Raw genomic sequence first — 144179 nt, forward strand, 5'->3', positions numbered from 1 at the left:
TGCAAGACAAGTTTAACCATAAATCACTCCATCTACAACTTGTTTACTCCTCTTTATTAAACTCTAAGGCAGGGGAGCCTGGGTGGCTCAGTTGGTTAAGCATCTGCCTTCGGCTCAGGTCGTAATCTTAGGGTCCTGGGATAGAGCCTCGAATCCGGCTCCCTACTCAGCGGGGAGCCTGCTTCTTCTGCTGCTCCCTCTTCTTGTGCTCTTTCTCTCTGTCAAATAAATAAATAAAATCTTAAAAAAAGAAAAGAAAAACTCTAAGGCAAAACCACCTGCTGAAATACTCTGATCTTTGAATCTGGAATGCTCTATTGCAATAGCCTTAATAACATTAATGTCCTTCCCTGTCCAGTTTTTGTCTTTGATAATAGCAAAAGAGATTTTGTAGATATATTTAGGGTCTCTAATCAGTTGATGTTAAGACAGGGGGATTATTGGGGCACCTGAGTGGCTCAGTCGGTGGAGCATCCGACTCTTGATCTCAGGTCTTTATCTCAGGGTCACGAGTTCAAGCCCCATGTTGGGCATGGAGCCTACTTAAAAAAAAGAAAAAAAAAAAGGGAGATTATCCTTGGTGGGCCTAACCTAATCAGGGGAGACCTTGAAAAGCAGAACATTTTCTCTGGCCAGTCACAGAAGGAGAGATCAGAGAGATGCTCCATCTGGTCTGCAAGAAAGCAAGTATCCCGTGTCATATACTGCCTATGGGTCCCATATGGCATGGAACTGCAGGAGGCCTTTAGTTGCTGAGAGTAGCTCCGGCTGATACCCAGCCAGAGTGGGGACTTCAGGCCTTCAACTGCTACGAACTGAATTGTGCCAACAAAGTGATAGTCTTGGAAAAGTTCCTCAAGCCCCAGATGAGAACTGCAATCTTGCTGACACCCTGATACCACCCTGGAGGCTGACCAGAGATCCAAACCACATCATGTCAGACTTCTGACCTACAGAATTGTGAGTGAATAAATGTGTGTTGTTTTAAGTTGCTACGTTTGTGGTAATTTATTACATAGCAATAGAAAACAAATACAACCCCTTATAAACCATTCTTCATCTTCACTGGTCTGCACCTTTTTTCCTTTCTCCGTGGTTAGTACCTCTATGCTACGATCGCTTCCCTTTCTGCACCCTCAATGACAGACATCTTGCTCTATGATTGCTCATGTTGTTACTCTTCCTCTATGGTTCATTCCCCTCAACATATAAATATGCTTAAATCTCTCCTGTAAAAAAAAACCCCTCATTTGACCTTATCCTATACTGATCTCTTCTTTTTTTGTTTTTTTAAAGACTTCATTTATTTGAGAGAGACACAGAGCATGAGTGGGTGGCAGAGGAGAGGGAGAAGCAGGCTCCCTTCTGAGCAGGGAGCCCGACGCGGGGCTTGATCCTAGAACCCCGGGATCATGACCTGAGCCAAAGGCAGAGGCTTAACTGACTGAGCCACCCAGGCGCCCCTGATCTCTTCTTCCCTTAGCTATCAACTGTTTGAAAGAATAGTAATCTACACTTAGTGTTTCTACTTCCTTATTTCTTATTTGCCACTCAGATATTATAGTGGGGCTTTTTTTTTTTTAAAGATTTTATTTATTTCTTGACAGAGAGAGACAGCGAGAGAGGGAACACAAGCAGGGGGAGGGGGAGAGGGAGAAGCAGGCTTCCCGCTGAGCAAGGAGCCCGATGTGGGGCTCGATCCCAGGACCCCGGGATCATGACCTGAGCTGAAGGCAGACGCTTAACGACTGAGCCACCCAGGCGCCCTATAGTGGGGCTTTTAACCAAAATCAAAATTGTTCTCAGCCAGATCACCAGTAACCTCAATTTTGTTAAATTCAGTAGATGCTTATCACATTTGATCTCTCTTTAAAAAAAATTTTTTTTTAAGATTTTATTTATTTATTCATGAGAGACAGAGAGAGAGAGAGAGAGAGAGACAGGCAGAGGGAGAAGCAGGCTCCCGAAGGAGCAGGGAGCCAGGGAGAAGCAGGCTCCCCGCTGAGCAGGGAGCCCAATGAGGGGCTGGATCCCATTACCCCGGGATCATGACCTGAGCCGAAGGCAGACGCTTAACCGATTGAGCCACCCAATCGTCCTCTCTTTTTTTTCCTTTTGTGAGGGGCGGGATTGGGTCTCAAGCAGGGGCCCAGGGGCTCTCCGCTGAGTAAGCTCCAGGCTCAGAACATGGTCTTGCCCGAGGGCCTTCAGGTGGATGGGCAGTTGGAAACCCACCCCATGGAGCTTGTGCTGTCGAGCCTGGGCTGGTGCAGGCTGAATCAGGCTGGTTCTGGGCTTGGGTGTCCACCAGGCTTTCTCCTCTACACCTCTCACTCTTCTGCCGAGACCCCCTCCTTTCTGAGACCCCAGGCAGCTCAGTGTGGGCATACCGGGGGAACACAGGTGGGATGGATGCAAGAGATTATTAGTCTAAACCTGCACTAGCCAATACGAGCCGCTACTCATCTGCCGCTATTTAAATTAACCTTAAATCAAATTAGAAATCCACTCTCCTTAGTTACCCTAGCCACATTGCAAGGGCTCAATGGCCCCTCGTAGCTGGTGGCTCTCATTGGACAGCACAGTCTAGGGCATGTCCATCCCTGCTGAGAGTTCTACAGCACAGCGCTGGGCTAGAATTCCTGATCAAAGTTCAATGGGCAGGGGCTGGAGGCTGAGAGGGCACCTTTTGGGCACTGCCCCCCACTGCCTGCAGAAACAAGGCATCTTTTTTTTTTTTTTTTTTTTTTAGTAGTCTCCATGCCTAGCATGGAGCCCAATGTGGGGGCTCACGACGCTGAGATCAAGACCTCAGCTGAAATCAAGAGTTGGGCACTCAACCACCTGAACTGCCCACACCACCACTCTCTTGTCTTTTCCCTTATTTTTCTGATGATTCCTTTGCTCCTTCTCAGTCGCCTTTATGGGGGTTCTCTTCCACCCACCCGCTCCATGTCTTAACAGTGATAGCTCAGGTTTTTAGGGGTTTTGCGCTCCCTTGCGACTGCAAGCTCTGCAGCCGGCTCCACACCTCACACACATTTGTGCCTGCACCCTCCCCCTGCACACACAGGCACCCACCCTTGGTTTTGCTGGCATTCATTTGGCATGAACAAGTTCACTTCACTGGCTGCTGCCCTGGCTGCTAAGTGATCTCCTTCCTGCTCATGCTCTCAATTGTACGTTAACCTCGCAGGGGGCTGTCCGGGCTCTACAAACACCACACCCTCTTCCAGTGCTGCGACCCACGGTCAGCAGGCAGAAACGGAATCCAGGAGCTCCAGGTCCTCCGCCTCCTCTTTGGTTGTTTTTTGTTTTTTGTTTTAATGCCTTTAGGAGCACGCTTATGTGTTTGAGATGATACATCAGGTGCTCCCTGAGCTACAAAGGGTAAAAGGAAATCCTCTCATTACAAACTGACAAAAGTAAAAGGTAAAACATTTTTCACAACAGCATGAACCGCATACTCAAAAATAGATCTGGGTTTAATACAAATGACATAATTCCTAGTCATCTATGGCTACTTTTATAACTTCATACAGATAATGAATTAGGCTAAAATGCACTATAATATTTGGTAGACTTCAGGACCAGTATACTTAGTACATCACAAAATACATTTTGGGGGAGGCTGGGTGGCTCAGTCGTTAAGCGTCTGCCTTCGGCTCAGGTCATGATCCCAGGGTCCTGGGATTGAGCCCCGCATCGGGCTCCCTGCTCAGTGGGGAGCCTGCTTCTCCCTCTCCCACTCCCCCTGCTTGTGTTCCCTCTCTCGCTGTGTCTCTCTCTGTCAAATAAATAAATAAAATTTTAAAAAAAAATACATTTTGATATCCTAAAGAAGCAAGACCTGCAAGTAGGCGTTTTAAACATAACTAATCTATGGCTACAAAGTTCTACTCTTGATAGCATTTACCTTTTTGGGGAGTCTCCCAGTCTCCAAAGGATAAAAACAGAGAGTAGAATCAGTATAACATACACACAGAAGTCCGTATAGTAAAGGCTATAAAGATTTGCAGCACAGTGAGAAGGGGCCTTCTGCTCCTTCACATGCATACAAATTCTGTGAATTATGTGGAGTATCTCTTGGTCCACTGTCTGGCTATCCTGTCATGTTCTGCTCTGTTGGTCAAATACTGAGTGACTATGCTTCCAACCAGAGGCTCCGCAGGGTTGCAATCTGTCAAAAGAGAACAAATCGACAGCAAAACCTTTGAAATAGTCAAAGCAGGATTCCAGTTGTCTTTAAAGATGTCCAGACAGATGACTCCCTGACTGTTGATGTTGCAGTGACAGATTCTGGTGTGGAAAGTAACTTTTGGTGGCTTAAACGGATAATCAGATGAAAAAGTAATATCCAGAAAAAACACACCACCTTCATAGACAGAACCTGGTGGACCAAGTATAGTGGATCTCCATTCATAAATGTTATCTACTTTAGGCCCAGCACTGCAGTTAGGAGGAGGATCAAGAGTTATTTCAGCTAGCTCCTTCTGAATTCTTTTAGCACTAGTGGATAACTTAGCAGTGGTTTTGCTTGAGAGTTTGGTGTTTTTCTTCTGCTGGTGGCAGAAGGTTTTCTTTCTTCCTGTTCTTCAGGCTCTGGAGCGGCTGGGTCTCGCCGGTCCGCATCTGAACTACCACTGCTGGTGCTGGGGCTCTCATCATCGGACTTTTGCCTATCACTGGACATCTTGGTGAAGTTATTTCTTGGAAAACTCAGCCGCCCGCCCCGCCTGCTCGCGCGCCGCTAGGGTGTGGGGGAGGGAGAGAGGAAAAAAAAACCTTTCTTAAGGAAATAGAGGCAGCTGGGGGTGGGAGGGGGTGGGAGAGCGGGGAGGTGGGAGGGAAAAAAAAAAGCCGAGGAGACTCTTGCCAGGGAGTGTGGAACATTGAAAGGCGGAGGGGATTGTGCAGTGCCAGCTCCGGCCGGAGGGTGGCGCCGCCTAGCGCCTTCGGAAAAAAACGAGGGGGGTAGGAGCTCGGCTGGGAGAGGGTCGCGGGAGACCCCCGCTTGTTTGTTTTTAATTTTTAATTAATTACTTAATTTGTTTGTTTTTAAAGGTAATCTCTGTGCCCAAGACGGGGCTCAAAACTCATGACCCCAAGATCAAGAGTCTTATGCTCTACTGACTGAGCCAGCCAGGCACACCCTCCACCTCCTATTTAAACTGGGCAGTTCCTATGAGCAAACTGAGCAAACAGGTCTGCAGTGAGGAACGCAATGCCTCTTCCTTGTTTTATCTGTATTAAGAGGGAGTCTCTAGTTAGTGCTCCTTGTTAGTGGGAAGCCTGATCAGGCGTCACTACATTTAGGACAAATCATTTCTTGCAGTCTTGAGTCTCCAGGACTCAGACTTAACATACCCATGGAGAAAAATGGAAATAGAGTTGATTGACAACCACTGAAATGTTCTCAAAATGCTGCTCCCCTCTTATGGCAAAGGTTCTTCTCAATTCTTACTGAATCAAGTTCATTAAACTAGTTCCTCAACTTTTAGGAAGAGTCTGTTCCTAGGAAGCTCCTAAGACCATGAAGGCAGATAGCTGTTGGGCCTCTCCCACCACCAAATTAGGTAAGTCCTGATACTTTTGAACCTTCTCTCCGTGGAGACTAGGGCAGAGCTTCTCAAATGATCCCAATGAAGGACCAATCCTTCCCCCCAAATCATTTTGGACTGATGCTTTTGGTAAAATAAAATAAAAAGGAACTGCCAGAAAAATGTGATGAAAATCAATCTGATCAGGGGCACCTGGGTGGCTCAGTTGGTTAAGTGTCTGACTCTTGATTTCAGCTCAGGTCACAATCTCAGGGAGGAGTCTGCTGTCCCTTTCCCTCCTCAGCACGCTCTCTGTCTCTCTCTCTTTCTCAAATAAATAAATAAAATCTTAAAAATAAAAATCAGGGGCGCCTGGGTGGCTCAGTCGTTGAGCGTCTGCCTTCGGCTCAGGTCATGGTCCCAGGGTCCTGGGATCGAGCCCCACATCGGGCTCCCTGCTCAGCGGGAAGCCTGCTTCTCCCTCTCCCACTCCCCCTGCTTGTGTTCCCGCTCTCGCTGTGTTTCTCTCTTTCAAAGAAATAAACAAAATATTTTTTAAAAAAATCAATCTGATCAGGCAATTCCAGACTGCTATAAAATTTTCTAAGTGCCTGTACTCAATTTCTGTATTTCTTTATTTGTAGACCTGTAATATACAGTTTGTTTCTCTTTTTTTTTAAGATTTTATTTATTTATTTATGAGAGAGAGAGAGAGGCAGAGCGAGAAGCAGGCCTCCCGCAGAGCGGGGAGCCCGGTGCAGGGCTTGATCCCAGGACCCTGGGATCATGACCTGAGCCGAAGGCAGACACTTAATGACTGAGCCACCCAGGTGCCCCATACAGTTTGTTTCCCTACGCTGGTTTGTGGAGCATTTTGAGTAGCCCTGGTCTGTGGAGAGAAGGAAGGCCAAGGTGCAAATGTTGTCTGCCATCTTTTTTTTTAATTCATTTTTTTTTATTGTGTTATGTTAGTCGCCATACAGTAGTACATCACTAGTTTTTGATGTAGTGTTCCATGATTCATTATTTGCATATAACACCCAGTGCTCATTACAACATATGCTCTCCTTAATACCCATCACCGGGGTACCCCACCCCCCCACTCCCTCCCCTCTGAAACCCTCAGATTGTTTCCCGGAGTCCATAGTCTCTCATGGTTCATCTGTCCTCTTATTCCCCCACTTCAGTTTCCCCTTCCTTCCCCTAATGTCCTCCATGCTATTACTTATGTTCCACATATGAGTGAAACCATATGAAAATTGTCTTTCTCTGCTTGACTTATTTCACTTAGCATAATTCCCTCCAGTTCCACCCGTGTCAATGCAAATGGTGGGTATTTGTCCTTTCTGATGGCTGAGTAATACTCCATTGTATATATGAACCACATCTTCTTTATTCATTCATCTGTTGAAGGGCATCTCGGCTCCTTCCACAGTTTGGCTATTGTGGACATTACTGCTATGAACATTGGGGTGCATGTGCCCCTTCTTTTCACTACATCTGTATCTTTGGGGTAAATACCCAGTGTTGTCTGCCATCTGTATCCTGGTTACTGTTTTCCAGGATTTATTTTTTCTTCCAGCTTCTGGTGAACTGGGAAAATGATTACCATCTTTCCTTCATTTGAACTCTCGGCTCTCTGTGTGTGCCAAACTTTCTACTTTCTGAATTATTTTTTGACCATAAACATTCCTTGAAGTCTCCTCTCTTTAGTTGATTGTTTCTTGGTAATGTTAACATCTCCTCTAGAGAGTGTGAGAGGTATTTTGCAGGGAGTTAAACTGAACTGTCAGCCTTTTTTATAGCAGCGCTTGCTAGAAGTTAGGGTTAAACACGAGTTTGGATGTGACTTGTGAATTTCATTTCACTTTAGAAAAATATTACTGTATACTTGATTTGAAGGAACATCCTTCAGAGCAAGACTCAGTTGAGAGAGGACAGAAATAGTTACCTAAGCAGGTAACACATGTAGGGTGGATGGGCACTGGACCCTACATCACCCTTTTCATCGACTCTCCAAAGGTTTTCTTTCCTTTCCCAATTTTCTCCAACTCTTTATTGTGTAGATCAGCTTAGCCTCCAGAGCTTCTCTTTTTTCCACTTCCTGGATTTTGAATCATAATGACCTGAGAGCCCCAATTCAGAAGAAAGCAGGAGGAGGGAATTGTCTGGATAAGCCAAGCCATATTCACAATTGTTTTCTTTTACATATGAATTTCTGGGTCATGAATATGAAAGTAATGCTAGACCTGAAGTTTCTTCACTTTTATTATTCAAAAACACTAACCTTGACTAGAAAATAGGACACTCAAGAGGGATTTGTGATCATTTTGAGGAGAAAACAAACAAATCAACAAAACTCCTTCAAACACATCTGGGATCTTTTTCTTTTCTTCCAATACCAAACAGAAATGGATGGTATCCTAATTCTCCCTTTACAACTTGTTTGAAGAGGTTTAAACATGCCAGTTTTAAGAATGCTTCCAGGAAAGAAAGGACCAAGGTTATGGATCTCTCTTCTTAATAATGAACTGTCATATTTTAAGCATGGTTATGTCTCATATTTTAAAAAAATTTCTAGACACTTACTTGTGCCCTGAAAGTCTCGAGTTTAGTAGGAGAGGCTTCATCCAAAATTGGCTGAGAACAAAATAGGACATGATTGAGTTACCTTGTTAACTACAGGGAAAAGATTAAGAGTCATCAAGATGCTGAGACATTTTATAGTCTAGAGAAAACAGAGCTTGCCTTTCAACCTCTTCAAATACTTTGCAATGAGGAAGTGTCTCCCACATCTCTACTCAGTTTCCTATCCACCCCTCATTATAGGAAATAATTTGAAGGCAGTGGGAATCTCATCTTCCTGACCCAAATTGGCTACGTAGAAATACCTTACCTCTTAATACTGTAGTAGACATTGTTATCCAAAGAGGCTTTCCGCAAAGGTGTTTCTTGTTTCTCCCATACTATTACTAAAGTGAAATTAAAATCTCTTTACTGGTTGAAAAAAAACCTTAAATTTTCTCATGAATTAAAACTTCAACCTATCTATTGTTAAAATAATATGTATTTAATTTTGGGTTTGGGGCCTCGGTTTCATTTTTCCCCCCAGCTGTATTCTGATATAATTGACATATAACATTGGGTAAGCTTAAGGTGGGCAGTGTGATGATTTGCTATACATATATATTGAGAAATGATTACCAGAATAAGGGATTTCTTTTCTATAAAGATGCGCTAATGAATTTACTGATAAAGAGATGACACAATTGGAGAAATTACCATGACATTATGAACGTAAATGTGAAGAATTTGTAATTTCAGAGCTTTCATAATTGGCACTGTCTCTTACTGAGTGATTTGTTAAAAAGTCACCGCATTTCCTTTAGAATCAGTTACCTCCTTTCCAGGGGTAATGTCACCAATCGCAATAGGGAAGTGTGATTGGGACTATTTGGAAAGGCTGATGTAAAGAGTGACAAGGCAGAACGGAAATAATTACGCTCACTATTGATCCAAAAAGGAAAGCGAAATTTCATTTATGAGAGAAAAAAAGTCCATATCTTATAATTTATATTAAACTTACTATAAAGTTAGATTATTATGAACTTTAAAGAAAGGATATATACCCTGATTTCGGCGGGCAAGGGTCCGAGTTAGGGTAAAAGGGGTGCTGGAGAGAACTGCTGAGACTTCCCAGTGCTGTGCGGGTGAGTCGGGCCGGGAGCTGAGCACACACTGCCCTCTGGTGGCGCTTGCCCGAACTTGCTCAGCCTCCGGAGCCGCCCTCAGCAGTCGGCTGCAGTGACGGGCGCAGTCCTGCCTCGTGTACAGTATTCCTGGCTCTTCAGTGAGCTTGCAGAATGGCTCTCGGGAGTCCCTCTTTTTAAAGTTAAACATAAGTTTAAGAATCTAACAACAACAACAACAACAACAACAACAAAATAAATAAATAAAAACGGGGGAGGTACCGGGATAGCTCAGTCGGTTTGGTGTTTGCCTTCAGCTCAGGTCATTTATCTCTGCTCAGTGGGGAGCCTGCTTCTCCCCCTGCCTGCCGCTCCCCCTGCTTGTGCTTTCTCGCTGACAAATAAATAAATAAAATCTTAAAAAAAAAAACACCCCAAAATATAAGTGAATAGATATTGTACACCTCTGCTCACATCTAGGAGACAATGAGCTCACATTAAAAAAATTATACCTGGGAAGTGATAAGAATATTCTTTGTCCATTAGTTGCTACCTTGGTTCCTGATGACCATGGAACCAGTGTATCAGCCTTGGATTGCACACCTCTGCACCTCAATCTCACTTAGACCACTGTTATTTGGGTTCTGTTACATGCCATCAAACTTAATCCTGATATACTATGGGTTACCGTCATGAACGTTTACTGCCCTGCAGTGTAGGTATTACCATCATTCTTGTTTTTACAGTTGAAGAAACAGGCTCAGAGAGGCAAGGAATCAGCTTTGGAAAAAGCAGTGTCATCATACCAAGACTGGAGAGAGAAGGGGCCAGATTATAGAGGATCCCAAGTGTCCTCTGAGCAGTGATGGGATAGAACCAGTGTTCAATAGAGGTTTTCCTCATAGTTCTATGAGGGATGAAGTAAGTTGTGACCAACTAAGAAATCATTTTATTAGTCTAAGGACAAGATGAGTGCAAACAGAAAGAGGGGGGAATAGGTGAGAAGCTAGTCAGGTAAAAGTGAGACTTTGTGATCTATCAAATGTGATGTGGTAGTCAAGATAAATCGTTTTTTTTGTGTGTGTGTGTGTTATGATTATAAGGTGTCTAAGAAGACTTAGTGCTTAGTTTTGCACTTACAAAATATGTCAGTTACAATAAATGTTAACAGTAAACATTCGCAGAATGAAGTGCCATATGTTAGTGAACTTCCATAGATATAAATGGCTTCCTTTGGTATTCTCCATGCCTGGGGGTGAATGTTCTTTTTTTTGTTTGTTTTTTGAATCTTAACTTCTTACCAAATTCTCATGTAGGAATTTTGATAGCTGGCCATCTTTTAACACTCTTTTTTTTTTTTTTAAGATTTTATTATTTATTCATGAGAGAGAGAGAGAGTGTGAGCGAGAGAGAGCACAAGCAGGAGGAGGCGGCAGAGGGAGAGGGAGAAGCAGGCTCCCTGAGGAGCAGGGAGCTCAATAGGGACTCTACCCCAGAACCTCCGGAGGATCATGACCTGAGGTGAAGGCAGACACTTAACCAACCAACCCAGGTGCTCCTCTCTTAACCATTCTTATCCTTATTGTCTCTGACTTTTTTCTGCCTTAACTTGATAGGACACTTATATTTGCAAATGTATTCAAGTTGTGTAACCTAACCCATGCTTGGCACTTGGGGTCTGAATATTTAGCCAAGAATTAGTTACCTTATTAAGGCAGATGGCTGCAGACACAGCATTTTGACCAGGTGATATGCTTAGACCCAAGAAGAACACGATCTAATGCTTTCTGTAATCAGATGGCAACTGATAATAGCCATGCTTGACTTATGGATGGATGATGGCAAGAAATGTGAGGACAAGGACAGAAAACTGCAATTTTGAGGATCTTTGAGAGACGAGTTGTAGTAAAAAGACGGGGTTGAGTCTTGGTTCTGTGATTTATGTGTTGTGTGACTTAGGGCAAGACACTTCAGCAATGTTCTTATTTATAAAATGGGTATAATACATTTAGTATAAAATTGACTATTACATGGTAGGGGCTCATAAATGTTTATTAAGTCTGAATTTTTTATTCCAACTAATTGGCTATTAAGTTGAACCAGAATGGATTACATACATAATAGCAACCAAAAACATAAGAATTAGGAAGAATTTCAGCAAGCTAAAATTTTTTGAATAAATGGAGACAGCCTATGTTCCTAGATGAGAGTAAATACAGTTAATGTCAGTTCTTATCACATTAACTTACAGTGTGAGTATACGTAGTAAAAACAGTAAGGGAATACTTTTTGGATATGTAAAAGTACTTAAGAAGAACAAAGAGGGGTATATAAAACAGGATTCCAAAGAAGGAGAGTAGGAGATTGGTAAGAAATAGCTCTAAAAATATTAAAACAAAATATTATAATAGTTAAATGAGTAAATAGGCACGAATAACTTCAATAGGATATCCCAGAAATTAAATAATTGAAAAATGGAATCACTTAAGTCATATTCAATTCATGAGTTTGGAATGTTACAGTTGAGAAAAAACCTAAATAATGTCTCACCTCATTGCTGGATATTGCTATAAAACACAAATATTAAATCAGAAGAAAAAGTTTATTAAATTATTGAATGAGGTTGATTAAATTTTGGAGAGATAGAAGAGTTCACAAAGATAAACATGAGGAGATTTGATTGAAGAAAAATTAAAAGCTTTTGTAAGTTAAACAAAAAAGCCTCTAACCAAAATAACAAGGCAAATATTAGGGAAAAAAATTGTAGCCAAAATGATACAGTATCAGTATTAATAATTCAAGGCCTGTACAAATGGAAAAAACAAACAAACTAAACAACTTGCCTGAGTTTATTATTTTAGCATATTGAGGATCTATATAAATAAGTTTGTCAAGTTTGACAAATTCACTCATAAAAACTGATAGAAGTTTGGATTTCTAGGTAATTACTTTTTATCTGAAGGTAGAGATAATTATCTGCAGTAAAAATGAACCAACAGTAATTAAAGGCAAAGACTAAATGGATCAACTTTGGTTATTTGATGTTATTTTATTCTATATTATAATTAAAAACAAAACAAAAGTAGAATGGGGCGCCTGGGTGGCTCACTCAGTTAAGCATACAGCTCAGGTCATGATCTCAGAGTCCTGGGATGGAGCCCTGCTTTGGGCCCCATGCTCAGCGGGGAGTCTACTTGAATTCTCTCTCCCTCTCCCTTTGCCCTTCCCCCTGGATTGCTCACTCTCAAATACATAAATCCTCTTAAAAAAAAAAAAAAGACATGTGAAACAATCTTTATGGCCACTTTTGGGAGGCACACATCTACATTATATCTGTTCTGGCCTATAGTATTTGCCTTTAGTAAGTTGATGAAAGGTAAATAAAAAATTCATGGTAGAGTAAAAGGTTTCAAGAAATACCGGGGGGGGGGGGGGGGAGGGGTGCTGGGTGGCTTGGGCGCCTGGGTGGCTCATTCAGTTAAGCATCCAGCTTAGGTCATGATCTCAGGGCCCTGGAATTGAGCCCCGCATCGGGCTCCCTGCTCTGTGGGAAGCCTGCTTCTCTCTCTCCCACTCCCCCTGCTTGTGTTCCCTCTCTCACTCTCTGTCAAAAAATAAAATCTTTAAAAAAAAAAAAAGAGGGGTGGGGGGATGGGTTAGCCTGGTGATGGGTATTAAAGAGGGCATGTTCTGCATGGAGCACTGGGTGTTATACACAAACAATGAATCATGGAGCACTACATCAAAAACTAATGATGTAATATATGGTGACTAACATAATAAAAAAATGAAAAAAAAAACAAAAATAAAAGTTAAAAAAAGTCATAACAGCAAAAAAAAAAAAGAAATACTAGGGGCGTGTATACTTGCTAACAGATCTAATTTTATATCAAAAGTTTATTTTGCTCCTAATTTCAATATGACTATTAAATAAATTACCAAACAGCCTAAAAATCTTCCTCTTCTTTTTGCCCTCCCACATCTACGAAAAAATAAGTACCTAAAATAAGCAAGCCCTGAATAAATGGTAGTAGTCAACAGATTAGTTAATTGGTAAATAATGGAATGAAATAAAATATGGTCCTTTAGAAAAGATTTTTATTTTCTTGGCACACAGACATAAAAATGACATTTTTTAAACTAGATATAGCAGTTGAAAACATATTGGAAACGGATTACAATTCACTAGGTTATAATGTCCACAGATATGATGACAGGTCTCACGTTTCTTCAACTATTTTTGAAACTTATTAAATTATCACAGCATACTGGTTATACTGGCAAACTTACTTCTCTTGTTAAAGAGTAAGATTGATCTGGATTAGTGAAGAACCAAGGCACAGAGCCATCATCAAAATGTAATATAATGGTACCTCATCCATCATCACTCAGGAATGAAGCATTTTATTTAAATGTTCTTCAAACGACATTTATCCCTCTAAAGTCTAAAACTGTTATTTTAACTACCTTTGATGAAATAATGTCTAACATGCCTTCTTAAACTTTAAAATAGACCATGCAGATAATCACAATGTTCTTTCCCTAATATTCCTTATTGGAATATCAACCAATTAATTTTCTAGTACAACATGATATCATTAAAAATTGCTGAGGTGGGTAATTGCCCTACATCCCAATATGGCTATGTTTTAGAAATTATCAACTTTTTATCTATCTATCTATCTATCTATCTATCTATCTATCTATCTATCTATCCATTCGTCCATCCATCCCATTTAACTATCAGCTATTACTTGATTTCATTAAATACACGGTTTTCAGTTATTTTTCTTACCACCTTTAATATAAGAAGTTAAGGTACAGCAACATAACTGCAAAAACCTTTGATGACTAATGGTTCCCTCTCTCAAGGAAGGTCATTCCTTGTAACTGCAAAGTTTAGAGAAATTTATACATTGAGCAATGAAGAAGGAAGGGACATTTGGAAACCAATGAGTTTATAGATAGTGATCAGATGACTATCATAACTGTCCTAAAATTTGTAGGATTTAATCTGCTTTAGGTTGGGAAACCAAAAAAGTAAGCTAGTTAAAACTATTTCTAAAGTAGGGTCAGCTTTGAAAACGGGTGTGCAGGACACAATAAGTTGCAAGAGCTATTGAATGTGGGAATTTGACATCTTTAAGTATTCATATGTTTTTGCTACCTAGAAGTTTTAGTTTGCTTCTTTTATTTTTATTTCTTAGTCATACTTCAGATGGTTCGGTATGTGACCTTTAAGTGAGAAAAGTGTTACTGTACCATTATTTTATTAACTATAAATACACCTGAAAAATATTAAATAGTAATGAAAGGATTTTTGCAACTATTTTCTTTCAACTAAAAGTATAATGATCTTATTTAAGTTTTTTCTTGAGACAAAAACAGTAAAATGATAAAAAAAAAATCCATCTAGGGAATAAGTATTATTCAAAAATATTAACTCATATAAATGTTAAAAACCTTTTTCCTTTTATGACTTTTCAGAATTAAGGTCATGAAAAACTTTTTAAATGATTCTACTGAATTCAAGATAACTACTAGATTCATATATTTTTATTACATTAAGGTTGTTCTCAATGCTAAGCTTGTCAATGTAGGTTTTAGTTAATAGGAAACTAGCATCTACTATGACCCATCAATATCTTTTACACACAAACTAAAAATAATTAAGTTTTAGAAAAATTAATTTAGCGTGTTTTTCTTCAAAGTTCTCATAAGTATGACCAACAATGTGCATTTTGAGAACGTAAACCATCTCACAGTAGGAAGCAGGTACTCAAGATTAATTCTACAAAACTGTTTGTGGGAAATAAATTCTTAAATGCTTGTATTTTTTTCATACATCCTATGTATGCATCATTAACATAAGCAAATTATGGCATTCATTATATTAAAAACATATTAATATATTAGTGAAATAAAAGCACACAGTGAACTAGATAGATACTTCCATGATTCAATATTTAGTTAATATTTATCGAATGCAGTTTGGAAGGTGCTAGGAATAATACAGTAAAAGGTGAGAACATTAGTTAACTATAGCATATTCAGTATGTATTATTACTAAAGAAGATATAATACCACAATTTAAAAATACTTTTCCATTTCTTTCATTATTACATTCTCATATTTCGTTTTCACTTATGTACAATAGATTACATGATTTTTCTTTTTCAAACTCTGGATCAAACTCTTTATTTCTAGGCATTTCAAGAATACCTCCTGAATTCAAAAGAAAAACATCCTATTGGTTATGATAGCTTTTCTTTCTGATTCAAATCAAAAGCTATCTGTGTACATTAAAAAAACAAAACAAAACAAAAGAAAGATCAATGCTTTTAAAGTCTTACCTAACTGGGCATCAATATCTTATGAATAAGATTTTTAAAATGACTCAAGCCTGTGCATATAAAACATTTACATTATATTTTGACCTTGCATTCCATAATACAAGTGACTGCATACTTAATCATATCCATGAATCAACTACAAGTCATAGAGTGTTTCAAGAATAGTAGCGATTGACCAGGCTTGTGTTTCACAGCTGAAAGGACAGTATTGGCCATTCTCATTGGTTAGTTCAGGAAGTCCTTTCCAAGGGGATCTTAAAAAAAGAAAAGACATTTTATGAGATACAACACATATCTTGTTTGGATTAACAAAATAGGCAATACATTTGGTGCTTTTCCTTCTAGTATAGAAAAATAATCATATATAGTCATTTGCTACAAAATAAAACAGGATATCCTTATCTATGTATAAAGAATTTAGATTGAAATTATTCTTTGAGGGACACCTGGGTGGCTCAGTTGTTTAAGTATCTGCCTTAAGCGTCTGATCCTAGGGTCCTGGGATCGAGCTCCGCATCTGGCTCCCTGCTCGGCAAGGAGTCTGCTTCTCCTTCTCCCTCGGCGCCCCCCCCCCCCACCAGCTCGTGTTCAAGCACGCTATTTCTCTCAAGTAAATAAATAAAATCTTAAAAGTAAATATTTATTTAAGTAAATAAAATCTTAAAAAAAAAAAAAAGAACCTAGGAGAGAGGGCTGGGAGAGATCTTCCCTAGCAACTTCAGAGGGAGCATGGCCCTGCCAACACCTTGATTTCAAATTTCTGGCGTCTAGAACTGTGAGACAATAAGAAAATATTTAAACTACTCAGTTTGTAGTGCTCTGTTATGGCAGCTCTAGCAAACTAATATAGTACTGAAGTTAAGAGACAAACTTACAGAACCAGTGACATGCTGCTCATAATTATATGTGGAACTAGAACATGGAACATATCCATACTGGTAAAAGAATTCTTCTTTCCCTTCCTTTCTGAAAAATTCATTCCTCAAGTCATTAGGTGGGACAAAGGTCGGTGATCAGAGTTGGGGAGAAGAGGAAAGAAGGGTAGCAGGGATAGCACAGGGTAGGATGCCACAGCTGAGGTGTATGAGGAGAGTTCACACCAAGGTGGGGGTGTCCTAGAACCCAAGTGGTGCAAGCAGGGCATCCACACATTAAGTGTGGCCTCGTGTGGGGTTGTCAGGCCCATGAAGGAAGAGGTATACCAAGAGCCAGAAAAGGGTGAGCTGAATCCATTTGGTAGTGATAGAGTATGGGGAATAGCTTACTCACTGTTGGAAAAGGGAATTACAAATATGAAAAGGGAGAAAACAAGATAAAACACTGAGTGGAACTGGTGTGAATGTAGGTTTTCAATATATAGAGATAGATAAATATACAGAGATAGAGATCTGCCTGTCTATCTATCTATCTATCTATCTATCTATCTATCTATCTATCTATCTATCTATCATTTCCTAGCTCTATCTACTGGAAGGCACAATAACAATTCCCCAAGAGCACGAATATACCAACTATTTAGCTCTGGGCTTTTATTTTTTTTAATGTATGTATGCATGTACGTATTTAGTTACTTTTAAAGAATTTATTTTTTTGGATGCCTGGGTGGCTCAGTTGGTTGAGCGGCTGCCTTCGGCTCAGGTCATGATCCCAGGGTCCTGGAATCGAGTCCCGAATTGGGCTCCTTGCTCAGCAGGGAGCCTGTTTCTCCCTCTGCCTCTGCCTGCCACTTCCCCTGCTTGTGCTCTCTCTCTCGCTCTCTCTGTCAAATAAATAAATAAAATTAAAAAAAATTTATTTTTTTAAAGTAATCTCGACACCAAATGTGGGGCTTAGACTCAACAACCCCAAGATCAAGAGTCACATGCTCTATCGATTAAGCCAGCCAAGTGCCCCTGGATCTGGGCTTTTAAATAACATTCTTCACAAACACAAAAAACAAACAAGCTAGTAAACAAACCAGGGATAGAGAATTGCCCACCTAGGCTGGGGCAGGGAAAGTAAAAGATGAGCTTAAAACATTTGATTGGGCCAGAAAGCAAAGGTCTTCCACTTCTGACAAACATGGAACAGCACAGACAGTATTTCCCTCCTGCCTGAAACAAAGTTCTGGACAAGGAATATGAAGCAATAATCTTCAAGATACTGGATATTAGGCAACAAAGAACAGTGATCCCTAAGAAATGAGACTACAATGAAGGAAGCCCTAGGACTACCATACCTTACTGCCTGGAGGGAGTTTCCAGGATTTGGCACAGGGAAGGGAACACAGGTAGAGCCTGGCAGATTCCTTGAGTTGAAGAAATGGAACTGACAGTCCAGGAAGAACAAGGCAGCTAGAATTTTCAGAACAGAGTACTAAAAAGGAGAGAACTCTGGAGATATGCAGAGGGTCCCACTCAAGTATTCACCTACCGATCAGTCAACACACAAGAGGAAACTAATGAAAGATGGGGAAAGAACCATCTGAAAGAATTAAAGGAGTACCTGATGACATTTACACAGGGTCAGGAACAGTGCTTATTTCCACCAGCCAGGTTTGAAAACTTCATAATTTTAGGGATATGGGATAGAGAACTCAGGTAGGCCATGACTCATTAGTGGAGAATAATTAGCCCTAGACTAAATGCTGCTCTGGCCAGGCCCAACAAAGCTTAAAATCAGAGGTGCCTCGGTGGCTCAGTCAGTTAAGCATCTGCCTTCGGCTCAGGTCATGATCCCAGGGTCCTGGGATCGAGCCCTGCATCGGGCTCCCTGCTCAGCGGAGAGAGGCTTCCTCCTCTCCCTCTGCTGCTGCCCCTGCTTGTGTGCTCACTCTCTCCCTCTGTCAATAAATAAAATTAAAAAATTAAAAAAAAAACCACCTTAAAATCAAAACCTGAAAGGATCAAACTGTTCCCAAATAATTTAACTGCATTCCAAAACAAAGCTCAAGAATATTTATAGAAATACCAAAAAATCTAATACCAAGCAAGGTAAAATTCATAGCTGGCATCCAATAAAACACTAGCAGGTGAAGAGTAGGCTAATACAACCCATAAGAAGAGAATAATCATACGTGAAACCAACCCAGATATAAATTAGCAGACAAAGACATTAAAATAGTTACTGTAACTGTATTCTGTATGTTCAAAATACTCAGCAGAGACATGGAAGATATAAAAAAGACCGAAATCAAACTTCAAGAGATGAAAACTATAATGTATAAAATGAAAAATATACTTAATGGAAATAGTGGCAGATTAGATATAAGGATGATAGCAGATTTCCTGTTAAAACAAGGCAACACTTAAATGCACTGAAAGAAAAAACCTGTCAACCTTTAATTCTATGCACAACAAAAATATCTTTCAAAAATAAAGGCAAAATAAAGACTTTTCTGAGAATTTAAGAGCTTAAAGAATTTATCATGAGCAGGCTTGCACTATAAGACATGATAGAGGAATTCATTAGGCAAAAGAAAATTATACCAGATGGAAACAGAGATATTCACAAACAGATGAACACTGGAAATGGCAACTATGTGAGTAGTTATATAAGACTTTTTTCTGTATTATTTAAATATCTTTAAAAAATAACTGATGGCATAAACAAAAAGTAATAACAATGTGTGGGGAAGTTATAACATATATGCAAAGCAAAATAGATGACAATAATAGCACAAAAGCCTGGAAGGGAGAAGCAGAACTATACTATTTTAAGATTCTTATACTATACTTGAAGGTAAACTATGATAAATTAAAGATGTATATATAAACCTAAAGCAACCACTGAAAAAAGTAGCTAATTAGGGGCGCCTGGGTGGCTCAGTCGTTAAGCGTCTGCCTTTGGCTCAGGTCATGATCCCAGGGCCCTGGGATCGAGCCCCGCATCGGGCTCCCTGCTCCGCGGGAAGCCTGCTTCTCCCTCTCCCACTCCCCCTGCTTGTGTTCCCTCTTTCGCTGTGTCTCTCTCTGTCAAATAAATAAATAAAATTAAAAAAAAAAAAAGTAGCTAATTAGCCAGCAAAGGAGATAAAATGGAATATATACTGAATAATAAATATCCAGTCCAAAAGAAGGAGAAAAAGAGGAAAAGAATAAACAGAAAAAAATAGATTTATACTTAACCATATAAATAATCACATTAAGTGTAAATAGTCTAAACTTTCCAAATAAAAGTCAGAGATTATCAAGCTGCACAAAAAAGCAAGACTGCCATTATATGCTGTTATGTACATAAACCTACCCTAAACATAAAGACAACAAATACGTTAAAAGTAAAGGATGAAAAAATATATACCATGGTAACAATCAAAAGAAATCTGAAGGGCTTATATTAATATCAAACAAAGTAAATTCTGAAGCAAAGATACACTGCCAGTGATAAAGAAAGTCATTTCATAATGATAAGAGGGTCAATTCATGAAAAGAACAAAATAATCCTAAATACACATCTAATATGTTTTCAAAATACATGAAGCAAAATCTGATATAGCTACAAGGGGAAATAGACATCCATAATTATAACAGGAGATGTCAATACTCTTCTCTAGGTAATTCATAGAACAAGTACACAGAAATTCGTAAGTACTTTGTACAACACTATCAATCAACTTGACCTAGTTGACATTTATAGAACATTCCACCCAAGGACAGCAGAATACACATTTCCCCCTGCCACTGGAAAACAAATTAGTAACCTAGACAGAACATACTCTGGGCCTTAAAACAAGTATCAGTAAGTTTAGAAGGATTAGAGTCATATAAAGTATATTCCCTGACTACAATGGAATTAACTTTGAAACCAGTAACAGAAACACCTCTGGAAAATTCCTCAATATTTGAAAGCTAAATAACACCTTTCTAAATGACCCATGGGTCAAAGAAGAATCAAAGGGGAAAGTAGAAAGTATTTTCTTTTTTTTTTAAAGATTTTTTATTTATTTATCTGAGAGAGAGAATGGGAGACAGAGAGCATGAGAGGGGGAGGATCAGAGGGAGAAGCAGACTCCCCGCTGAGCAGGGAGTCCGATGCGGGACTCGATCCCGGGACTCCAGGATCATGACCTGAGCCGAAGGCAGTTGCTTAACCAACTGAGCCACCCAGGCGCCCCAAGAAAGTATTTTCAACTGAATGAAAATACAAACACAACAAGCCAGAATTTGTGGGATACTGTTGATTTAGTATTTAATGGGAAATTTATAGCATTAAGCCCCTTATTAGGTAAGAAGAAAGGTCTTTAAGTCAATGACCTCAACTTCTACCTTAAAGTAGACAAAGACAAACAAATTAAACCTAAAGTAAGCAGAAGAAGAGAATAAAGAGCAGGGTAGAAATCAATAAAACAAAAACCAGAAAAACAACAGAAAACAAATCAATAAAGCCAAACACTGGTTCTTTAAGATGAGCAATAAAATGGATAAACTTTCTAGCCAGGCAGAACAGGAAAAAAAGAGAATACAACTTACCAATATCAAGAATGAGAATGTTGACATTGCTACGGATTCCATAGATAACTAAGAGTAATAATTCACTTTAGATAAAACCATTTCTTGAATTGTGACAAGTATTTTTGAACTATCTTTTCATTTAATCTTTGCCGCAAATAATGAGATATTAGCATAATACAGAGGAAGAAATTTATTTCAGAGAGGTTAAGTAATTTGCTCAAAGTCACACGTAAAGGAAGTAACAAGGACAAAATTTGAAATCCAATCTGGACCCAAAGCTCACACCTGAAGCTACTGTGCTATCAAAAGTAGCTATTAGGGGGACGCCTGGGTGGCTCAGTCGTTAAGCGGCTGCCTTCGGCCCAGGTCATGATCCCAGGGTCCTGGGATCGAGTCCCACATCAGGCTCCTTGCTCAGCAGGGAACCTGCTTCTCCCTCTCTCTCCATCTGCTTGTGCTCTGTCAAATAAATAAAATCTTAAAAAAAAAAAAAAAAAAGTAGCTATTAGGAAATGGTAAAAAAAAAACTGTGGAAAGTAAGGAATTTGGATTTCATTTTGTATGCAATGGGGAATTACTGAAGGTTTTTAAATATAAGACTAAAATTGTGAGAGTTATATTTGAACCAAATTAATCTTATTTGAGGTAATATGACAAGATGGAGAGAGGGGAGACTGGAAGTATGGAGCCTATTGCCTAGTTCAGAGAAAAGGTTCTGAGTTATAAGTTAGGCCGTGGCAAGAGCAAAGAAGATGGGCTGTTAGAAGGCAGCATACAGCCGAATCAAGTCTGGACAACTATCTGGATGTTCTGGAGAAGTAATGAGGTAAAAGTAAGAAGTACCTGGGATGTTTGAGCTTGCAGAGCATGCATAATGGTAATACCATAACAGCAAAGGGAAGAAAATTGTGTATGTGGGAGAAGATGAGTGATGGCAGAAAGACATCCAAGGTAAGAAGTGTATTAGATAGTTAAAAAGTAATAGTGGAGGGGCGCCTGGGTGGCTCAGTCGTTAAGCGTCTGCCTTCGGCTCAGGTCATGATCCCAGGATCCTGGGATCGAGCCCCGCATCGGGCTCCCTGCTCCGCGGGAAGCCTGCTTCTCCCTCTCCCACTCCCCCTGCTTGTGTTCCCTCTCTCGCTGTGTCTCTCTCTGTCAAATAAATAAATAAAATCTTTAAAAAAAAAAAAAAAAAGTAATAGTGGAGCTTATAAGAGAATTCAAAATTTGCTAGAGAATGAAGACATGAGATAGATGAAATGTAACAGGAGAAAATGTAGATTAAAAAAAAAAGGAAGATTAAGGACAGATTTTTGGAGAGTGAACATAGGTGCCAGGAAGAAAAGCCGGAAAAACAGTAAATTGAGACAACAGTGTAGTAGTTAAGAGCACGGCCTGTGAAGCAGGCTGCTTGGAGTTTAGCAACAGCTCTAGTAGATTACTTGCCATTTGACTTTGTAGAAATTACTTAACTTTCTTAGCTTCATTTATAAAATGGAGATAACTAATAATAGCTCAAAGCTGAGTTAGTATCTTGTCCATATGACATGTACTAACATATTAATCCTCAAAACAACCCCAGTACATCCATTATACAGATGAGGAATCAGGCCCAGAGAAGTCAAGTAACCTGCCCACGGTGACATACCTAGAGAGTGGAGAAGTGAATAATAATAGGATAATCATAATGATAATAGCTATTTTATATAGTTTTTTTTTGGATTAAATGAGTAATGTCATATAAATGCATTTAGAACAATGCCTGGAACACAGTAAGTACTCAATAAATATTACTTCCTATTATTATAATAGTTGTTACTAGCATGAGGTAAACAAGGGAAACCTAATACTGTGGATGGCATAAAGTTTTTTATGAAAAGAAGAAAGCAACAATGTCAAATACTATAGGCAGGTCAAAGAAGAAAACCGAAAGGAAGTCATGGGATCTGGGAACAAGAAAGGATCTTGTTGAAGGGGCGCCTGCCTGGCTCAGTTGGTTAAGCGTCTAACTCTTGGTTTTGGTTCAGGTCAAGGTATCAGGGGTTTGAGATTGAGCCCTGCCTCGAGCTCAGTGTGGAGTCTGCTTGTCCCTCCCTCCACAGCCCCCCCGCCCCTCCTCTACCTAAATAAAATCTTTTAAAAGAAAAAAGAAAGGATCTTGTTGAGTGGCTTCACCAGAGTGGTGAGGGCAAAACAAAAGCCAGACCATGGGTGGTAATGACTAAGGTGGTCAGAAAGCAAAAGGAATGAGGCTACTCCTATAGGAAGTGTGCTGAGAAGAAAACAGAACGAAAGGACACGGCTAGATGTAGGAACAGTATGAACGGACTTTATTTTAGGATGTGCTGACAAATTTCTTTCTAGCTTAAGAAGGAAGAATCAAGTGGAATACCAAGAAAGGATAATTAGTAGAGCAAAGTGGAGGAACAGGTGGGAGGGATGGGATCACGGGTAAAGTAGAAGAGTGATCCCTGCAGTGCAAGATGTTCTTACTTCTCATGGACAAAAGAAAGAAAATAAATGCAAACAACGATAAATACTGTGGAGCAATAAAGGATAGAAGAATGTTCACATCACACACAATCAGATGCAATTTCTAGATGAGGTACAAGAACTATGGCAGGGTTGGGTTTTCTGTGACTACATTCAAGCAAATAAAAACAAATTTTGAAAAAAAAAAAGAAAACACAATATTCATGGTGATAGATGGAAGCCCTTCATGTTCATACAATAAAGGAGATAAAATTTATGCTGTTTATGCATAATTATTCTGAGCAATAAGCTGTACATATACAGGCATACCTTGTTTTATTGTGCTTTGCTTTACTGCACTTCGCAGACACTGCGTCTTTTTACAAACGGAAGGTTTGTGGTAACCCAGCACCAAGAAAGTCTATTATAGGCACCATTTTTCCAACAGCATTTGCTTACTTTGTGTCTGTGTAACATCTTGGTATTTCTCACAATATTTCAAACTTCATTATTGTATTTGTTATGGTGATCTGTGGTCAGTGATTATGACTTGCTGAATGCTCAGATGCTTTTTAGCAATAAGATACTTTTTTTGTGTGTGTTAAAGATTTTATTTATTTATTTGAGAGAGAGAGAGAATGAGAGAGAGCACATGAGAGGGGGGAGGGTCAGAGGGAGAAGCAGACTCCCTGCTGAGCAGGGAGCCGGACGCGGGACTCGATCCAGGGACTCCAGGATTATGACCTGAGCCGAAGGCAGTCACTTAACCAACTGAGCCACCCAGGTGCCCAGCAATAAGATACTTTTTAATTAAGGTATGTACGTTGGTTTTTTTAGACACAATGCTATTGCATATTAAATAGACTATAGTATGATGTAAATGTAATTTTGACATGCACTGGGAAACCAAATAATTTATTTGACTTGCTTTATTGTGATTTTTGCTTTATTGAAGTGGTCTGGAACTGAACCCACACTATCTCCAAGGCATGCCTATATTTAGGTTTAATCTAGAATTTGGGAAATTAGGATAGCTTTTGACTATATTTATATGATCTTATAAAGACACATAATTCTGACACTATCTCTAATAATTATGACAAAGGAGGTGACAAATGGGTTTGAAATATAGTTAAAAGACCAACCCTGATATTTTAATAATAAAGCATTTCTGAAAACTATTTATTGATAGATCTGATTTTTAATTTATTTTTAAAGTATTCTAAATTAAAAAAAATTAACATATAGTATTATATTAGTTTCAGTTATACAATATAATGATCCAGGAATTCTATACATTACTCAGTGCTTATTAAGGTAAGTGTATTTCTAATCCTTTTCATCTATTTCACTCATCCTTCCCCCCCCATCTCCTCTCTGGCAACCACATATGTCTTTAAATCAATTAACTCAAAAGGCCCGGCCTGAGTACTTTTAGTTTTTATATTTATTCTGTTTTGGCCATACCCCAAAATAGCCACTGTATTTAAAAAGTTAGACTATTCCACATGTATAAATCATGCAATATTAAGTCTTCAAATAACAACCGAAAATAATTAAAGGAAGGTGAAAATTATATCATTGAACTTGTCATGTTAAATAAGAGTAAAGCTTTCAAATTTCATTGGGATACCTGGAGCATACAGAAATGAATTTTAAGGAGCTGTTATTTACCTAATATCTAATAAACTGACTAAACACTAGTTCTGGAAATTACATGCCCCCTGATGACTTACCTCTCAAGATGAACGTAATGTCGGGAAAGAATGTTTTTAACCAAAAACACAGTCTTGGCATTAGCCTCCGGACCCATCAATTTGGAAAAATATAATTTCGCACGAAGAAAATACCCAACGGGCCACAGCCATTCCTAAAAAAAGATGATTTAAAGGTAAAGAAAAAAAAAGAGCTTTGAATATCTATAAAGTTATTTGAAAAATAACTTCAACTGAAAACTCTGAAAAGAGAAATGAAGTTCTTACAGGTCCTTGGTGATAATTGAAACCTTTAGCAAGATTGTAGTTGTCAATGTCTAAGGCATTGTCATAAATTCCACAGTAAACCATATCACTGCAAAATGATTAAAATTTAGGTTAGAAAAAGATCAGATATTACATAAGAAGCATTAGATTTTTCAATAGCAAAAGTAAGAGAAATAATCAAATTAGCATATACTGGGTTCAGGATACTTTGTTTTTTTTTTTTTTTACAACCCATCTTAAAAATTAATTAGCTAATTAACTCATTTATAAGTAAGCTCTACGCCCAATGTGGGGCTTGAACTCATGACCCTGACAGCAAGAGTCACATGCTCTACTGACTGTGCCAGCCAGGCACCTCCAGAATACTTTCAACAATGTGTTAGGGAATGATTAACAAATAGTTACTGGCTAATAAAAAAAATGTCAAGTATTCAGGTATCTTGCCTTCAAGGAGTTAGTCTGACACTAAATATTGGTTAAAGTCAACTATTTCACTAAGCTTCTAATACACTGATGATGACTAAAATATACACAAAATAATTTGAATTAGTAAACATTAAAGATATAGTTTTATTAATTATTACATATTAGAAAGGTTGTTTTTTAAACTTCTCCATGAAGTTATTTTAAAATTAAGTAAAATTGGTATTTATCAGATTCCAAATAGACATAGAAAATTTATACACACTTATAAACTAAACAAACTATTACAAACTTATTGTAATGGATAATACAAGACAGTTATCTATACTCCGTTTAATTAAATTATTACTTTTCTTTTTTTTCTTTTAGTGAGAGACAGAATTTGCTACATGAGTAAGCTTTAACTGTGGGTTTTAGTTTTGACCAGTGGTTCCTAACACCTCTGAAAATGCGGAGAACACCTCAGAATGCGGATAAGTATACACACAAAAAGTCTGCATCTCAAGATTGAAATGAGTACACAGTAAATTGGGAAAATTCTACAAAGGTGAGGATACTATATAGAAAAGGGGTTCTGTCATACATTGATATAGAAAGCAAATTAATGTTGGGCTAGGGCATCAAGCTTTAAACGAAAATAGCAGAAGACAAACAGGAAGGTCATTAGAAACTCAAGAAAAAACAAAAGTTGGAAAAGAAAAGAAATATAAAATGGCATAAACACATAATCATAAAATAAAAACAAAGTCAGTTATTGGTTTAAATAAAAACAGTCGGGTAATAATATAGAAAGGATGGAAATGGTTAGTGGTAAGGTGAGGAGAGAGTTATATCTTCATCTGTCATCACAAGAAGTAACCAAATAATGTCTAATATTAAAAAAAAAAAACTCAAGAAACAGCTGCACACACACAGTATTTAGAAATATGGAGGGAACTACTAGGAGTTAACAACTTGAAAAAGACTGTCTCTGAGGAGACAATATGTCTATACTTCCAATGTCCATCATAATCATGTATTTTACAATCAGAAAAAAATAGGCATTAGGAAATATTCATAACATATTAGTTTTATAAGCTTAAAACTCTTATTGATTATTAAATATAGGACGAGCATTATGAACACTGATATTTAATGAAGATATAGCTGGTATTTTTAAAAACTCAGTTTGAACGCAATTTTAGAGAGTTTACTGACAAGCAAAAAAATTATGGCTGATGCAATATAATATCAACAACATTCTTAACACTTATACTTCAACTTACTCTGGGTCAAAAGTTTTCATGCCAAGATTAAATATAATTAAATATAATTATACATTAAATACCATATGAACAACATTCTTAATACTTAATATTCTAACTTACTCTGGATCCAAAGTTTTCATGCCAAGGGGCCCAAGCAAATTTTTTTCTGCAATCTCCAGAGCTTTCCATGCTTTTTCTGCAGTAAAGAGCTCAGGGGCCTAATGAATGTCAAAAACGAATATTCAAACTTTTGAAGATCACAAAAGAATTAGTTTTCACCCACAGTGGAACATAAACTAGTCATAAACTTGGAAATGAAACCTGTTTAAAAATACAGCGTGGGTCAGAATTCCTTTCGAGCGCAGATGCCTAACCCGATCTAATGCTAATGGAGATGACTTAGAAGCGCTGTTCTTGGCCTTAGAAATTAGGAAAGCTGCTAAGAGGTGACTATTTCCTTGTGTCATTTTAAGAAAGCATACGAGCTCCTGAAGGAAGTTGCCACAGCTACAATGAAGGCAGAGCACACTTAAACCCATCTAATTCATTTTTCAGAAGATTTCTAGTAGCTTCCTTAAAGTGTATCTGGTAATCATTTTTTGCTTTTGGGGTCACAGCGAAATACAGAATGACTTGCACTCTTTAACAGCATGAGTAAATTTACTTGTGATACGGAGAAGGAGAGAAAGTACTGGTGGCTAAGAACCTGCATTAATTTTAATGGTTAAATGAAATCAAATGCATACTGAACAGAAGATAACTTTACGTACCTTTGGATTTTTTATTCTAATAATTTATAGTGCCATATTTAGTACTCTTTTCGACAAGGTAGAAACAGCTAAGCAGGCACAGAAGGGCACATACCTTCTCTATTTTACTGTCCTTATAGTTTATTTTTAGACTAGAGATAAAATAGAGTCTAGAATTCTTGGCTAGAAGCTATTATAAATCTTCTGAAAAATGAATTAGATGGGTTTAAGTGTGCTCTGCCTTCATTGTAGCTGTGGCAACTTCCTTCAGGAGCTCGTATGCTTTCTTATTGCATTACAGCAATACAACGAAGGAAACAGAATATGAGTTGAAGCTACTCACATTAGTTCACCAGTCTAGATCTTTCCAACTAGTGTGTTGAGGTACTGGTCTTAGCCAGGTGTGCTGAAATACCCAGGCCTTCAGCTTTCAAGGCAGTGGGGCGGGCCCGGGGCTAACTGAAGCAGTTGGATCTGGCACAACCAACCTAATACATTTTGCCCAGTGTGCTATACAAATACCATTATTTTCTACGTGTGCTATCATATGAAAAACACTGGGAAGCACTTCATTAGTTGTCATCTATTATTTTCTGTTTTTTTGATACCAAAGTTAAGGGTGGTATGCATAATGCTTTATTAATTTAGAAAGACTATATCGAACTAGCTAGTAAACAATATACTTTTTGGCAAGTAAATGAATTTGAAAACAAATGGGAATAAAGAACTAAATGTACTCCATCACAACATTTTTGAAATTTGAAAGTAACAATTCACTTACTACAACCATTGCTATGGTAAAATTAGGCCTGAGCTGATAGTCACACCAAGGGCTTGAAGCTCCGTAACTATCTTTGTATATGCCACGTTTGTGAACCAGATTAGGATGCTTTTCATTAGAATCTGAAGGGTCTTCTGACACATGAAATAGCTTTTCGAAGTTGTCTTGTATTTTTCTGTTCCACTCATCATATGAGACTGTCACAACCTTTCCTGAAACATGATAAAAGACTTGGCAGTTTTAAGCATTCAAAGAAAGCCATATATTTAGTTACAGCCAAAGAGTAATATATAGGCAATAAATTATCCACTTCTTGAAAGTGTCAGGGTCTTTTGAAGGACACAAGCCTGAAATTAAAAATTATCTTTCATTGTATTACCAGAAAGGATTAGAATCCAGCAAATGACCCCTGATTTTTCTTTGTATCACTCTCACATGTTTGATAAAGTTACATGTATTGTGCACTTGAAATGAGGCTAGTCTGAATTGAGAAGTGCCAGAAGTGTAAAATATATACTGGATTTCAAAGAAAATACTCCTCCCACAAAAGAATGTAAAATAGCTCATTAATAATTTCATGCTGATTACATGAAGAAATAACATTTAGCATATATTGAGTTAATAAAATATATTATCATAACTAATTTCACCTATTTCTTTTTACTTTTTTTAATGTGAGTACTAAAAAATTTAAAATTATATATGTGGCTGAAAAAAATTATATATGTGGCTCAAATTATATTTCTATCGGACAGCAGAGTTCTCGTAAAAGATGTAAAGATTTCATAAGTGTTCACAAAAATGTAACATGCTCAGTCACATTAAGGACAAAAAAAAGCACAAGGCAATAACTATGATGCTTTTCATATCTTAGTTCAAAGTTGCTGCAAAAATATGGTTAGTAACCAGGTTTGTTACAATTTTATACTAATGCTTTTTTCTTTCTTAATTGTAAGGGTTTTCTAATATTAGTTCATGGAGTCAAATGATTACGTAGATTAAGAGTATAGACAGTATATTCAAAGTTTCTGTTTAAATAAAATGAACAGCTTACCATGTTTTTTTACTGTGACTTCATGATAAGGGAAAATTCTTTTTTTGGATAATTCCAGCAACCAACGGACGGCAGATTTACTCAGGCCCACAATTTCCACAGCAGACCCGTCTCTAAAATTAAAATAAATTTTATTCTGTGAGTTGGAGTCATTTAAGCACTACTTAAAGGGCATTCAATAAACAATTTTGATGAATTATATATTATAAAAGCAGCTATCTATAAAAAAAACCCTCACTTCATTGAAATGTATGCTGCATATATAAGAAACCTCTCCTCTTACTATTTTGCCATTGCTTACCTTCTTAACAGTTAAAAAAAGTTCTATGGAGTGGAATGGTGATTATGGAGTTAGAGGGGATGGCAGCTGGAAAAGGTAGGGGTAAGGAATCAGAGAATACTGAAATAGGGTACCAGAGAAAAGATAGCAAACATGGGATATAGGACTGGAGAAAGCCAGGGAAGATACACATAATAATTTGAAAACCCATTTTTTTTTTAAAGATTTTTATTTATTTGACAGAGAGAGAGTGAGAGAGGGAACACAAGCAGGCTTCCCGCAGAGCAGGGAGCCCGATGTGGGGCTGGATCCCAGGACCCTGGGATCATGACCTGAGCCGAAGGCAGATGCTTATCGACTGAGCCATCCAGGTGCCCCTGAGAGCCCATTTTTAAAGAAAATGAAAGGGAAGTACAAAAGGTCTAATAATGTACCAAAATAAACATGTTTTAAAAAGAAATTTGCAAAGCATGTAACAACAGCTGTGATTAAATGATTTTTTTTCACAATGCTGCTGAAGATAAAATTTAGAATAAGAAAATAGTTTCTCACACTTGATACTATTTTTTTTAGTTAATTAATTTTTTATTTTTTTTAAGTAGGCTCTACACCCAGCGTGGAGCCCAACACAGAGCTTGAACTCATGATCCTGAGATCAAGACCTGAGCTGATATCGAGTCAAATTCCTAACCAACTGAGCCACCCAGGCACTCCTAGACTTGTGATGTAGTATTAAGCATTTGAAACCATAAAAAGAAATGATGGGATAAAAGATAAAAAAATTAGGTGGAAAAAAAGGTTAAAAGTATTTCATAAAGAACAGGATAACTGGGTATTTTCTATATTTATAAAAGATGGGCATAATGAAATGTTTACAATGAAAACATTCAGGTTAAGAAAAGATGTTAACGACAGGGATAAAGAATCATAAAATTTTCCTTTGAGGTGCTTGTAGAGAAGCACCCCATGAGAACTTCCAGAAGAGAACAGACAGCTTTACTTGATGACTTAGTAACACGAGAGCTGTATATGTGCATGTTGTGGGAGAGGAAGGAGTGAGTGGAAGAGGAAGGAGGAGGGAAGAAGGGAGATTCTGACTAATTTTTAAGAAAGATTATTTATTTGAGAGAGAGAAAGGGAGGGGAGAGAGAGATCACACACTCGTGTGTGAGCCGGTAGGTGGTGGGGGACAGACAGAATCTCAAGCAGACTCCACACTGAGCGCAGGGTCCAGCATGGGGGCCAAACGCAGGGCTCAATCTCACCACCCACGAGATCATAACCTGAGCCAAAACCAAGAGCTGGACACTTAACCGACTGAACCACCCAGGTACCCCAGATTTTGACGGATTTAATAAGAAGACTTCATGGTTAAGAGAATAAAAGACTCCACAAGTATGTGGTTTTAAAAAGGGTATTATTATATAAGCACTATACAAATAAATACTACCTTGGAGTGGCTGGGATTCCTCTGTTTCTAGCTCTGTCACTTTCTCCCATTTTATCCATCCATGTGCCACAATTTAAGCGATTTCCTCCATAAACAAATCCCGTTTCTTCGTCAACCCCTGCGGTTATATTAAAGCCTAAAAAAGCAAAATAAAACATTTATAAAATCTGAAAGGGATATAATAAACTAGGACAACTACTCTGGAGAGCAATGTGGTAAAAAAGTTGAAGATGTGCATATTCTACCACATAGTAATTTCATTTCTAGATACATACTTTTGAGAACTCCTTACCCATGTGCATATGAAGATATGTACAAGGATATTCAATGCAACACTATTTGTATTAGCAAGAAAATAAATAACTGCTGAGCAGAGGAGTGAATAAACACTGTGGTTTATTCATACAGTGGAAAACTCACTATACCATTTAAAATTAATGAACTGGATTTACAATGCATCATAATGGACAAAACCCCAAAACAAAATGATCGAGCAAACAAGTTGCAAAAGGAAATGCATAATAAGATACCTTTTCTTAAAAGTTTAAAATATAGATAATACTAATATATACAACCATGTATGTCTATATGACTATGTCTAATATAATACTTAATAAAATTCAAAAACATAAAAGTTACATGTATATATTATAGTGTATTCCATAATATACTGACTACATACTATATAATATACTGAATATATACTACATAATATAAATCATATGTAATTTACACATACTCAAACACAAACTCATAAAGTACAAAAACATACATTGGAAAAAAACCGTGATTATAGTGTAGTCATTAATTCTAGAGAGGGAGGGAAGGGAGAGAGATAAAGATGAAGCTTTAGATACATCTGTAATGGTTTATTTCTTTACAAAACAAAAAAGAAAGATCTGAAGAAAATACAACCAAATGTTAAATATCTGTCTAATTTTATTTCTAGGCTTAAAGGTATAATTTATATTATTTTCTCTTACTGAAATGTTTCACAATTAAATCTAAAAACTACAATAATTTAGAGATATCACAAAAAATGTTCTTTTAAATATAAAATCTACTTCTATTTAGTTCTCTAAGTGAAGGATAAAAAAAGTATCAGTGATCTTACCAGTTCAATCATGTATACAATTTGTATGTTACCACTATAAACACTAAATTAACTAAATGAGGTCTAACTACTGTTTAAAATATAATTTAGAATGTGTAAGAAGGAATTTAAGTTTTTTTTTTAAGATTTTATTTATTTATTTGAGAGAGAGATACTGAGAGAGAGCACGAGCGGCGGGGAGAGGGAGAAGCAGGCTACCCGCTGAGTAGGGAGCCAGATGCAGGGCTCAATCCCAGGACCCCAGGATCATGACCTGAGTTGAAGGCAGCTGCTTAACTGACTGAACCACCCAGGTGCCCCAGAATTTTAAGTTCTTGAGTCTACAGCAAAATTTGCCAATGAGTTAGTGAGTTATCTGAAATATCTGAAATAGATCACTTAAAAAGATTATCATTTTACATTAAAAACAATAGTGTTTAAAAAAAAAACAAGAGTCCACAATCCTATTACCCTAACAAAACTATTACATTTATGTATTCCTTTCTAGTCTTTTCACATAATAATAATATTTTCATAAATATTTCATATCCAACTATTTTTCATGTATTAGATTCAATACCCATAAGTCCTTAATATTTCAGTCTTTAATATTTATATTATATTAATACTATACAAATTATAAAAATTATGATTTGTAGGAATTACAGAATTTTTCATTCAAGTCAATGTAAACATTTCCTGTTAAACATAAGGATTGTTTCATTCTTTTATGTGATTGTAAGCACTGTTATGATCAATATCATGTAATATGACTTTTTTGTGTGTTTTAGATTACTTCACGGACTAGAGTCCCAGGAGTGGAATAAATTCATGAACAAAAACATGAATATTTTATATCTCATAAAACATATTTGGATATCTATCTATCTATCTATCTATCTGCAAGTTGCTTTCCAAGAAGAATGAGTCAATTTACAATGCCATCAGTAGTATCTGAATACCTCTCAAATAAAAAACAGTTATTTGTTACTGTTTGTTATGGACTGAATTGTGTAAACACCCAAATTCATATGCTGAAGTCCTAACCCCAGTACATCAGAATGTGACCTTATTTGGAGATAGTAATTTAAAAAGTTAATTGCATTAAAATAAGGTCATTAGCCTGGGCCCTAATCCAATTCCATTGGTATCCTTATAAGATGAGGAAATTTGGGCACAGAAGGAAGCTGATGTGACGATATAGGGAGAACACCATGTAAACATGAACATGGCCATCTACAAGCCTAGGAGAGGGGCCTAGAAGAGATCTTTCTCTCACAGCCCCAAGGTCGAGTCAAACCTGCCAACACTTTAATTTTGGACTCCTCACCTCCAAAACTGACAGACAATATATTTCTGTCATTTAAGCCACCCAGTGTGTGGTACTTTGTTATGGCAGTCCCAGCAAACGAATACATTGTTTTTCCTAATAATAAATAGTAGACTTACAGCACTATGTGCCATGCACTATTCTAAGTGCTTTAACATACATATTTCATTGAATCCTCATATCAACCTTAGGAGGTAGGTGCTATTATTATCTTTCTTTTACAAAAGTAGATGAGAGAGACAAAGAGAAGTTAAAACTTATCCAAGGGAACACAGCTAGAAAAGGAGTAGAGGGGAATTTTAAGACAGCAGGTCTGCTTCTAGCATTGGTGCTTTCGTTTATGCTATGCTGTCTCTTATGGTAATTTAGTAGGGAAAAATGGTGACCCACTTTAATTTTAATTTGTTTGAGTACTGGTAAGACTGAATGCTTCTCTCGTGTTTATTAATGTACTATGTACGCATGTTCTTAGGCAAACTACTTTTACCTCCTGTTCCTATTTCCTGTACTGTGAGCTAGGGACAGAAGGACTAGCCTCCGGAAAATGTTTGCAAAGTAATACACAAAGGCAAGGAGGTTTATAATTTATTTGATATTAAATATATGACAATAATTGCATAATCAATGTTTAGTGGTTTTCCTCTCAGAGATTTAGTGGAGAGCAACAGAAACACACACAAAAAGGTACACAGGTTAAAATAACTATAAAAGGATAGGTTGCTTCAAATGCACAAAAAAAGTATGAAGAAATCCAATTTTGTAGTTCCTGATGAAATGGCAAAGTATCCCAGGCTACTGGCTCTCATCCCAAAATCAAGCCTGGAGAAACTACAGAAGTAAGTGTGAGGTATTGATTTGAAGAATTCATATAATTTTTGGGAGAAACTGATGAAAACAAGTGGAATTTGACAGTCATTCTTGGGCTTTTCATTCTACCTTGGCTTTTAAGGTTGTTGTATTATAAGCTAAGGAGATTGCCTCTTCTCAGCGCTATATGGAGTTACTAATAATCAAGGGAACATGAGCTTATTGAGAAAAAGAAAACAGCTACCAGAGGAGTCTTAAGTACTATAAAAGAGAAAGAAGCTGAACAACATATCCCACATAAAGCAGAATTACTGGAACAGATGGACCAATAATATAAAATAAGCAAAATAAAAATCTTCAAAGACATAATAATATTCTTGAAGACATTATTAATATGAAATAGGAACAAAAAGTCATTAAAAATGACCATGTGGAGATGTTAGGTCTAAAATTTTTAGTAGCTGAAATAAAGAAAACAATAAAGGGACTAAATAGATGGATATGACTGAAGAATGAATTAGATGGAAGATCAGGTTGAAAATCTTCCAGAGGCAGCAGGAATGGATAAGAAAAAAATAGATAAGAGAAAATAGAAGAAAAGAGCTAAAAGCTGTGTGGGTAGAAATAAACAAGAAGGTATCCAAATAATAGTACTCCCAGAAAGCAGAAAAGAGGAGAGGAAATATCTGAAGAAATAAAATGATAAATATTCCAGAATTAAGAGAAGATCTCAGATTGAAAGGGCTCATAGAATGCCAAATGAAACAGATAAGAAAAGTCGGAATAAAATCCTGAATGAAAACAAAGAGATGGTTCTAAAAGCTTCAAGAAAGAAAGAGTAGATCACCACTAATGGAACAAGATATAGGTCAACAGACCTCCAATAGAAATACTGGAAGCAAGAAGGCAATGGAATAATATTTTTTAAAATACTGAAGGAAAAGAACTTGAACTAGAATTTTATGTGCATTATTTCATTTAAATGTGAGAACATAATAAAAAAATTTCCAGTCATACAAGGCTTCAGAAGGTCTGAAACATAAATTCCAACTTTAAAAACACTCTTGAAGATAGTGCTTAAATCACAACAATAAAAACAACTATAGCAACTTATAGATCACATGCTTTTTTACTGGGCACTGTTCTGAGAGGTTTCATAAGTAACAAATAAATGAGATTAATTCATTGAATTAACTCAAATAAATAAATCTTGGAGGATGTTGTAAGAGATATGGAAAGAAAAGATGATCAAAGTACACATAAAAGTTTATTGCTGCCTAGAAAAGGCAATAACCAAAGAAAAGAGAAAGAAAAAGTAGAGTCAAAACAATTCATTAAAATAGAGATGGGGCACATGCTAAATTACTTGTTTTGTTAGGAATCAGTCGGGATTTTAATAAGTTAAAGGAACTAACATAGAGATAATAAGTTATATAGATACAGGTCTTAAGAACAAGAACCATAAGGACAAGATGAAGGGATTAAAATGGAATGAACTGTTTCTTTTTTATTTGTAAAAGGCAAGCCTACAAAGTTAATAAAAGTAAATGTGAGACATTATCTTTGTGACATGAGGGTGGGGTAGGATTTCTGAAATAAACTATGGTGAAGGACATCATAGATAAGGTTAATTTGGCTTTTAGTGGGAATATAGACTAGTGTAATCATTATGGAAAGAAATTTGGTAGTATTTAATCAAAGAGCATAAGAGTATATATAGTACATGCAGCTCTGATACAGTAATACTAAGTGAAATAAGCCAAACACAAAGGACAAATACTGTATGATTTCATGTATATGAGGTACATAGTATAGTTAAATGTATACAGGCAGAAAATAGAACAGTCGTTACAAGGGTTAGGGGAGCAGAGAATGGGAGTTATTGTTTACTGGGTACAGAATTTCAGCGTGGGATGAGGAAAAATTCTGGAGATGGGATAGTAATGATGGTTATGCAACAATGTACTTAAAGCCCCTGCGTACTTAAAACAGTTAAAATGATATATTTTAGGGCGCCTGGGTGGCTCAGTTGGTTAAGCGACTGCCTTTGGCTCAGGTCATGATCCTGGAGTCCCAGGATCGAGTCCCGCATCGGGCTCCCTGCTCAGCAGGGAGTCTGCTTCTCCCTCTGACCCTCCCCCCTCTTGTGCTCTCTCTCTTTCATTCTCTCTCTCAAATAAATAAATAAAATCTTTAAAAAAAAATGATATATTTTATAGTAAAATGGTAAATGTGTGTATTTTGCCTCACACACAAAAAACTTCAATAGTAAAAAAAACCAATAATCCAATTAAAAAATGGGCAAAAGACACAGATATTTCATCAAAAAGAGATACAGATGATGAATAAGCACATGAACAGATGTTCAATACCATTAGTCATTAGGGAAATGCAAATTAAAACCACAATGTGTAGTGTACCCAACCACCAGAAGAGTTTTAAAAAAATGATTAACATCAAATGCTCCTGCGGATGTGGAGGAATTGGATGTCTACAGTTTACTGGTGGGAATGTAAAATGCTACAACCACTTTGGAAAATAGTTCAGCAGTTTCTTATAAAACAAAATCCATACTTAGCATATCACCAAATCACATTCTTGGGCATTTATCCCAGAGAAATAAAAATTTATGGTCACACAAACACCTGTATATAAATGTTTATATTAGCTTTATTTATTAACCAAAAAATGGAAAAAACCAAAATGTCCTTCAACAGATGAATGTTACATCATGAAAGAGAATACCACTGAGCAATACAATGGAATAAACTATTGATATATGCAACAGTTGGATGGATCTCAAAGGGAATTATGCTTAGTGAAAGAATCAATCTCAAAAGGTTACATACTATATGATTCCCTCTATATATATTCTTAAAATGATAAAACTGTAGAGATGCTGAACAGAGTAGTAGTTGCCGGAAACCAGGGATCGTTGGTGTGACTGTAAAGGGGTAGCACAAGGAAGACCTTTGTGGTGATGGAACAGTTCAGTATCCTGATTGTGGTGGTGGTTACATGAAGCTATACATGGGCAAAATTACACAGAACCACACACACATATGTTCACACACAAATGAGTTAATGTAAAAATAGTTAAAACTGAATATGGTCTATAGTCTAGTTAACAGTATTAAACTGTCAGTTTCCGATTTTGATATTGTACTACAGTAAGATATAGATACAATAAGGTAAGATATCCTTATTGGGGAAGCTAGATGAAGGCTTCAGGATACTCTTATGTATCATTTTTGCAACTTTTTTTTTTTTTTTTTTTTTTAAGTAGGCTCCACACTCAGCCCGGAGCCCAAACTCACAACCCTGAGATCAAGACCTGAGCTGAGATCAAGAGTAGGGCACTTAACTGACTGAGCCACCCAGGCGACCCATTTTTGCAACTTTCTATCAGTCTCCAATTCTTTCAACATTAAGAACTTAAAAAAAAATCTACATGCACATAAAACAGTATATGTTTTACAGAACATAAATAAGTACACAGAAATGCCCGGCATGTGCCTTTGCATCACTTCTTGTATGTAAAGTCTCTAAAGGGTAATAAAATAAATTATCATTAGCCTTGCACTGGCTGGTGATGACAGTACGCCATAAAAATAGGAATATGATAAAGTTCTAAGAGGTTAAAAAAGTAAATCTATTTTAACTCTGTAGATGAAACTTTTTACAAAAAGAATTTTGTAAGAGTCCAATTAAAGAGACAGATTGTAGATGAAATCTTAGCTCTGCCACTTAGTAGCTGTGTGACTCTAGGCAAGCTACTCTGCTTCAGTCATCTTATCAGTACAAATGGGAACAATACAACTCATCCCCAATGTTCTTGGGAGTATAAATGGGAATAACATAGGTAAATTGTTAGCATAATGCCTAGCACATAGTAAGCACTTATTTGTTTCTATAATTATAAATGCAACCACCAAAATTATCTCTCAAACTGGCTGACAAAATATATAAAATTTTATCTTTCCTCTAGAAACTCAAACTAAACCGGTAAGATCAGGAACTGTGTTAATCTTTTTCATTGTTATATTATGAAGTTTTACACACAAATAAAATATTTGTCAAATACATGAACAATTACAGGGCTATATTCCACCTCATCAGTAAATCTTTACTATGTAAAGTTATGTACCTTCATCCTTCATGTTTCGATCTATCTGTGGACCAGCATTCCTTTCTCGGAATTGTATGCCCTGCATGTGTCTTTGCATTACTTCCTGTATTACTTCAAACAATGGTTGATCCTGTTTGAGACATAATGGATATTATTTCTGTTAGAAATGACATTTTTCTTACCTTCTCTCAAATCCCACAACTGAGATTTTGTGAAACATATATTGTCCTTTGGGGAAGAAATGGGGATCAGAGACTGGGGAAAGAAGGAGCTCCTATACACTGAATCGTACAGTCAGCCTTTGGCATACGAATATTTAACATATTGTAGTTTTGACTATTCATGTCTGTGACATGAAATAGTTTATAATTTTGCTGACACGTGAAAATGATTCTTGTGAAAATTCTTGTGTATAATTTCTATTAGAGTGAATTGTGCAGCTAATAAATGTATCTATCTCAAGCAGAGATCTAAACTTTAAATTGGCACCGCTGTTCTTACTCATCCACATATATAGTAATGGGGATAAATTACATACTGAAGTGATACTTTAGGTAAAAACGTTTTTGAGAAATGTTCTTTGAATATTTCATAATAAAAACATCATGGGGACATAGATCTCTGCTAACTCTAAGGTGGTTTAGAAGTCCTCCACAGTCACATACCAAACAAACTATAATGTAAAGGTAGATCAGAAGTGGCAAAAGTACAGTATTATTGTGCATTATTGACTGGGAAGAAAACCACTCAAAATGTTTATTTATTCTGCACTGTTCACAGGATAAACTCTGGACTACCCGGATTGGTGATCAGGCTCTCCACAACCTGGTTCACCCTTTCCCACCTACTCTTACTACCCAGCAGGTACCCTCCACAAAAAGCCAAACTAGACTAAGCAGTATGTCCTAACCTCTGCTTCAATCCACCCTGCACTTTATTTTCCTTTCACCTCTAAGGTCTTCCCACAACTTCCCTCATCTCTGCTGAAATCCTACTCATCTTTAAGGTTCAGTTTAGGTGAAATTTTAGCTACTTTATGAAGTCCTCCCTGAGAACCACCTACTAGATTATCTCTCTCCCTTCTATGCACAGCATTTCCCATACACCTCCTTTTACAATGGCCATATTATGTACATATCATCTCTTCTATCATGTTGCAAGTTCTTTAAGCAAGAAGCAAGTCTTATCTCTGCAATTGCTCATAGAACTAAGCAGGTGCTAAAACATATACCAATACTTGAATTTTTCAGATTTGGATTCTTTATTACATACATTTTTATATTAGAAGCTAAAAGTTATTTTTCAGGAAAAAAATTGTTTGAAGAGGATTGTTACCAGTGTGCCGGCAGACAAAGGAACAGAATCATCTGTAGGATACATTCTGGAAACTGGGCACTTGAGAATGTCTAGGCCATTTGGAACCATTTTACAGTAATCCTGAATACACTGTAGCCACCACCACACAGCATCCCGGCAATTGTATCTGGCATAAGTTCCTTCACCCAGGAGATTAGGAATGAGACCGTGTCTTAGGGTACCAGCAAATGCTAAAATAATATTCCTAAAACAACAGAATTAAGTGGATCATTTGACATGAAAACAATCACTTAAAAGATTTAAGTCCCTTTTTGTGACTATTATTTCAGATGCATTTTCTCTCTTGTCCCTACTTCTTTGAATTTTCATGTAGAAAGTGGTCATAATATGAGAGATTAAGCACTGAATTAAAATCTTGAAACCTTAATCCTAGTCTTGGCTTTTTCTCTGACAATCTGTGTGGCTTACCCTCTTTGGGATAGTTTTTTCATCTGTGGATTTAGGTATTGGACTGGCTTTTAGGGTCCCTTCTAGCTCTAGATTCTACTTTTGAAATCTGTGGTATTTCAAAATCTAAGTAAATATGACATGAACTTTATTATTTTAAATACCAAAGCAAATACATAAGAAAAGGGCAAAAGCTGACCTTGAAAATCATGATTTATTTTCAAAAACTGGTAAAGAACACTTAATCTTTTAAGTATTATTGTACTATCATATACCAAATGACAACTTCATAAGATGGGATGGCATTTCTAAAAGGGGCATGAAACTAAGACGGGGGTTTAAAACCTTGCATTGCCATCTGTATGATCTAGGAAAAGTCATTTAAAATGTCTAGGCCTCAGTGCTTTTTGGCTAAACCATTTAGAAATTTAATTAATTTTGTATCTCAGTTTAATGCCCATCTCTTAAAAAACAGTGCAATAAAAGCCTTTCTTGTATTCTGCAGTACAAGTGTTAGTATGGATAGTGACACTTCCAATTAATAAAAGGTCAGAATGCGGCAATCGTAACCATCCAGAACAATGTCATACACTTGAAACTTGAATAAAAAGACCTCTGTCCATGAATATCTCTGCAGAAGGAGGAAGTAGAACTCTCTGTGGTACAGATAGCCAATGTGCCCACCAAAATGGCTTTCCTACATGCCTCAACCTACTTTTCAGCTGGCTGTGGCCAGATTACTGGATTCTAAGGCAAGAAGGTGAATGGAACTGATGTATGTTAAGTGCATGGAACAGGTGTATTTTCCCCACACTCTTTCCCTCTCTGCCAGCTGACTGGAGAGTAGTACTCAGAGGCCCTAGGAGATGGTCGATTCTCAAGATGAAGGAGCCTATATCCCTGAATCACTATGTGGAAAGCTGCCTCCTGAACACCCATTTTGGACCAGAAGCAAGAAATAAATTTCATTTGTGAAAAACCATTGAAATATAAGAATTTATAATTTATAACAGCTAGCACTACCTTAACAAATACATTATCCTCTCGGAATCATCTAAATCGGGGTTGGCAAACTTTTTCTGCAAAGGACCAGATAGTAAATATTTTAGGCCTTGTTGGCCATATATATGGTCCCAGTCATGTATTCTTCTTCTTTTTAAATGACTGTTTAAAATGGTAAAAACCGGGGCGCCTGGGTGGCTCAGTCGTTAAGCGTCTGCTTTCACCTCAGGTCATGATCCCAGGGTCCTGGGATCGAGCCCCACATCAGGCTCCCCGCTCCGCGGGAAGCCTGCTTCTCCCTCTCCCACTCCCCCTGCTTGTGTTCCCTCTCTCGCTGTGTCTCTCTCTGTCAAATAAATAAATAAATAAAATCTTTAAAAAAAAAAAAAATGGTAAAAACCATTCTTTGCTCCCAGGTCATATAAAACAGGTGATAGGCCATATTTCTCTGACCCCTGATCTAGATAGTCATATGTAAAATTAAGAAGCACAAATTGTTGATAGCATATAAAAGTGATAATTGGGAGCCCAGGTAACAAGGAAAATAATAATAATGATTTTAAAAACTAATATTTATGTAATGCTTAGCATGTGACAGACACTGTTCTAGACATTCATTTAATCCTCACTAGGGGCGCCTGGCTGACTCAGCTGGTAGAGCATGTGACTCTTGATCTTAGAGTTGTAGGTTTGAGCCCCACGTTGGGTGAAGAGATTACTTAAAAAAAATAAAATCTTTTTTTTAAAAGATTTTATTTATTTATTTGAGAGAGAAAGCACATGCACGCGTGTGAGTGAGCATGAACAGGGGGAGTGGCAGAGGGACAAGAAAACTCCCTGCTGAGCATGAAGCCCTACACAGGGCTTGATCCCAGACACTGAGATCATGACCTGAGCCGAAGTCAGATTCTTAACGGACTGAGCCACCCAGGCACCCTCAAAAAATAAAATCTTAAAAAGAAATCCTTAGAAAAACCCTGTAAGGTAAGTACTATCACCATTTTATAGAGTACAAAGAGGATAAATAATGTATCAGCTGGTAGTTTGGAACCAGGATTAGAACCTGGCAGTCTGGCCCAAACCCAAGTACTTAACCACTACACTGTGCTGAATCCTAATGTTCCATTTCCTACTTCTTAATCATAGTTATTTAGGAACATTTAAGGAAAAAGCAAATAGCCTCCCAAATTTCTACAGCCTCACAACGGTCTCTTAAGTGAATAAGAAAAGGTCTTATTATATTAGGTAATAGGGAAGAATGTAATACATTTCAGATGCCCACTTAGAAATCTTCAATTTAAAAAAGAAATTTTCAATTTTAAAAAGACCAAAACCAGAACTTTTGTCATCTGGAGAGGCAAACTTCAGTTTTTTTGAATGACATCAAAACAAAGTATCACATAAATGCTTTTTCTGCTGAAAGTTTTAACTTGTAGAGCAGTGCTGTCAAATGCTAGCCTTGGGCTGCTGAAGATCACCTGGAGCCCTTGTGGAAACACAGATTTCCATCTGCTACTCTACCCTCTCCATCCCCACATTCAGAGGTCCAGCATAAGGACCAAGAATTTGCATTTCTAGCAAGTTCTCAGGTGATGGTGACACCGCTGATCTGTGGTACTGATTTGTGTTGATTTGAGTGGCACCGCTGTACAGCTTCTCTTTTCTACCTTTGACAATTTCATTCATATTATTGTGACATAAGAAAACATTATTTTAAGACTAAAAGACACAACTGGAGGTTACAAGGCCTCACAACACTTAGAGGAAAACCTGATACTATAATTCTTTCTACAGGACTCAGGCTTCATTATAGAAGGAAAAAAATGATAGAATTCAAATTTTACCTAAAAGTTCATCTAAGTTCTTAAACTTAATTTGGGCATAGAAATTTTACTCTTTAGTGAGTGATGTTAGTAACATGGTTACACATTTTTTATTTTTACTGAGATCAATTAGCAAACGCTGAAGATAATCTGACTTGTAACATGAAGGACTAGAATATAATAACTTCAAAGATATTCACTCCTTTGAAATTCTATGATCTTATTAAATGAACACGTAAAAAAAAAAACACTTAAGGAAAACATACCTCCCAAATGTTACGAGTAGATGGTAAGAAAGAAAGTTTGAAGAGCATGTGAAAAACATTTAGATATAAACTTGCATTGCAACTTTTTAGAGATCTCCTACCTGGCCTCTAAATAGCGTCCAGTAATCAGCAGTAGACCTCTCAGTGCAATAAAAGTATCCCTTCCCCAGCAGCGGAAAATACCAGAAGAAAAATGAGGTAAGCCTAACAAAAAACAACAAAGTAATATGTTAATCTTAATAATACACACAAGCCTATGAACTCCATTACTACAGGCCAGTTCCTCTAAGTCAAGGGGACAAGAATGGGGGAGTCTGCAAACCCTCTAAAATTGTCTTCAAAATGTGTGACTATATGTATGTCAACATTTCTGTGATGAGGGTCCATATTCTTTTTTTTTTTTTTTAAGATTTTATTTATTTTTGAGAGAGAGAGAGAGAGCACAGAAAGAGGGGAGGGGCAGAGGGAGAAGCAGGCTCTCTGCTGAGCAGGGGGCTAGAGGCAGGGCTCGATCCCAGGGACCAGGACCTGAGCAGAAGCAGGCACTTAGCCAACTGAGCCACCCAGGCGCCCAGAGGTCCCATATTCTTATTCCTCTTTGTCTTTTTATTCTTATTACATTCTTAAGGGAATCTGTGACCTCAAAGAGATTAAGAATCAGGGCTAGAGAGGGATTCTTATCTAAATTGATTAGAATGTGAGTCTTTAAACATAGATAAACGTTCTTTTGATAAATTAAGGGTTGAAATCAGAGATCTAATATTTAACAAAGAAACAAACACTTAATATAATATTAATGATATATATATATTTTTAGTAACACAAGTGGGAAAGTTTACTAAAGCATAAAGTACACTCTCCAGATATGAGAGTAGAAGAGCTCAAGAAAGAGAGCTGTGCCATATAATACTAATGATATATTTGAAAAGATTCTACCTGCAATTAGAGGCAACAAATTAAATATGAAATGATTATCTTAATGATACATAACTGAACATGTTTATTAATCTATCAATCTAGAGTCTTTAATACCAAATTTCCCATTAATTCAAAACAACTTAAAAGTGTTATGGGGTGCCTGGGTGGCTCATTCAGTTAAGCATCTGCCTTTGGCTCGGGTCATAATCCTGGGGTCCTGGGATTGGGCTCTGCATCAGGCTCCCTACCCAGCAGGGCATCTGTTTCTCCTTCTCCCTCTGCCCCTCCCCCTACTTGTGCTCACACTCTCTCACTCTCTCTCAAATAAATAAAAAGAAGTGTTACAGTTTGTTGGCCAGTTTTTACAAAAGAAAATAAGGATTTCAGGTGCCAAATGACTTGAACATTCTAGGTAACTGTAGCCTTTAGGCACGAGATAAAATAGGGTGATTGATGGATAAAATCTAAAATTTTACTTCTACACTGAGTTTAGTTTCTTATAAAACATGTCAAGAATACACTGTTATCCTTATTTGTACTAAAACCAATAATCAGTAGGAAAGTAAAGGAAACTAGGATTCTACTCAGAAAAGAAATATGCTAAAGCAAAAATGTAACACATATCTCAGGAAGGGAAAACTAAGGACTTAAATAAAATGCACACAGTATTCATTCATAACTATCTTCTAAGCATTTAACACAATCTAACATTATCTTGTTTGCTTGTTTTCTGGTTTGTTGCATGAATAACTGTCCTTCCCTAGTGGAAAATAAGATTCACAGTTACAGAAACCTTATCTGGCTTGTTTACCAAACTATATCTATCACTGACAATTGTAACTGGTATATAATATATATAAAAATTTACTGAATGAATGAAATAAAAGGCTAATTATAAAAGATAAATTGAGAGGGAAAAGAATTTGACTAAGATAAAAGAAAATTTTGGCCGTTTAAGTTTCTGCTAATTGGGTCTTTACCTTTTTTGGAGTAGACATTATTTTCTAAGAAGGATCAGAACTAAAGATAACATTAGACACTTCTTTTCTGCATCATCTCCAAAATAACAGTATAAAATTTCCTTAAACACTTTGTGTATTATTTACACATGGTTGATTATTGATATATGGTTTATATACGGTTGATCATTATAACTTTGATGATGATGAGGACAGCAGTTAACATATATAGTACTCTATGCCACACAGACTTCCTGGTACTTCAACCCATCTAACACCTTGAATGAAATATAAGTATAGGTAGATTTAAGGGCGATTTTGAGTTGGTATGTCCCAAAGTACAATCTGTCTTTGTTAAGAAGTCAAAACTATAAAATCTCTAGCACTGATATGTGGAAATGTTTGCATTAACTTTTGACCTCTAAGAGTATATGACTTATAGATCATATATTTTGTGAGTGATTTCTACCTTGTCATTTATTATACAAGTTTACAATTATAATTTTTTTTGTCCTACTATCACCAAAGGCCTTGGTATTCATTTTAAAATGAACCCCCCAAAACCTGTCTGCAAATATGAGTACGGTTCTATACTTTGTTAGTATGGAGTGTACAGAACACTCCCTTGGGATACTGGAAGAAAATATCAAAACTTCTATTTATATTTCTCAATTTATCTTTATAGTTTCTATTTTTGTTTTATACTGTACTTGATCATAAGTATACTGGGTATCATAACTTCTATCAATATATCATTTATAATATCAGTATATCAGTATATTTATTTTGGGAGTGCTTAACAATAGCAGTGAATAATAAAAAATGTTGAGATCACTATTTTGTGTAATAGGCTTCAAAGCAGTAGGCTTTAAAACCAAATTCTGCACATCAATTTTTTTTCCACAATGACCTAGTTCAGTTTCATGAGCATCTGCATGGATTCACAGGGGAAATATAAGTATCAGGAGAAGATGAAATAGTTGAATGAAAATCTAAAACATGGTTATGTAATTAAAGCATATAATCATTCTAAATGAAAAGTTAATTTCTTTTTTAGTTGTCAGGTCTTACTACGTCTTTTTTCTTGGTCTGGGTAGATGCAAAGTTAAGGGTAAACAGAGGAAATCACATAAATACTATTACTTTCATCCTGGGCAGTTAGGTAATTTTCAGTTTAGTTTGGAAAGTTCTAAATTCAGTGGCCTTAAATGTTAAGCACTTTCTATAAATAGCTTGAAGTTGCATTAAAAAGAAAATAAAAGCCTGTTCTTAGATTTGTTACTTAATTCAGGTTTTAATACTACTTGCAGGAAAGGATGCCAAAAAATATAGCTGAAAGCATTTGAATGCAATTAGACATATAATAAAAAAAAATATTTAACATTTGTTTTGTGTTTTGTAACTTGTAGAGGATCTTTCCATTATCTCTTGGTAATTTCCCAATTTTTTAAATTGGGAAAAAAGTATAATACAAAAAGGTAGTAAAACAAATCTGATAAAAAAATACAAAATGTCAACAGTTGGAAAAAAACAGAAACATGCAAAAGGATTAACCAGCCACAATGAAAAACACACAAAAATAAATGCCTGTTGCACAGTATTAATTAAATAGTAAGCACAAATATTAGTTCTACAAGTGAATATAAAATTTTACTAAGCAGTCACATAAAATCTTGGATAACATCATGAGTCTTTTTTTAAAAATGGTGATTTCCCCATAACTTTTCCTCCTTGAACAATATTGACTGACACATTTTAACCTTTTTTTAACATTTAGCATTTATGGAATTTCTTACCTGCAGCTAGAGACACACAACACTGCTCCTTTTCTTTTGTGATCTCATTTAGCCTGTATGGTACATCCATAAGTGAAGGTGAAAGAAGTGGCAGAGAAGGGCACTTTCCTACTCCACACATCTGCACTGATCCCAGTGAAAGGTGTTTCACAAAGGTAGACCCATTCTGAACAAAGCTGTAACAAAGTGACCGAGTTTAAAATATTAAATGTAGAACTACAAAAATTTTATTATTTATTTACTTACAAAGTTTTATTGTGATAAGAACGCTTAACTTGAAATCTACTCTCTTAACAGATTTCTAACTGTACAAAGCAGTAATACTGTTATTTACAGGCACAGTGTTACACAGCAGATCTCTAGAACTTACTCATCTTGCGTAACCATTGTTTCAAAAATTCATTTTAATTGGTTTCTTTCCTTCAACTAGGCTCTCTATCAGATGTGTAACAATGGTAATACTGGCTGAAAACATTTTCAATTTGGTTAGATTTCAGAACTGCTTTCATTTCACCCAGTATTATGGCTGGCTTTAAGTCCAAGGCCTATTGTGCAACAAATGGAAGGGCTGAAGTTCTGTTTTTTGTTTTTTTTTTTCCAAAGATTTTATTTATTTATTTGAGAGAGAGAGAGAACATGAGCTGGGTGAGGGGCAGAGGGAGAAGCAGACTCCCCGCCGAACAGGGAGCCCAATGCAGGGCTCAATCCTGGGACTCGGGGATCATGACCTGAGCCAAAGGCAGACGCTTAACTGACTGAGCCACCCAGGCACCCCTGAAGTTTTGTTCTTTCTGAAATTATTCCCAAATCAGTTTGGTGGCTCTTCAGTGGTACATTCTGATCTGTAATTTCATTTTAGGGAAATTCATCACTAAAGGCAAATTTCATTCATAATGATAGCAGAATAATTTTTCTCTTAATTAATGAAAGATTAGAAAAAACTGTGTATTCATATTCTAAAAATTGTATCTGTTAACAAGTCAAGGAATAAATAGAAGCAAATAATATGAAACAATTAAATTTTCCCATGAACATGTGTTTTTAGCTTTACTGAACAGATTTTAATACTTACGTTTGTTTTTGTGTGCTCCAGATAAAAGGATACATATACATTTACTATCCACTTACAACTTTTTCAACTCTATGAATCTATGACAATTCCTCATGTTTTGGTCTTTTAAGAGTATATAAACTGACTGCATATGGTTTCTACACAAACATGCCTATTTACTCAAGCTTTGTTGGATATACCTTGACATCTGCTTCCATGCTATATCCAGAAGAGTGGTGTATGCACCAATTAATATAGCATCAAAGTAACATGGGATAAGATAACGTGGGATCTGCTTCAGGTAGAAGAACATAGCCTGCAACCATTTACCAACCTGTTATAAAAATAATTTTAAAAGTTAATTTGGTGTGTTTACAGGCTAGGTGCATTTTAAGAGGTAAATCCAAACATGCAGCTCTACTATCTAGTAATCTATCAACCAGATTTCCATTTATTAGAATGGGAAGATGATGAAGAAGGGAGGAACATATTTCAGGTTAGAAAACCGTTATTTTATTTAAAGACTTTATTTATTTATTTGACAGAGAGAAAAAGAGAGAGAGAGCAAGAGCAGGAACAGAAGCAGGGGGAATGGGAAAGGGAGAGCAGGGAACCTGATGCGGGGCTCGATCCCAGGACCCTGGGATCATGACCTGAGCCGAAGGCAGACACTTAATGACTGAGCCACCCAGGTGCCCAAAAACTGTTAATTTTATATATACCATAGTAATATAGTTTTTATTGTTTCCTTGTTTTGTGAACTAGAATAGAGTTTTACTTACTTCCGCAATAGTTCCGGATCGTGAAATAAGTCGGTTACTGACATAGTCAATCATCCAATCTCCAGATCTCAAATTATCACAAAAGGGATGCCCCAAGTCATTCTTTGGTCTTATTTCTGCCAAGACGGACATTAATCCTGAAAATTCATAGAAATATCATGCTGTTATTGGCAGAGGCAATTTGTTCCCATAGCCTGGGCTACTGCTGTCTCTAAAGATGTGGGGTGAACACATATAGAGGTAGACACAAGGGCTGCAAAGACCACAGTGGCACTTCCCATGGTTGGAGATATCTGTGGCAACACTGGCTTGACCTGAGATATAAAGACATACTGAAGGAGACTCCTGTCGCAGGAGCTATGCAGAGCTTTCCAAGATTCCTAACTTCTGAGACTTGTCTTGTTCTTCTGAATTTTAATATTATAATATTCAAAGGCAACTAACTGGCATAGTTTCCCTGCCCTAAGGCACTGGGGGGAAAATTGATAAGTCTGTATCTTCTCATGTTGAAAAGTGGCAGAATCATTAATATTCAGGCAATCACAGGACTGGTTTCAGAGAGAGCAAGAGCATCTCTGGTGATAATAATAATAAGGCCTGCTTTGGAAAGGATCTTTGAAATGTAACAAGAGGGAGTTGGAACTAAAGCTACCAAGGTGAGGTATATGAGCATATCCTTAAGTAATACTCAAACAGAAACATTAGAATTTCTATGCATACATAGTAGTTTTTGTTATTTCAATGACAGAACAATAGTACTTCTTTCATTACCCAATAATGTAATAATTTCCGCCTTAAAAATATTGTATTAATAGCCTCACCAAGTTCATTTTGACTAAATTTATTTATATATTTAGGATTTAATTTTACTGTGTATATAGCATGTCTTGAGAATAAAAAAATAAATATGTAAATTTAAGATGTAGTTCTTTCTCTTAAGGGGCTTACATCCTTCTTTGGGAAACAAAGCTTAAAACATAAAAAAAACTAGGAAACAAGACAGTATAAAATAATGCTCCACTTTTTTTTTTTTTATTTGACAGAGAGAGACACAGCGAGAGAGAGGGAACACAAGCAGGGGGAGTGGGAGAGGGAGAAGCAGGCTTCCCGCTGAGCAGGGAGCCCGATGCGGGGCTCCTGGGATCATGACCTGAGCCGAAGGCAGACGCTTAACGACTGAGCCACCCAGGCGCCCCAATAATGCTCCACTTTTGCTCTAGCATTTTCAGGGGAGGCTAATAAAGCTCAGTAAATGTAAGTTTCACTTGTTGAATAATGGTGACATGATGAAGCAGCATTTTAGGAAAAGAGATCTGATCAATGGGATAGAATGTTCTGTGGAAGAGGTAACAAGAAATTGGAAAACTGATTACTTGATTTTGCAGACAGGACTTAGTCTTTGAATAGGGTATTAACTACGAAAATAAAAGGATATGGTATACCACAGAGAACAGAAAAAAATCCAGGCACAATTACTGATTGAGTAACAAAGATAAAAGGGACAGAACCAAAAACAGATTCCTGGATTCCAACATGACTGAATATGTATTATTATAAGAAGTAGGGAAGAAGAGAAGGGGTATTGTTTAGAGGAGAGAAAGTCAATGAAGTTAAGTCTGACTTAATTGGATGTTGCTATTAAGAGCCTGCTAGAAATAGCCAGTGGAATGCTGGAAATACTAAACTGTCAGAGAAAAAAGGGATTGATATAAAGTAAAAAGTAAATCAGGAGAAGGTAAATCAGGAAAGAGTTAGTGAAGAACTAGAACTTAACTTTAAGAAAGACAAAGGCCAGAAAAGAAGTTCAGAAAAGTGTGGTCTTTTCAGTCAGGGAGCAGAAGGAATTCAACAGCTTGGGGTGAAAATGGAGTAAACAGCTGTCTATGAGTGGTAACATACACATTTCTCTATTTCTCACAGCACAAAACATTTTGTGTTGAAAATTAGACTGTTTTAGAAAAAAATGTCAAAAGTACAAAAGTATAGAAGAAATTTATTGAGAGCTTCTTGTGTACTTGGTTGTGAAAGTACAAAAGCTAAAAAAAAGAATGCAAAAAAGGCAAACATTCTTCTTTCTCAAGGTACAATCTACTTAGTGGAGTTTCAAAGCTAACAATTATAAAGTACTAGCTATGAACTAAGTGTTATTTAAGTGCTTTGTGGAAGATGTAAGAATCGAACTCATCCTTAAAGATGGGTTAGGTGGACAAAGAAAATAAGGAGTTGCAAAGGAGGCATGACATGTGGAATACTGTATGAACTAGGAATACATGTGTGATAAACCAAATTTCCTAGACAAAAATCCAAGAAAATATTTCCAACACGATGGGTTACACTGATAATTAAATATTTAGATCCTATGTCCTGCCTTACAACTACTCTAATTGCATAATGTTTTATTGTAAGTTCTCTTTGTAGGATAAAACAAATATGCAATGAGACAAAGTTTCCATTAGATGAAAAAGGAAGATGAATGTATTATATTTATAACCTAGTCCCATTTGGGGCCCAAATAAATTTTCTCATTTAGTCTTCAAAAAAGCCTATGAAAGAGACAATATTATTCACATTTTATAGAGGCAGAAATTGGGGCACAGAGAAGTTAAGTTACTTGTTGGAGGTCAATGAATGAGTAGGTGGCAGAGCCACAATTTGAACCCAAGCAGTTGAATTCTGAGCCCATACTTTAATTCTATAAAGAAGATACCAAATGACCCTAAAAAAAAAAAAAAGAACCCAAAAGCTTAACTATCCTTGTATTTGCTTACCTTGAAGCCCCGCATATTTAAGAGATGACCAGTTTGGTATGTCATAACAGCCTCCACCATCTTCTTGTTCTTCTGCTTCACATCGGTAAAGTACCTGATTCAGTTCAGCCAAAGTTAATTTTGAGGCAATGCTAAGAAGTAGAAAATAAAAAGAACTGGTTAAATACAGTAAAATTTCACTTGCTGTCAACAAAGAAGAAAATCTGAATCATAACCATAAAATGTCTTAGCAATGTATGTTTTAGTAACTCAGCATTAAATATACATGTAATATATGTTATAAATAATAATTAAAGGATAAAACATGCTAAAAATTCAGTTGGAAAGTAACATTTCTTTCAAGCCAAGAAAATAATCAATTGCTAAATTTTATTACTTAGAAGTATGCTGGAAAAATCTTTTGGTTGCTACAACCTTTTTCTCACAAATTTGCTTTTTCAATCTTTCTAGATGGGCTTGGTTTTTTTCCCCTTCTTTATATTCTCCCAAGGAGGACATCAATAACTTTTTATGCTAATTATCTTAAAATCAAAATACTTGTCAAGGACCAGCAAAGGGATATCAAAAGTCACAGTCAACCACCTTAGAAATCATGTATTTCTCTCCTTTCCCTTCTCTCCTCTCCTAAGGTGGCACTGTCCTTGAGCTGTGTTATTCAAGAAACCAAGATTGAAGATGCTTCTTGATAATAGTCAGAAGGAGGTATCTATCATGGCCTTGGTTTCCCCTTTGTCCAGGTAGCAGTGAGACTGTATAATTGACCACACTTGAATACAATGAAAACCCTACTTTTTTACAATTCTAGCTGTTCAGGTCATTTTATTCTACAGAACTGAACACATATCCTCTTGAATGTACTTCCTTCTTTCTCTTTTAGTTCTATCTCAACTGAGAAAATTATAGTTGGCTGTGCTTTGTTCCCTGTTTCTGCCAGACTCTGTCCTCACAGCTGGGACTGGCTCTTCCTTCATCCGCAGTTTGTGAGTCAAGTTTGATCAAATCAAGCAGCAGTCTCAATGCCAACTCCATTCTAGGCAAATATTTTTTGACATGTAGCCAGTGAACTTGCATATGAATTACCTGGAGAGCTTATTAAGATGCAGATTTCTTGGCCTTACCCCAAGATAATCTGAGTAGGTCTGAGGATGAATATGCATTTTATAAGCATTCCACAGAAACATAAAACTGCTTCATCACAGGTATTTTTAGAATGCAAATATTTTTCTAATAGTTTGAGTTAAGAATTAATATCCTTATGAGAAAAGCTCTTATAAAAACAAAAAATTGAACACAATCAAAAAATGGGTCAGTAAAAAATGGTATTTCACTGAATTAATACATAGCCAATGAACAAAACCAAAAAATTTAGCTTAGGGGCACCTGGCTGGCTCAGTGCAAAGAACATGTGACTCTTGACCTCAAGAGTCATGAGTTTAGGCCCCACATTGGGTGTGGAGCCTACTTCAAAAAAATAAATATTTAAAAAAATGATGTGGAAGGAATATAGTGTATGCAACTTAGTCTCAGATAGTTCAGAAAAATTGTGTGCATGTGTGTGTGTATACAGATGTATGTGTGTGTTTGCCTGTATCTATAGCTACATATAGAGAGTGCAAGAGTGTGAGAGAGTGCACATGCAAGGACACATACAAATGATAAAGCAATAGGACAAAATGTTAACAACAGATGATGCTGATATGACTATTGGTCCTTGGACCACCATCTGAGTAGCAAGGATACAGAGGAACCTTAAAACTGCTTAAATCAGGCTTGTGGTAACTTATCAGTTATTAAAGTGGCAAATCTCCATAAACTAAGGCATACTTACAAAGCAAAAGGAATTTTTAATATAGGATCTGAGTTGTCAACAGCAAGGCTCCCAGATTTAAAGTGAGGACTGAACTGTGTCAGATGATTTCGAAGAATTCCAACAGTGACTTGTGCATGTGGGTCAAGACTAACTCTGAAAATGTTAATTAAAAAATGGTTACTTCATAGGAATGATTTATTCAAAATTAACAGAATATGTAATCTATTTTACAAGCAAAGTCAACAGTTTGAACTCCAACATACCTGAATATAATAACACTTCCTGGAGACAAGTTTTCAAATTCTATTTCTTGAATATACTCATTGGGTCCTTTTGTGGCAACTCCAGCTTGTTTAACAATTTTACTTTCACTAAGCTTGAAAAAAATTGTATAAAACCATTCAATCAATAATTCTAATGTCTGTAAGATGTTAAACAGTAGTAAGATGAGAGTCCCAAATACCTGAATATGTTCTCTAATTTCTACTGTGATATTTGGCATTCCATTGATTGAATTCTCATCCTTCTGATAAGGTTCTGTATTTCTCTCAACAGTTCTAGCTTCAAGAACTACTTCTTCAATTTTGCCTAGGAATACATAAAAATATTAACCAAATTTCATATTAAACCATCTGAAATTAGGAATTGCTAATTCAACTTAATTAATTAATTAAACTTAAAGTTGAATATGAAATATCAGTCTGAGTAGATGATTCTACCCAAGATGCATTTTTCACGCAAATGCTTTTGTTTTTAAAATCATAAATTAACAAACATCTATTTGAAAAAAGATCTTATCAAGTAATAATGGCTTAGCTCTTAGGAACAATATATATATAACCTTCCTAATTTTAAGCAGAGAGAAAATAAATCCCTTGAAAGACTTACAAAAAAAATGAAAAATTTCAGAAATACAAAAAGTAGGGAAAAATTTAAAAAAGCCAGATCCTATTTCCTAGCTAAGGAAAACATTACAAATGTGTACCCTTTCTTCCCCTTCAGAGGTAACCATTACCTGCAGTTTGGTGTTCATAGATCCTGTGTATTTTTACTACATATGTCTGTTTCTCAAAACAACATATATTATTTTCCGTATTTCCAAGTTTTATTAAAGTGGATTCAAATTATATATATATATATATATATATATATATATATATTTCTGCAACTTGCTTTCTATTAAACAACACTGTACTTTTTAGATTTGTTCACACTGCTACATAAGCTGCAACTTATTTGTTTCAAATGCCAAATAGTATTCCATTGTGTGAATATACCAGATATATTCTTGTGCCTGTCTTCTAATGGAACATATGAGAGTTTCTCAGAGATACACCTAGAAGCAGAATTGCTGAGTCAAAGGATATATAAAACTTGAATTTTATTATTTAAGTTATTTACAAAGCCATTAATCTGACAATAAGTAACAGTACCTTTTGATCCAGAAATTCTACTTCTTGAAATAATTACTAAGAAATTGTTCAAAAGAAAAGAATTATTCCTAGTGTATATTCACTGTTAAACATACTAAATAATATATATATGTTTTAAAGATTTTATTTATTTACTTGACAGAGAGACACAGCCAGAGAGGGAACACAAGCAGGGGGAGTGGGAGAGGGAGAAGCAGGCTTCCCATGGAGCAGGGAGCCTGATGCGGGGCTCAATCCCAGGACCCTGGGATCATGACCTGAGCTGAAGGCAGACGCTTAACGACTGAGCCACCTAGGCGCCCCAAACATACTAAAGAATATTAAAGATGGAATACTAACATAATAAAATACGAAATATTTAACATAATGAAAACCACAATTTTGTGACAAAATGGAAATGTTTTAATAATGACCAATGACCAAAACAAAACCTGAGATATATTGTTCACACTGATTGCAACCATGTGAAACTATGTACATTAGCAACAATCAGACAAGATTACTGACTATACACTTGCAAGCAGTTAAAAATAACTAATGAACATTTAACCTTAAAACTATTCAAGTTGATAATCTTTAAAAACTGGAGTAATACATATTTAATAACTAGCAACCAATATAGAATATGATGATTTTTATGGGAATCTTCATCCCCTCAATTAATTGCCAGACTTGGACAGTTGCTATATGCACAGGAGAATGTTTTGCTATAATATATATAACAATAAGGAAGGAAATAAAATACACACATCTAGAAAAAAAATCTAGCAATAATAAGGATATGATTTAGGGATGTGTTTTTATTTATTTATTTTAAAGATTTTATTTATTTATTTGGGAGAGAGACAGAGATAATGAGAGAGAGCATGAGCAGAGAGAAGAGGGAGAAGCAGGCTCCCCACTGAGCAGGGAGCCTGAGACAGGGCTCAATCCCAGGACCATGGGAAATTAATTTGGGGTAACTTACATTTTTACTACTTGGAACAATTCCTGTTATGGAAATATTCTCAAATATTAACATTTTTTGAGTGGTAGTTTTATTTTCCTCTTAATTCATTCCCTATTTTCTACTTTGCATAAAACAAACATGTATTTCTTTTATACCCAGGAAATATATATGTATATTCATGTGTTTATATATGTGTATACACATGTATATTTGCAGTGTGTCTAAGTGTGGATTTGTGTATGTGCATGTACATACATACCCATATATAAACCAAAGTGGAAAACAGTTTAATATTTAAGGCTTTTCATAATCCATTCTCAATTACCTTCCTAGCCTTCTGTCACTCCACTATTTCAACCAAATAGATATTTTCACTGGTCCCCAAATAGTCTTACTAACACCTATTAATATGAATTTTTTTTTTTTTTTTACATCTTTCAAGAACTAAAGTTCCACCTCCCTTGAGAAGCCTTTTCTAAATAGTCAGTAATTTCTCTCTTTTGTGAACATATAGCAATTATAGTGTCTCCATAGCTCTTCTTTGACAATTATAAAAACACATCCCGAGTGCCTGGTTGAGTGTCTGCCTTTGGCTCAGGTCGTGATCACAGTCTTAATTTCTTTCTTTCTTCCTTTTCTTCCTTTCTTTAAAGTAAGCTCTACACCCAACATGGGGCTTGAACTCATAACTCTGAGATCAAGAGTCGCATGCTCTACCAACTGAGTCAGCCATGTGCCCCAAGTAGTGCAAAATTTCGAATTCTTTTTCTCAACTACAGCCACACTTGCACTGTGTTATAATCACAATAACATTTTTAAGTTGCATTACCAGGGATGCACATTTGAGGCACTTCCTTGCTGTAAAATGAAGTCTTAGGATTCCTGAAAGCAGTTCTAGACACAGACACAACAGACTGATGAATGCTGGGTGAATGTCTTGTTACTGCCACTATGTCTTCATCAACCTGATCCACATACACCTGGGAAAGAGAAAGAGAAAACATGTTAGCGCTCAAACTGGAAAGACTTACTTGAAATTGAACCTTAAGAAACTTACAAAAATTTAGTTTCTTGCCTGAATGAAACCCTTGGCCCCAAGTTCTTGATGAAGTTTATTGATAGCACATCTGGCTGCAATAATTCCACTTTGGAAATTAACTTCACCTGTATTTGATGGAGATGCTCCAGGATTCCACTTAGTATAAAACCGTTCTTCAGAAACCACTGAAATCTGAACAAAGTGAATGTATACATTTTAATTATAATAAGAACTTTTAGTAAAAATGCTCAAAGTCGTTGGCCATGTGGATTTAAAAAAAAAAACAACACAAAGACATACCTGATGAGGCACTAATTCATCATAGCCTTTAGTACTTCCACTAGCACAACATGCCATAGAAACAATCGTGGTACTTGGGAGAGCATCATATTCTGACCTATGCTAGAAAACAATAAAAAACCCCCAAAGTTTATTTTCTTTCAAATGCAAAGTGCCATCCTATGGCATAATGAAGTAAAAGGATAGTTACATAGTTACACACTATAAGACATTAATTGGCTTTATTTTATTATTTTTTGATATTAATTTGCTTTAAAACTAACAAAACATTCAAAAACTATGTACCACAAACTTATAAATCTAAGACATGATTTTGAAGTATGTGGATATTGCCACTAAATATCAGATCAAAACATTATTTATTTTTTCCTTTTCCAAGTATTTATTTATTTATTAAAATATTTTATTTATTTATTTGACAGAGAGAGAGAGCACAAGTCGGGGAGCAGCAGCAGAGGGAGAGGGAGAAGCAGGCTCCCTGCCAAGCAGGGAGCCCGATGCGGGGCTCGATCCCAGGACCCTGGGATCATGACCTGAGCCGAAGGCAGACGCTTAAGGACTGAGCCACCCAGGCGCCCCCCAAGTTTTTATTTAAATTCCAGTCAGTTAACATAGAGTGTAATATTAGTTTTGGGTGTAGAACTGAGTGATTCATCACTTACATACCACACCCAGTGCTCACCAACAAGTGCCCTCTTTAATCCCCATCCCCCATTTAGCCCATCCCCCACCCACCTCCCTCCATCAACGTTTAGTTTGTTCTCTTTAGTTGAGTCTGTTTTATTGTGTGCCTCTCTCTTTTTCCCCACTATGTTCATCTGTTATGCTTCTTAAATTCCACATATGAGTTTAGCAAAACAAGTAAATACAAGAAACAGATTAGATGCTTACCACAATGGGACACTCATTATCGTGGGTAATATCCATAAACAGGGCATGTGCAATGGCCGGCATTAACGGCCTCAAACGGGGCTGAACAAAGGATCCAACAGGTTCTCCTCCATATCTATAAACCAATCTGCCCTCTTCATGGCTATTATATGCACTCATTGCCTCTGCAAAGCATAACAGAATATTTTAACAATCTTCCTTATTATTGTTCAAGGTTAGGTTTCTTATCAAGACTAAATTTCCAAAAAAAGACCACAAAAATATTATCAAAAATAAAACTGCTTTAAACATTTAAACAAATGTCTATTAGTTTAAGTGACACAAAGTCTTCTCTATAATTGGCCAGAGAAATGGCTCATGTAGGTAAAAGGGAACATATGTTGTTTATTAGGATGTTGGTTATATAAGATCTATGGAAAAAAATCTAAGACTATATCATCTATCCAAGTAAGAGATGAAAACCAGATTTGTATATTTTCATAAACAAAAAAATGCTTTGTTCATGAGTCATCAATTCATCCTACTGGTTTTTCAATTTAAAATGAGATATTTTACCCCAAAGTGGAAATTTTTCCTGATAAAAACAGACTGAGTTAGAGAAAAGTTTGTGTAGAGTACTTAAAAGAACATTAACTATGTTGAAAATTATTAAACTTTGTATATAATGCTATTAAATGCCTTTTAATCTACTTAAACAAAAACTAAAGTTTTAGATGGGAAATACACTTCAGCAAGCCTACCTCTTATTAGGGAACTAATGCCCAGTCTAGTAACAAAGATATTGTCCAGGTCTTCACTTCCTGTGAACAGTTCAGCTACTACATACAAATTGGGTTGCAGCTTCCTAGCAGCATCCAACATGTACTGCAAAAAGCACAGTCACAAATGTAACACAAAAAGAAAAGCAAGTGGGGGGAAGGAAAGGAGACAAGACCAGGCATGGATTTGACATAGGAAAATGTCATAGAACAAGACAAAATGGAAATCCAAGAAGAATTTCCAAATAAATTTAATTGTGCATATGTAAGAAAACATAAAACACACCAATACATAGGAAACAAGAGAATTTATAAAGAGATTAAAACAGTTAAAAAGGAAGATTAGATTTTGCAAAGATAAAAAGACACAAAGAGGAAAAAAAGGAAGAAGAAAAATGTTAGTGTCACATTAAAAAATGTAAACCACAACACTGTGATTCTGCTAGGCTTTCACCCTGTTTTATGTGGGTTTGTTTTTAATACCTCTAACCAGACTAATAATTTGCAGGTTTTGACTAGGCCATTATTGGTAAATTCCCTGCTGGTGAATCATTTAGCTATTGCAAAGATTAGGTCTGACTAACTATACTAAAGCCAGCTTTTCCTACAAATGGCAATCAATTCTTAATCAGAAATCAAATTGGTTCTGATTTTTTTAACATAATGTTTGCACAAAGGTTAATAAAAGAACTGAAATTCTATGAGCTAACAAGTAGGGTCCTAGAAGATTTTGTAACTTAAAATCAAGCAAATTGAGTTTTAATTTTCTGTTTTGCCAAAATGTTATAATAATCTTAGAATTATATATATATTTTGCTGTTGCTAAGAGCACAATAAGGAAAAACCTCTGCTAGTTTTTGGAGCTAAAAAATGTTCTACCACCTTAACTAATGTTCACTAAATTCTTCCATATCAAGTCAATTTTTCATCATAGGACTTGAAACATATTCATTATAATGTTGCCTTAATATAACAAATAGATATTTTCCAGATAAGTATACATTCCCAAAGAACACTAAGTTGTCACTAGGAAGCTATCAAAGATCTTATAAATAGGATGAAAATTGTGTTTACAAAGTGGTGTTAGAAGATAACGCTATAAATTTTGGCACTGCCCCAGTTTCTGTAAAAAGCCCAAAGAGGGATAAACCGCCTTTATGTTTACACTTACATTTTTATAAAAATCAATAAAAATGGAATCAATGAGGCTAAAATAAGCTTCAATATACTGTAATGTTAGTGCATAAATATCATATGTAACAAGTGACTTCAGTGTCTATTATATTAAAACCAACCAACCAGAAAATAACAAGACTAAGAGAGATGTTTGCATATTATTAAAATATTAATATTAACCCTTTAAAAGTTAATAAGAAAATATTAGTAATATTTTAATAATATGCATGGCAATATGGTTACATATATATTATCAGAGACAATATGATCTACTTCCCTAAACTGAAATAAAAATATTAACTCGTTAAACATTTTATAGCCCAGTATTCCATAACAACCGCATCAAAAGATTTTGTTAGAATTGAGAAGTTATGCCGAAGTGTTAAATACTACCACCAAATCAATGCTGGTGTCTAACTAGCAAGAGGAAACACGTACTTGCGTATTTTATTTAAGGAAAGCAAGGAAAGAATACTACATTTCTTTGCTTAATGTAGATGAATTGTTTTTCTGTACCTCGGCTACATGAAGAGGTGTTGAGTGGCAGTTATCAAGACGCACTCCCTGGAAATAAGTTGCAGCTATTTCAGTGTATTTTTTCATGTGTGCCCAGAGAAAAGGACAGTCTTCTGGTTTATTCCCATAGCGTAATTTAACGCTGTCTCCCCAGCAAATAAGTTCTCTCCTTAGATAAACTTCTGAGCCTGTTAAGAAAGGAGCTTGCTTTCAATGGTTCAAGAAATAACATGAAAACATTTACTTCAAGGAAACGTTGTTTTTAAATCACATTGACTATTTCTACCACAAACCATATATTGGTTAAAATTATGTCTAAAATGGTATGGGTATCTAAATCTATAAAGCTTAAAAAATTAATATTAATTTATATCTCATATCTATTTTGCTAAAATTCAACCTAGAGTCTCTCCTAAAAATGTGTACTTAGCGTAAAAAAAATCAAGTTCCTTCTTTTAAAGGAAATCAGTTATAGTAATATCACAGGCCCTTTGAAGACAGCGTTCTACCAAAAACATTTCTTCCTAAAAGATTTCTTTCTTTATTTATTTGAGAGAGAGAGATAGAGAGCATGAGCAGGAGAGGCAGAGGGAGAGGGAGAAAGAGAATCTCAAGCAGACTCCCTGCTGAGTGTGGAGCCTGATGTGGGGCTCAATCCCACAACCATGAGATCATGACCCAAGCCAAAAATCAAGAGTTGGATACCTAACCAACTGAGCCACCGAGGTGCCCCTCTGTCTAAAACATTTAAAGCTGTGTTTCCACCTTGCTACTCATTTTGGCACTAGTTACATTAAATCCACAGCATATAGTAGAATGCCTTTTTTCATTTAGAATGACTAGAAAGGAAAAGGCAGAGATACTTAAACCCAAAGTACATTCTTTTAAAAAAAAAAAAAAAGGAGATTTTTGAATTAAATTTAAAGTCATTCAAAAAGACTTCTAAATGTTGAAAAACATATTGATGGGTCCCCAGCAAAATTCTTTCTGGCAAAGAAATAGCTGTAGAAAAATAAAATGCTAGGAGTGAGGGGGAACCTAAAATTAGTTTCTAGTGTAACTGCTATTCAAATACCTTAATACCCCTCTGGCTAATGAATGAAAATATCTCTTATGGCAATATAATTGTAATAGCAGTGGTTTTAAATGTATTTTAAAAATGCAACAGATTAAGTTTTTAACCATAAAAAATCTTATGCAGAACCATAATACAAAATAGATAAAAGCCATTCTAGTTGAGCATATAAGGACTAGGAGGGGAAAGGAAAAGATGAATCCCATCCTTTTTGTCCAACCCTTCTCTTCTCTCTTGAACTGTATGCACCTCTCTGATAAAATAGTTTAAGAACTATTAGCTTAGTGGGGAAAAAAGTCAACGAAACAGTTTATATTTTGAGCTTGCTGTAAACTTTTCTTTCCCTATCCACAGAGAAGTTAACAAAAATGATGTACCAGGTTCAGCAAAGTTTCGAAGGGGATCATCTCCCATTACCCATCCATTATGCGCCATCAGAAAACAAGCTTTATTTGGGTTATGAATCATAGATTCTTCTGCGGAGAGGGTCATTTCTTCAAATGGGAACGTAAAATATCTATGGAGATGCAATTAAATATTAAATCCATATAGAGAGATTCTTTGGAGAGAATTTAAATTAGTACTATTAAAATTAAACCTCCTCCCTCATAAAGAGAATAAAGATTAGTTTTACACTACAGGAAATAAACTTTGTTATAGGTCGAAAATCTTCAGAAGACTTTCTGAGTAAATCTACTAAGATTTGAGAAATGGAAAGTCAGCATTATAGCATTATCTGATTAACATTTTAAATAATAAATTTAAAAATCTCATAAAATTACTAAGAAAATCACTGAAGTATTGATGTTACTTTGCAAAAGCTTTTACTACACTTCAGTTGCCTAATCTGTGCTGCACATTACCTACAAGATGAGGAGCTAAATGCTGGCTCAATTCGATTAACTTTGGAATTTATTAGTAAGTATGTAGTCCTCCAGAAACATTAATGTAATCATTGTAAATTGATTAATACTGATGATAGCTTCTTTAAGGACTGGCCTAACAAAATTAATTAATATTAACCCTAGTTACCAAATCAAAACTTCTATTTCAATTAAAAAATGTACTGAAGTCACACATTGAAGGAAAACACTCAGATTAATTCAAAAAGTTAAATGCAATTTTCAATTTTTAACCTTTAATGAGAAGAAATGAGAAGAAAACAAAAATGGAATACCTGGTAACTAAAGGATGTTTTCTAGTGACAGGTCCTAATTTAGGGCCGTGGCCAGCCAGACGTTCATAAGACACATTTCCCAAAAGGCAATTAACTGCCTGGAACACATTAAATTATATATGTCAGTGAAAGCAACAACATTAAGACTCAAAGAAAAACAGTTCAAAAGTAGGTGAAACCTGTTCCTGATGATAGTTCATGAGTTGATGCTTCTCTGAATTTAACTCCTCAATTCTCTTACGGAACCAATTACAGCATTCATCAATTGCAGCTGGGCCCTTGCTAGAGCAAAGAGAACAATACACACTGAATATTTAATGGTTTTAAAATTCTGTATTTAAAAATTTTCTAACAAGGGTCATAGAAATTTTATTTATTTATTTATTTGAAACTTTAAACATATTCATCAGGATCTTAATTAATGGCTGAAGACGTTTTTCAACTGTAAAAAATTTTATATACACATATAGGACCACGGTCCACCACACAGAAAAAAGAGGAAAACATCATTCATTTGAACTAGTAGAATTATGGTGAATTACTTTATTTGATTTTCTTTTCAGGATTTTAATACTAGCCATAAAGGTTTGTAAGTAATATTATCCTTTATTTCATAGGAAAAATACATAACATACTCATGTGGTATGAAAGTTGCTAGTGCAATGTTCATATCTACAGTACAGCCAAGCCTTCTGTATTCAGGATCCTGAATAATCTTAAGGTGTTCCTTTGGATCAGGCTTGGTTGTTATTTTCCTATTTTCTGAAAGAAAGAAAGATGATATCTTAAGTGCAAACATCCACAAGGAGATTATAACTGTTACTGATAACCAAATTTTTAGTTTACAATTTTTTCACAGAAAAATAAAACAAATGTTTTTTTACAAGCATCCTTCCTACCTGCCCCCCATCTTCCTGCACACCACCTAACACACACACACACACACACACACACACACACACACACACACACACACACACAGAAAGAGAGGGAGAGACAGACTGGAAAGAAGAAGAACATTATAGAAGAAAAACACAGGGATTCTTATCAGTTCAACCCCTGCCCCACTTTTCTGCCTTAGCATTCTCTTACTACAATTTTTAGGGCATTAAGATGTTGGTGGTACAATTTTCCTTCTAGGTGTTACCAAATACACTAATATTAGGAGTACTTTTTCTTCAAACATCGCTTTCTATTCAAAAGTAAGTCTTATTAACAAATTGACTTTCTTTGCATTCTCTGAAACACAAAAGCTTGTTTTTATACTTTTTTCCTTTTTACCAAGAAGTATATTCCTTATATAATAATAAAAAATGAAAAAGTAAATAAATGTTTTGTGGAAAGAATTTTCATCCCTTTTCTGGAACTCATTCCTAATAAATTAGGTGTTGTGCAGACTGCCTCCACTGGGCTTGATTTTATTAATTTTTTATTTATTATTCTTTTTTAAATTTAAAATCAATTGACACATAGTGTATTATTAGTTTCACAGGTAGAGTTTAGTGATTCATCAGTTGCATATAACGTCCAGTGCTTATTACATCAAGTACGCTCCTTAATTGGGCTTGCTTTTATATTAACTAATTAATATCTGGCTTATTCTAGAGACCTTGGAGTGGCTTATAAAACCACAAACAAAATAAGATAAAATATAAATAGATTCTTAAAATTTAGTTTCTGAGGTTCATTTGGAAGAGTAAATATATTAAACCTGCCAATGGGGCATCTGAGTTGCTCAGTGGGTTAAGTGTGTCTGCCTTTAGCACAGGTCATGATCCCAGGGTCCTGGGACTGAGCCCTGCATTGGGCTCCCTGCTCTGTAGGGAGTCTGCTTCTCCCTCTCCCTCTGCTCCTCCACCTGCTCATTCTCTCTCTCAAATAAATAAAATCGTAAAAAAAAAGAAGAAGAAAAAAAAACTGCCAGGAAGTGTTTGAAAAAAAGAAAAGCTTATACAATTAGTGTAAATGATAAAACAGTCTTTAGTATTGATAGAGTGAATAAAAGATTACTGGAATAGTATACATAACAAATCCACATACATTTAGTATAGGACTACACTACGACGTCTTAATGGTGTACAACAAATCAGTATAAAAGGATGGATTATCAACTCAATACCATTTTTTGATTAAAAATAAATACTTTATATAACACACAAAAATAAACCCTAGGTGTATTGAACATTTATTTATTTATTTATTTTTAAAGATTTATTTATTTGAGAGAGAGAGAGTGTGTGTGTGATGTAGGGAGGGGCAGACGGAGAGGGAGAGAGAGAATCCCAAGCAGACTCCCTGCTGAGCGTGGAGCCTGATATGGGGCTCGATCCCATGACCCTGAGATTATGACCTGACCCAAAATCAAGAGTCAGATGCTTAACTGACTGAGCTACGTGCCCCCTGAACATTTGTAAAATGTAAAAAATAAATAAGATTATTAGAAGAAAACAGAATTTTTTTTAAGAAAACAAGTTGATGGAAGGTTTTTTCTAAGCATGATGTGAAATTGGAAGCCATAAAAACTGACAAATTTGACTACACTGAAAAAAAAATACCATAATCAAGAGTTAAGAGATCAACAGCATACTAGGAGGACATATTTGAGGCCAGTATAATAAGGAATCACCAATATTAATAAGTCAATGTGAAAAAGTCAAACAGCCCAATAGAAAAAATAGGGAAAGAACATTAATAGACAATTAATGGAAGATCTATAAATGGCAAAGTAACATGTGAAAAGGTACTACACTAATGAGCAAAGAACTAGCAATTAAAATAAGGAATGTTTTGCCTGATTGACAAACATTATGAGGATTAATGGTATCTAATGCTAGTGAGGGTTTAGTTAATGATAATGTAAACTGGTACAATTTGTGTTGAAAAGCAACTGGACATATCTATTGTAAATTTATCATTAAATTTGTATACTCTTTGACCCAGAAATTCTATGTCTAACAATTTATCCTGCAGATTTACTCACATAAGTAAAGATAACACATACAAGGATATATTTTCTATAATATTGCTTATAAGGATATAAGTTCTACAAAAGTAAGGGCTTGCTATGTTCACCACTGAACCCCCATGCCTGGGAGAGTGCCTAGTACATACTAAGTGGCTCAAAAGATACATATTGAATGAATGATGAAAAAACTGGAAATAATCTATCAAAAGACTGCCTTGGTAATAGAGCATGTGACTCTTGATCTTGGGGTTGTGAGTTTGAGTCCCACCCTGGGTATAGAGATTACTTAAAAATAAAATCTTAAAAAAAAAGGTTAAGGGCACCTGGGTGGCTCAGTCAGTTGAACAACGTCCGTCCGACTCTTGATTTCTGCTCGAGTCATGATCTCTGGGTCGTGGGATCAAGCCCTGCATTGGGCTCTGCATTCAACAGGGAGTCTGCTTGAGATTCTCTCTCTCTCCCTCTCCCTTTCCCTGTGCCTCTCCCTCCACCCCGATGCTCTCCCCGTCTCTCTTAAAATAAATAAATAAATTAAAAAAAAAAATAAAAACAGGGTATTGCTATCTAGAGGTTAAAAGCTACCTTTGGCAGCTGCAGTAATCTGCTCTACTTACCTCTCATTCATGCACTTAACAAACACATATTGAGCTCTACTATATTCTGAGTATTGTGCTAAGGAACCAATAGTAAGAAACAGTCCCCAAGGGAAATAATTATGTTATGTATTATTATGACATGCCCTTTAGATACCTCTGCTAATTCTCAGATAGCTTCTAGGACCACAGTTTATAGTAACACAAATATATAATAATAACAGATTTAACAATGTCTTAACCAGAGAAAAGAAGGGTTATCCCTTTAAGGGTAATAATAAACTTCTTAAAATTGTTAGGAACGTTTTAATGTATATCCTTTACCTTGTGTAAGAAGTCCTCTAAATTGCTCAACTGCTTTGTAAACGTCTACTTGGAAAAATTCCCAGAGTTGAGTCTTTGGAAAAATATCCTCCCAAATTATTTTTCGAATGCACTGAAAAATTTCAATAGTTAAAAAAAATATATTTAAAATCTTTTCACTAAATATTATTTATCAAATTAAAGATAGACTCTAAATAATTTTCAACCATACATTTACTTTGTACTTTAGAAATTTTGTTTTTCTGTTTTAGTGTGGTACTCCTCTATACATACTGACATTCATTTGATGATCATTTTCAATCAAAGCAGGTACTCCTTTTTCTTTATATTTCCCTTCTGCAACGTCACAGGATAAATGCCACAGTGCTCTGTCTAAGACCCAGGCAGGTTTTAAGTGTGGAGAATTTACAAGGTTATATGCACTTTCTGGATGTTCCTGGATCCATCTACTATTAGCAGCTTAAATAAAAAGGAAACATAAAGAAATATCTTGTAATTAAAGCGAAGTTAGTATCTATGTTAAGTTTAAAGATGAAACAAAATATCAACATCCACCACTCATTTTCTTATATATTAGACATCAATACTTAAATATTATATTATAATTATATTATATAAACTATATATTATATATTCATATGTTACATTTTATATTAAATATTTGATATTAATTTAAAATATTTATCACAATTTATGATACTGTAATGTGAAAAACATTTCTTGGTTGTGGTGTCCTGTCATCCACTTCACCATACATTTTTCGTTTCTGTTGTAGGAATTTTTAATTGTTGTAAGATGCAACACTGACTTATTAACACCCCTGTAATGACATGTTTACTATTGTGAGAGTTAAGAAGGGCCTTGTCCTTGGTCCATTTTGACAGTCAACTACAGTTTGGAACACTCCTTCTAAGCCTGAAAAACATCTTTCCTGCAAGCCAGACAGGGCTTCTGCCCAATCTTCAGAACTCAGAATGTCATTTACACCTTTTTTCCTGCATAATCATTTCTTCCTATATTTTTGGGGGGAGAAGGAGTAGGGAGGTGAGTTTCCTTCCTCTAGATCTTTAAATATGATTGTATCTCCCTAAGGCTACGAATACAAATACACATCCTACTCAAACACAGTTATTTCTCTGACTTCTGTAGTCTATTAGTATCAGACCAAATGTCTAGAAAATCCAACCTGAATCTGCTTCCACTTTCTCCCCACAGTCTTGTTCCTTTTCCCACTGCAATCTGCTGCTGCATCCAGCACTCCACTGACGTTACTCTAAGCCTCCTAATCATGAGATTTAGTGCTACTTTCTCAACTTCATCCATTTAACCTCTGTAACATTTGCCATTACTGATTATTCCTTCATTGATTTATAAAATACTTCTTTGATTTACAAAAGGTATCTTTATTTTGGTGGTTTTTTATTTTTCCTTCTCTCTTTTGGTCCTTCTCATTTCTGCTAAACCTTTGAGGGAGGTTTGCTACATCTTCGTCCTTCTCTTTCTTTGAACATGTCCTTCCTCATCTCACCCACTCTTCTTAGTACTCACGTCTCAAACCAGTCCCAGCTCCAGCCAAGGCCCAGGCACATCTACCCAAGTATCTGATGGGTAGCACTGCCTGAGGACAGCATGTTAACTCAAAATCCATTCATATGTTTACATCACTCAGAATGTGATCTGTCCCAGGCACTATTCTGGGAGATGGATATTCTGCAGCAAAAGTGAGCAAGGCTCCTGTCCTCATGGAGCTTTTTCATTCTAGAGAGGTGGGTTTGTTTGTTTGTTTTATTTTATTGTGCTTAGACAATTCTGATGGAAGAAAACTCAGTTCTCTCACAGGCAACCTCTTTGTATAGCTAATCTTGAATGGTTAATAAGATACATTGTTTTAGTAAGACTGATAAAAGTGAGGCTGAGAAATTGCTAAAAGAAACATAGTCAAAGGACAAGGGTGTAGCTTACATCTTACTATCCATTTGTATCAGTAAATTCAGAATCAGAATCAGAGGAGTTCTGCCAGGTATTCCAAGTATTTACAACATTAAAGAATATTTGTTTTAATTTTTAAGTAAACAAATAAAAGCTATACATATTCTGTTTCATCTTTAAGATAGAGTAATGCCCCTGAATTCATACTGAGGAGCCTGAGTGGTCAATATACATGAAACAAAAAGTAATAACAACTGTTGAATACCTACCATATACCAGTTAAATATCCTAATTTATTAATCCTCATGTCCTACCACATTGTGTAGGACATACTATTGTGTTTCTTTAACAGATAAGGAACTGAGGCACAGAGAGATAAGTAACTCAGACAAAGTCATACAGGCAGGAATGAATTTGGGCAAGTTTCTTCAGAACTTGCAATCTTAACCAGATGAGTGTGTTCATGCCTCATTCACTCAGGTGAGCACCATTACAATCCTTACAGAGTTTAAAAATCATTATTATTTTAGTTTCAGTAATTTATTTAGTAAATAATGTAGTATATAATTTATTTATTTATATCTATAATGAACACTTGGATGAAGACAGGATACGTAAGAAACAGAGATGTTGTAATAACAGTTAAATTAATAATTCTCCAAATCCAAATCAAGCTGGGTTTTCCCTAGATTCATCATCATAGTTATTAGAATTCAAGATGTAAGAGAAAAATGTAAATATAATTCTATCCAGTTTGGATTTTCATTTATTAAGAATACTAAGGCTACCCTAATTTTTTAAATGGTAAAATCCTGAAACTTTGTTGCTTATTTTATTTTTTTGAAATAATCAAGTGTAAAATGAAGGAATTCTAAACATTAGCTAATAAAGTATTTTTTTCTAATTCTACATGAATGAGAAGTCAAACCGAACTACATCTTAATATATATGGATTTCTAAAGTGGTGCAGTGAGGAACTTAGCAGACATTCTCCCCAGCAAAACTGCAATTTAAATAGCAAAAATTACAAAATATAATCATTTAAAGTCTCTGGAAATTGTCCTAAGGGCATTCAACATATGGACAAACATTTATTCAAGAAAATCTACTAACTCTCGTCAAGAATAGCAAGTGTCCGTGGCATTTGAACTACAATCTGCTCCCTTAACTCTCCCAACCAGCTATGTGTTAATGGAAGCTCTATGCCAGGTAGGCATGGCCAACATGGAGCCTCCTTCTTCCCACCACTCCCAGTCTGGGGTTACAGTTTCATGCTGGGAGAAGCAGGCTGCCTATGTTTCTCACTCCCTCTAGCCCCACTTTGTAGAAGCTCTATTCCAAGTAGGCAGGCAAAGAAAATCTCGGCTCCTTTCCTCCACCTAGTCACCACCCCACCTTGTAGGGTGGACATCCCTTGTAGGGAGGCCAAGAATACTGGGACTCCAATTGCCCCTGAGAGCTGGAGCTTACTTGTAGGGTGAAGATTCCACGTGGGAAGGGCAAATGAGAAGACCAGGGATTGCTACCTCCTGCCTTGAGTGCCCCCAGAATGAGATGGTACTTGGAGAAAAGTGGTCTCATCCCCAGCTCTGGAGCAGTGGCACAGGTGTTCTGCTCAGGGAGAAAGACAGGCCATGAGGATAAAGGGCTCTGCTTGAAAGGACTGAATTTGTTTGGAACAGTGAGTGAAGAATTCCATCTGTAAAGGTGTCATTGAAAATAATGAAGACCTTGGTGGGGAGCAGTTAAGAGAATGCTGGTAGCTCCATTGTGTAAGAAAAACATCAGAGCAAACCAGAAGCTTACTAGAGAGAACCAGGGAAAGAGAAAGCAGAGGACAGCCTTCCTGGGGCTGCACCCACTCAGAAGCAATTCTAATAGGACATGGGAAAGACTTGAAAACATTCCTCATATCTCATACAGACCCATCAACATAGGATAACTCACTGGCAAAGGGACTTAAACACAACCTCTACCCAAACATGGAGTGAACACTAACCTACTCTGACCCAGGGTGAATCCTAGGAAGCCAGGCTTAAAAATAAAATCACATTCACCTCTGGCAGTCTGGGAGACCATATATATGCCCAAAGCTGTGTTGTCTCCAGAGCAACCAGAGAGAAAACCTCCAAGCTGCCAGTCCTTGATAAATTTTTATCCATCCTTTTACTGTCAACCTGTTTGTATCTTTGAATCTAAAGTGTAGATTTATGCCTGTAGACAGCATATAGTTGGATCTTGTTTTTTCAATTAACTCTGACAGCCTCTGCCTTTCAAGATATAGGCACACCTTGGAAATATTGTGGATTTGGATCCAGACCATTGCAATAAAATGAAAGTTGCAACAAAGCAAGTCAAACAAATTTTTTTGGTTTCCTAGTGTATAAAAAAGTTATGTTTATACTATTTTGTAGTCTATTAAGTATGCAATAGCATTATATCTAAAAAATCAATGTACATACCTTAAATAAAAAATACTTTAATGCTAAAAAATGCTATTATCTGAGCTCTCAGCAAGTCATAATCACAAATCACTGACCACCATAACAAATATAATGATGAAAAAGTTTGAGTTATGAAAAGTTGGTAAAAATTACCAAAATGTGACACAGAGACTTGAGGTGAGCAAATGCGTTGGAAAAATGGCATCATTAGACTTGTTCAATGCAGGTTGCCACAAACCTTCAATTTGTAATTAAAAAAAAAAAAGCAAGCAAACAGTAACTGAGAAGTGCAATAAAACGAAGCATAATTAAACAAGGTATGCATTACTTTAAAAATTCCCTAGATCTTTGGCTTACAAATTTTTTACTATGCTGAGTGTGGCTATCTTTGTTATGTTATTTAAAGTACACTGAGCTTTAGGATGTGTAGATTAATTTTTTTTTTTTAATCAAATTTTAAAGGTTGGGAAGTTTTCAGCCATTACTTCTTCAAGTGTTTTCTCTGTTCTTTTCTTTCCTCTCCTTCAGGTATTTCCATGATGCATGTTGGTGTGGTTCAAGATGTCCCACCTTTCGCTGGAACTCCGTTCATTTTTATCTTCTTTCTTCTGATCTTCAAAATGTATAATCTCTGTTCACTGATCCTTTATTCTGTCAACTCAGATATAGTGCTGAATACCTCTAGTGAATTTTTAATTTTGGTTATTTACTTTTCAACTCCAGAATTCCCATTTGGTTACTTTTAAAAATTTCCATTTACTGATACTCTCTATTTGATGAGATATCATCATCATATCCTCCCCTTTACTGCTTATAACCTGGTTTCTTTTAATTCTTTAAATATATTTATAATAGTTGCTTTGAAGTCTATGTTGGCTAAGCATGACATCTAGGACTTTTTAAAGGCAATTTCTGTCACCTGCTTTTTTCTTGTGTATGGGTCACACTTGCTGTTTCTTTGCATTTCTCAATTTTTTGTTGCAAATTGGGCAATTTAGATAACGTATTGTAGCAACTCTGGATATTGAGCCCATTCCCTCCAGGTTTTGTTGGCTGGCTGTCTGTAACTTGGCTAGACTATTGCAGTGAAGTCTATTTCCCCTACAGTGTGCAGCCACTGATGTTGCCACTCAGAGGGGCAGCCGTGGCCACGGGTAGTCAGTCTGGGATGACAGTGGTTTTTAGCAGGGTTCTCTTAACTGTCTCCTTCCCTGAACTTTGTTAAACTGCTTGCCTCTGCTGGAATCACACTTAGCTGTTACTCTTTTGTGCTATTATTTTTTGATAATAGGCTGGAGCATAAATTACTCCACAATCTGATCCAATTAAATTTGGACTCCTTGGCAGGGATAATCTCTGATGCCAGTCTCTGAGACTTGTCTGACCCCAGGAGGACTGTTCTTAGCTGTCTCTTTCCCTGGTTTTCTCAGTTAAACTACTAGCTAGCCTATGATTTCATGTGTTGCTCATGGTGATACCAGCCTCCTCTTGTTTATCACCAAAGTCTCCATTGTTTCCAACAGCGTCCCATGCTATGTACCAAATAAAGTCAATTTCATTCTTACTCTGTTCTGACTGCACATCTCCTCCCCTGCACAGAACACCTGTGTCATTGCTCCACAGCTGGTGACAGGAACTGTAACCTCTGGGTTTTTTGGCTTACCTCTCCAGGTATGGAACCTCCACCCCACAAGCAAGCTGGGGCAAGGGCAACTGGAGCCCAGTATTCTTGCCCTGCCATGCATGGGGTAAAGCTTTTCCTCTATGAGTGGGATTGGATGAAGGAAGGGAGCCCAAGACCTCTCAGCTGTTCTTGCCCAGAACAGAGTTTCTGCAACAGAGTGCTGGAGTTGGGGGGGCATGAGAAATGTTGGAAGCCTTACCATTTCAACTGTAGCCCCATACTGGGAGCTGAGGAGAAAAGGAGCCTTGTGTTCCCAGCTTCACCTGCCAGGAGTAGACCTATCATCATTCTGAGCTGGGGCAGGGAGAAGAAGGTCCTGGTTCAAATGTCACAGACTATCACTGCTCTTACTGAGAGTTAGTAGATTTCCTTATATGCTTCTCCATATGCTGAATCCCCTTAGAACAATTTCCAAAGAGTTTAAACAGTTTTTTAAAAAATAATTTTTACCAGTTGTTTTGCTGGGTAGAGGGTCTATGAAGCCCTCACACTGCCAATCTGGAAGTTGACTCCCCCTGGATGGTAACTTTATAATGAAAACCTGTTTCACAGAAAGGACATTATGATTTGTAACACTTTCCAATTTAAGGCTGAAGCAAAGTTTACTTTTTATATTGCTTAGAATCTCTCAAATGCCTCAGAAATATAGTCTCTGATAGAGACTGCTACTGTACCCCAATTTTTTTCTCCCTTTGTTCCTTTAGTAACAGAATTCCCAAGGTTCAGCTGTACATACGGCTGACAGGCTATACTGCAAGACTCCTTTACAGCTAGGTGTGACAAGAGAAAAAAATCCTATCTGATAAAATGTGACAACACACACACACACACACACACACACACACACACACACACACACACACACACACCAGATCATGCCCTTAAAAAGCATGACTTCCCTTCCTCATTTCCACTGGTAGAAGGTGATACTGAGAACTGGAATGGCCATATTTGATTAAGAGTTGGAAGCAAAGTGTTGGAGTTAGAGCAGCATGAGCAAGAACCTCATTCTCTATTACCACTGAGCTACTATAGTAGTCTGGGGATGTGTATCTCATCTTTTATAAGAAATACAGTTTCAGTCTTACATCACTACGTTTTTGTCTCTTTGTTACAGCTGCCTATCCCATATCCTAACTCATATAATGTCATTATGTAGTTTGATAAATTTGATGGGAATGATATTATAGATGTTAAAGTAATTATCAATAATGTCAAATTTTCAAGTGAAGAATACTGAGTTCTTAGATATTAGGAAGTTTTCACTGTGGCTTACAGAGAAGATAATATTTGCAAGGCACCCTGGGTTAAACTGAAAGCTGATCATGGCCAGAGGCTTCTCCAGGCCCAGCTGTTCTGACAGGTGACTGGAGCAATCATCTCCCTGAGGATCACCAGTTGGGAAGTTCTGATACATTTAATAGAATTGTATATTGGTGAAGAATCTTGGGATCCAAATGGGTTAACTTTAATAAGCCCTTCTAGTATGTAAGGGTATAATTTTTAGATTTAACTTCTAAGAGTTTACCAATAACTTTCTGTTTAAATAACAGTCATTCAGTTTTTTCAAATATATACTATAGTACCAGAGCTGTTGCTATATGGGATTCACATGTTGGTCTGCAAAGTATTAATACTGCAAGCTGAAATATGTGATTATATGTCTCTTCTATGATCACTCTCTTGTTTTTATAATCATCACACTGAAAATACTTACAAGCTGATTTTACCTTCAACTAACACTGTTTCTTTGAAAGGAAAAAAGTGGTACTATATAAAGTGATTTTTAAATTGAAAGACACCTATGCATCATTTGTGTTTTCAAAATTTATGTTATATAAAACAGCAAGAAATAAAATAATCAGAATATAATATTTTCATCAAAATTAATGGAAGTAGTTAATAAAGCTCATACCAGTATGGTTGTAGACAACATCAGTAATACAAAGAATATTCCATTCCTTTTTCAATTTTTCCACTAGCTGTCCAACATCATTCCAGGTATACTTTTTATTAGGTCTTGAAAAGTCAGGATTTAATTCTAACTGGTCGGCAAGGGAGTAGCACGATCTAGATAGTCCAAGAGTTTGTAATGGGGTAAAATGAATCATGTTGTAACCTGCAACACAAGAAAATAAACAAAGACCAATGTAAGAAAAAAAAAACAAACTAAAACTAAGCAAAATACAAGTTTAAACTTCTTTAAGTAATTCTAAATAGCGAGGCAACCATGCAACTAGAAAAGGAGTCAAAGACTAGCTGTACCCCAAGTGACTTCAAGCAAGTCTACTTAAATCTTTCAGAATATCAGTGTCCTCATATACAAGACAGATATAATGAGATAATGCATTTGAAAAAATCATTGTACACAGTGCCTAGCTATTATTAGGGGTTCAATTTATATTTGTTGCATATAAATTATATATATATACTTATGTATATACACAAGTATATCAGCATGTCTTGCTCTTACTTTTAATGCTCCACTATACTTGTGTTCTGTTTCAATTATGTCAGTAAACTTATCTCTTTCTTCATATTATATTCAACTTGAAAGTAGAAAATTAATATTATCCATTGCATATACCTTTTGTATATAGGGCAGCACACACCTTCCATATGGAAGACAGTTCCTCAATGTTGAATTAAAGTTATATACAATAATAATACATTTTCCAAAACATTTTAATAGTTTGCTACTAATTTTTATATGTCAAAGTGAAAGTCTTAGAGATAATAATGATCTCGTTTTATTATTGGAGTTCCTTAATTTACTGAGTTGAACCATATAATTTGCTATTTTTATAGACTAAAAATGGTTAAGTCTTAACAACTTTATATGATTCTATTTATATTACTAAATATACTAAGAAACAAAATTAAAAGGAGAATCAAAGCTTTTGAAATCTGTATCACAGAGGATAATTACATTTATTTTAAAAAAGAAAAGAAAGATAGCTGACATTACCTGATTCTTTTGCAACCCTAAGTCTGCTTTCCCATTCATCAAAGGGTCCCATACATTTGGCTAAAAATGTCTGGAGAGTAACACAGTCCAAGGGTAACACGTGATTATCAGCACCAACATGTAAAATAGGATCCACAACTATGTAACCCCCACCACTTTTCTCATTTCTAAGGAAAAAACAAAACAAAAACTTCTCAATTAATGATAGGAAAAAAAAAATCCTCATCTGATAGTCTGACTCTTTAATGGGAAGTTGAATTGTCCCATTTAAAAATATATTTCTAAGCACATAAAATCATTTACAAAGTTGCAATGAAATTCAATGGAAAAGCCTCATTTTATCCTTTTCTAATCTCTACATAATAACATAATACATATAACATCTAATAATGTTGCTTTAAGGAAAAATAAGTGTACTAAAATCTGTCAGTAATAACAAGGGCACTCAAGCAAATAGCATCTTATAATGAAGTTATATGAAAAGACTAGAATATTCAAGCATTTACTTAAAAAAAATACTTTGAATCTGCAACGAGTCTTACAGTTACTTCCTAGGAACAAAAGAACCATATTCTATTTGCATCTCAAAGAATCCTGTAAAAATTGCACTGCCATGGTTTATATAATAACTTTTTACAAGCTATATAATTTAACTGGATAGAATAAATTAACTCCCCCCACCCACCACATATAGAACACCTGACTTACCCTTGAAGGAAGTAATACTGAAATGATCCAGCTTGCTGAAGATTAAGTTTACAGTATTTATCAGAATCATCTTCTCTTTCTGTTGGATTTTCCCATTCCAGGGAACGGAATTTTTGTCGATTAAATGCTTCTCCAGGAAATGGGTAATTTGTATACACAGTAACTGCTTTTCCCTGTAAAGTGGGGCCTAATCGGAACTGTAGTTCGAACCCTAAACAAAAAGCACATTTCAATAAACTCATTGTAGGAACTTAAATTACCACATTAAAAAATAGATGTTTTATTTAAAGTATTACATAAACTACGGTTTCTCAACTATGTTTAAAATAACTCCTAGGGATGCCCGTGTGGCTCAGTCAGTTAAGTGTCTGCCTTCGGCTCAGGTCATGATCCTGGGGTTCTGGGATTGAGTTCCATATCGGGCTCTCTGCTTCTCCCTCTGCCTGCTGCACTCTCTCTCTCTGACAAATAAATAAAACTTAAATAAAATAAAATAACTCCTAATAAATAATGCTGGTTTTGGAACTACTTTGCGTTCTAATTTAGCTGAATTTTATATTTTAACAAACACTTAACATCATTAGAACTGCCTTCTCTGTCCTGTCTCTCTCCTCTCCTCCTGGAAACTGATTCCTATTTGCATGGCTACTTTGGAATATGCAAATTCTTTTTTTTTTTTTCTTTAATAATATGTCTTCAAGTTTATTGAGAGTATTTTTAGAAACTAGGATAGCACTAAAGCAAAAAAACAAAATGAAATTTTACTGAACTTGAAATCTTTCTTTCTCTTTAATTTTAATTCCAGTATAACTAATATATAGTGTTATATTATTTCCAGGTGTACAATACAGTGTTCAATAATTCTATACATTACTCAATGTTCATCATGATACGTGTACTCTTAATCCCCTTCACCTATTTCACCCATCCCCCAACCCTCCTCCCCTCTGGTAACTGTTTGTTCTCTACAGTTAAAGTCTGTTTTTTTGGTTTATCTTTTTTTCTTTGTTTTGTTTCATAAATGCCACATATGAGTGAAATCATATGGTATTTGTCTTTCTCTGACTTATTTAATTTAGGATTTATTCTCTATATCCATCCACGTTGTAAATGGCAAAATTTTGTTCTTTTTTATGGTTAATACCACATCTTCCTTATCAATTCATCTATTGATGGACACTTCAGCTGCTTCCATAATTTGGCTATTGTAAATAATGCTGCAATGAACATATGAGTGTATATATCTTTTCAAATTAGTGTTTTGATATTCTTTGGGTAAATACGCAGTAGAGGAATTACTGGATCATATGGTAGTTCTATTTCTAATTTTTTGAGGACTCTCCATACTGTCTTCCACAGTGGCTACACTAGTTTACATTCCCACCAACAGTACACGTGGGTTCCTTTTTCTCCAAGATGTGCAAGTTCTTATATTACCCCATTTCCCATGATCCCTCAACACTTTCCAAACCCCCAGCCCCCACCTCTGAATTGATTGCCCAGAGGTGGGCATCTAAGTACTTAGAGATCTTTGCTAGTATTTTTCAAACAGCAACAGAAAAAGTGAGTTTCTCTGTGGTGTCAGAGTATGTGATAGTATGTAAAACTTGGGAGGTATTGGAGTAACTATCTCACCATAGAAAGTAAGCCAGTCTTCCTGAGAGAAGACAACCTCTAGAAAGGCAGTTTTCAGATTTCTAACAGAAGCTCCAGAGGCATTTGAGCCCCTGATGACTGTTCTTGATGTCTGCTCAAATCCAGCAGTGTAGTAATAGTTAACAAGTGGCTGTGTGAGGCTGGGGTTGGGGGTTGGGAGTGCTGAGCCCTGACTGAGCAGTGTTTGCTGACTTTCTGGGGGAAACAATCTTACTGTGTTCAACCTTAAGCTACCAACGTGATCTCACTGAACATGGAACTGGGAAGAGATATGCACAGTCTGCTCTTGTGAGTCAACACAAGTGATTCCAGCAAACTAAGGCCTCTATCCCTATTTCTCATGGTTTAGTATTTAATATTTAAGCCTTTCTCGGAATTCTGAGGGCCAAAACATTCCCGCTTTTACCAAAGTTAGGCTATTTCTACTAAAATATATCTGAGACTTCTACAATGTGTTACAAGTATTTTGCCATGAAAAAAAAATCAACACATTATAGTTATACTTTTACAGTGAAATAAAATTGTGGTTGGTTCACGGCAGATTTTAAATCCTGATTATAATTATTAGAATGTGAGAATTCTGACTATAGTAAAGTCTATTAGAACTATAAGGCATGTAAGAGTATACTTACCATGATGAGCACTGAGTAACATATAGAATTGCTGAATCACTATATGTATACCTGAGACTAATATAAGACTGTATGTTAACTATACTGGAATTAAAATAAAAAACATTAAAAAAAAGTAATAAAAAAAGAAATATAAGGCTTATAAATTTTAATCATGAATGTAACATTTCAATTAATAAAGGGTCATAACCAATGAAGGCAGGAAAATTTAGTTTTGCTGATTATAATCTTTAAGCTTAAGGAAATTTAAAAAAAATATATTTTATTTATTTATTTGTCATACAGAGAGAGAGCGTGCAAGTGCTTAACCGACTGAGCCACCCAGGCATCCTAAGCTTAAGGAAATTTTAAAAATTTATTTAATTTATTTTTTTACTATTGAAGCATAGTTGACATACAATGTTATATTACTTTCGGGTATATAACACAGTGATTCAACAACTGTACACATCACATAATGCTCACCACAATAAGGGCAGTCATCATACAATGTTATTACAATATTATTGACTATATTCCCTATGCTGTACTTTTCATCTCTGGAACTTATTTATTGTATAACTGGAAATGTTTACCTCTTAAGAAACTTGTTGAAAAGAAAGAAGCATACTAATATCAATACTTTTAATGCTCAATTTATTAAACATCTAACAAAGTATAGAAAATTATGTAATAAGTGTAGACCATGTATAGGAAACAAAATAGACAATGATCTCTGCCCTTGTGGAGCTTGAGTTCTAAAGGGGGAAGGCAGCCATTAAACAATGAACATGACAAATAAGTAAGAAAAAACAATATGTCAGAGAGGGATAAATGCTATGAGAAAAAAGAAAAATCAGAGCAGTGTAAGGAAAATGGGGGAAAAGAAGAGATGGTGGGGAGATGGTAGCAATTTTATTAAGAAGTTGAAAAGCTTGAGAGAAGTGAGGGGGTTAGCCACATGGCTATTCATGGCCATCTACGGAAAGTACTGACTAAGCAAAGGAAACAGAGAGGACTTAGGATGGAAGCATGCCTGGTGGTTCCAGAAATAAGAAGTTCAGTATGTGTGGATTGGAATAAACCGGGAGAGAAGTAGTAGGGTATAAGGAAAGAAAGGTAACAGGGAAGTCAGATCATGATTTTGTAGGCCATTGTAAGTATCTTGGCTTCTTCTCTGACTGAAATGAGGAGTCAATCAACAGTTTTAAGCAGAGAAGTCACATAACCTAACTTGTATATTAAATCACTTTGCATGATATATCACTCTGAATATGTCTGCTTCTGGCCATAATGGAGTAACTGGCATTAGATTTGCCCTCTGCTGAAAAACTAGAAGAAATATATGAGACAACTGTTTTCAGAAATAAGTAGTAAAGGACTGCGATGCCTGAGAGAAGGGTGATTCCTATGGACTCTAGCTTTTAGACTGGGGAAACTTTCTGGGCTGTGACACAGGGAGCAGGAACAGTAGTCTGAGTTGAGAAGACAGAGATTAGAGTTTGGGGAGGGTGAAGAAACTGCAATTATCAGGGCAGAGTATGGCAATCCACACAGAGGAAACAGAAGATGTAAAGGACCTCAGACTCCTGCTTCTGGCAAAGATGTAATGAATAACAGGGATTGGATTTACGCTCTTCCTTGAAACTTAAAAGAAACCAGGAAAAACCAGACAAAATATATGAAATGATAGTTTTTAAGCCTGGACATCAGGCAACTAAGAGACAGAAAATAAGCAATGTGAACCTTAAAACTGCCCCTTCTTACTACCTTAAAAGAATTTCCAGGTTGAGGCAGAAGGAGGAGAACCAGGCAGAGCTCAACTAACTTTCCGAGCTGAGAAGATGGAGCTAAGAATCTGTTGAGACCAAAGCAGCTAGTTTGCAGATGAGAACAGTTAGTGAGGAGGAGAAAGCTGCACAGAGACAGAACTCCAGAGATTTGCAGAAGGTCTCCCTTGAGTATTCAGCAGAGTACTGATCAGTGCATGTCTAAGACCAGGAATAGTGCTTCTTCTCACCAGCCAGATTGGAAAAATTCATAATTCATGCGGCACTGGCAAGAAAGTTCAGAGGATCTTGTTTCAGGAGTGGAGAGTAATGAGCCCTAGACCGGGCATAGACTAGACTAGCTTCACAAATCAGAAGTAAAGCTCAAAAGTATCAAAATATTTCCAAGTAACTTAACTTCATTCCAAAAACAAAGACAAAAAACATTTATAAGAATCCAAAAATAGCCAGCATTCAACAAAGTAAAATTTATGTCTGGCATCCAAATGAAGATTGTAAGACATACAAAGAAGCAAGAAAACACAACCCTTAACAAGGAAAATAATCACTTAATGAAAACTGACCCAGGAATGACACAGATGTTGAACTAGCAGATAAGGAAGGACATCAGTTATCGTAAGTGTATTCCATATGTTCAAAAAGTTATTTCAAGACATGGAAAATAATAAAAAACAAAACAGAACAAAAGATCGAAATAAAACTTTTTAAAAATGAAAACTATAAGGTCTGAGATGAAAAATCTACAACATGGAATTAATGGATGGTGAGACATGGCAGAAAAAAAATTAGTGACTTTCAAGACACAGCAACAGAAATACCCAAAATGAAACAAAGAGAGAAAACAGAGTCTAAAAAATTGAAAAAGCATCAGTGATCTGTGGAAAAACTCAAGTGGCCTAATATATAGATAAAGTCCTCAAAGAAGAGTAAAGAGAGGGGGGATATCAAGTATTTAAAGAAATAATGGGTAGAAAAATCCCCAAATTTGATAAAAACAACAAATTTATAGATCAAAGAAGTTCAATAAATCCCCAGTCAAGAAACATGAAGGAAATCACACCAAGAAACATCAAAATCAAATTGCTCAAAACCAGTAATAAAGAAAATATCTTACAAGTAGCCAGAGGGGGGAAAATGTCATAGTAAGTTCAGAGGAACAATGATAAGGATGACAGATTTCTCATGGGAAACAATAAAAGCAAGAAGACAGTGGAGCAGTATCTTTAAAGGTACAGTAGATTCTTGGATAATACAGGTTTGAACTGTGCACGTCCACTTACACATTGTTTTTTTTTACAGTACAGTACTGTCAATGTATTTTCTTTTCCTCATAAATTTTTTTTTTTTTAAGATTTTATTTATTTGAGAGAGAGAGACAGAGAATGAGCAGTGGGGAGGGGCAGAGGGAGAGGGAGAAGCAGACTCCCCACAGAGCAGGGAGCCATACGTGGGGCTCAAACCTAGAACCTGGAGATCACGACCCCTGCTGAAGGCAGAGGCTAACCGACTGAGCCACCCAGGCGCCCCTCCTTATGATTTTCTTAATAACATTCTCTTTTCTCTAGCTTACTTACTGTTAGATTACAGCATATAATACATATAACATACAAAATATGTGTTATCTGTAAAGCTTCTGGTCAACAATAGGCTATTAGTAGTTAAGTTCTGGGGGAATCTAAAGTTATACCTGGATTTTTGGCTGCATGGGGAGTGGGGTCAGTGTCCCTAACCTCTGCATTGTTTAAGGGTCAACTGTACTTAGAGATTAAAACTGTCGGCCTAGAATTCCATACTTGGTGAAAATATCTTTCAAAAATAAAGGTGATTTTTCAATGTCAGAGAAAGATGTTACAAATAAGCAAGGCTGAAGCTACAGTGAACCCTATTGTGGTGGATATGAATCAGAGATATCAGTATCTGCTAATATATATATATATACACACACATATATGTATATATACTATACATATATATCTGCTAATACACACATACACACACACACACACACACACACACACATATGTATATATAATGTCAGTTTGATTCAAAGCAAATCCTGAAATGTAGAACATGTAGATGTTTCAGTCATGTTTAAAACTGCTCTTTGGTAAAGTAAATCCCTCCCAATGATATTTGACAGATGGTAAATTCTACATCACAACATTAAATACCAAAGCTATTCTTTGTGAACAGGAGATTGGTAAGCTATTCTTTATGAACAGGAGATTTCAATAAAAGATATTAAGAGAATGCTGGACTCTTTCAATTTACTGTAATCCAATCAAATACCCCTATCTTTGCCTAGAGAAATACAAATACTCTGTTTTGCATACTGCAGATAATGTGAAGAATGGAATTTCTAGGCATTCCTTGAAAAAATTATAATTTAGTGATAAGTACTGCTAACCACATTCTTGGACTGTACTAAATTATGAATATAATTTTTTTCCATAGCAAATGGCTTTAGCAAATAAGAAACAAATTATCCAAATGTCATTAACTGCAAAAATTTAGGGACTCACTTCTACTTCTCACATTGTACAGTGAAACTTATAATTTTTTTTCCAAGTAGCTATATACCTAAATTTTTCTATACATAATTTGGCATAAATATACTAAGTGTTAATAAGGCTTATGTTTGGCCCAATAATTTCATATACACATATGTTTTCTGAGGAATTAATCAATGATGTAAACATAGAGTATATTCATAACAGCTTCATTTATTATAATTAAATAAACTGACAACAAACTATCTAAAGATTGGGAATGATTAAATAAATTATGGTACAAATTATGGTATTATCCAAGTTAGAATATTATTAGCCATTATAAGTCATGTTATTTAAAGATATTTAATAACACGGCTACTTTTATTCCATTTTGTTCATTTTATGCATCTATAGAGATCTTTTGAAATCCTTTCTAGAAAAAAGCATGGCTGAAATGTGGCAGTAAGCTAGGAGGTGGAATTCACCCACCATTATACTATAAGCAGGTTTCAACTTGCTTGGATAGTATAAACCCAATTTTGTTTTGAAACAAAGAGCACAGAACAAAGGCTTTTTATACACTTCTATAATTTTATAATTGGGAAAACATCATTTTAAAGTTAGAGATACAATTATGAAGAGATAGTTTGAGAAATAATTGCCCAAAGATTTAAAACATGATATTTTAATACTCAGTGACTGTGAGAACCATAAATATCTACATCTTTACAATAATGATTAAATTTATTATGGAAGAAGTGGTATTATTTTGAACAGGTACAAACACCAGAGACTAGCTGTCTGAGCATATTTAAACAACCTGTCCCCTGTTCAGCTTACACAAATATTGTTTTTATCATTACACAAGGATTCAGAGAACTTGTAGTACAAAGGTTAAAACTCATCCAAAATCTCAAAACAGTATTTAGATCAGTGGTATACCCTCAGAAGAAAACTGACAAGCATTCTCTAAACATGAATATTTATTTATTTATAGAATACACATGTATGATGATTTATATATAAATTATAAAACATAAAAATGGGATAAGATGTAAATAAAATAAACAATATTTTAAATAACTAATTTATTAATGGACAGAAAAAATCTTTTAGCTCTCACTAAAATTTAGTATTGATAATATCTGTCAGTGATAGCAATGTGATTAAATAAATTTCATTAATTTTAAGTCTTGGTTTAATATTCTATGATAAAGTAATTTAAAGATTCCAACTTCTGTTTATTGATATTTGATTTAGCGGCCTCAGACTTAAAAAAAAAACACACAAAGATACCCAAATTCAAATGGAAGAAGCTCTTGGTGGCTGTGTTTACTAATCCATGACATTAATTTTTCAATCCCATTCACCAATTATGTAAAGATTTTTGTTGAAATGTGCTAGTAAAGATATATTTTCCTGCCATCATCAATTGTTTTTATAAGCTAATAAGATGTTCCATATTTATATATTAAACAGATGATTTGAAAACCAACAGAAATCCTTTATTTGGAAGATTTTAAACAGATTAGAAAATTTTGTTATCAACTTTTTAAAGAGGGCAGATATTCATTATATGGCTAAAATCATATGATGGAAGGGTTACTAAAATACATATTCAAAATGTTCTTGCTATAGCAAGGGTCAGCAAACTATATCCAGTCTACTATCTGTTTCTGTAAATAAAGTTTTATTGGAACACAGCCATACCCATTCATTTATGTGTCATTTATGGTTGCTTTCATGATACAATGGCAGAGCTGAGTAGCTCCAACAGAAAGTATATGGCCTGCAAAGCTGAAATATTTGCTATCTGAACCTTTACAGGAAATATGTGCTCAACTCTGCTCTATACTATCAATTTTCATCAAAAAGCAGTTAACTTTCTCACTCAGGTTTACCTCACAGTTAAATTGTGTTTATTTTTTCAGAAAATTTTTTTTCAGAAAATATTTTCTAAGAAAGCTACATGTCATTCCTGAAAAGGACAAATTTCAAACAGCAAATATCAAACATTTTCTAACTCATCTTTAAGTTTGACAACCTCTTGAGGTAAAAGAGGCATTTATGGTTATTCTACCTTTTTTGGCAAAGTATTGTACAGACTCTACTATTTAAGATAATATAACTTGTATATGTACTTAACCTGGATTAGCTAAAAATGTAATCCGTGGCAACATACTGCAAGCAAACCAGATATGGTGTGACTGTCAACCCCTTCCAGACCTCCAACCTCCACTCTTTTCTCAGAATATGTCCTTCTTGTTTATAACTCATGCGACACACAAACTGAAAGCATCAATGTCAATTTATGCATTACCAAAATGTAACTGCTTTTTTAAAAATCTTTTTAAAAAACTGATTGATTGATTGATTTTTAGTGATCTCTATACCCAACGTGGGGCTCAAACTCACGACCCTGAGATCAAGAGTCGCATGCTCTGACTGAGCCAGCCAGGTGCCCCCAAATTTAATAACTTTTTTAAAAACAAAAACAGATGAAAGAAAAAAAGGAAAAGAAAGGAAAAATCCTGTACTTTTTTCCTATATTCCAATAGATAGATCAGTGCCTACCCTTAAGGGTACATAGCCACTCTGTAGACCTCTAATACAACTCACTGAAACTAAAATTTTTATATACAGTAAATGAAACATTAGAATACCTAGAGTATGTCAGATTCCATAATTACTCACTCAGTTCGCTAAAATTAGCTTAGGTCATAGCAGTACATGGTGTGGCTATCTTATTCCTCATAGAACACTAGGAATACTTTACTCAGATTAGCCTGCCTCCTGCAGACAACTAGTAAAGTGAGTGATCAAACTATTAATATAAACTAAATTTTTCCATCTTGTTTCCCTCCACTAAATTTATATAAGCTCCAGATTCTAATCAAGAAAACTTTATAAGTATTTTCTTTTTTTTTTTTAAGATTTTATTTATTTATTCATTTGATAGAGAGAGACAGGGAGAGAGGGAACACAAGCAGGAGGAGTGGGAGAGGGAGAAGCAGGATTCCTGCGGAGCAGGGAGCCCGACGTGGGGCTTGATCCCAGGACCCTGGGATCATGACCTGAGCTGAAGGCAGACGCTTAACGACTGAGCCACCCAGGCGCCCCTATAAGTATTTTCTTTAAAAAAAAGTGTAAGTTGAAATTTGACCAACCAATATAAAAATGGAAGAACTCCAGGTTTGGGGAAAACTGATTTTGTTCATTATTCTGCCACTGAATGAAATAGGAAATATAGAAGGCTATGATTTGGCTAGAAAAAAATAATTATTTGGTCTTGTACTTGTTGAATTAGAAGAATCTATAGAGATACTAGCCTTGAAAATGAGGAGGAATCCTTTCTTAGGGAAAAGTGAAAAGAAAAGAAAAATGAAGAAGGACGTGGTGACCAATTAAATATGAAAGAACCAAAAACTGCCAGAGTTTTTCTTCACACCTAATTGGTCGCCAAGTCCTATGAATTTTAAAATGTCTCATACTCTATTCCCTTTTTTCTGACTCTGATGTAGTTAAACCCTTATCTTTAAACAGACATATTTTCAAAATAGCCTTCTTGAGGATTTCTTGTCTCCAATGTCTCTTCATCTTTCACATTATAATTATCTTCTATAACAATATGATCACCTCATTACTGCACACAAAAAACTGACATGTTCCCATTTATATCATTTGGTTGAATTTACTGGTTTTAACTAGAGTTACAGACTCAACCACATCACTCTTATTTTATAAACCCTTCACAGTTCCCTCTTCAACTAGCTTGGCTGATTTTACACTTTTTGCTAGCTTCAACTCATGTTTTAGTAATCAATCAGCAGGGATTTATTGACTGTTGTACATTGTACTAGGTTTATAATACTTGCCCTATCCTCACAGATCTTAAACTCTAGTTGGACACTGTAAGACCAATAAGCTTTTAGAAACTGCTACATCGTTCAGGACTTAATTGTTCTGTGACTATTGTATCATTGGAAATCAAAGAAAGGAGATAACAAAAAATTAAGGAAAGACCTCAAGGAGGAGGTGGAATTTTAGCTGAAAGTTGAGAGGTAGGCAACACACAGAATGATAGGAAAGGGATTTAATAAATATAGAGGAATCTGACAAAAATGAAAGTGTCAGGAGAGCTATGAGAAAAGCCAGTGGGGGGGCGCCTGGATGGCTCAGTCGTTAAGTGTCTGCCTTCGGCTCAGGTCATGATCCCAGGGTCCTGGGATTGAGCCCCACATCGGGCTCCCTGCTCAGTGGGAAGCCTGCTTCTCCCTCTCCCACTCCCCCGCTTGTGTTCCCTCTCTCGAAGTCTCTCTCTCTGTCAAATAAATAAATAAAATCTTTTTTAAAAAAAGGAAAAGCCAGTGGGGAGGGAATTAACAGGGGAACTGTAAAGATGTAGGACACTAGTAATGGGGAACAATGAGATAACAACCTTGGCTAAGGAAGGTGGATTTCATTATAGAATGTCTTGGAAGCCAGCCAGAAGCATTTAAATTTGACTATATAAACACCAATTAATGAAAAGGGAAGAGATGGCATAAGAAGATTATCTTTTTTTTGAGATTTTATTTATTTATTGGTCAGAGAGAGAGAGCACATGCACAAGCAGCGGGAGAGGCAGGCAGAAGGAGAAGCAGGCTCCCCGCTGAGCAAGGAGCCCGATGCGGGGCTCGATCCCTGGACCCTGGGATCATGACCTGAGCAGAAAGCAGCTGCTTAACCGACTGAGCCACCCAGGCATCCCAAGAAGATTATCCTAGTATACATATTCAGGCATATGAAAGAGAGAGACAGGCAAACAGAGACATTTGGAAAGAAATTATAGGGCTTAAAGAGACTACAGTTAAAGAGAAGAAATTGTCAAAGAAGAGTACATAGTTTCAAAGGCCTTGAAACTATGAAAATGGAGATATCACTAGAATAAACAGGATGTGAAATGAAGAAGGTTTGAGAATGGGGAGGAGATGGTTTTGGATATGTTAGACTTAAGCATCTCCAAGTGGAGCTATCCTGAGTCTATTCTATAGTGTAATACCTGGATGAAGCCAAGAAACCAGGGTGAAATAAATAGGTACAGTGATCTATCAATGCCTTATACCCATTTAGTCTTTAAAACCATGTATTATTAATTTTGAGCTTCAAAATCCAGGAAGGTAGAAGAGCAGAAATTAACATCTTCACTTCACAAATAAATTAATGTTAATAATTCATGTGACTTTCCCAAAGTCAAAAAAAGTTGTTAGCAGCAGAGCCAAGAAAATTCTAGTTTCTTACTCTTGCCATTATACTCCTGGCTTTCAAGAAGCAAGCAAAATTCAAGGCTCTTCTTCCAAAAAGAGCCGTCAGCATAGAAGCAACAAATGAGGCTATGAGAATGTATAATTCTTTGAGGGCAGAGGAAGAGAAAAAGAAAGAATTTCTTGCAGATAGATAGAATTAATTAAAATGTGGAAGGAAGAGAACTCAGCAAGAGACACCACCAAGTTGACAAGAGTACTCAAGAAAGTAGGGAAAAAATCAAAACCAGGAAAGTGCAGAGTCAGGAAAGCCAAAAATGGAGTAAGTACTCAGTGATCTTAAATGCCAAAGTTGGAAGAAGGTGATTTGGCATGGAGGTAACACATGTGATGGTTGAATTTTTTTTTTCTTTCAAAAATTTAACTCGAGATATTGGGGGAAAAAATCCTTCAATGTTTACTATCAACATCTATCTGTTATACTCTGCACTTTATATTTCATACATTAAACTTCTACTTCACAAGTTATATTAACATAAATGAGTGTGGAATGTTTTTCAATCTTGAAAAATTATAAAGTCTAAACAGAAAAGCTCAAATATATTTCAACATAACCTGATCAGTTTTTTCACTTTGTATTTGGCAAAAAATATTTTCAGCTTTATCTTCTCCATATTTGAGGGGCTTTTGAAAAACATAAATAATAGTTTGCTTTTTGCTGTGATCTATTTTACTAAATCAAAGTCCCAGTAAAGGAAAAGAATGAGGGCTATAAAAAAGAAAAACTAAAAAAAAAAAAAAAAAAAAAAAAGAAAAGGAAAACTATACATACACTCCAAGTAAAATTACAGATGAAGTAATTTACTAAGTTTTTATAATAATTGTTAATAGAAATAATATGGTCAATGTGTTGATCCTATACACACCTTCTTTTTTTTTTTTTTTTTTTTTTTTTAAAGATTTTATTTATTTATTTGACAGAGAGAGACATAGCGAGAGAGGGAACACAAGCAGGGGGAGTGGGAGAGGGAGAAGCAGGCTTCCCCGCCGTGCAGGGAGCCCGATGTGGGGCTCGATCCCAGGACCCCGGGATCACGACCTGAGCCGAAGGCAGACGCTTAACGACTGAGCCACCCAGGCGCCCCCTATACACACCTTCTGTCTTAAGTGGAAGTTACCATGGAAAGAAGAGTGAGCTACTTTATCCTTGTTTTAACATGACAAACATATTTTCAACTTTATAACTAAAATTAACTTTCATTAGTGATATTTTTAGAATGCAGCACCATCTTTGCACTGATCAAGTTTAGAAAGGTCCTTGGAAATTATATCTATCTTAAAGTTTAAAAAAAATTAATATGACATTTAATTAAAAATTTAAAAGACATAAAGAAAATTTAAAAGACACAGAGCCAACTAAACAACTTGCTACTGACCTTGTTCAAGTCTGAAGAGGGTCCTTTCCAGCTTTTCCATTTCGTTCAGAAATAAAATTCTAATCTGTTTACTGTGTCCCATTTTGGCTTCTAGAAGACTTGAAATCTTTCAGAAGAATTAAAAGAACTCCGAAATCGAATGAGTTACCCCTATGAAACAAAAAGGAATTAAGATAAAAAGAAAGTAACTATTATCTTAAATTCTTTAAGGCTGACAGCCGCACTTACATGTTCTAAATGTGTTTTAACCCTAGCAGAGCAAAGAGAATGAATTTTATAAATAAGACCTGAGAAGGCAAATTAATAGTTTCCTCCCTTCGAGCACAATAGGACCAAAGCAAAAACTATTGTGTTATAGATCCTTAAAATTAAAACAAAAAACAAAACTAAATTATTCTCAGAGAAAAGCAATACGTTTTGGAAAGCCTGGATTTGGGCTGGGGGGAAAATTCCCGGTCCCAAGCCAAAAGGCTTTGAAGACTACAAATGGCACTTCTGCTTACAAGAGATTAGTCTGCTCAAAGATAACAGGTGGGCGAGCTCCCCATTCCCAAATTCGGGTTGGAAGCCACCAATGGGGAGATGAGAACAGAGGGAAGCAGTTGTCGCCCCTGGAATAGCTGCTGCAGACATAGGATGGACAGACAGAGCTATAGATAGAACGCATTTCCCAGAGAGGCCAGCGGCATTCCTAGCACTTACACTGAGCAAGTTATACGTGCGGCTTCTGAGACACTGCAGGACCCGCGACTCCGGGGTTGGAGTCGGGGGAGGAGACGTGAAGGAAAGCAAAAGGGGAAAGGCAGGCTGCCCAGGCGCAAAAAGCAGCCCCAGACAAGGAGGGCCGGGCGCCGTGAAGGGCAAAGGGCGGGGCGGCCGCAGCGGGGCCAGGGCCGAGGCCGCCGTGTGAATGGCAGAAAGCTTCTCCGTGACTCCGCCTCGCGCTGGTCCCCGAGGAGACCCTCGACCCCCACCCTCCCCCCCCGGCCTCAAGTGCACACGCCAGGGTGGAGCTGTCAGGTCCCCTCGCCCACTTCCGGGCGGCTCTGCGCCGGCTCGCCGCGACCGCTAGTCTCGCGAGACTGTGGTCAGCGGGGCCGGGGTCGGGAGGCGGTAGAGGCCGAAGCTGCGAGCTTCTTTTTTTTCTCGCCGCTATGGAGGTGCGAGGTCCGGGTTGTGCACCTCCTTTATCAGCCCGTGAGCTCATGTTTGCACATTAAAATGCTGCGGTAGAAGGCTGCCCCTAAGTTGAGCTGCACAACAGGGTCGTTTTGTGGAACAGCTGAATGGTGGGAGGCAAGCGACCTGGCTTCTAGTGCTTCTTCTACCACGAAGTGTTTTGTGTCTTTGTTTTGATTTTTTAAAAATTTAAAATATCTATTTATTATTATATTTTTTTATGTGACCTAAGTTTGCTTGGCCCCAGTTCTCTGAATCTTGATTTCCCCATGTCTAAAATGAGGGCCCTGTGTACAATCTCTGACATTCCATCCTTCATGTGTCTACCAACTCTAGTCCTAACACAGGGCACATCTCGAATGCAGAGATGGAACTACTAGGTAGGTGAAGTGTGGCCAGTTTACAAACAATTGAGGGTGCAGATACCACTTGTACAACGTGGTTGTATCTCATGTACACTGCATAGACCTGAAGGTTGTATGGGGTTAAGGATAAGGAGGGCGCCTGTGGAGATGAGCACTGGGTGTTATACTCAACTAATGAATCTTTGAACACTACATCAAAAACTAATGATGTACTATATGCTGGCTAATTGAACATAATTAAAAAAATAAGACAGAAGAGCACTTGTTACACAGTATGGGCTCAATAAATATAACTACAATTCCTTAAAAAAAAAAAAAAGGATCTACAGACCTGTACCCCTGAAACAAATAATATATGTTTTAAAAAAAGGATTTATACTGGCTATCGCTGTACATATTTTAGGCCAGAAATTAGGATGTGGTACAGATGCCTATGGAGATTTAATGCCTGGGGAAAAGAAAACCCCTCTTGTAGAGCACTTTGAGGACACCTAAGGATCATGAGAAAACGGACAAAAGATTTGGAGTGTGGAGAAAAATCTTGCTTCCCTTATTGTGGAAATACTGTAGGTCCAAAAACAATAATGGTTTAAAAACTGAAGATCCTGAAATGTTTGTTTCAGATTTCTGAGAATGGCTAGTTGCAAGTGGTCCAAAACTGAGTTTGGGAATGTGTAGCTCACTTATTCATTCAACTAGTATTTATTGAGCACCTAGGATTTGCCAGGCATGGAAGTGAAACAAATTCACTGCCCTCATGGAACTCCTACATTTTATTTGTGGGAGACAGATAAACAAATTAAGTAAGTAAATTATATAAGATAATGAAAGGTTGTAAGAAAAAAAAGAAGTGGGAAGTGGAAGTGTGGAAGAGTCAGGAGAGGGATGTTTGCAATTGTAAATACAATAGTCAGTAAAGGACTTGGTGGTAAATTGACATTTGATCCCAATCAGAGTAAGAGGAAGGAGGATATCCAGGGTAGAGGGTTACACACAGAGGTACAGAAGTGGAAAGGCCATGAGGTAGAAGCATATTTGGTGGATTCAAGGAGGCCACCAAAGCTGAGAAGAGAGTGGTAAGAAATTAGGACAGATAATGGAGTGGGGTTGGCAGCCAGATCTTATAAGGCTTTGTAGGCTATGGCAAGGATTTGGACTTTTAATCAGGGCAAAAGAAACATTGGAGGATTTTGAACAGAGGAGTGACATAATCTGGTAGACCTTCTAAAAGGATTACTCTGCAACTTTATAGTTGAGACATGCTAGAAGTGTAAAATAGCTAAATAAGCTGGAGGGTATGGTGACGAAGGAAGCAAGATCAGTTATTTCAGTTAACCAAGAGATACTGGTGTGTGTGTGTGTGAGAGAGAGAGAGAGAGAGAAAAGAAGGTATAGTAGTAAAGGTGGTAAGAAGTTTTGAATTATGGGTCTATTTTGAAAGTAGAGCTTATACTGATGGATAGAAAGGAGTCATGGATGATTCTAAGATTTTTAGCTTGAGCAATCAGAAGATTACTGTCCAATAGAAATACATGAAAAAAAAAAGAAAAGAAATATGTGCTACATAGGTAAAAAAATCTTTCAAGTAGCATCAAAAAAGTAAAGAGAAACAGGTGAAATTAATTTTAAAGATTTTATTTATTTATTTGACAGAAAGAGACATAGCAAGAGAAGGAACACAAGCAAGGGGAATGAGAGAGGGAGAAGCAGGCTTCCTGCTGAGCAGGGCGCCCCATGCGGGGCTTGATCCCAGGCTCCTGGGATCATGACCTGAGCTGAAGGCACCCCAGGTGAAATTAATTTTAATAATAAATTTGATTTAACTCAGTATATCTTAAACATTATTTAAACATGCAATCAATATAAAATGTTACTGAGATATTTTAGGTTCTTTTTTCCTGCTAAGTCTTCAAAATTTGGTGTGTATTTTACACTTCAGCATGTCTCAATTACGATAGATACATTTCAAGCACTCCATAGCTTTGTGGCTAGTGGCTAGTGGCTACCATTTGGACAGTGCAGAAGAAGCTACCATTTAATGAGAGAGGAAGAAAAGGGAAGGAACAGAATTGGAGGATGAAATTCAGGAGTTTGGTTGTAGACTATCAGTAACCAAGTGAAGATAACTATTCATTTGTTTGACATGACTGTCAAATATCCAAGTGGAGATACTGAATGATCACTCGTAGCCCTGGTCTCTACAGTAGTGTTTTTCAAATTGTAAGTCATAACCCATTGAGGGTTGTAAAAGTAATTTGTTAGTTGCAACCAATGATTTTTGTTTTTTTTTAAAGATTTTTATTTATTATTTGTCAGAGAGAGAGAGCGCGTGGCAATGCAAGCCCAAGCAGGGGGAGCGGCAGGCAGAGGGAGAAGCAGGCTCCCTGCTGAGCAAGGAGCCCGATGACGGGACTCAATCCCAGTACCCTGGGATCACAACCTGAGCCGAAGGCAGACGCTTAACCGACTGATCCACCCAGGCACTCCAGCCAAAGGCAGACACTTAACCGACTGAGCTACCCAGGCGTCCCTGCAACCAACGATTTTTAAAATAAAATAGGAAAGAGCTGAATGCACTGTACCTGGTAAGACTATTATTTCAAAAAACTTCTGTTTCTATTATTTTTTGTTGTACTGGGTCATGTAATCCTCCAAGGGGTCATGGTCAAAAACATGTTTGAGAGCCACTGCTCTAGGGTGTATGCTGTAGAAAAGCATAATAATTCATGATTATGAAATGTGCCTGGTTTTCAACCCAGCTCTGCCCCTAACTCGCTGTGAAGCTTTGGAAAATACTCAACCTTTTTGTGCTTTGGTTTTTACAACTGTAAAATAGGGATAAACATAAAAGCTACTATTAATTTCTTTTATTATTTTTTTAAGATTTTATTTATTCATTTGACAGAGAAAGAGAGAGGGAACACAAGCAGGGGGAGTGGGAGAGGGAGAGGGAGAAGGAGAAGCAGGCCTCCTGCAGAGCAGAGAGCCTGATGTGGGGCTTGATCCCAGGATCCTGGGATCATGACCTGAGCTGAAGGCCGACTCTTAACAACTGAGCCACCCACGTGCCCCTAGAAGCTACTATTAATTGAATGGGGACTTAGAACTGTGCCTGAGACGTACTAAGTACTGTGGAAGTACAAATATTACAGTGGGACCCTAACTGATGTGAAACACAGTTCATGTTCATGTTTGTCTTCAGGCTCTCCTACCCATACCCCCTTCCACTTTCAGTCTGTCCTATGACCCTCTCATTGCACTGCCCTCCTGTTCATCACTCTTCTCCAGGGCTCCAAAATTAGCCTTTCTTGCTGTCCCTCCGCCAGCAAAACTGTCACGTTAGTGCCCAATATTTTAGCTAGAAATAAGGAGTAAAACAGACTGACGAAATGAATTCCTTTAGTGGGGAATTATTCTTATACAAATGCTTGAATTTTAAAAGATCTGTCAATCCAAATGATCTTAATTTTGGAAATTTCATATTGTGAAAGAAAGTGAGGAATGTTAAGTAATGAAAACACCATGATTCAATGTGACATGTCTCCAAGATGACATTTACAAGCCACATAGTGCCCTTTTTAAAAAAGAAAAGTCACACTAGTGTGCTATTTGTGACATTCTTGGAATGCCAGTGAATTTGCTGTCTAGGGCTACAGTGGTGCCATGTGCTGTCTTCATTTTGGCAAACATTTGTCATGAGCCTGTCCTGTGCATAACAGTGATCTATATATACACAATAATCTCATGCTGGAGTTGTCAGGAGAAGAATCTCCTTGAGGAATATCTGATGGATAATCTCAGCTATTTGGCAGTGACTCTAGGGTTTTCTAAAACATTGATATTAATGTATTTGGGGAGTGGGAGAAGGACTGTAGTCAGAAGGGTCAGAAAACACTACAGTGTTTCTTAAGGTCTGTGTATGTGTGTGTCTGTTTTTGGAAAGGAAAGGAGTTATTTGGGGTATTAAGTATAGTTCAGTCCCAATCCTGTGATAATTTGGGTCTGAAGTGGACAAGTCTGCCTCATTTAGTTTTTATATCCATCAGCATTTTTTGGTGTATTTTATTTTGTAGCAATAATATACTGATATTGTTAATAATATTATTTTGTAAAATTTGGAATTGTGTTTCCAAAATCTCTTCTAAATTGAACAATTTATTCTGCACTTTTTTGAAATATCCAGATTTAGCCAGTGAAGAGAAGAAGGGGAGATAGGAAAGGAAATAGAGTTGACGTCAGACAAGTAGAAGGACCTAATATAATGACAGAGATATGGAAACCAGAGAGAGATTTTTTGAAAAGGGGTCGTACAATATAAAGAAAACGGACTTTGGAAACAAACCAGGGATTAGTTTTAATCTCTCTGAATTACTGTTGATTCATCTGTAAAATGGAGAGAATAACACTTCACTTGGAGGATCGTTATGAAGATTAGATGAAATAATGAAAGCATTTATCAAAAATCAGGCTTTTAATAAGTGATAGTTTAAAAAGAGAAGGGCTGATGGCTAGTTGTCTTTGCTGGGTGAGGATGGCACTTAGACAAAGCAGATGAAGAAGAGGCTCCCAGAGCATGGGAATCAAAAGACATAATCAAAAGGTATCTTACTCAGTGAAGAGGGAGTATAAAAGTGAGTTCATAGAGTGAAGTCAGAGCCCAAGGTTTTAGCCTAAATTATAGAAAACAGAGGAAGGACGTTAAGAATGAAGTAAGGTTTAGTTGCTGTGCAATTAATATTTGTTAGAAAAATTATAGAGATGCACATATATAGAGGTAAAGATAGTTGTATTTTATTTATTTTTTTAAAGTGATTACATACAACTCTTTTTTTTTTTTTTTAAGATTTTATTTATTTATTTAACAGAGAGAGAGAGAGAGCACAAGCGGGGGAGTGGCAGGCAGAGGGAGAAGCAGGCTCTCCACTGAGCAAGGAGCCTGATACGGGACTCAATCCCAGGACCCCGAGATCGTGACCTGAGCCTGAGGCAGACACTTAACCAATTGAGCCACAACTGAGCCCTGATGTTTTTATTAAAAAACAAAAAAATAACAGTCAAAATTTGGGCTCTTAGAGCTTGCATAGGAAAAGTCATTTAAAAAGTCCTAAGCACCAGGGTGCCTCGGTGACTCAGTTGGTTAAGTGTCTCCCTTTGGTTCAGGTCATGATTCCAGGGTCCTGGGATGGAGCCTAGCATGGGCCTCCGTGCTCAGTGGGGCGTCTGCTTCCCCCGCCATTCCCTCTGCCCCTCCCCTCGCTCGCTCGCTCTCTCTGTCTCTCAAATAAATAAATAAATAAGTCTTTTTAAAAAGTCCTAAGCATTGATATAACAAATAAACCAAAAACAGTGTATGGAATGCTTGGAAACCATGATAGGAAGAAACTCGAGATGGTTTTTTAATGGTGATATTTTCTTTTTTCTAACGATAGGTCTTATAAAATGTTCTTTGGCCCCAAATTTAAAGCTAAATCATTTTACCCTCGCAAATAAATTTAACTTCCTTTTGAAATCCTGACTCCAGAGTTTCCCTGTAGAAAGGTTTAGAGTTGGCAGTCTGGTTGGGGAGAAAGGACAAGAGAAGGAGGGCTTGAGCTGATTTTCTATATTTGTAAGGACTACTTCAGCTGCATATGACAGAAAAAAACAAAACAAAGCAACAGTGGCTTAAACAAGAGATAAATTTGTTTATCACATAAAACTTTAGAGGTGAGCAATTCAAAGCTGGTGTGGCAGCTCTGTAAAGTCATCAGGAAGCCAGGCTCTCTCTAGCTCACAGCTTCCTCCCTCTTATTATGTGGACCTTGTCATAGTGCAAGAAGGCTACCAGAGCTCCAGCTATCATATCCAAGTTCGGGCAACATGATGGAGGAAGAGGAAAAGAAGGATGCACCTCCTCCCTTTAAGTATTCCTGGAAATACCAGACAGCATATCTGTTTCTATCTCATTCACCAAAACTTGGTCAGCTGCATCTAGGCAGCAGTGAGACTAGTCCAAACCCAGGTTTTGTTATTAAGGAAAGAGAGAATGAATAAGTAGTGTCTGTTACAGTTTGCATGTACTTTTTTATTTTAATTGTTTTCAAAGCGATACAGTTTGGAGCAAGAGGATGGAAGGTTCAGGGGGAATGTCTCCAAGAAAAAAAATGGGGAGGAGGCACCTGGCTGGCTCAGTTGGTTGAGTGTGTAACCCTTGATCTTGGGGTTGTGAGTTTTTTTTTTTTTAAAGATTTTATTTATTCATTTGAGACACAGAGATACACACAGAGAAAGAGAGCGCCTGAGCAGGGGGAGCGGCAGAGAGAGAGGGAGAAGCAGGCTCCCCGCTGAGTCAGGAGCCCAATGTGGGGCTCGATTCCAGGACCCTGGGATCATGACCTGAGCAGAAGGCAGACACTTAGCCATCTCAGCCACCCAGGCGCCCCAGGGTTGTGAGTTTGAGCCCCACGTGTGGCGTAGAGATTGCTTAAAAAAAGAAAAGGAAAGGATAGAGAAAAGAAAAGAAAAACGATGGAACTGATTGTTTAGTGTGCCTGGCCACACTGAGAGATGTTTCACAAAAACCTTAGTTTTCTGTCAGAAAGCTTGGGGGTGATAAAGCAAACAAACTTGCCAAAAAAATTTAAAAAGTCCAGTTGGAGACTGCAGTTATAGATCTGTCAGCCAAATGAGCTTGCTACAACTAAACTCCAGAACCAGACAACTTACTCTCCCCATCACGGACGGATTGGGGAAATCATGCTCACTGCATGTTTATTCCCCAGAAAGAAGGACAGAGGTGAGCCAAGCTGACCAGTTATTTTTCCCAAATTTACCAACTAGGTAAATCACTCCCCCTCCCCAGGAATGGAGTGAGTTAACTAGAGCAAAGAGAAGCCAGAGGTTTGTTTAGGGAAGCTCTTTCTTTAAAAAAAATAGAATTAGGGAAAAACATTCATCTTCAGACATTATGCAAGTCCCTTAACCTCTTTTGTGCTCTACTTCCTAAGCTGTAATTTATTTTTCAAGTATATGTAAAAATAAAATGTCTGAAATGTTTCAAAAATTAATATATACCCTATAAATAGTTAATAACAGTTAATATTTAATGAACATCTAAGAGATGCCAGGCAGTGTTCTAAGCCCATTACGTGTACTAACTCAATTCCCAAAACAACATTATTATTACCCCTAACTTAAAGATATGGAAACTGAGTGCCCAAGCTTAAGTAACTTGTTTAAGGTCACATAGCGGTCAAGTGGAAGAATGTGATTTCAACTGCATTCTCAGTGATTCTGTTCAGTAAACTCTAAATCTGAGGGCACTGATGTTATTCCCATGGCGTGGAAATCAATAAAGGTTTTATAAATCGAATTTGGATGTTGCTGACTTTATATATGGCTGTGTCAACAGTGAGTTTGTTTTCTTTTAGGAATATTCTGGCTAATCTAATAGTCATCTCAGGACAGCTCCTTCAGGAAATCTTTCCCACCTTGCCCTTCCCACCATGGGTCTGGATTAGGTTTGCCTCCTTCATGTCCTCTATTGTATGATATATGATATCATGTTAAATGAGGACTGTTTTTTTCTTTTTTTTTTTTTTTTAAAGATTTTATTTATTTATTTGACAGAGAGAGACAATGCGAGAGAAGGAACGCAGGGGGAGTGGGAGAGGGAGAAGCAGGCTTTCCGCTGAGTGGGGAGCCCGGTGCAGGGCTTGATCCCAGGACCCTGGGATCATGACCTGAGCCGAAGGCAGATGCGCTTAACGACTGAGCCACCCAGGCACCCCGATGACTGTCTTTTTCTTTTCTCCCTTTCTCACTAGAATTTTTGAGGCAGGGATTGTGTTTTCTGTCTCTGGGCGGTAGAGTTGTAAAATTATTTGCACTTCTTAGATATACAAGAAAACTATAGTTTCTTCTTTCAAAATAATTTAAATAAGCCCTCTATTTTAGAATAGTTTTAGAGTTAAAAAAATAGTTGCAAGAGGGTATAGAGAGATCCCCATTTCTTCAAGCCCAGGTTCACCTATTGTTAACATCTTACAATAATAGTATGATGCATTTGTTACAATTAGTGAACTGATATTGACACATTATTATAGTCCACAGTTTATTCAGATTTCCTCAGTTTTTACCTACTATCCTTTTTCTATTCTGGGTTCCCATCAGGATACCACATTACTTTTAGTTGTCATGTTTCCTTAAACTGCTTTTGGCTGTGACAGTTTCTTAGACTTTCCTTTTTTATTTTTATTTAATTAATTAATTAATTTTTAGATATTTTTTTTTTTTTTTTTAAAGATTTTATTTATTTATTTGACAGAGAGAGACACAGTGAGAGAGGGAACACAAGCAGGGGGAGTGGGAGAGGGAGAAGCAGGCCTCCCGCGGAGCAGGGAGCCCGATGTGGGACTCGATCCCAGGACCCTGGGACCATGACCTGAGCCGAAGGCAGTTGCTTAACAACTGAGCCACCCAGGCGCCCTAATTTTTAGATATTTTTATATATTTATTTGAGAGAGAGAGAGAGAACATGAGTGGAGGGGAATAGGGGCAGAGGGAGAGGGAGAAGCAGACTCCCCACTGAGCAGGGAGCCCGATGTGGGGCTTGATCCCAGGACCCTGAGATCATGACCTAAGCCGAAGGCAAACGCTTAACCGACTGAGCAACCCAGGCGCCCCAGACTTTCCTTTTAAAAAAAAAAAGTAGTTTTATTGTTATGTAATTGATATATACCATTGTGTAAGTTCAAGATGTACAGTGTGTTGATTTGATACATTTATATATTGCAAATATGATTACCACTGTAGAGTTAGCTAACACCCTGCCACATCACATAATTATTTTTTTTTGGGGAGGAAAACCTTAAGACCTAGTCTCTTAGCAGGACCTAGTCTCTTTGAAGTTTATAATACAGTATTGTCTATAACCACTATGCTGTACAATAGATCTCCAGGATTTATTTATCTACTGGTTATAAGTTTGTAACCTTAAACAACATCTCCCTAGTTCCCCCATCCCCAGCCCCAATACATACTATATCTTTTTTATCCATTCATCCACTGAAGGACACTTAGGTTGTTGCATATATATTTTATTCTTAAAAACTGCTCTCATCTCCTTTACTGCTCCTCAACTGCTAGATAGGCATGGGAAAACAAAAGTAATTTTAGTCTAGTCTATTTTAAAACTAAATCTAGGGGCACCTGGGTGGCTCAGTTGTTAAGCATCTGCCTTCGGCTCAGGTCATGATCCCAGGGTCCTGGGATCGTGTCCCGTATCGGGCTCCCTGCTCGGCGGGAAGCCTGTTTCCCTCTCCCACTCCCCCTGCTTGTGTTCCCTCTCTCGCTGTGTCTGTCAAATAAAACAAACAAACAAACAAACAAACAAAGTTAAATAATCTCTTTAGGGAAGCCTGGGTGGCTTAGTCGTTAAGCGTCTGCTTTCGGCTCAGGTCATGATCCTGGAGTCCTGGGACCGAGCCCCGCATTGGGCTCCCTGTTCGGCGGGAAGCCTGCTTCTCCTTCTCCCACTCCCCCTGCTTGTGTTCCTGCTCTCGTTATCTCTCTCTGTGTCAAATATATAAATAGGATCTTTAAAAAAATAATAATAATCTCTTTAACTCTGTTTCTATGAAATAATTGTTTTATTGTTTCCATCCCCATTCCTCTCCCTACTTATAAATTGTGTCTGGCACACAGAATAGGATCTTACATGAAATCATTGCATTGGAGGAGTTGAACTCTGTGACCTTGAACTGGGCATTGTGCAGGGGCTGATGTTACCTAAAGTACATCTGTATAATCCTGTTCCTGGTTATCCTGTTGACAAAGGCTACTGATGTCTATAGCTGATAACTTCCTGGTCATTCTTTCTTGGCTTGGTCAGAGCCTAGAAGCCCTCCCTGCTGCCTCAGACTTCCTTGATGTCCTACTTTCACTGCAGACCCCTCTGAGTATCTGAAGTGTTCTCAGCCTGGTCCAAGGCACAAGATACCCATTTCATAAGACTTTGCTGGAGCCACCTCACCTCTGCCATGATGGATCCATGTAATATGTGCTGGGGATGAAAACTAGGTCCTGTCTGTAACTGATGTCCTTGCTTTACCCTCCTAATCATGCTGGGACTCCCCTTTTTGGACCTCTGCCCTACTTTTTTTTTTTTTTTTTTTTTTGCCTAGCATAGCACTCTTCACCCAGAGTTCAAAACAGAGCAGAACAAAAAGTCCTCTATGCATTTGATAAATACTGTACCTACTGTGTGCTAAGCACTGTTCTAGACACTGGAGGTACAGTAATGAACGAAGCAGACATGAATCCTTGACCATCTGGAGTTTATTTTCTAAAAATGCCCTGAACCTTTCTGACTTTTTTCCATTAGGACACATCAAACTGTTTCTCTCACCTCCCTCTCTCTTTAGATGGTCTCATTTTCACAATTACCAAACCCAGAAGGAATGGATTTCCCTTTTTTTTTCCTGCTAGGAGCTACCTCATTAGTCCCCACCTCTAATATGTTAAATGAGAGATAAAAGAACTTAGAGGGACTCCTGGGTGGCTCAGTCAGTTAAGCGTCTGCCTTCAGCTCAGATCCTGATCCCAGGGTCCTGGGATCGAGTCCTGCATCGGGCTCCTTGCTCAGTGGGGAGCCTGCTTCTCCCTCTGCCTGCTGCTCCCCATGCTTGTGCTCTCTCCCTCTCTGTCTCTGATAAATAAATCTTTAAAAAAGAACTTAGAGAATTTTTCTCTATGAAAAATGCCTATAGTCTTGCTGCAGAATCATGTTTTGAATATCAGGTGTTTAATATTAGCTTATCTTTTTCTTTGCATTAATTCTTTAACAATCCAAGTCCCCTACTGAGGCAGATGGGTGTCTTAGGCCTAATGGCAGAAAGTCTTGTATGTTGCAAAGGCAAATGAGAAAGGCACACTGATATCTTTAATTAATTCAAAATGGATCAAAGACTTAAAATGTAAAACTAAATGACTATAAATATGTATATATATAATCTATAAATATAGTTTATAGGGCTATAACTACAGAACTATAAAAGTCTTAGAAGAAAACATAGGGCAAAAGTCATGATACTGGATTTGGAAATGATTTCTTGGATATGACATAAAAGGCATGGACAATAAAAGAAATAAGCATATTGCACTTCATGAAAATTAAAAACTCTTGTGCAAGAAAGGACACAATCAAGAGAATGAAAATTCAGCCCATGGAATGGGAGAAAATCCTTGCATATCTGTATCCAATAAAGGATTAATATACAGAATATATGGGGGAACTCAACAACAAAAAAACAAACAAATCAATTCAAAAATTGGCAAAGGACTTGAATAAACAATTCTCCAAAGAAGATATACAAATGGTCAAGAAGCACATGAAAAGATGTTCAATATCACTAATCATTAGGAAAATGCAAATCAAAACCGCTGTGAGATACCACCTCATACCCACAGATGGCTACTGTAAGAAAGAAAGAAAGGTTTTCTACTGTAAGATAATATAATCTGTGAACAGAGATAATTTTACTTCCTTTTAAATTTGGATGCCCTTTTTTTTTTTTTTTCATAATTGCTCTGGCTAGGACTTCTAGTACTACATATATATATTTTTAAATTTTATTTATTCATTTAAGACACAGAGATACAGAGAGAGAGAGAGAGAGAACATGAGCAGGGGGAGCAGCAGAGGGAGAGGGAGAAGCAGGCTCCCCTCTGAGCCAGGAGCCCTATGTGGGGCTCGATTCCAGGACCCTGGGATCAGGACCTGAGCCGAAGGCAGATGCTTAACCATCTGAGCCACCCAGGCGCCCTCTAGTACTATATTTAATAAAAGTGGTGAAAATGGGCACTTTGCGTGTTCTTCATCTTAGAGGAAAAACTTTCAGGCTTTCACCATTGAGCATAATGTTTGCTGTGGATTTTCCCAAACAAAGCTTTTATTTGTTAAGGTAGTTTCTTTTTTTTTTTAATTTAATTTAATTTTATTTAAATTCAGTTAATTAACATATAATGTATTATTAGTTTCAGAGGTAGAGTTGAGTGATTCATTAGTCGTATATAACACCCAGTGCTCATTACATCACGTGCCTTCCTTAATGCCCATTACCCAGTTACCCCATCCTCCCACCTAACTCCCCTCCAGCAACCCTGTTTGTTTCCCATAGTTAAGAGTCTCTTATGGTTTGTCTCCCTCTCTGATTTTGTCTTATTTTATTCTCCCCTCTCTTCCCCTATGATTCCCTGTTTTATTTCTTAAATTCCACATATGAGTGTTGAGTGTTGTTTCATAAAAAGGGGTTAAGTTTTGCCAAATGTTTTTTTCTGCACCTATTGAGATGATATTTTATTTCTTTTTAAAAACATGCATCCCCCCCAAAAAATAAAAACATGCATTTCCTTTTCCTTTTGAAATGTCACAGGGTTTGAATTTGTTGTATCTCATATGATAAGCCCATAGCTAGCATGGAGCTAACAATGTTGCATTTAATGTCTTTTCAAAAGTAGTACTCTTCTTATTAATTTTGATTAGGTTTTTCAGTTTTCTCAGACATGAATAGGAGTTTACTTGATAGCTGGTTTTGTGGGTCTTTTGCCCAACTCAAAAGGGTGGAAAACAAACAAACCTCTTAAAATAAAGCTTTCAAAAATGGAAGAATGCATACGTTATCCTGACAATAACAATTATAGGTCCATCTCTCCTACCAGAGGGGAGGGTGGAAAGTATCTTTTCTCCTAACTCTCAGTGCCTAGAACTGGAGATTGTTACCTGTGGTAAATAACAAACTCTTCATAAAATATCCTGGGAGGGAATCAAAGAATAATGGTGTATTCCTTGCCCTTTCTCCCTCTCCTTTCTCCAAGAGAGATTGCGTCAAACTCAGTAACTTTCATGTAGTTAATCTACTGTGAAGTATAAGTATGAAAGTATCCAAGTTCTGCAAATAGTGCAAAAGTGAGCAGTGTGCCATTTGAATCAGTATTGTTGAATTGAAATATTTAGATTTGGTATTAAGAGAGAACTGTACTCTTTTTGTCACATCATTATTGATTGCCTTCTCATTTTAAAGCTATATAGACTCATGCATTATTCAGTTCTCAAAAGTTAAGTTGATAGACTATCTGAGGGTTGATGGCCAAACAGTAATATAAAGTCAGAGTTGGCAAATAGAGGCACTTCGATTAACCCATCAAAGTAGGGCTTTATTAAATACAGAGCATCACATTAGTACACTGGGTAAAAAATAAAATTAGGTGAAGTATAATCTACAAGTGATACCTGCTATATAGATTCTCAGTTTGATGACCAACACAACTGAATTTACCAGAACAGTTGACTGAAGTCTTTCACTGCCCATCAAGTAAACTCAGAGGAAAGGTCAACAGTATAAGACAAAGGGCAGTCTATTTTTACTGCCTAAGGGTTTAAAAAAAGCCCTCTTCTTGATTTACAGTGACTGTTGGAATCATTTTCCTGCTTACACGGTGATTAAAGGGGTTGTATATCATGAATGCAGCACAATGGATAATCAGCAAAACTTTAAGGTTAAATTAAATTAATCAGCACTTTGGATTAATTTACATGGGCATAGATTACATGTCCTGTTGAGACAAATGATCGCTTCTTTGAAAAATACTAATAAGCTTTCATTTTCTTTTTTTTTTAAGTATTTTTTTGGGAAGAATTTATTTAGAGATTCAAACGTAGTAAAGTTATGTTTTAAAAATATATTTAACAATAATAGTATTTTTGAAGTATAAATATATGTAATGTGTACTAAATTTAGAACAGATTCAGTATGTTAGTCTGAACTGATTTTGCGAATCATGACATATTCATTTAATGTATTTTCTGGGATCCATCTTGGCATGTCTTTCTCTCCTTCCTAGGGCTTATTGATTCTTTGATATTTTAAAATAAATTTTTAAAAAGGAATGAAAACGAGGTGATTTCTAATTCCTTCATGTTATATCTTAATAGTGATCTTAAAATCAAGATGTCAAACAACATTCTTATGTTCATAATTCTGGACTGTTTAAGAGGCAAGATGACATAAAAGGTGATTTGTAAGCATATTCAAGTTTGAGAGGCGCCAGTCATACCTTTGTGCTTCATGTTCATGCCTTCCTAACCACCATTTTTAAGAACGCTCTACCCTCTACTCTTCTGAAATCTGCAAGCCATCAACTAGCCAATTCAACTTGATGAGCTTGGACCAAAATGGAATTTCTCAGCAATACTGAGAAATATTTAGAGAAATAATGGATGATTTTCTGTGTGAATATTATGGAATCAATGTATACTTTTTATTTGTATTTTTTTTTTAAAGATTCATTCATTTATTTGAGAGAAAGAGAGAGAGAGCATGCAGGGGGTGGGGAGAAGGAGAGAGTCAGACTGCGCTGAGCATGGAGCTCGACTCAGGGCTCAATCCCATGACCCCAAGACCACGACCTGAGCCGAAACCAGGAGTCAGATGCTTAACTGACTGCACCACTCAGGCACCCCTTTTATTTGTATTTTAAAAATTTTCTATATTGGAAAATGAATATTGACTCTATGAATAATTTATACTCAGTTTTACCATAGGGTCGCATCATCTCTGGGTTGATAAAGTTCTTTGGCACTTTATTTAGTATAATATGTGTTGCGTACCTACAAAACACTGTCGTGCAATATATTGATCTAATTGGTTTATAATATCAAAAATAGAAAAAAATAAAAATTACGGAAGTATAGAATTAGTTTTCCTACAAAGAATAAGTGAACCACAGAGTGTTGTGACAACAAGCTCAGTAGTCACGTTTTGTTAGCTAGTGCCTAGGGGAGTACTTAAACCTATGCAAGTTAGTTGCATTTTATTTGGTAGCATAACCACAGATAAAGTTGTCTGCTTAATCCCTGAGGTTACTTTAAGAGGCAGAATGTAATGTTACCTGTCACTTCATTACTCTAGGCTTAGAGAATTTGCTTCTAAAAGTAGTTTATTCATCTGCTAAACTAAACTTAAAATATCAGTGATAATATTTGCTTATGTAGTACTTTACAGATTTCCAAAGTGTTGCAATATTCAGAATTCCATTTAATCTTCACAGCAATTTTGTGAAGAAGACAAGATAGTTACTAATGCCACATGTCTATGTTTATAGATAAGAAAAATGAGGTCCTGGACTATAAAGTGATTTCAGTAATATAATCTGGCTAGTCAGTGGTGTCTAGGTTTTTTTAAATTTTTAAGTGTGGCCACAAGGTATTAGGGGTTACACAGAGACAAAGTAAACAGATTAGTCATACAAATAATTTGGTGTTTTTTCTTTTCATTTTTGTTTTTTGTAAAATAAAACAGCACAGTTTCAGAAATGGCATGGATCCTATCTAGGCTGGTATAAGTAGGAAAGGATTCAATCTGACTGGGTGAAATATGGTAACAATCATTTCATTAATACTTTTAGTCAAATAACAATATCTTCATTCTTGGGAATGGAATTGGACCACAGGTCGTAGAGGACTACAAGGACCGAGGATAGTATCAGGGGCCCCGGAAGCCATACTGTCTAGGATTCTTGGCCAGGCTCCAGTCCCTAGTTGCAGAGCAGGACAGGGTAGCTGCTCAGTCTAAGAGGTTGGGGAAACACAGTGAGAACTGGGCGAAGAGTTTGGGGAGGAGGCTGCTGCTAATTAACCGGCTGGAGAACGTCACCCCAGAAGTGAAACATAAGGAAAGCAGGCTAATTCTAGACCTTTTGACATTTTCCAGGCCTGGTTCTCACTGGCAAGGCTCAGTCTGCTGATGAGGTGTCCTTAGTCCTCTCTGCTGGGTGGAGCACAAGTGGGCAGGGGAAAGAAGCACTGCTCTTTTGGCACTTGAGCACATAGTTCAACTTCTAGGGCATGTGCTTTATCCGAGGCTTACGTGAGGTGCTCTGCTCATTGAAGTCCACAGATTTACACCTTGGAAGTTTCCATACATCACCTGTATAAAATGGGTGCCACTGCAATTTTGTAGTAATCCCATGTGTATTTTCATGGAATGTTGCCAGGTGAGCATATACTGTTTTATCAGTGCTTCTGGAACTATCTGAAAAATAGCACAGGTATTTATTTTTAAGATTTATTTATTTATTTGAGAGAGAGAGAGAGAGAGCAGGGGGAAGGGCAGAGGGAGAGAGAGAGAAATCTTAAGCAGACTCCCTGCTGAGTGGGGGGCTGGACACAGGGCCTGATCCAATGACCCGGAGATCATGACCTGAGCCAAAACCAAGAGTCGGATACATAACCGACTGAGCCACCCAGGCACACCAGCACAAGTATTTTTGTGATAGAGTTATGTTCATAAGTTTGATTAGTATAAAGCAAAAATTAATTCAGTGACTCATAGGTAAAGGGAATAAACCCTGTTTCCCCATGCCACCAATTTCCTAAATCTCGTGATTAGGCCAACACAAAAGGACCTATCTCTGTACATTTCTATGACTGAATGAATATTTGGAGAATTTTTATTTGGGTTTCCTGGATGCTATGTTAAGTTGGGAGTCATTAGTACTTTGCCGTTCAGAGTGTAAGCCCAGGACCAGCAGCATTCAGATCACTTGGGAGCTTATTAGAAATGCACTATCCCAGGCTGAATACCAGACCAACTATATTAGAGTGTATTTTAACAAGTTCTCCAGGTAATTTGTAAGCACATTCAAGTTTGAGAAGCACCAGTTATGCCTTTGTGTCTTAAGTGCATACTTCCCCAAACCTCCATTTTTAACTTTTCTGAAATGTGCAAGCCAGCAGTAGCCAATTCAGTTGGATGCATGTTAAATTCTAAAACCTATAACTTTGTGTGCTCTAAGTTGTTCTTCCCTTATTTGTCAGAAAAGGGGGACATTTTTCTTTTGCATTCTTAACATTTTTTACTTCTTTCCTCTTGATTATTTTTGCTTTTGGAGGAAAAACATCACCTCTGGCTTTTAGGAAACATTTTCTCTCTGATCTTCAACCTGAAGATTTTTGTCCATGGCATTTCCCTCAAAAACACTGAGGTACTGAGTTTCCGTTGAATGTGGAATTTTATCAGAAAGGTGAGCTGCCATGAATTCCAATATTGTATATTTCTAAGTAGCTTTAGAGTATCTTTAAAAATAAAACTGCTAAAAGAACTACTTGGTGGCTTTCTCTGCCATGTTCAACTTTTTTTTGTTTTTTTTTGTTTTTGTTTGCCTTTTCACCACATTATAGAGTCTTTTCTGATCCAATAAATACTATTAGGTATTTACCCAGGGAAAATGAAAATACTAACTCAAAATGACATGTGTACCCCTATGTTTTTTGCAGCATTATTTATAATAGTCAAGACATGGAAGCAACCTAAGTGTCCATCAATAGATGAATGGATAAGGAAAGTGTGGGGGATATCTATATCCATATCATGGAACATTACACAGCTATAAAAAAGTTGAGATCACGCCATTTGAGACAGCATGGATGGACTTAGAAGGTATTATGCTAAGTGAAATAAGTCAGACTGAAAAAGACAAATGCCATATGATTCCACTCATAAATGGAATCTAAAAAATGAATAAACAAAAAACAGAATCAGAACTATAAATACAGAGAAAAAACTGATGGTTGCCAGTGGGGAGTTGGGCAAAATCAGTGAAGGTGAGAGGCAGATACAAACCTCCAGTTATGGAATTAGTAGGGAATAAAAAACAGAGCATAAGGAATACAGTCAGTGGTATTGTAACAGTGACGCAATGGGACAGATGGTAGGTATACTTGTGGTGAACATAGCATAATGTAAAAACTTGTCAAATCACTAAGTTGTATACCTGTAACTAATGTAACATTGTGTGCCAACTATACTCAAAAAAAAAAAAAAAAGAAAAGAAAAAGAAAAATCTTGGACCTGATAAATTTCATCTCTCCCAGTAGTAGCTATATTTTCTGTATCTTCGCTGTAAGTCTACTATTATTTTATCCCAGAACTCTGAACCAATTAAGGGAAATTTTTTTTTTTTAAAGATTTTATTTATTTATTTGAGAGAGAATGAGAGAGAGCACATGAGAGGGGGGAGGGTCAGAGGGAGAAGCAGACTCCCTGCCGAGCAGGGAGCCCGATGCGGGACTCGATCCAGGGACTCCAGGATCATGACCTGAGCCGAAGGCAGTCGCTTAACCAACTGAGCCACCCAGGCGCCCTTAAGGGAAAATTTTTATTGAGCATTTTCTCCTCTCTGATCTCTTAGCTTTGTTTTCTTTTTTCTCCCCATCTTTGTTTTTTTTTTTTAACATTTTTTAAAGATTTTATTTATTTATTTGACGGAGAGAGAGAGAGCACAAGCAGGGGGAGCAGCAGAGGGAGAGGGAGAAGCAGACCCGCCAAGCAGGGAGCCCGATGTGGGGCTCGATCCCAGGACCCTGAGATCACAACCTGAGCCGAAGGCAGACGCTTAACAACTGAGCCACCTACGTGCCCCTCCCCATCTTTGTTATAAAAGGAAAAAAATCCTCATGAGACATGTTGCCATTTTGAAGTTTAGGTATGTATGTATATACTATTTGTGTGTGTATCAGAAGTCACATTTAGAAATGTTCTCTGTAAGTTACACTTAAACCATTTTAGTTGGTAAATGCCAACAACATCATGGTTTGTTTCATAAGACCTCTCTTTACTTTGAAACCGTGTCCTCTGTTTCTTCATTTTCTCTAAAAACCACACAGGATGATGAGGAAATAAAGTGAGAGAAGTATGCTGAATTATACATACAACAAACTATGCTAAATATCATTTATTAAATGATATATAGAATTTCATGGTACAAGGCGTAGGATCGTCTGAAATTGACCCTGAGAGCTCATTCTTGGTTACCTGAACCACTGGGCCTTTGGAACCAGGAATACCTTTCAATCAGTGGGAGAAGCCACACTTGAACCCAGTGTCTATAAGACTATGGCATTATCTTACCCTATTGCAAGAACTACAACTTCGTATGGTCTCCACTGTCATTGGATGCTGGGCAGCTAGCATTCACAGTCACTTCCTCTAAATAGATAGCATGCAATCCAGACTGCCTAACATTTAAGTTGTCTGCTTATGTCTTCTGAGAAGTTTGCTATCATGCTTGCCCTATAAGAAAGAAGAGCAACAGTGGGGAGGGGTCTTTTTCCTGGAATACTGGACTGAGTGTCCTTCAGATGGCCTGGGCCCCTGCATATTTCTTCATGGGAAAAATGGTAGGATCGAAGGACCTGTGACTTTTGTTGCTGATTGCTTGAGTTTTCGCAGTAAAACCTATTTTTTTTTTAACCCTTACAGTATGATATTGTAAAATTTACCCTGAGCTCTGGTGAACCTCAGGTGGCCACCACAAAAGGACCCATCTTGCACAGCACATCAAAGCTTTGCTCTGCATACCTTGCTTTGGGCAGTTTGTATCTCAGTTTGCATATTTGTAACAGGGATTGAAGTCACTGGTCACGGTCATGTTTTGCCTTGGACAAAATGTCCTCCTATTTGTGTCTGTTAACTCGCTCATTTTCTTCTCAGCCATCTACCTCCCTTATTCACATATCTCCTTGCCCAGCTAAGATGCCATGATGTATTTGTTCAATAATACTTCTGCTAGCTCCCTACACTCCCTTCCCCTTCTGTCTTCTTTGTGGCATCTGCCAAGGCTGCAGTCATCGATAAACCAACTGCTTTCTCTACATCTATGCCTGAGCAGCCAAGCACTGCTGGAGAGAGTTACACAATAGGGCATGTTGATTTTACAGAAAATTAATTAAAATAACTTCAAACTGTATACCAACCCTGAAATGATTCTCAGTCAGTCTCTCTCCCATTTTCCATAAGGATTATTTCAAGCCTCCTCAAACCTTCCTCTCATCTGCTATGATTCTCAGAAGGTGATCTTGACTTTCATTTTATAGAGACAATAGAAGCTGTTAAATGGGAACTCCATCACCTGTCCCATTTCCAGCACACATGACCCTAACTGCATCTCTGTCCATACTATTCCATTTCCCTTCTGTTACAATATGGGTATAATTATTTCTCCTCAGGCTAAATCCTCCTCTACTGCTTTTATTTTACATCCTCTCACCTTCTAAGGTACCCGAAGTTATGGATTATCTTTTCTCTAATCTGAATATTCATACTCTCTCTCAGTTGAAGCTTTTAAAAAGGCTCAAGTTTTTCCCCAACTAAGAGAAAGACATAGAGAGAAGAAAGAAAATCCTCACCTGATGCCTTCATTCTTTTAGCTACTGCCCTAGTTCCTCTTTACAGACAAATTTTTGAAAAATTGTCTCTATGTACTATTTCTATTTCTCTCCCACTAACAATCTCTAAACCATCTTCAAGCTAATTTTGTCCTATATTACTCTATCTCAGGATTTCTTAACCTTGGCATTATTGGCATTTTAGGCTGAATCAGTCCTTTATGTATGTGGTACCATCCTGTACATTTAGGATGTTTAGTTAGCAGCATTCCTGTCTTCATTCACTAGATGCCAGGAGCAGCCTTCTCTCTCCAGCTGTGACAACCAAAAATGTCTTTAGACATCGTCAAATGACCTCTGTGAGGCAAAATTGCCTCTGGTTAGGAATCATTACTCTATCCCCATGGCGCCGGTTAAGGTTACTGATTACTTTCATGATGCTAAATTTCATTTTTTATCTGACTTGAAATCACAGTGGCATCTGACACTGTTAACCTCTCCCTTCCTGAGACAACATTTTTCTCTAACCTCCAATGACTTAATATTTTCTTATCTCCCAAATTGTTTGTTTGTTTCTTTCTCTTTCTTCCTCTCTCTCCCTCCCCCCACCCTTCTCTCTCTCTTTCTTTAAATCTCCTTTGCAGGTTCATCCTTTGCCAATGGATAATTAAATGTTGGCATTCTCTTCTTACTCAGCTCTCTTTCTGGGGACTCTCATCCCCATCCAAGGCTTTAGTTTCCATATTTATACTTCTGTTTCCAGCTATAAGGAACTAGCTTCAGTATGGTGAACAGGCCAACCTCCCCACCAACAGCAACAAAAAAGCTGGAGACAATAGTTTATCCATAGCTTGTGAGTCTTATCTCTGTGTGGTAGCCTTGTCCTTTAGAGAAAAAAGAAATCTCCTAGTTTTACCTTTTGAAAGGTAAGAAAATTAGTTCTTTTTTTAAAAAAGATTTTATTTATTTACTTATTTGAGAGAGTGAGAAAGAGAGAGAGAGAGAAAGAAAGAGAGAGAAAAGAGAGAAAGGGAGAAGCAGAATCTTGCTGAGCAGAGAACCCAACGTGGGGCTCGATCCTAGGACTCCAAGATCATGACCTGAGCCGAAGGCAGATACTTAACCAACTGAGCCATCCAGGAACCCCAGAACATTAGTTCTTAATGAAAATAATACAGATAAAGATGGAAATGATGTTTCTTAAATTGGCCTAGAAGGGCCTGAATAATCTGCCTCCACCCCTGCCTCTCACCCCTGTACCCTCCCTAACCTCATCCTCCATCATCATCCCTCTTGTATTCCTACTCAAGGCAGCCGGCCGTGGTTCAGTCATTTGCTCATGCTCCACCACAGGATTCTTCTGCCTAGAATGCTGCTCTTGCTCACCTCTACCTACTTAACTCATCCTTTGGGTCTTACCTCAAGCAGACTTCCTCAGGCAGCCTTCCCTGACGTTCCTACCAGTGCCAATCCCCCATTATGGAGGCCTTTAATGGTCCCCAAACATCTCCTTATGGCATGGCACAGGAGCAGTTTTCCATCTACTTGTGTGGTTAATGAGGCAGCAGAATACAGTTGAGTGGTTAAGAGCAGGGATTTTGGAGCCAAGAGTTTGCTCATCTTTAAAATGGGGATAGTAATAGAACCTACCTGTAAGGGTTGTTGTGAGTCTTGAATGATTAGTGTATGTACATTGTTTAGAATGGTGCCTGGAAGATAGTAAGCATATGTAAATGTCTGCTGTAGTTTTAAAAAAATTAATTATCATCTGTCTCTCCCACTATTTTTGCTCATCAATTTTTACTCAGTGCCAACACAGTTTATGGCACATGGCAGGCCTGTGGTAACTGCCAGAGTAATGTATAAATTAAAGTGTGTGGAAAAAGAAATGCTGTATAAATGCAAAGCACATTTGTATAGATGAAAAAATAGAGATTCTGCATTTTGTTTTTAAAATGATTCTACTATAGTCATTCACTGTTTCCATTTGCACAATCTAAGCTAAGAGGAAAATAGGTGATTTCTTAATTTTAGGAGAATTTAAATAATATTTTATGCTGGTTGAGTTCAGTATAACAAAATCATTGAAGTCAGAGTCATTGAGTTAAAATATTATAAATTTGATGGGGCACCTAGGTGGCTCAGTCAGTTAAACGTGCAATTCTTGATTTTGGCTCAGGTCATGATCTCAGGCCCCATGTTGGGCTCTGTGATGAGCGTGGAGTTTCTCTCTCTCTCTCTCTCTCTCTCCCTCTGCCCCTCCCCCCACTCACATACACTCTCTCTCTCAAAAAAAAAAAAAAACTAAAAAAATTATAAATTTGAAATTTATATCCGAATTCAAATTCCTATATTAAATACATAAGAAGTAGATATAACTTTCCATAACAGACAATGAAAACAAACATCAGTCTTGGAGGTTAAGGCTTACATAACAATGAATTATTTTAGCTTTTAAATGATCACACAAGATTTTGTAAACAAATTTTCACACTCGATTTTTTTGATGACAAGATATTAAGTAAATATGAATCTGACAAGAAAACTTGGCTCTGTAAGCATGCAAATGAGATTATGTATCTGGCACAGAAGTCACTGGATTCTTTGAATCATTATGAATTATTAGATTAATAATTTGAGAAATAACCATGCTACATGAACAATGATAATTCAGTGCAAAAAATCTAAAGCCATGAAGAGATATTTATAAAGTAGTATATTACCATCTGTAATAGTGAACTCAGGCTGCCATAACAAAATACCACAGATTAGGTGGCTTAAACAACAGAAATATATTTCTCTCAGTTCTGGAGGCTGGGAAGTCCAAGATCAAGATGCCAACTGATTTTATTCCTGGTGAGAGCTCTTCTCCTAGTTTGTAGGCAGCTACCTCTCACTGTGTCATCACGTGGCAGAGAGAGAGAGAGAGAGCTCAGGGCTCTCTTCTTATAAGGGTACCAGTTCCATCAGATTAGGGCCCTACCCTTATGACCTCATTTAACTTTTATCACCTCCTCACAGGCCTTATCCCTAGATACAGTCACATTGGGGGTCAGGGCTCAGCATATGAATTTTGAGGGGACATAAACATTTAGTCCATAACTCCATTCAAAAGAAGGAGAGAATATGATTTGGGTGAATATGCCAAAAATCTTTAGAGGAAGAGGCTTTTAGGATTGACTTCACAGAGTTTGGGCTTGCAGAGTTGGAAGGGAAATTATGCCATGATCTAAATATTATATGTGTAAAGCAGAAGGAATATAGGATTTGTGTAGGGCTAGTGAGAATTTGATTGGTCTCCTAGTATGTGAGAGGGAAATGAATGGAAAGTAGGTGACTTTTAAGTCATTGAATAATTCAAATGATGAGCTGTGGAGTTTGTACTTTATTTCATGAGCAAGAGGGACCCATACTTTTAAAAAGGAGTGATATGATCAGAGCTGTCCTCACAGTATATTAATCTGAGAGAGACTTATTAAGGAGCTAAAATTGGTAGCTTAGTGCTGGTCTGGTAAGGAGGTTGTATTAATAGTCAGGAAGGAGGTAGTGAGAGCCGAATCCATCGTAGTGGTATCAGGTACTTACCTATGAGTCAAACATTGACTCTTCCTCAATAAGACAGGTTTCTAGTGGTGAAACATACAAATAAACTAATAATTACAATATAATGGGATAAGTGCTAGGATAAGATTCAATTCACTAGTAGTATTTAATAATTCTAAACTTGTATATACCTAATTAAAATATTCAATATTTACAAAGCAAAAATGGATAGAACTACAGGGAGAGGTTGACAAATCCTCAATCACAGTGGAATATTTCAACTCATATCTCAAAATTAATGATAGGCTAAGCAGACAAAATAGTAATAAAGATATAGAAACTTTGAATAACGCCAAGTGACTGTATTGATGTTGGCTCAAATCAGAAAACAGTATAGGCCCAGAGAATAATGTATGCAACAACTAGAGAATATGCCTTGATGCTCTTTCTCCTTTCCGCAAATTCTCTTTCACCATCACCATTTTTCCATTTTTCAAAAGAAAGGAATACCTCTTCTCCATCCCAGATTTCCCATGATGCATCATCTCGGGGCATACAAACTTCAGAGGTCCAATACTGGCGTCGGAGAATTCTCTCTTAATCATAAACCTTGGGCCCCTGGGTGGCTCAGTTGATTAAGCAGCTGCCTTTGGCTCAGGTCATGATCCTGGAGTCTTGGGATGGAGTCCTGCATCAGGCTCCCTGCTCGGCGGGGAATCTGCTTCTCCCTCTTACCCTTCCCCCTCTTGTGCGTGCCCTTTCTTTCTCTCTCTCTCTCTTTCTCTCTCTCTCTCAAATAAATAAATAAAATCTTTAAAAAAAATCATAAACCTTTCATAGGTCATTGTCTTTTCCTGTCTTATATGAATGTCTGTTAAGGGTGAGTCATGACATTAGGAAAGCGGTGATTTGACTGGTGTTGGGGTATTCCAAATTCAGTAATATGGCACAGTGGGACTGATGACAGTTTTTGTTTAACTGCCTCACCTCTTTCATATTCATATTTTGTCATAATGAGTTACTGCTGAGGGAGTCACACACACTCGCTCCGGTGGGTCAGAGAGGCAGGCAGCAAGACCAGGGGTGCTGTAGCCCCCATGCTGTGCCTGTCGCCTGGCCAGTCAGAGGGCTGGAGTCGCCAAGGGCTTCCCCTGGTGAGAAGCACCTCCTGAATAAGAAACTGGGAGAAAATGATAGATACGGTTTCACCAATAATTACCAATCATGATGAAACAGAAAGAAGCTTTTCTTAACTATTAATAATAAAAAGAAAATGTATCAACTATGTTGAAGAAAGGTCTCGGTTTTCTATTTTTCCCAGAGAAAATGGTATAAAAAGGCATTGCCATTTGAAGGGGTGATTAAAAGTATCAGCCCAAAACTGTAGAAGAAGTGTTACAGAGATATGTTAAGAAGGATATTTTCTGTTCTTCTAGGTCATATGATGTTTGTGGACTTTATCATCCTTTTAAAATTTATAATTTGTTGTGATTTTATTCTTGTATTACAAAAATATTTACTTTTATACTTATTCTTTAAAGTGATAATATTGTATTCTTTTTTTTAAAGAGGTCTGCACCTCAAGCTATATTTGAACAAGACCTAAATCCCTCCCCAGACCTGATATTTTTTCTCTATCTTTCTTTCTGTCTGTTTCTCTCATCATTGCTTTTCATGTTCTTAAAAGCAGGACCTATACTAATATATATGGGATGTAGAGCAAAGTATTCCAAAAATATCACCTAGGATATAGTGCCCTAAATTTTAGAAAAATGGCTTTATTAAGTTAAGATTAAGTCCTGCCTCTCCAATGTTAATATGTTGTCTTAATTATTAGATGTAAAATAAATACTTAATATATTTTCAGTTTTGCAAACAGTACTTCTTGTGTATAAGAACAAGATTTTTTTTAAGTACAAGAGGTACAGATAAAAAATAGGAATAGCTAAATCCTGACTTATTCTAGCAATAAAGTAATATTAACCCATGGATAAATAAACCTTCAAACATATTTAAAAATATTAGGTGGTCAACTTAAACATCTGTGGATACACAGCTTTTCACATTACCTTTAAGGGCATGCAAGCACAAACATTTGGAGACAACTGATCTGGACAAATAACTATGGAAGGCTATATAAATCAATCATGCAACTCCTTGAAGGGAGCCACCATCTATTTTTAACTGTACTGTTGGCAGATTTCAGCAGACAGCTGTATCAGACGGAGAGAGGCTGCCGGACAGTGTGGAAGGACACTGTGTTGGCCCACTTATTTTCAGTTGTGAAACCTTCTTTTCAAATCCTAGTATTTAGAAGATGCAATTGAGACTAACATTTTTTATAGTTTGGGGTGGAAATAACTCCCATTAGTGCTACATAATAGGTAGCATGGTGGTAAAATCCATGAGATTGGGTGTGAGCTCCACTGAAATGCAGGTAGAAAAGAGAAAAGGTTCATAATGTCAGCCCTGGGGGCACTGCGACACTGAGAGGTGGGGATTAAAAAACCAAACCAAAACAGGAGAAGGGAACTGAGATGGAACAACCAGGGCAGAGTTTGGAGGAAAAACAGGAGAGCAGGGCATGCTGGATGAGAAGTGAAGAAAGGGTTTCTGGGAGGGGAGTGAGGGATGTGCTGCTGATGGGTCCGCAAGAACGGAGATGTAATTGGTGACCCAATGAACCCAGTTCGTGGGGTTGAGTATCTGATAGGTGGAAGAAAAAAGGAACCAAGGATGCTGGTAAGACAGCCCTTTCAAGGAGGTTTGCCTTAAGAAGGAGCAGAGAAAAGATGTGGTAGCTAGAAGAGGAGTGTGCCGTTAGGACCCTCTTCTTTGTTTTTAATATCAGAGGAAGAACCGTGTGTCTATTTACCATCAGTGGGACTCAGTGGAGAGGTAAAAAGTGATGATGTAGGAGAGAAAAGGGGAATGTATCAGTCTAGATTGGGGCAAGAAGCAGATGGTGGGCACATTGGATAATTTGGAGTTTTAAAAGGGATTATTTATTTACAAAATTATGGTCAGAGTATAAGGAAAACAAAGGGATAGTGCAGTACCCTGGGGTAAGTTACAGATTGGTATTAATACCAATTAGGGGAGGGGGAAAAGTTACCAGAATCCAGAAAAAGGGAGCTGTGTAGACAGACCTACGTGTGCCATTTGGTGGATGGACTAAGCCAGCTCATAGAGAGAGAGCTGGGAAAATAAATGCCCCTCCCTCCACTTTCCTCCCTCCTGTTACATCCCAAGTCCTTTCCTGGGCACCCCATCCTTCTCACTGGACAGAAAAGTCTGGAAACTGGAGGGCAGGGGAACCTGTTGATTCAGGGCAGACTCTCTGGCAGAGAATGGGACAAGGGAAGGAGGAAAATGGATCTGAAGGGGCAAACAGAAAATTCTGCACAGGAAGAATGGCAGAATTGAAATGTGACCTTGAGTGAGAGAAGGAGAACCTGGTGTACAAGTGGAGGGATTAGCCATAGAGTGGGAACACCTGTGGTTCACGCTCAGGACGGGCAAGAAGGCAGAGGGCCAGAGTGCAAATGCTGGTAGGTTGTGTGATGTGATGGTAGGAGGTTAGAAATGGTCTCTGAACTTGATTGTAAAATCATCTATGGCAGGAATAATTTCCTTTTTGTCATCCTCCCAGGGTGATGAGTACAGACTTGTAACAATTGCTCATTGAATAGTTATTATACCCAGATCCTACTCAGAACCTGCAGCAAATGTGTGGTTTTCACGTTGGCAGTGAGTTTAGTATAATATTTGTTTTTTAGCTATATAATCCAAATGAAATTGGGATGACCACTTGAAAGGGAAAAAAATGTCTTTTCCAATGGCGTTTTTTTTTATTTAAATAAGAAATTATAGCTGAATATGAACCAGATGCATTTGCTCAAACATTATAATTATTGTAAGAAAATAGTTTGAGTTTGTTATAATCTTGTAAACCAGAGATTCTCAATCCTGGTTGTATCGGTTGTGTACCTGAAGGCATTAGAAATTGAGCGTCTGGAGCCAAACACGGCAAGCTTAAGAGACATTTGACTGAGTATGGATCCTGTCCTGAGTATGGCTTCCCTTTTTGCTAATTCCAGTGCAATTAGTCACCACGTTCTGGTTCTAGGTCTGAAATGACAATTCTCTGGGCATCTGACATTTAACCTGTCCCAAACCAAACCTTCGTATTCTCCCTAACACACTGCATTCTCTTCTCATCTTCTTACACCTTGAAATAATTCAGGATTCTGTCTCCCATCTGTACACTCAATCCATCCAATTCTGTCAGCTTAACCTTCAAAATATGTTGTCATTCAGATCCCATCATTTGTCCTGCTGTCATGCTACTCCAGCCCTCTAGATAAATATGAATCATGGATTTCATATATATTATATATAACAGTTAGAATATGTCTTAGAGCAATCATTTAACACCATGAATCGTGAATTGTGTTGTTTCCCTGTTCACAAACCTCCGCTGGCTTCCCATCACACCCAGAGTACAATCCATAGCCTTCACCGGGGCTTACCTCACCGCCCGCCACTTTTCCCCTTTCCCATCGCACTCCAATTTTCCTTGAAAACACCAAGAGTGCTCTCACTGTTTTCTCATCCTGGAGTAAGCTTTTCTCCATATTTCTGTGGGGCTCATCTTTTCAGTTAACTCACATCTTTGCTCACATTATTAACTCCTCAAACAATCGATTGCATGCGATTGTGGTTTGCATGGGCATATAGTTGGCAGAGGATAATATTAGCATTTATCATTCCTCCAAGATTAGCTAACTATTTGTCATCTCCATGACTGTTCAGGTTTCATAAGGCACTTTCAACTTTCTACCTCTTTGGCTGTTCTTTTAACACAAAGAAATTTCTGTATAGTATGTGTGTAAATATATGAATATGTTTGTGGGCATGTATATATAGCACTAATTCTTTCTCCTTAACGTCTCTCATTTGTAGAAATAATATTCCCCATTTTATTTGATACTTTTCTTCCCCTGGGATTTCTCAGTAGTGTCAGTTCTGAGCTAGACTGGCTCTACATAAGACCAAATATGATACTTTTAATTAATGTTGTGCTGACTCGTTTGGCTGTTAGTACTTGAGAGGAGAAGTCTTTATAAGTATGTATTTCAGGACAGCTTATTCCTTCTCCCTGAGACCCTTACCACTGTTCTAGGAATTGTGGAAAGAATACAGTGAACTGTCTGGGTCCTCACTCTTCAGGGGTAGTGCTTTATGGATAGTGCTTTGAGGGTGGGTGGGTAGAAAGCTACTAGTTACCTCCCTCTCCTTCCAGTGATCAGACAGAAAGGAAAACATGGGTTGTCACTGAGGGAGATAAATGTGCTTTTCTGTACTCTCAGGTGCTCATAATACTTCAAATTTCCTGACATCTACTGCCACCGTGTGGGTATTTACAATTACTGAATTCAAACTTGAGTGTTTCCCTGTTTAAGCCTGGTCCTAAGCACAGAATTTTAAGTTTGTTTTAGTGTCCTTCGGCCTCAGATTGGCTCCTGCATCCCCTCCAGCTTCCCTGTACTCTCAGAATCACAATGAGTTTCCATTATTACTTTTCTCTTCCCTTATGCTGCACTCTGTTAAAGCAGTGCTGAAGTCCTGCTGCTGATACTGTAATGACTTTTAATTTTTGATACTGCAGTTTGAGCCAGAGAGACCCCAAGATGATCCCCAAGGATCTCTGTTTCCTGATATTCATGCCTGTGTATCCCTTTCACCTTGAGTGTGCGTGGGACCCGTGACTAGCTTCTAACCAACAGAATGTGGCAGAAGTGATGGGAATGACCCTTCCACAATGACATTACATGGCACTGCAACTTCCATATTGCTAGCAGACTCTCTAGATTGCCTTCTGGGCTCGCATGCATGAAGCAAGAAGCCATGTTTGGGGGTGCCCAGTGAAAAGGAACTGGGGGCCACTACAGGCTGTCAGCGGGCAAGAAACGGAGGCGCCAATCCAACAGGACATAGCCAGTTGAATCCTGCCAACGACCACGTGAACCTGGGAGCAGATGGCTCTCCAGTGGAGCTATTGGATGAGATGCTACCCAGGCTGACACCTTGACTGCAGCTTCAGGAGAGATCCTGAAGCAGAGGATGAGGTTAAGCTGTGCCCAGATTCTATGAGATAATAAATGTGTGTTGTTTTTAGTTCCTAAATGTGTGGCCATTTTTTCTGCAGCAATAGCTAATTAATACACTGTTCTTTGGTTTTACGTATGTGACTCCCCTCCTTACAGGATTGCAATATAGGTCTTTAGAGACCATTCTTGGAAATAAATGTAATTGACAAACACCATTCTGTGCTAGAATTGTCCGTCCCCTCCTACCAAGGGGCTGTTGTGCCTGATTCCTTTAAGATAAGTTTTCACTCAGGAAATACCTCAGCTATTCATACAGAGAGAGTTCTGTTGGAACTGCATATATAATTCCCAAATAATAGTGTGTAGGCTTAAATCCAGCAGTGGACTCAACTTAGCCAAAAGCTGAGATCACATACCTTGTCGGATAATTCATCCCCTTCCAGATGCATTATACGATTGCAGCTATGGTGATTATGACTGATATTAAACTTATTTTTAACTTTAAAAAACGCTTCATGTCAGGGCTTCGTCATGAAACACTTGACTAAGAGTATGAAACACTTGACAGAGAGTGCTAAAAGGCAAGGGTGGGGAGAGGGAGTAACTCCCTTTATCACATACCATCAGCTTGATCCTATACTACAACCAGGACTTTTTTTTTTTTTTATAACTACACGGAATTTCATATACGTTATGGGAGAGCCAGTTGTGTTTTGTCAATGGCATGCTTCTGATGAACCAGTCTGATAAATGCAAAGGAAATTCACCTGTGGTAACTGGTAATTTATTAACCTAAGCTGCTCCTAGTATCAACATCACCTTTTCTCATAAAACATAGAGTTTTGTAGGGGGGTGCCATCAGGATCTGCAGTTTCTAGAATTTAATTTACTCTTTTTGAAAACCAGAATAGCATTTATTCAGCTCTGGTACAGAGGCTTAAATGCATTTAAACTCAAAAAGTGCTCATAAATTATCTTGTTGGCATGATTGAAGTAAGCTTGGTTGTCAGGCATGCTCAGTTTCAACTGAAGGGCGGTGGATGTCAGTGAGCCCTCTTGCTCAGCTATAGACGCCAATGGTTAAAACAAAAAATAGACAAGACCACTTAACTCATGCTCTAACTGAAACCCATTGTTCTTATTTCTTATGGCACTTTCTTGAGGCATTGATGAAGAGGTTTTGCAATGACTGGAACATTCCAATAGCCAAGCCAGAAAAGCTCTGATTGCAACAGAATGCCTAGACCACACCCATTTCCCTGCCCATGGTTACATGCTGAACACATACCTCACCCCCCCACCTATGCTTGTGTACCCTCCGCCTGCTCTCTTGCATGTACCCCACCCCAACCTCTCCCTAGAAAATTCTAGATGTCCATCTTGTGGGTGGAGAGGTCAATTGTTAAACTTTGAGCCTGCCATCTGCCCGGGCTGCCAACACCCGAAATAAATTTCTCCCTTTCTCTTTTCCAAACCCTCATCTCTTGAGTTATTGGCTTCTCTTGCAACAAGTTTATCTGAGTTTGCTTGGAAACAGTTGGCAAACCCAGCCAGGAGCAATGCTTTCCATTTGTCCAGCCCCTTCTGGATTTCCTGGAATGGAGCCATTGGCCAGGGTAGGAGTCACGCATTGGTTTCCTGAGTCAGCAGCTGTGATTGATCCATCAACAATGGAAAAGGGGAGGTTGGTAGTTCTGGGAAGTTCAGTGCAGACTTGATCAGTCTGTACAACTGATCCTCCTGATGAGTGACTTCCTGTTCAAAGTAGAGTATACGTCACTATCCAGCCCTGCACTAGACTCTTCCTGAACATGAACTTGCTCATGCTGCATCTTCTGATGGGTTAGTCTTTATTTGCCATCTTTCACCACTATCCCTGGTTTGGGCATCTCAAAACAAAACAATCTCCAATGTCCAAAAAAGTGTAGAAAATTTAGGCCAGAGGCAATATTTAAATTTAGGTGAGGTGTCATGATGGTTCCAAAAAACTATTTTGGTCTAATAGAGAGGGAGACACAGACAAAAGCAGATGCACAAACTGGGCCAGTGTAACAGAAACAGAGGTGGGCACAGGTAGGTTCTTTATGGAAACACATATGCCTGCTGTAGGAGTGCTGATAATGCTTACCCTGTCTTCCGCCCTCCATCTTGTTCATGTTTGCTCCATGACCTCGCTTGGGGCTACATGTTCTGGGCCCTTTGGAGATTAATACACATATCTTAGAAATGCCTGCCAAGGCCAGGATTGGGGGAGGCTTGTTGTGGCCTCCCATGAATTTGTTAGAGATAACATAGTCGTTTCCCTTCCTGATGCACAAGTGGTGCCACAAGGTCTAATGAAAGGTTAGCTGTTAGGTGCCTATAAGCCCTTTGAGGTGTGTGTGATCCTTTGGATTTCACTAGAGTGCCCCTCCCCAAGTGTCCCCTTACTCTATATAATTTGTGGACTGAAGTCTGGACTTTGCAGAGAATAACAATGTGGCTGCCATGCATCATCCTCCATCCTATCCCCCCACTATTAGTTACCCTGAATAAAACTGTGTAAACCGTATGGAGTTGCCTGCTTCCTTCCAGTCTCAAAGAGCCTTCTCAGTTTGGGGGATACTTTACTGTCTCTCCCCCACCTCCCAATACCTGGGACACCCAAAACTGGGTTCACCTCTTTGTGGGTGTCTAGCCAAAAGATATAATTGCACCAAAGAATTGGAAAAGGAAGAGTCTTATTTGTAACAAGTAAAGGAGAACACTGGGGATAGGGCATAGTTCCCAAGGCAGTGTTTCCTCAAACAACAAAACCAGGGAAGTTTTAAGCTAAGGGTCCATGCATATTCATGAAGGTATGCATATTCAATGGAGAATTCAGCATGGAATTGGGGCAAAAGTCATCTTAAGGTGACAGAGTCCAAGTCTTAGTTGATTGAAGTCACAAGGGCTGGCAAGGGTCGGCATCTTCAATTCTCTGGCTGCAGTTGGTCCAGTATCTGATTTTAAATCCTGCATAAGATAAATCAAGAATGTGTGTCAGGTCAATCTTTACTTTTGAACCAGCTCTGGGAGTTCTACCGCTGATTTATTGTTCCTGACCTGATAGTGGCTATTCATTCTTGCAATCTTTTGTTCCTTTAAAATCATTAGCTACTGGGGTCTATTTTGCAATTTCAACATATCCCAGGAAGTTCTGCAAAAAAATGTGCTTGGTCAAGTAGTGCTGGTCAGCCATAGATCACAAGATGGCTGGGAGCCTAAGATGACTTTTCTTCTTTTTTTTTTTTCTTTTTCAAGATTTTATTTATTTATTTGAGAGAGTGCAAGAGAGGGTGTACGAGCAGGGGGGAGGGGCAGAGGGAGAAGCAGGCTCCCCGATGAGGAGGGAGCCCAACGTGGGGCTCAATCCCAGGACGCTGGGATCATGACCTGTGCCAAAGGCAGATGCTTAACCGACTGAGCCACCCAGGTACCCCTAAGATGACATTTCTTATGTCAAGAAAGCTATGTCTCATCTTTCTTTCTCCAAGAACTGTCAGCGGGCCCTCTTCTTCAAGTTTAACCGACAGTTAAAACCAAAAATAGACAAAACCACTTAACTCATGCTCTAACTAAAACCCATTGTTCTTATTGCTTATGGCACTTTCTTGACGAATTGATGAAGATGTTTGGCAACAGCCAGAAAATTCCAGTTGCCAGGCCAGAAAAGCCCTGATAGCAACAAAATGCATAGAAGAGTTCTCATTCTCTGCTAAACACATACCACCCCCCACCCATGATCACACACCCTCTGCCTGCTCTCTTGCATGTACCCCACCCCAACCTCTCCCTATAAGACTCTAGGTGTCCATCTTGTGGGTAGAGAGATAATTGTTAAGGCCTAAAACTGCCACCTTCCCTGGCTGCCAGCACCCGAAATAAATTTCTCCCTTTCTCTTTTCCACACCCTCATCCCTTGAGTTATTGGCTTCTCTTGTGATGAGTTTATCTGAGTCTGTTCAGCAACAGTGTTGGTGAACTCAGTCAGGAGCTATGCTTTCGATTTGTCCATTCTCCCCGGGATTCCCTATGATGGAGCAGTATGGTCGTGGCAGTGCGCCAGGGCTTACCCTTTCATTTCCTGAGTTAGTGGCTGGGATAGATCAGCTATGATAGATTTGTGGGTAACAGGACCCCTAATTCTGCACGGTGGAACTTGGGTCAATTTTGAGAGCACTAAGACAGAAGTGTGAAGCCAAAAATGGTGGGGAGGGGCAAAGACTGACCTATCAGAAGACCCAGCATGTGCAAATTTATGTGCGGGAATAGTTGGGCTTAAGGGTTGGAAATTGGAGGAAGTGGCTAGATTAATGATTAATTAGTCATTTAATTAATCAATTAATTAAACAACTTTTTGTTCTTGTTGTTCGCTAAGCAATGGGTCATAAGGTCTAATAAGATATAGATCTAGCCCACAGTGATTTTATAGTCTCCTACAGAAAAAAGATGAGCGTAATAAGTTAACTTAAGGGATGGCAGGAGGACAGGAAGGAGATGGTTAGAGGAAAATGAAGGGGGCAGGGGTTTGGAGGTTTGAAGGACAAGGAGTTGGTTAGAGGAAAATGAAGGGGGCAGGGTTTTGGAGGTTGGGGAAATGGGTGAAGGGGATGTTGGGGAGAAAACATTTTTCTCTATCCTTCAAAGTTTTTTTACTGGTCTAGGAATTAAATTGACAGGAGACAGGTTAACAGGAGAAGGTCAAATTTAATTACATATGTACCCATTCTTATGGGGGTTCCATAAGATTATGAGGCTAAAGGCAGTCAGGTACTTCAAGCTTATATGCCATCCAGAACTAAGGAGAGAGGGGTTGGGGTATGGGACCTCAAAGGGAAGGAAGACAATTCACAGGAAGATGAAAATGAGTAAATGATGTGTGATGAACGAAGGTCTGCCGGACCTACAGAAACAATGGGACACAGAGAGGAATTTTAACAAACAGACTTTGCTAGGTTCCTTGCAGTCTACCACACCTAGTTTGTATTATACTGTATCTATCTATGGTGATAGCTCCCTTCCTGGAACAGTTCTATCTAAATTTTTTCAGGCAGTGATAGGGAAGTACAAAGGTTCTTTCTGATCCTTCTGTTTCTTAGGAAAAAGTCAGTTAAAAATAATCCACATGCCGGGGTGCCTGGGTGGTTCAGGCAGTTAAGCGTCTACTTTCAGCTCAGGTTATAGTCTTGGGATCCTGGGACTGAGCTCCGTGGTGGGCTCCCTGCTCAGCAGTGAGTCTGCCTCTCCCCCTGCTCATGTGCTCTCTCTCTCAAATAAATAAAATAAAATCTTAAAAAAAAATAATCCACATGCCAAAAAGGTACATTTTGGGGTGGCAAATTCTGCGCCCCTAGGGGTCAAAAGGTACAAACTTAATAAATGTCATTGGGATGTAACATGTAGTGTGGTGACTACAGTTAATTTAAAGGTTGCTAAGAGAGATCTTAAAAGCTCTCATTACAAGAAAATAAATTCTGTAACTTTGTGTGGTAGTAGATGTTAATCAGACTTATTGTGGTGATCCTTTCACAATATATACAAGTATCAAATTATTATGTTGTATACCTGAAATTTATATGGTATATGTCAGTTACATCTCAGGAAAAAAGTAATAATAATAGCATTTTTACTCAATAGAGAGTTTTTATTTTATTATATATTTACATATTTATTTATTTTAAAATTTATTTTATTTAAATTCAATTAACATACAGTGTATTATTAGTTTCAGAGGTAGACGTCAGTGATTCATCAGTTGTATATAACACCCAGTGCTCATTACATCATGTGCCCTCCTTAATGCCCATTACCCAGTGACCCCATCCCCTCCCTCCAGCAACCCTCAGTTTGTTTCCTATAGTTAAGAATCTTTTGTGGTTTGTCTTTCTCTCTGATTTCATCTTATTTTATTTTTCCCTCCCTTCCCCTATGATCTTCTGTTTTGTTTCTTAAATTCCACATATGAGTGAAATCATATGATAATTGTCTTTCTCTGACTTATTTCATTTAGCATAATACCCTCTAGTTCCACCCACATCGTTGCAAATGGAAAGATTTCATTTTTTTGATGACTGAGTAGTATTCCATTATATATATATATACACAAATGCACCACATCCTTTTTTAAAAAAAATTTTTTATTTATTCATTTGAGAGAGAGAGAGCATGCGGGAAAGCATGAGCAGTGAGGAGGGTCAGAAGGAGAGGAGAAGCAGACCCCCCCACTAAGCAGGGACCACCCCCCCCATACAGGGCTCAATCCCAAGACCCCAGGATCATGACCTGAGCTGAAGGCAGATGCTTAACTGACTGAGCCACACAGGCACCCTCACATCTTCTTTATCCATTCATCTGTCGATGGACATCTGTGCTTTTTCCACAGTTTGGCTATTGTGGACATTGCTGCTATAAACATTGGGGTGCAGGTACCCCTTCGGATCACTACATTTGTACCTTTGGGGTAAATACCTAGTAGTGCATTTGCTGGGTCATAAGGTAGCTCTATTTTCAACTTTCTGAGGAACCTCCATACAGTTTTCCAGAGTGGCTGCACCAGCTTGTTTTCCCACCAACAGTGTAAGAGGGTTCCTCTTTCTCCACATCCTTGCCAACATCTGTCATTTCCTGACTTGTTAATTTTAGCCATTCTGGCTGGTGTGAGGTGGTATCTCATTGAGGTTTTGACTTGTATTTCCCTGATGCTGAGTGATGTTGAGCACTTTTTCATGTGTCTGTTGGCCATTTGGATGTCTTCTTTGCAGAAATGTCTGTTCATGACTTCTGCCCATTTCTTGATTGGATTATTTGTTTTTTGGGTCTTGAGTTTGATAAGTTCTTTATAGATTTTGGATACTAGTCCTTTATCTGATAAGACATTTGCAAGTATCTTCTCTCCTTCACCCGACAGGTTGTCTTTTGGTTTTGTCAACTGTTTCCTCTGCTGTGCAAAAGCTTTTTATCTTGATGAAGTCCCAGTAGTAGAGATGTGTTTAGCAAGAATTTGCTGCAGCCGAGGTCACAGAGGTTGCTGCTTGTGTTCTTCTCTAGGATTTTGATGTATTGCTGTCTTACATTTAGGTTTTTCATCCATTTTGAGTTTGTGTTTGTCTATGGTGTAAGAAAACAGTCTAGTTTCATTCTTATGCATGTGGCTGTCCAATTTCCCCAGCACCATTTGTTGAAGAGACTGTCTTTTTTCCATTGGATATTCTTTCCTGCTTTGTTGAAGATTAGTTAACCATAGAGTTGAGGGTCCATTTCTGGGTTCTTTATTCTGTTCCATTGATCTATGTGTCTGCTTTTATGCCAGTACCATACTGTCTTGATGATTATAGCTTTGTAATAGAGCTTGAAGTCCAGAATTGTGATGCCATCAGCTTTGGTTTTCTTTTTCTTTTAAAGATTTTATTTATTTATTTTGACAGAGAGAGAGAGACAGCGAGAGAGGGAACACAAGCAGGAGTGGGAGAGGGAGAAGCAGGCTTCTCGTGGACAGAGAGCCTGATGTGGGGCTTGATCCCAGGATGCTGGGATCATGACCTGAGCCAAAGGCAGACGCTTAACGACTGAACCACCTAGGTGCCCCTAGCTTTGGTTTTCTTTTTCAACCTTCCTTTAACTATTTGGGGTCTTTTCTGGTTTCATACAAATTTTAGGATTATTTGTTCCAGCTCTGTGAAAAATGTTGATGGTATTTTGATAGGGATTGCATTGAATGTATAGATTGCTCTGGGTAGCATAGACATTTTAACAATATTTGTTCTTCCAATCCACTCAATAGAAATTTTTGAGTTCAAGTATTTTTATTTAATTTTTCCTTTGTGTTGTCTTATTTTATTTATTTTTTAAAGATTTATTTATTTATTTGAGAGAGAGGTGGGGGGAATGAGCAGGAGGGGCAGAGGAGAAGGAGAGAGAATCCCAATGGACTCCACACTGAATGTGGAGCCCGATGTGGGGCTTGATCTCATGACCCTGAGATCACGACCTGAGCCAAAACCAAGAGTTGGATGCCCAACTGACTGCACCACCCAGGCACCCCTCCTTTGTGTTGTCTTATTGAGTTTGATTTCAGCTTGATGTTGACAAAGAGGAAAATGAGTACCATATATATATATATATATATATATATATATATATATATATATATATATATATATATATATAACTTTGGCTAAGAGAGAATATCTGTATTTATACTTAAACTGTTTTTCCAAAACTAAAAATATGTAAAGATATTCCTTATGGAGCCTAAAATCTGAGGAGAGGCTATGCTATTAGGTTGAAGCTTTATTTCCAACTAACTGTGAGACTTCACACTAGTCATATAACTTTCTGAACCTTTATAACATTCCTGACCTTTAAAGTAAATGTGTAATGGGAGAAAGAAAGATAAGAAAAGAAAATGAGGGGAACACAGAAGAAACATGTGATGGGACAGTCTGGAGACAAGAACCTGCCTGAAACACCTGGAGCACTACAAAGCATTTTCAATGGTAGGAGCTAGAGGGGCAAGCAGCAATCATATTCTAAAGGGCTTTGGTGATATGTGTAGAGGTGAAAAAATAATTTTCCCTCTACCCTGTAAGGGGTAAGGGCAGGCTGCCCCAAGGTGGGTTACTTTGGCACGAAGATTATTTTGAGTTAAAAAGCAACCAAACCCAGTAGATTCAGGAAAAGCTCCCTACCTCCCCCTAAACTGCCTAAAAATAGTTTAGATAGAGAATTTGCTCTGGGAAGAGGGTTATCATCATAGATAACTTCATTATACTATGAATTAAGTGTAGTAGCCAGGGAGGAACCCAGCTAGATCTCTTTGAGCAAAGTCCTCTATGTCCCATTGTTACTGAGTGTTGCAGCAAACATTTGTTTATCAAATATTTATTCTTTTTCATCTTTTTATGAATTACATTCCTTCTTTTTGAAGTCCCAGACCCCTATGCCCTTCTCCATAGTTCAGGATGACATGTGTACCTCATTCTGTCCATTTTTGGAAATTTCCATGTCTGTGTGGATTTCTTGTATGTAAGAAATTGTTTGATTTTCTACCGTTAATCTGTCTCATGTCAACTGGATTCTTAGTCCAGCTAGAAGGACCTTGAAATGCACAAGAAATTCTTGCTAACAGTTGGTGTAGCTGGTGGCAAGATACTTTAACTTGTTGGATGTCATTCACCCCAGACACTGCTGTAGCTGAGAGATATCTGACAAACAGTTGGCAGAAGGTAAGATTTCTTATTATGTCAGTCTCCTGGAATCTCTATCTGTGGAATCTTATGGAGAGTGGTAGTGTCCTATTTCTCTCTTTCTAAATTTAGATTAGCAGGAGAAAATGTTTTTGGAATCAGTTCCTTGGGCTTAGTGATTCTTTGGTTGAAATTGGTAGAGTACTCTCTGGTTATTGATCCATTTCCTCCCAAGAATGGTCTTTGTTTTTCTTTGTGTCTTTTATGTCTTATGTCATAAAAAGGATAGAATGCAGGCATAGGCCTATAATCCTGCTGTTGGAGCCGGCCCCACAGACTGGTAAAATCACAATTCTCATCAGACCAGAGTCTGTTTAGACAAATTTTGCTGTGGCTTACAGATTATTGCTGAGGGACATCTTAGGAGCCAAAACTGCAAAATTGGTGGGCATGGGTTGAACACTTAAAAGCTGTTAGAGCACTTGCCACCTTAAGAAAACTCTCATGTTAGGATAAGTTGGTCATGGAATGGGTTAGATCAACACTAGGTTGTTACCTGCCAAACTCAAGAAAACTTCATTGCAATGAGGAACACTGTAAAACAACACATAACTCTGTGACACATTATGAGTTTGGCTCCAGGAGATCCAAGGCTTACCTAAGCTGTTAAAGTGCATGTATTTTTCCTTTGGTCTTGTTCTGTGTCCTAAGAGCTTGGCTCTGTGACTGGTGAGAATATTCACTTTCGTCTCCACCATCTGGAGGGTGCACTTACTGGGGTGCACCTTGGTGGCCAGTTAAATAGACTGGGGATCCGAGTTTCTTTCTCTCTCCAGTTGTGCAACTCACTGGGGTGTTTGCCACAAGAGATTCCAGCGCATAGGAGCCTTTGTTATCTCACTCTTTGTTGCTTGTTAGTGCTGGAAAGTCCCATTCCCGAAATGCCTGCCCGGTGTCATAGGTTAGGGGGTGGGCAGTGACTGGAGGTGTTTCACGATTAATGGGAGACTGAAGACACTGTTTTCACTACGGAATCCTTACTTGCTGTGCAACAAAGGTTTTTGCTTACTTAGATTAATTTTGGGAGTAAACTTTGGATCATGGGGGCTACATCATCTCTGCCCTCTCCGGATGCCTCTTCCATCTTTGGTTAAGCCATTAAAAGGCTTATTGGTTTGAGTTGCTATTAATAGATTCTACTCATCAATGACTAGGTGATGGATCCTTTAAATTGGCTATGTTTTAAAAAAAATTATAAGTTTTGTGGGGAGTTTTCAATGGTCTTATTAGCATAATAGGTAGCCTTAGGGACTCCCTTGACAAATTAAAAGAACAAAAATCAGACTTCAGATTTAAATATAAATGTCTGCACCCAATGTAAATTCCCCTTCTTAAAATCCAGCCTTGGGGCGCCTGGGTAGTTCAGTTGGTTAAACGTCTGCCTTCAGCTCGAGTCTTGATCCCAGGATTCTGGGATCGAGCCCCTCATCGGGCTCCCTGCTCTGCGAGGAGCCTACTTCTCCCTCTCCCTCTGCCTGCTGCTTCCCCTGCTTGTGCTCTCTGTCTCTCTGTCAAGTAAATAAATAAAATCTTAAAAAAAAAAAGAATTAAAATCCAGCCTTACCTACCTGTTTTAACTTTTCTTCCCCTACAAGATTTAGAAGGAGCACTCCAGCCTAATCTCTATGTTTGAAGAATACAGGTTTTTCATGTAGATGCTAGAAGCCAGGAAATGAATTTAACAAAAGCATCCGACACTGGCATTAAGGCTCACTTTACTCCTATCTCCCAGGGCTCTGTAATCAGGCCCTGCCAACCTCAGGCATTCCTATGCAATGTCCTTTGCTGGTGTATCCTAGATCCCCACTGTATCTCCTGGACAGTAGCAGATCTTTTAAATTATAAAACCCTTTTACCTCTACTTTCAAAAGATCTTACCAAATTTAGAGAGTAATGCAAAAGATTATTTGATTATATTCACAGCTTCCCCTTCATAGAGGAAAGAGAGGACCAAAATTTCTCTTAGGCCTTCTTACAAATGATCTGCAAAAGGCTAATATTCAGGGGCTAATAGAAGCCAAGTTTAAAATAGTGCACCCAGAGCAAAGGCTTTTATTAAAATGCTTCACACAGACTTTACAAAGATAAATCTTTTGAGTCCCACTTTAGTTAAAAGCTTTCTCATATACAATAAAGAGTGAATTTAGTTTAAAAAGGAACAGAGCCAATTCCTTCATATTGAGGCTGTAATTCCAGTTATTTGGGGAATTAGAAACAACTGACTTTGCCTTACAAATTTCTACAAAACCAAAAATGCAACTCTAGAAACAAGTCAAAGCCTACGTATTTTTACCAATCCCCAAAACTTGCCTATTCCTCTCAAAATGTTTGTAGGTATTATAAAAGATCAAGATATTGGAATAAAATTGTCCTATACTTGCAAAAAAAAAAAGATTTTACATTATTCTTCTGTCCCTTGAAATTATAAATCTTGTCTTTAAAATGTAAACATAGTCCATAATCTCCTGAAACTGAAGGAAAAAAAAAGGAGGTGGGGGTGGGGGGAAGAGGCCTTTTAAAAATACAAATTGCTAAAAAAATCTCTTGTGCCCAGACTCTAGCCCCTCCAACAGATAGATAGGCTCTAAATATCCACCTTGGAGAACACTCAGATACTCCATCTTTGCCTTTATGATGTAAATTTTCTACCCTAGCGTAGCTAGGACCTAGGAACCATTTTTTGAAATGCAAATTTTAGGGAGAAGTGTTTCATTAGGGGGAAAAAAAGAGTCTTTGGAAATTGGACCTTTAATATCCTCTCCACAAATATTAGTAAAACCAGTATAAGATTTTGGTTGCATCTTGTTTGTGTATTTGTATGTGTGTCCAGATAGGCTGTACATGTGAAATATTTTCTCTGTATCTGGCATTGCTAAAATTAATTTGTAAAAGAGTTCTGCTTAATTGGTTTGAAGACAAGCACTTGTAAGAACTGGGTATTCTAAAACTCAGAAAGATAGAAACTAACCTAAATGTTTTTCAAGTTCATATGATCAAGGGAGAATATTCAGTATTAAAGCTAATTTAAGGTTGTTGGTTTAATTAAAATAGATATGTCTTTAGAGTTATTAGCATTAAATAAAAACTTTTATTCTGCTTATATTACTAAAAGTCAAATAAGTTCATGTTATTTCTGTTATAAAATTTGTCAGAAAAGAAAGAATAATGATTGACTTTGTCTAATGCCTCACGAAGTTTTACGGGTAGTCTAAACATAATTGTAAATTAAATAGACATTTAATAAGATAAAAAGGTTTGTAGGCAAACCTTTACATAGTTCCCAAAATTTTGGTAACCTGCACTTTAAAGTTTTGCTAACTTAAATGATGAATAAAGTTATATTCATTAAATATCTAGATCATTTTCAAATAAGATAAAGTAATGAAACATTAGGTACTGAACATAGGTTTATCTACTTTTATTACAGAGAAACTAAAGATAAATTTGTGTCTGTTAGTAAACATGTCTTATGCTTTATGGAAAAGATCATACTATGAAAAAGCACATTTCTAGAAATTATGAAATATATTCATAAATTTGCCAATCTAAAGAATTCTGGTGTGAGAGTTCACAATTGGTTACGTAGGGCCACCCCAAAGGGCAGGCCATCCCAAGATGGGTCACTTTGGCATGAACATTATTTTGAGTTAAAAGCAATCAAAACCCAGAAGATTCAGGAAAAGCTCTTTACGTCCCCCTCAACTGCCTGCTTGTACCAGGAAGAGAGCTATTAACAGAGATTCCTCTTTACCTGGGAAACTTTATCTGCATAATAGGGCAACTTTTGTTTTCTACACATCTCCTCTCACCTCCCTGGTGATGGTCCTTCTCCCCTCTGCATCCTCAGACCCCTACCCTTCTCCTTAGCTCATATAAGCTTTATATTGCTTCACTGTCTTTGGACTTTCATGTCTGTTGTGGATTCCCTGTACATACAAAATTAAATTTGATTTCCTTCTATTAATCTGTCTCATGTCAATTTGATTCTTAGTCCAGCTAAAAGGACCTTGAAGGGGACAGGAAATTCTTCTGCCCTTCCTTTCCTCATAAAAACCCCTTGCTTTTACCCTACAAGTGGGACACAACTTGGGTTAATCCCTGTATCTGTGTTCCCTACGTTGCAATTCTTTGACTGCAAATAAACACTTATTTGCCTCATTGTGGCTCTTTATGATGTAGTTTTTGAATATAGGTAAGGTTCAGTGGGGTGAGGTCCGGAGCCGATGACCAAGAAAGAGTTCTTGAGATGTCTTTGGTGATTTTTATTAAAGCACGGGGACAGAACCCGTGGGCAGAAAGAGCTGCTGCACGGCAGTTGTGAGGGGTGACTGATTATGTACTATGGGGTTGGGGGAGGTAAGGAAAAAGGGAGGTTTTCAAAACAACTTTCATATGCTAAAGAGGACCTATGAGATCCTGGAGGCCTTGCCATTGTCAAGTTAAGGTTGTTTTTCCCCTCTAGTAAGGCATTAACATTAAGACAGTTGTGAGCTTCCTTGTGGAAGTTAGGTTACTGATAAGAATACTTTTTTTCTTGGGGCGCCTGGGTGGCTCAGTCAGTTAAGCGTCTGCCTTCGGCTCAGGTCACGATCCTAGGGTCCTCGGCTTGGGTCATGATCCTAGGTTCCTGGGATCGAGCCCCACATCAGGCTCTCTGCTTGGCGGGGAGTCTGTTTCTCCCTCTGCCCCTCACCCCACTTGTGCTCTCTTTCATTTTCTCTGTCTCTCTCTCAAATAAATAAAATGTTTAAAAAAAAAAGAATACTTTTTTCTTATAAGTCTCTAAGACTTTGGTAAACTGAGGGAGACTCCTGTCTTGCAAGACTGTGATCTCCATAAGTTAACCATTTGTTTTTCCCTTCCCTTAGTTTTAGGGCAGGCAGGAGTGCCTGAAGAATGTCACACATATACCACCTTGGGGGGAGGGTGTTTGTGGGGTGTCAGCTCACGTTTTGTCCGCAGCTTGCCTTCTGCTCCCTCATCATTTATTTTCAGGTTAAATAGTCCATGCAGGAGGCTGAGTATGCCATATCAGAGCCATTGGAAGAAAACTAGGAGAAGGTGGAGTCACATATGCTAAGAAAATGGTATCAAGAAACTTGGAATGACCAGTGGTATCCAGTGCCACAAGAAAATCAAGTAAGATGAGCGATTATCTTTTGAGGTGGAGAAGGCTTACATTTTAATTGAAACATGGTGTGTTACTGAACTTGAACTTGTCCATGTACCCAATGCTCAATAAGCCAGTGTCTGAGACACTGGTTTTGAAACAAAGAAAGCTTTGTTATCAGAAAGGCAGCCCTGGGAGCCTGAGTGGCTCAGTCGGTTAGGCGTCTGCCTTCAGCTCAGGTCATGGTCTCAGGGTCCTGGGATCGAGTGTATCAGGCTCCCTGCTCAGCAGGGAGTCTGCTTCTCCCCCTCCCTCTGTGCTCTCTTTCTCTCACTCTCTCTCTCAAGTAAATAAATAAAAAATCTTTAAAAAAGAAAAAAAGAAAAAAAAGAAAAGCAGCCCAGCAAGAAGGCAGGGGATTATTCCCAAAGCTGCCTTGCTTGTGTTGAGCCTAGGGACAGCTTATCTATGTTTGGGGAAGGAAATGAATACCTGAGAAGAGGGTGAAATGTTGCTTGAAACCTTTCAGGGAGGGTGCCTTGAAACAGTTTGGAGGTATGCATTCTTCCAGACAATGAGGTGCCATTTGGGACCTGGTACAATCAGGTATGTCAGATAATTTCAAGACAAATGTTACTGTTTGATCCCCATTAGATTTCTGCAATCAGTGGGTGAGCAGGGAGTTGTAGTGGAAAAGGCAAAGTTAATGATTAATAAGATGTGCATAAAACTGTAATTAAGTAGGGAACAAAACAGGACACGGAGCGAAGTTAATGCAATTAATACAATTATGGTTCTACTTATGCTTTGAAAACAGGTCCAGGAACCAAGCGTCTGGCCTTACCTCCTGCTTACTACATTTTTCAATCTGGTCTAGTTGGTCTAGTGGAAATTTCTACATGTTTACTTTGTGCCTTCAGATACTCAAAGTTCACATGCAGCTGCGTATTTAGATCTATTAATTATCTTTGTGGTATTTGGTAGCCAGCAGGATGACTGGGCTGATTCTCCAAAAGGTCACCTACTCTAAAGCAAAGTTGGTCTGATGATAAGCCCAGTCCTCTCCCTCAGAGGTAATAGAAAATATGTACAGATCTTCCTCGACTTACTGTCGCTGACCTATCATAGCTGCCAACTCAGGACATGAATAGGGAAGCCCTGGCCAACTGCTGTGGCCAGCCTGCTCAGTCCCAGGGAATCCCCAGGGGGCTGGAGGAATCAAAAGCAGAGCTCCTGGCTGGGTTTGCCAACACTATTGCTGAAAAAACTCGAATAAACTAACTGGTCACAAGAGAAGCCCGATCATGCGAGAGACTGGGGTTTGGAAAAGAGAAAGGGAGAAATTTACTTCAGGTGCTGGCAGCTGGCTTAGGTGGCAGGCTCAAGCCTACCAACTTCTCTGCCTGCAAGGTGGACACCTTGAGTTTTATAGGGAGAGGTTCGGGGGTGGGGGGTAGCTCATGCAAGAGAGCCGGGAAGGAGCCTGTGAACATGGGTGGGGGTCGAGATGTGTTTAGCATGTAATCATGGGCAGGAAAAGGCATGTGGTCTTCTAGGCATTCTCTTGCTATCAGGGCTTTTCGGGCTTGGCTATTGGAATGTTCCAGTCATTGCAAAACATCTTCATTAGTGTCAAGAAAGTGCCATAAGAAATAAGAACAATGGGTTTCAGTTAGAGCTAAGTGGTCTTGTCTATTTCTGATTTTAACTGTTGGTGTCTATAGTTGAGCAAGAGGGTTCGCTGACCTTACGATAGGGTTCTGTTCTGATAAATCCATTGTAAGTTGAAAATATTGTTAAGTTGAAAATGCATTTAATATCCCTAGCCTACCAAAATCATAGCTTAGCCTACCCTACTTTAAATGTGCTCAGAACACTTACATTGGTCTACAGTTGGGCAAAATCATCTCACACAAAGCCTCTTATATACTAAAGTTGTGAATATCTCATGTAATTTATTGAATACTGTACTGAAAGTGAAAAACAGAATGGCCCTATGGATACAGGATGTTCTAAGTATATTGGTTGTTCACCCTCATGATTGCATGGCTGACTGAGAGCTGTGGCTAGGTGCTTGCTGCCCAGCATCACGAGAGTATCATACTGCATGTTGCTAGCCTGAGAAAAGATCAAAACTTAGAATTTGAAATACAGTTTCTACTGAATGCATATTGCTTTTGCACCAACGTAAAGTTGAAAAGTCGTAAAAAGGCAAATGATTGTTAATTCAGGGACTGTCTATATATTGGTCTCTGCCCCTAGTTCCTGGCACAGAGCTCCTAAAACCCTTGTAATTTCCTAAATGATAAGAGCACTTGAAACATCTTTGTTCCACTGAGCTCCTAAATCCCTTGGAATTTCCTGGGTGTCTTTTGATAGGAGTATCTTTTGTTCTAAGAGGTGACTCTTGGTGGGCTCCTGGCTGGTAGTATGTCACTAGAAAAACCAAGACATGATTAGAAGCTTGGAACTTTTAGCCCCACCCCCCATTCTCTGGAGAGGGGCTGGAAATTGAGTTATTGATCCATTATGCCTATGTGATGAAGTCTCCATAAACATCCCCCAAGTTTGGGGTTCAGGGAGCTTCTGGGTTGAGGAACACAGGGAGTTTTGGGGAGAGTGGTGTTTTGCAAGAGAGCATGTAAGCTCTGTGCTCCTTCCCACATACCTTGTCCTGCGCATCTCTTCCATCTTACTGTTCCTGAGTTCTATCCTCTTATAATAAACTAGTAATCTAGTTAGTAAATTGTTTTCCTGAGTTCTGTGAGCCACTTTAGCAAATTAATTGAACTCGAGGAGGAGGTCGTGGGAACCTCTGATACATAGCAATTTGGTCAGAAGAATAGGTCACAACATGGACTAGTCATTGGCATCCGAAGTGGGGGTCAGTCCTGTAGGACTAAACCCTTAACCTGTAGGATCTGATGCTATCTCCAAGTAGATAGTGTCAGAATTAAGTTGTAGGATACCCAGCTGGTGTCACAGAGAATTGCTTGATGTGGGGACACACCCCCACACATCTGGTGTCAGAGTGTTTTGAATGTGGTAATAGTGTCAGAATAAAGAAGACACTTCTAGGAGGAAGAGTAAGGTTTTTTTTTGTTGTTGTTGTTTGTTTGTTTTTACGGATGCTTTGTCAAACTTTCAATTGCTGCATTCTTTTTTTTTTTAAGATTTTATTTATTTATTTGAGAGAGAGAGAGTGATAGCGAGAGAGAACACAAGCAGGGGGTAGAGGGAGAAGCAGGCTCTCTGCTGAGCAGGGAGCCAGCTGTGGGGCTCAATCCCAGGACCCTGAGATCATGACCTGAGCTGAAGGCAGCTGCTTAACCGACTGAGCCACCCAGGCGTCCCCAGTTGCTGCATTCTTAAGTTGAAACAGGCAGCTAAGTTGCCTGACCTTTGCAGTAAGCCTATAATCTGAACAAGAAGAACTAAGATAAAGTAAAAAAAAAAAAAAAAAAAGAACTGACTCATGAGGAAATAGGTAATCCAGAGAACAGAAACTACATGTAAAAACAAAATTCTGAAAAATTTAAGAAATTTCTGAATCCATAAAACAGAAATAGAACAAACTTTAGGATATGGCAGAGAACACACAATGCATTTTTTTATGAGACTGACACGCTGCCCACTGCACTAAGAAGGCACTACAGTGCATTTTTTTTTTTTTTTAAAGGAAAGGCAATTTAAAATCTTCAAGAAAAAAATGTACAAGAAACTCATGGCCTAAATGAATCCAACCTAAAATAGGAAATCCATGGACATAAACTAAAATGGAATGGATTTTATTTTTTTTTAAAGATTTTTTATTTATTCATTTGAGACACAGAGATACAGAGAGAGAGAGAGAGAGAACATGAGCAGGGGGAGAGGCAGAGGGAGGGGGAGAAGCAGGCTCCCCGCTGAGTCAGGAGCCTGATATGGGGCTCGATCCCAGGACCCCAGGATCATGACCTGATCTGAGCCACCCAGGCGTCCCTAAAATGGAATAGGATTTTAAGCAATAGATGGAATGAGTAAAAAGTTGGATGACGTTAAAGATATTGTCTGGAATGCATATATTTCTTCATGTCCTAAGAAAATAAAGATTATAAGAAACCCCAAGACTAAGCAAACAAACATTCAACAATATAGGAAAGGCATGTTCTAAACATGAAGCAACCCGAAATATGGCCCAATTTCTAATAATTGGAGGGAATGTAAGAGAACCCATTTTGCACATTGTCCTATTGAGTGGCACTTGGATAGAGACTTCAGAGACATAGATTACGAATTTATCTCAACTCTTTAGTATCAAATTAAATAATATTGAAATAATCAATAATCATAATATAAATGCTCTTTATAGTTTTCAACTTTGAAATCAATTTACAAGCAAAACAGGGAATATGGTTACAGAATAGATTATAAATGTTATCCACCTTGACCATGTGGGAATTATTGACAGAAGATGGGAAGGGGTGGGGAGGGAATATAAATAGAATGGTAGAGGTCCTATTATCCTCATACAGGAGAAATTCAAAGGATAATGTCTATATTTGAGATAGAACTCTGAGTATTATATCACAAAAGTAGCAGTATGAGGGTGGAATTACAAAGAGCAGTATGAAAATATAGAGGGTGAAGGTGGGCAAGAGAAAGTAGCAGGAAATTAATAAAAACAGCTCAATGTATTATATCCAGAAATAGTAGGAAGAGTATATTAAGAGAAATGGAAGTAATGACCAGAAGAACCAAAGCAGATATATGTGAAAGAGTTTGCTTCTGGGTTTGGGAATCAGTGGACAATCGAACACAGAATGATTACTTTTCACTATATGGCTTCTGTATTTTGCTTTTTTTTTTTTTTTAAGATTTATTTATTTATTTGAGAAGGAGGGGGAGGAGGGATGGGGAGGGCAGATGGAGAGGGAGAGAGAGAATCCCAAGCAGACTCCCTGCTGAGCGTGGAGCCTGAAGCCTGATGTGGGGCTCCATCTCATGACCCTAAGATCATGACCTGAGCCGAAGTCAGACTCTTAACTGACTGAGCCACTTGGGCACCCATTTTCTTAACTATTTAAATGCTCAAGTATTGCTGGTTGGAATGAAAAAAATGGTACAGTCATTTTGGAAAACAATTTGGTAGTTCCTTATAAGGTTAAACATACACTTACCATATGATCTAGCAATCCTGCTCTGAGGTATTTACTCAAGAGAAATGAAAACATTTGTGTACGCAAAAACCAGTATGTGAATTTCTTTAGTGGCTTTATTTATAATTGCCTTTAACTGGAAACAACCTAAATGTCCTTCAGTGGGTGAATGGGTGGACAATGGAATATTGTTAGGCAATAACAAGGAACAAACTTCTGATACATGCAGCATGTGTGAATCTCAAATGTGTCATGCTAAGTGAAAGAAGCTATGTGCAAAAAGCCCCAAAAGCTATGATTCCATCTCTATGATGTTCTGAACAAGGGAAATCTCTAAGGAGAAAAAAACACGTTAATGGTGTTGGAATTGTGTTGCCTCACAACTCATGTGTTGAAGTCTTAACTCCCAGCATCTCAGAATGTGACCTTATTTGGATAGGGTCTTTATGGAAGTGATCAGGTTAAAATAAAGTCTTCAGGGTGGGCACTAGTTCAGTATGACCAGTATCTTTATAAAAAGGGAAAATCTAGGTACAGAGACATACACAGAGGGAAGATGATGTAAACAAGACACAGGGATAAGATAGCCACCTACCAGCCAAGGAGAGAGACATGGAACAGATCTTTCCCTCACAGCCCTCAGAAGGAAGCAATGCTGCCAACACCTTGATTTCAGATCTCTAGCCTCCAGACAATGAGTTTCTGTCACTTAAGGCACCCAGTTTGAGGTACTTTGTTTGGCAGTCCTAGAAAACTAATACAAGTGGTTTCCACGGTAGGGGGTGAGGCAAAGGTTGACTACAACGGGTCACAAAGGAACTTTCTGAGGTGATGGAAATGCTCTATGTCTTGATTGTGGTGGTTACATGACTGATGGCATGTGTTTGTCAGAAATCACAGAACTCCATGTTAAAAAGGGAAAATATTACTCTTTGTAGAATTATACCTCTAGAAACCTGACTTGAAAATATTAACAGAAAAACTAGATTTAAAAATTTACTTTTAGGGCGCCTGGGTGGCTCAGTTGGTTGAGCGACTGCCTTCGGCTCGGGTCATGATCCTGGAGTCTTGGGATCGAGTCCCGCATCGGGCTCCCTGCTCGGCGGGGAGTCTGCTTCTCCCTCTGACCCTCCTCCCTCTCATGCTCTCTGTCTCTCATTCTCTCTCTCTCAAATAAATAAATAAGATCTTTAAAAAAAAAAAAAAAAAAAATTTACTTTTAAAAATTAAAAATTGGAAAAGTGACCCAAGATGTATGTATATACAAGGGTCTTTATATTAACATTGACCATAATAACAACACAGCAGAAGTAAACACAATGTCCCAAAATAGATTCTTTGAGCATAATAGTTAAAAAAAACTCCAAAAGACAAGATTCTTTCCCTGATGGACCTTATATTTTAGCAGATGAGATAGCCATTATATAAATGGCTATATATCTATCTGTATCTATCTATCTATCTATCTATCTATCTATCTATCTATCTATCTATCTAATGTCAGGTATTGATAAGTTCTGTGAAGAAAATAAAGCAGAATAAGGGAGTAGAGAATTAAAGGAACTCATTTTATAAATAAGAGTTTTTTATTTTATTTATTTATAAATAAATAAAGATTTATTTATTTACTTTTAGAGAGAGAGAGAGGGAGCGGGGGAGAGGGGCAGAGGGAGAGGGAGAGAGAGAATCTTGAGCAGACTCCCCACTTAGCACAGAGCCCAAAGCTCCACCTTGAGATCATGACCTGAGCTGAAATTAAGAGTTGGGTGCTTAACCGACTGAGCCACCCAGATGCCCCAGGAACTCTATTTCAGACACAGTAGTGTGATGGCCAGTTTTGTGTGTCAACTTTGCTAAGCTGAAATCCCCAGTTATTCAACCAAATATTAGTCTAGGTGTTGCTGGGAAGATATTTTGTAGACATGATTCAAGTCCATAATCAGTTGACTTTCAGCAAGGGAGGGTGGACCTGATTTGCTCAGCAGAAAGGCTTTAAAAAGAGAAGCTTCCCTGAAGAAGGGGAAATTCCAGCTGTGTTGGGAGATAGAAAACTTGAGAGAAAATTTGCTCTCTTAGAGTTAACCATGTTATCTTAGAATTTTACTAAACAAGGAAGGGGCCACATTTTGAATCAGATGTGCTTATACTCTACTTTTAAGAGGTGTGTTTCAAAAAAGTTTGGTGCAGTGGTTCTCAAAGTGTAGTCCACAGACCAGCAACATCAGCATTTTTCAGGTTTACCTCTCTTCCTGAATCAGAAACTCTGGAGGTGGGACTTAGTAATCTGTGTTTTAAGGAATTTACCAGGTGATGCTGATGAACATTAAAACCTGAGAACCACTGGTCTAGAGCAAAGATAAGTATAATTCCAACAATAAAGACTCCAAGACAGCAACTTTTGGGTTCTTGAGAATCATCAGGTGCTTGTTTAAGAGCAGAATTCTGGGCTCTTCTCCACAGAGTCTCAGTAGGTCTGAGATGGGCCCAAGAATCCATTTTATTTATTTATTTATTTAAAAAGATTTTATTTATTTGAGAGAGAGAGAGAGCTCTCGCATGAGAGAGAGCATGAGCAGGGGGAGAGGCAGAGGGAGAAGCAGACTCTGCACTGAGCAGGGAGCCCCACACGGGGCTCAATCCCAGGACCTTGAGATCATGACCTGAGCCGAAGGCAGATGCTTAACTGACTGAGCCACCCACGTGCCCCCCAAAAATCCATTTTGATAAGTAATTCTGATGCAGGGGGTTCACAGATGACTCTGAAAAACCACGCTCATCGGTCAATTCTTGGTTTCCAGTATATTCCAGCTCTCAGCAACACGTGACATGATTGACCACACGCACCTTCAGAACCATTCTCTACACTTTGGGACTCACCACTCTTGGTTTTCTTCCTATCTTACTGCCCACTCAATCACAATTTCCTTTACTGAATTTGCCTGTTTTTCCCAATTTCTAAACATTAGTGTGTCCCAAGGCTCACTCTTCAGATCTCTTCTTTAATCCTTACTCACCTCCTTTTTCTAGGACTGCCAAGTGTTAATGACTCAAATTTATACCTCCAAACACATCTGTGAAACAGATATCTCCACTTGGATATTTTAATGGCATCTAGAACTTAATATGTCCAACATTTAACTCTTGCTTTCCACCTTTCAAACTAGCTCCTCCCCTATGTCCCACCAATCTTCCTGTCCAAATAGATGCTACCACTTCTAATTTCTTTCTGTTTCTCTCAAGTTATCTGTCTCTGCATTCATTAAAGTTTCTTTGTCGATCAGGACTGATTCAAGACACATAGCTCTAGTTGTTACTCCCATTGCTCTTGAAAAGGTAAAATTAATAGTGATTCAGGTCA

The 144179-nt window shown here is 37.5% G+C and overlaps 1 protein-coding gene and 1 pseudogene across 1 annotated transcript; both read right to left on the reverse strand.

Moving 5' to 3' along the window:
• Positions 1–3871: 3871 nt before the first annotated feature.
• On the reverse strand, positions 3872–4775 carry LOC118521155 (ubiquitin-conjugating enzyme E2 E3 pseudogene; annotated as a pseudogene).
• An 8535-nt stretch (positions 4776–13310) lies between these two features.
• On the reverse strand, positions 13311–90965 carry AGL (amylo-alpha-1,6-glucosidase and 4-alpha-glucanotransferase). Its single transcript, XM_036069525.2, has 34 exons — positions 90607–90965; positions 89905–90054; positions 76677–76887; positions 75969–76135; positions 74916–75119; positions 67221–67402; positions 66944–67055; positions 63697–63823; positions 63241–63343; positions 63062–63159; positions 62262–62401; positions 60810–60997; positions 59100–59223; positions 58360–58523; positions 57469–57570; positions 57205–57360; positions 56959–57109; positions 54211–54335; positions 54011–54123; positions 53766–53900; positions 51938–52068; positions 49170–49306; positions 48588–48721; positions 47337–47512; positions 43765–43867; positions 40144–40369; positions 38827–38938; positions 31450–31585; positions 29720–29832; positions 28666–28877; positions 27256–27353; positions 25466–25553; positions 25220–25353; positions 13311–15836 (listed from the first exon to the last, which is right to left on the reverse strand). Exons 2-34 carry the CDS (start codon positions 89984–89986, stop codon positions 15719–15721), a joined length of 4602 nt encoding a protein of 1533 aa, XP_035925418.2. The 5' UTR covers positions 89987–90054; positions 90607–90965; the 3' UTR covers positions 13311–15718.
• Positions 90966–144179: the final 53214 nt, after the last annotated feature.

Source organism: Halichoerus grypus, chromosome 5, assembly GCF_964656455.1.
Source record: "Halichoerus grypus chromosome 5, mHalGry1.hap1.1, whole genome shotgun sequence".
Classification (NCBI taxonomy): domain Eukaryota; kingdom Metazoa; phylum Chordata; class Mammalia; order Carnivora; family Phocidae; genus Halichoerus; species Halichoerus grypus.

Excerpts from the sequence above, each read along its gene's own strand:
- AGL (XM_036069525.2), bottom strand. The coding sequence starts at position 89,986 with ATGGGACACAGTAAACAGATTAGAATTTTATTTCTGAACGAAATGGAA. Across the intron at positions 63,824-66,943 it reads TAGAGGACTTCTTACACAAG|AAAATAGGAAAATAACAACC; the intron begins GTAAAGGATATA and ends TCTTTCTTTCAG. Across the intron at positions 43,868-47,336 it reads TTGTGTGTCTCTAGCTGCAG|GCTTACCTCATTTTTCTTCT; the intron begins GTAAGAAATTCC and ends GTTTTTTGTTAG.